The 136,559-nt window shown below is 39.4% G+C and overlaps 1 protein-coding gene across 2 annotated transcripts; it reads left to right on the forward strand.

Moving 5' to 3' along the window:
- Window positions 1–12,171: 12,171 nt before the first annotated feature.
- Window positions 12,172–108,446, forward strand: LOC139936905 (cubilin-like). 2 transcript variants are annotated; one of them, XM_071931722.1, is made up of 66 exons: window positions 12,172–12,835; window positions 38,655–38,784; window positions 42,225–42,380; window positions 45,180–45,218; window positions 47,063–47,164; window positions 47,621–47,724; window positions 48,936–49,065; window positions 50,048–50,222; window positions 51,715–51,846; window positions 52,779–52,874; window positions 53,523–53,837; window positions 54,362–54,474; window positions 55,807–56,041; window positions 56,536–56,720; window positions 57,315–57,477; window positions 58,132–58,322; window positions 58,989–59,148; window positions 62,684–62,865; window positions 63,768–63,939; window positions 64,485–64,713; window positions 65,240–65,370; window positions 66,538–66,724; window positions 66,977–67,140; window positions 67,576–67,757; window positions 68,516–68,672; window positions 69,386–69,570; window positions 70,430–70,601; window positions 71,008–71,189; window positions 72,201–72,369; window positions 72,842–73,020; window positions 73,394–73,556; window positions 75,237–75,350; window positions 76,140–76,382; window positions 76,858–76,990; window positions 77,490–77,683; window positions 78,290–78,474; window positions 79,451–79,652; window positions 80,467–80,664; window positions 82,009–82,164; window positions 82,734–82,918; window positions 83,481–83,661; window positions 84,113–84,287; window positions 84,728–84,906; window positions 85,358–85,579; window positions 86,769–86,909; window positions 87,819–88,003; window positions 88,358–88,526; window positions 88,999–89,211; window positions 90,177–90,326; window positions 91,096–91,217; window positions 91,733–91,967; window positions 92,689–92,858; window positions 93,655–93,811; window positions 94,580–94,738; window positions 95,698–95,883; window positions 96,742–96,868; window positions 97,661–97,884; window positions 98,812–99,017; window positions 99,183–99,345; window positions 99,595–99,806; window positions 100,753–100,891; window positions 101,922–102,103; window positions 102,393–102,564; window positions 102,848–103,089; window positions 104,091–104,239; window positions 105,010–108,446. In XM_071931722.1, exons 1-65 carry the CDS (start codon window positions 12,669–12,671, stop codon window positions 104,211–104,213), a joined length of 11,091 nt encoding a protein of 3,696 aa, XP_071787823.1. In that variant the 5' UTR covers window positions 12,172–12,668; the 3' UTR covers window positions 104,214–104,239; window positions 105,010–108,446. The 2 variants fall into 2 exon arrangements, with proteins under 2 accessions (XP_071787823.1, XP_071787824.1); XM_071931723.1 differs by having other exon boundaries at window positions 64,488–64,713.
- Window positions 108,447–136,559: the final 28,113 nt, after the last annotated feature.

Consider the following 136,559-nt stretch of genomic DNA (forward strand, 5'->3'; position numbering starts at 1 on the left):
TAGTTTCCCATTGACTTGTGTATGGTTGTGTAGTTTCCCATGACTTGTGTATGGTTGTGTAGTTTCCCATTGACTTGTGTATGGTTGTGTAGTTTCCCGTTGACTTGTGAATGGTTGTGTAGTTTCCCATTGACTTGTTAATGGTTGTGTAGTTTCCAGTGACTTGTGTATGGTTGTGTAGTTTCCCATTGACTTGTTTATGGTTGTGTAGTTTCCCATTGACTTGTGTATTGTTGTGTAGTTTCCCATTGACTTGTGTATGGTTGAGTAGTTTCCCATTGACTTGTGTATGGTTGTGTAGTTTCCCATTGACTTGTGTATTCTTGTGTAGTTTCCCATTGACTTGTGTATGGTTGTGTAGTTTCCCGTTGACTTGTGTATGGTTGTGTAGTTTCACATTGACCTGTGTTTGGTTGTGTAGTTTCCCATTGACTTGTGTATGGTTGTGTAAATTCCTATTGACTTGTGTATGGTTGTGTAGTTTCCCTTTGACATGTGTATGGTTGTGAAGTGTCCCATTGACTTGTGTATGGTTGTGTAGTTTCCCATTGACTTGTGTATGGTTGTGTAGTTTCCCATTGACTTGTGTATGGTTGTGTAGTTTCCCATTGAGTTGTGTATGGTTGTGTAGTTTCCCATTGACTTGTGTATGGTTGTGAAGTGTCCCATTGACTTGTGTATGGTTGTTAAGTTTCCCGTTGACTTGTGTATGGTTGTGTAGTTTCCCGTTGACTTGTGTATGGTTGTGTAGTTTCCCATTGACTTGTGTATTGTTGTGTAGTTTCCCGTTGACTTGTGTATGGTTGAGTAGTTTCCCATTGACTTGTGTATGGTTGTGTAGTTTCCCATTGACTTGTGTATGGTTGTGTAGATTCCCGTTGACGTGTGTATGGTTGTGTAGTTTCCCGTTGACTTGTGTATGGTTGTGTAGTTTCCCATTGACTTGTGTATGGTTGTGAAGTGTCCAATTGACTTGTGTATGGTTGTGTAGTTTCCCATTGACTTGTGCATGGTTGTGTAATTTCCCATTGACTTGTGTATGGTTTTGTAGTTTCCCGTTGACTTGTGTATGGTTGTGTAGTTTCACATTGACTTGTGTTTGGTTGTGTAGTTTCCCATTGACTTGTGTATGGTTGTGTAAATTCCTATTGACTTGTGTATGGTTGTGTAGTTTCCCTTTGACATGTGTATGGTTGTGTAGTTTCCCATTGACTTGTGTATGGTTGTGTAGTTTCCCGTTGACTTGTGAATGGTTGTGTAGTTTCCCATTGACTTGTTAATGGTTGTGTAGTTTCCAATGACTTGTGTATGGTTGTGTAGTTTCCCATTGACTTGTGTATGGTTGTGAAGTGTCCCATTGACTTGTGTATGGTTGTTAAGTTTCCCGTTGACTTGTGTATGGTTGTGTAGTTTCCCGTTGATTTGTGTATGGTTGTGTAGTTTCCCATTGACTTGTGAATGGTTGTGTAGTTTCCAATAACTTGTGTTTGGTTGTGTAGTTTCCCATTGACTTGTTTATGGTTGTGTAGTTTCCCATTGACTTGTGTATTGTTGTGTAGTTTCCCATTGACTTGTGCATGGTTGTGTAGTTTCCCATTGACTTGTGTATGGTTTTGTAGTTTCCCGTTGACTTGTGTATGGTTGTGTAGTTTCCCATTGACTTTTGTATGGTTGTGTAGTTTCCCATTGACTTGTGTATGGTTGTGTAGTTTCCCATGACTTGTGTATGGTTGTGTAGTTTCCCATTGACTTGTGTATGGTTGTGTAGTTTCCCGTTGACTTGTGAATGGTTGTGTAGTTTCCCATTGACTTGTTAATGGTTGTTTTGTTTCCAGTGACTTGTGTATGGTTGTGTAGTTTCCCATTGACTTGTTTATGGTTGTGTAGTTTCCCATTGACTTGTGTATTGTTGTGTAGTTTCCCATTGACTTGTGTATGGTTGAGTAGTTTCCCATTGACTTGTGTATGGTTGTGTAGTTTCCCATTGACTTGTGTATTCTTGTGTAGTTTCCCATTGACTTGTGTATGGTTGTGTAGTTTCCCGTTGACTTGTGTATGGTTGTGTAGTTTCACATTGACCTGTGTTTGGTTGTGTAGTTTCCCATTGACTTGTGTATGGTTGTGTAAATTCCTATTGACTTGTGTATGGTTGTGTAGTTTCCCTTTGACATGTGTATGGTTGTGAAGTGTCCCATTGACTTGTGTATGGTTGTGTAGTTTCCCATTGACTTGTGTATGGTTGTGTAGTTTCCCATTGACTTGTGTATGGTTGTGTAGTTTCCCATTGAGTTGTGTATGGTTGTGTAGTTTCCCATTGACTTGTGTATGGTTGTGAAGTGTCCCATTGACTTGTGTATGGTTGTTAAGTTTCCCGTTGACTTGTGTATGGTTGTGTAGTTTCCCGTTGACTTGTGTATGGTTGTGTAGTTTCCCATTGACTTGTGTATTGTTGTGTAGTTTCCCGTTGACTTGTGTATGGTTGAGTAGTTTCCCATTGACTTGTGTATGGTTGTGTAGTTTCCCATTGACTTGTGTATGGTTGTGTAGATTCCCGTTGACGTGTGTATGGTTGTGTAGTTTCCCGTTGACTTGTGTATGGTTGTGTAGTTTCCCATTGACTTGTGTATGGTTGTGAAGTGTCCAATTGACTTGTGTATGGTTGTGTAGTTTCCCATTGACTTGTGCATGGTTGTGTAGTTTCCCATTGACTTGTGTATGGTTTTGTAGTTTCCCGTTGACTTGTGTATGGTTGTGTAGTTTCACATTGACTTGTGTTTGGTTGTGTAGTTTCCCATTGACTTGTGTATGGTTGTGTAAATTCCTATTGACTTGTGTATGGTTGTGTAGTTTCCCTTTGACATGTGTATGGTTGTGTAGTTTCCCATTGACTTGTGTATGGTTGTGTATTTTCCCGTTGACTTGTGAATGGTTGTGTAGTTTCCCATTGACTTGTTAATGGTTGTGTAGTTTCCAATGACTTGTGTATGGTTGTGTAGTTTCCCATTGACTTGTGTATGGTTGTGAAGTGTCCCATTGACTTGTGTATGGTTGTTAAGTTTCCCGTTGACTTGTGTATGGTTGTGTAGTTTCCCGTTGACTTGTGTATGGTTGTGTAGTTTCCCATTGACTAGTGAATGGTTGTGTAGTTTCCAATAACTTGTGTTTGGTTGTGTAGTTTCCCATTGACTTGTTTATGGTTGTGTAGTTTCCCATTGACTTGTGTATTGTTGTGTAGTTTCCCATTGACTTGTGTATGGTTGAGTAGTTTCCCATTGACTTGTGTATGGTTGTGTAGTTTCCCATTGACTTGTGTATTCTTGTGTAGTTTCCCATTGACTTGTGTATGGTTGTGTAGTTTCCCGTTGACTTGTGTATGGTTGTGTAGTTTCACATTGACTTGTGTTTGGTTGTGTAGTTTCCCATTGACTTGTGTATGGTTGTGTAGTTTCCCATTGACTTGTGCATGGTTGTGTAGTTTCCCACTGACTTGTGTATGGTTGTGTAGTTTCCCATTGACTTGTGTATGGTTGTGTAGTTTCCCTTCGACTTGCGTATGGTTGTGTAGTTTCCCGTTGACTTGTGTATGGTTGTGAAGTGTCCAATTGACTTGTGTATGGTTGTGTAGTTTCCCATTGACTTGTGCATGGTTGTGTAGTTTCCCATTGACTTGTGTATGGTTTTGTAGTTTCCCGTTGACTTGTGTATGGTTGTGTAGTTTCACATTGACTTGTGTTTGGTTGTGTAGTTTCCCATTGACTTGTGTATGGTTGTGTAAATTCCTCTGAATTGTGTATGGTTGTGTAGTTTCCCTTTGACATGTGTATGGTTGTGAAGTGTCCCATTGACTTGTGTATGGTTGTGTAGTTTCCCATTGACTTGTGTATGGTTGTGTAGTTTCCCATTGACTTGTGTATGGTTGTGTAGTTTCCCATTGAGTTGTGTATGGTTGTGTAGTTTCCCATTGACTTGTGTATGGTTGTGAAGTGTCCCATTGACTTGTGTATGGTTGTTAAGTTTCCCGTTGACTTGTGTATGGTTGTGTAGTTTCCCGTTGACTTGTGTATGGTTGTGTAGTTTCCCATTGACTTGTGAATGGTTGTGTAGTTTCCAATGACTTGTGTTTGGTTGTGTAGTTTCCCGTTGACTTGTTTATGGTTGTGTAGTTTCCCATTGACTTGTGTATTGTTGTGTAGTTTCCCATTGACTTGTGTATGGTTGAGTAGTTTCCCATTGACTTGTGTATGGTTGTGTAGTTTCCCATTGACTTGTGTATTCTTGTGTAGTTTCCCATTGACTTGTGTATGGTTGTGTAGTTTCCCGTTGACTTGTGTATGGTTGTGTAGTTTCACATTGACTTGTGTTTGGTTGTGTAGTTTCCCATTGACTTGTGTATGGTTGTGTAGTTTCCTATTGACTTGTGTATGGTTGTGTAGTTTCCCATTGACTTGTGTATTCTTGTGTAGTTTCCCATTGACTTGTGTATGGTTGTGTAGTTTCCCGTTGACTTGTGTATGGTTGTGTAGTTTCCCTTTGACATGTGTATGGTTGTGTAGTTTCCCATTGACTTGTGTATGGTTGTGTAGTTTCCCGTTGACTTGTGAATGGTTGTGTAGTTTCCCATTGACTTGTTAATGGTTGTGTAGTTTCCAATGACTTGTGTATGGTTGTGTAGTTTCCCATTGACTTGTGTATGGTTGTGAAGTGTCCCATTGACTTGTGTATGGTTGTTAAGTTTCCCGTTGACTTGTGTATGGTTGTGTAGTTTCCCGTTGACTTGTGTATGGTTGTGTAGTTTCCCATTGACTTGTGAATGGTTGTGTAGTTTCCAATAACTTGTGTTTGGTTGTGTAGTTTCCCATTGACTTGTTTATGGTTGTGTAGTTTCCCATTGACTTGTGTATTGTTGTGTAGTTTCCCATTGACTTGTGCATGGTTGTGTAGTTTCCCATTGACTTGTGTATGGTTTTGTAGTTTCCCGTTGACTTGTGTATGGTTGTGTAGTTTCCCATTGACTTTTGTATGGTTGTGTAGTTTCCCATTGACTTGTGTATGGTTGTGTAGTTTCCCATGACTTGTGTATGGTTGTGTAGTTTCCCATTGACTTGTGTATGGTTGTGTAGTTTCCCGTTGACTTGTGAATGGTTGTGTAGTTTCCCATTGACTTGTTAATGGTTGTTTTGTTTCCAGTGACTTGTGTATGGTTGTGTAGTTTCCCATTGACTTGTTTATGGTTGTGTAGTTTCCCATTGACTTGTGTATTGTTGTGTAGTTTCCCATTGACTTGTGTATGGTTGAGTAGTTTCCCATTGACTTGTGTATGGTTGTGTAGTTTCCCATTGACTTGTGTATTCTTGTGTAGTTTCCCATTGACTTGTGTATGGTTGTGTAGTTTCCCGTTGACTTGTGTATGGTTGTGTAGTTTCACATTGACCTGTGTTTGGTTGTGTAGTTTCCCATTGACTTGTGTATGGTTGTGTAAATTCCTATTGACTTGTGTATGGTTGTGTAGTTTCCCTTTGACATGTGTATGGTTGTGAAGTGTCCCATTGACTTGTGTATGGTTGTGTAGTTTCCCATTGACTTGTGTATGGTTGTGTAGTTTCCCATTGACTTGTGTATGGTTGTGTAGTTTCCCATTGAGTTGTGTATGGTTGTGTAGTTTCCCATTGACTTGTGTATGGTTGTGAAGTGTCCCATTGACTTGTGTATGGTTGTTAAGTTTCCCGTTGACTTGTGTATGGTTGTGTAGTTTCCCGTTGACTTGTGTATGGTTGTGTAGTTTCCCATTGACTTGTGTATTGTTGTGTAGTTTCCCGTTGACTTGTGTATGGTTGAGTAGTTTCCCATTGACTTGTGTATGGTTGTGTAGTTTCCCATTGACTTGTGTATGGTTGTGTAGATTCCCGTTGACGTGTGTATGGTTGTGTAGTTTCCCGTTGACTTGTGTATGGTTGTGTAGTTTCCCATTGACTTGTGTATGGTTGTGAAGTGTCCAATTGACTTGTGTATGGTTGTGTAGTTTCCCATTGACTTGTGCATGGTTGTGTAGTTTCCCATTGACTTGTGTATGGTTTTGTAGTTTCCCGTTGACTTGTGTATGGTTGTGTAGTTTCACATTGACTTGTGTTTGGTTGTGTAGTTTCCCATTGACTTGTGTATGGTTGTGTAAATTCCTATTGACTTGTGTATGGTTGTGTAGTTTCCCTTTGACATGTGTATGGTTGTGTAGTTTCCCATTGACTTGTGTATGGTTGTGTATTTTCCCGTTGACTTGTGAATGGTTGTGTAGTTTCCCATTGACTTGTTAATGGTTGTGTAGTTTCCAATGACTTGTGTATGGTTGTGTAGTTTCCCATTGACTTGTGTATGGTTGTGAAGTGTCCCATTGACTTGTGTATGGTTGTTAAGTTTCCCGTTGACTTGTGTATGGTTGTGTAGTTTCCCGTTGACTTGTGTATGGTTGTGTAGTTTCCCATTGACTAGTGAATGGTTGTGTAGTTTCCAATAACTTGTGTTTGGTTGTGTAGTTTCCCATTGACTTGTTTATGGTTGTGTAGTTTCCCATTGACTTGTGTATTGTTGTGTAGTTTCCCATTGACTTGTGTATGGTTGAGTAGTTTCCCATTGACTTGTGTATGGTTGTGTAGTTTCCCATTGACTTGTGTATTCTTGTGTAGTTTCCCATTGACTTGTGTATGGTTGTGTAGTTTCCCGTTGACTTGTGTATGGTTGTGTAGTTTCACATTGACTTGTGTTTGGTTGTGTAGTTTCCCATTGACTTGTGTATGGTTGTGTAGTTTCCCATTGACTTGTGCATGGTTGTGTAGTTTCCCACTGACTTGTGTATGGTTGTGTAGTTTCCCATTGACTTGTGTATGGTTGTGTAGTTTCCCTTCGACTTGCGTATGGTTGTGTAGTTTCCCGTTGACTTGTGTATGGTTGTGAAGTGTCCAATTGACTTGTGTATGGTTGTGTAGTTTCCCATTGACTTGTGCATGGTTGTGTAGTTTCCCATTGACTTGTGTATGGTTTTGTAGTTTCCCGTTGACTTGTGTATGGTTGTGTAGTTTCACATTGACTTGTGTTTGGTTGTGTAGTTTCCCATTGACTTGTGTATGGTTGTGTAAATTCCTCTGAATTGTGTATGGTTGTGTAGTTTCCCTTTGACATGTGTATGGTTGTGAAGTGTCCCATTGACTTGTGTATGGTTGTGTAGTTTCCCATTGACTTGTGTATGGTTGTGTAGTTTCCCATTGACTTGTGTATGGTTGTGTAGTTTCCCATTGAGTTGTGTATGGTTGTGTAGTTTCCCATTGACTTGTGTATGGTTGTGAAGTGTCCCATTGACTTGTGTATGGTTGTTAAGTTTCCCGTTGACTTGTGTATGGTTGTGTAGTTTCCCGTTGACTTGTGTATGGTTGTGTAGTTTCCCATTGACTTGTGAATGGTTGTGTAGTTTCCAATGACTTGTGTTTGGTTGTGTAGTTTCCCGTTGACTTGTTTATGGTTGTGTAGTTTCCCATTGACTTGTGTATTGTTGTGTAGTTTCCCATTGACTTGTGTATGGTTGAGTAGTTTCCCATTGACTTGTGTATGGTTGTGTAGTTTCCCATTTACTTGTGTATTCTTGTGTAGTTTCCCATTGACTTGTGTATGGTTGTGTAGTTTCCCGTTGACTTGTGTATGGTTGTGTAGTTTCACATTGACTTGTGTTTGGTTGTGTAGTTTCCCATTGACTTGTGTATGGTTGTGTAGTTTCCTATTGACTTGTGTATGGTTGTGTAGTTTCCCATTGACTTGTGTATTCTTGTGTAGTTTCCCATTGACTTGTGTATGGTTGTGTAGTTTCCCGTTGACTTGTGTATGGTTGTGTAGTTTCCCGTTGACTTGTGTATGGTTGTGTAGTTTCCCATTGACTTGTGTATGGTTGTGAAGTGTCCAATTGACTTGTGTATGGTTGTGTAGTTTCCCATTGACTTGTGCATGGTTGTGTAGTTTCCCACTGACTTGTGTATGGTTGTGTAGTTTCCCATTGACTTGTGTATGGTTGTGTAGTTTCCCTTCGACTTGCGTATGGTTGTGTAGTTTCCCGTTGACTTGTGTATGGTTGTGTAGTTTCCCGTTGACTTGTGTATGGTTGTGTAGTTTCCCATTGACTTGTGTATGGTTGTGTAGTTTCCCATTAACTTGTGTGTGGTTGTGTTGTTTCCCATTGAGTTGCGTACGGTTGTGTAGATAATTTGAGTTGGAAACTTACTATAATTTTATAATAATAACATACCTCGATAATTTGCTAACTGAGTGAAACTAAACTGATGCCAATCCATTAACTTGGTGATGTTTTTAGCAATCGTCTCTCCCTCCCCCCCCCCCTTCTGCTCTTTACGTCCGCAGCCGCCTTGAAGAGAAAACGCCACGGGTCGTCGGAATAAGTTAGTTTAGGTAACAAATAAACCAATAACCATAAACCAAATGAGAAACAGGGAACCAGCGGCAGTTACCATAGAACGTGCATAGTTGTAGTAAACTGCGCCAATAAAGTATCTAAACACTTATAAATGGTCAGATTTATCGGAACCTGAAATAGTATACAAAAAAATAATAATTCATTTCTATTCACCGTTAACTTCTGCACATTTTGACACATCTTGTGTTGCGCTACGATGTTGTTGAGTGGATTTATGGGCACTTGAGTGGCTTAAGGTCGAATTTCAAAAGTTGCAAAAGCACCTATTCACCCCATTTCCAGAAGGGAACTCGCACAAGCACCACACACAGACAAAATCAAAAGACACAAACTCGTTTCGTTTACTTGACCATGAAATTTATTGCCGTATCTTTAACTTTAAAACTGCTGATATCCTGTCCTCAGTTCTTAGTGTGTCCTCCATCACTGTCCTGTACGCCAAGGAGTCGTCTTCTCATACTCCCAATGAGACCTCTGATCTGTACCTGGTCAATCCCCTGCCATTTCCTGATCAGGATGCGTCGCAATCCCTCGAGAGTGGTGTCAGGCTTTATGGACTTGTTCACTTTCTTCTGCTGCAGAAGTCACCCTCGGACGGCCACTCCTTGACAGGTCGTCCCCATTTCCCTGAGCTTGGTACACTGTAGCCATTTCATCATTTACTGACCGTCGCTGGTGACGTTGTAACCATGAGCTGCAGCTCGCATCGACGTACCGGCTTCTATCAAACCAACGATCCGTCCTCTTTCCTGTTTGGTCATTTGAGCCATCTTTCCTGTTATCTTGAACCACCTTTCCCTATCTCATCATAATCAGGGATTCTGGCTCTTAACCCATATTGTTGTATGCCTCCCATCTTTGACCCCTTTGCTTGGTTACTGACAATTATTGCTGATGTTCATCACAACCGATTTATCAAACAAGCGACCAAAAAAATCGTTTATAAAGGGTGGGCAAAAGAAACGCTGATCTTACTCGTCACAATACAACGATTTAGCTTGAATAGGGGCTTTTACAACTTTTGAAATTCGACCTTAAGCCACTCAAGTGTCCAAAAATCCACTAAACAACATCGTAGCGCAACACAAGATGTGTCAAAATGTGCAGAAATTAACGGTGACTCGAAATGAATAATTATTTTTTGGCATACTATTTCAGGTTCCGATATATCTGACAGTTTGCAAGTGTTTAGATACTTTATTGGCGCAGTTAGTTCGTGGTTTAGCTTCATACGTCTGTTCTGTTATTTATATCTCCTGAGCACTGCACAATTTCACCAACAGAAATGGGTTTAATGAATAGCGCCCTCTATTGCAGAACCAGAATCAGAATCAATCGACTGGTGTTTTCTTTTCTCTCAATTTGTCTATATTTTTGTTCAAAGCCGAAGGCAATACTTCTGTAATGTATAAGAGAGCTATTTCGGGAAGGTAACGAATGATAAGAAAATCCGGTCCCAATTAATGTCACGGGCTGTTTAAGCACAAAAGGTACCCCATCACAGCAAAATTATACCCGATACCCAAATAAAGTTTGAATAAATGAAACGCATAAACATAAACGTGTACTGTGACTGATTGCTCAATATATTTGCCCAGCAGATTAACAAAATATTATTTTTCTTCTCTGTGAAACTGTGCCCCAGCCCCTTGAGGTAAAAAAGATGGAACTGTCTTCAATCTACTCTCTCATAGTAAAAGAGTGAGAAAAAAACACTCGTTTTGTCCGCAATACCGCTCTTTTTGCAAAGAGTTTGCGGAAAACTCGTTATAGTGTGAAAAACGCATTCTTTCAACTCGATTTAAAACGAAGTTCCTTCAAATTTCACTCAAAAAGAGTGACATAGATTGATTTTCACTCAAATAAGAGCGACATTGACAACACTCGGACAAGAGAGAGTGAAATGTTCACTCTTTTACTTTAAGAGAGTAGAATATCTCGTTGCTTTTATAGTTTGCCCAAAGTTCCTTCTAATTTGACATTGATCTCAGTCATTTTGTATTGAATTTAAGCGCTAGGGGCTGTAAAGTTTCAGAAATAAATAGCTTGTACTGTTAGCATGATTTATTAGGAGTCACCTTTTTTTATTGGGGGAAAAGCAGTCTTTTGGGAAGTTCAAGAGGTGTAAAGACCGCAATGGATTGTAAATGGATAGCATGAATGGTGCTTTCATCAAGGGACGTATACTGGGGATGTGTAGGCCCATGGAGGTAGCCTAAGTCGATGTTTTTTTAGCGGGCGGAGTTAAAGGAACACGTTGCCTTGGATCGGTGGAGTTGGTCTTTGAAAAGCGTTTGTAACCGTTTGTTATAAAATGCAATGAAAAGAAATAATATATATAAAAAGTAGAATATAATAACCCACACAAGTATCACTCGAAATTGGGTGATTTTCCTTTTACCTAGTCGGTAAACACGCTCGGCCATATGGGAGTCAAATTTTTGACTCCCATAAATAATGGCCGACTGTGTTGGTTCGCAAAGTAAAAGGAAAACCACGCAATCTCGAGGCAAATGTGTGTGGATCGTTGTATTCTACTTGTAAACCATCTTTCTAACCATAATGCATTTTATGCAAACGGTTACAAACGCTTTCAAAGACCAACTCCACCGATCCAAGACAACGTGTTCCTTTATTGAATTAAATTCAAAAGGGAATCTGAAAAGTTTGAACCGTCACCTCTTTTTTTTCTTTTTTTTATAACTTAAAAATTAAGAAAGGAAACACTGCATTATGTTTTGGTTTTGTTCGGCTGAAGAGAAGCCCATTAATCGTTGTCAATGATCTCATTGAACAATCATTTTTTTTTTTTTTTTTTTTTTGGGGGGGGGGATACTCGTCCAACTAACTCAGGCAGTCTTGTGTGAAACCGGAGTGAATAACCTAATAAAACCTGAACAGTTTTCTCATAGTATAGTGAGTGGCATGGATGCGGGGAGCAGCAAAAGCCTTGTACATAAAAGCTCATACTATCCAAAGCTTAGAAGGAATTTGCTCAGCAGAACTTTCTGCAATTATTTTGGCAGAACATTCTGCTTAGCAAATCCTTCTTATAAGCAAGAAATAATAGTGTATCAGTCGCAACACTGTCAGCTGCATGGACACTGGCTCTGGTAACCTATTTCTGCTAAGCAAAATTTGTTTGTGCTATGCAGGCTTTATGTAATTGGGCCATAGGCCCAACTGCATAGCAGAAAAGCCTGCCTCAAGACAAATCTGGGTTGCCCCAAGAGAAATCTAGGTTACCCAGTTGTAAATGTACAGCATTTTGGCTGGTAACCTACTTTCGGAAAGCACGGGTTTGCTGTGCAAGGAGGACCATGTGTCAAGCAATACTTTTCAGTGCTTGTGTGCTTACACATAAGTTACTTTATTAGTGTCTTATGAAACAGGGTCACGGTCCGGCGACATGTGTTGCTTGTCAATAGCACCAACTACTTTGTTCTTGTATTGACTTTTAACTAGTGTCCGAATTGGCGGCTACGACTACGGCTTCGGCTGTTGCGAAGCATGTTCTATTCTTCAACGCACGATGCCACGCAGCACCTAGCCGTAGACATAGCCGACCCAAGAACTTAGTTCCACGTGTAGATGGGGCGTAGGCGCCAATAATCATCACTCGTGGTACAGTTGCGTGTGTAATACGATCCGAAGGTGTGTGTGAGAGTTTTAGGGGGGGCCAGCTCCGTGTTTTATAATCGTCGAGTACTTTTGTAAGAGTGCGGTGTGTAAACACACGACGACGGCGACAATAAAAATCCGGTCTTTATCAAATAACTGGACTACACATTGTATGTGCGATCTAGGCACAATAAAACGTCACTGGCTGTCATGCACCAGGGGGAACTTTTGTGGAAGCAGTTCAAGCGTAAACTTGACGAGACATTTTATTGCTAGCCTGGCCAACTACCTAGACAAACTTCGAGGGAAGTTTTAATCTGTGCCCATACCCGCTGTGCGTGTGTGAGAAACTGGAGGTGGTTCTTAATCTTCACCGTGTCCTCCAAGTGCTTGCTCTCTTCACATCGTCCTGCCTGACTGACACCAACAAAACTGAGTTTAAATTCCCTTTCTGTTAACAGTAAAGGGTTTTTATAGCTGTGACCTGAGTGTGCATAAGTGTGGGCAGTGCCGGTGTTAGATGGTACAGTTTAGAACCGGTAAATGTTGATGCAGTAAAAAAGGACTGGTATCTAGGTTTATGGTTTTTAGAGTCAAGATGGCCAACGGGTGGTTGCGAACTGCGTGGGGCCGATCTTTGGCCCTGTGCTTGTGGACGATGCTTTTGATGTCGACCCTTGCGGTGGTGGATGGTGGAGCGAGGAAAAAACGCCAGAGTAGTGGGGCAGCCGACGATGTGTCCAATCAGTAAGTATTAAAGGTCTTTGAAATATTGTTTAGTAGTAAGAAAAGTTGTTTTTTTTAAGTAAGGTGATGAACTTACTTTGATCATTGTTTGTGATGTCAAATTGCAAAGGGTTAGACTCTGGTGTAACAAATTGTAAGTTTAAATAAATGTAAAAGATTTGTTGCTAAAAAAAAAAACGTGATGCAAGAATCAACAATTTTAAAAACTTGGTATGGCACCAGTTGCAGTTGCATTTTTAATAGTTTTCATCATCATCAGTGGTGTATAAGATTTTATTCTGGGAAGGAGGGGGTACAAATTCATCCGCTCTTGTCCATTCTAAATACCGGTGAGTTTGTTTGTGTCATGATTTTACATCACCATTAGGCATGCTAGCTAGGGGGGATTGTATCAGTTTTAAATTGCCCATAATTGAACATGGGCCTGTCCAAACATGCTCGATTTTCTCTCCCGTAGGTGTAGAATGACGATCATTAAAACTATATGTTGCCCGACTACACATTTGTAGTAACTTGCCCACGAAACTGTGCAAGCATCATTAGGCCTTTTACCCTTTAACTGAGTGTGAACTGAATGCTGTGCACTAACTGTTAACGGGACTGTGGTAAAGGTGGTATTGCCGTCATATTGCTCTGTAATTGGGCAAGAGTGTGCTAGGTCAAAGGTTAAGTCATTATCCACACTGAGTTGCATGTAAGTGTCTATATATTTGCACCGATGGGAAAAGTTTCCACAACTGCCTGGCTGAGTGTGGTGGAAATAGTTGCAGAAGACCTCGGGAAGTTCTAAGAATTAGTTTGTTTTCTAGATAATTTTTATTTATTTAGTTTATTTGTTTTGACCAGTTTTCAAGTTAATGAATCGCACTTAGTTGCGGTCCAGTTGCGGTCGTAATAATAATAATAGTTGATATTTATATAACACTTTATACACCCGAAGGCTGTCTCAAAGTGCTGAAACATGTACAAACAGTTTTTCCTGCAAGGCTCGTTGGACTAGGTTTTTAAATTATGAGATCTACTCTTTTTACATAGCACCATGTAGTTTATTAGTGCTGTGGCGTAATATGCCGGCAATTCAGCCAGCAACACTGGGACAAACCCCTTTTCTTTTCGATATTAGTGCACTTGGTTCTTTAATGCGTGTTACACAACACACAGGACCAACTTCTTTACGTCCCATCCGAAGGACGAAGCAATGGTTTAAAGTGACTTGCTTTTTAAGGACACAAGTGTCACGGCTGGGGATTCGAACCCACACTCGTGCTCTTAACCGCTCGGCCACAAAACTTTTTGTGGATTTTCCCAAAAAATTTGAGCCCTGCTTTACTTTACCATGGTTAGCCAGTGGGACGGGAGTTGGCTGAACCATTTCACTTTCCACGTTTCACAGGTTTGTTATTTTATATAAGTTGTGATACACGAAGTGTGGGCCTTGGACAAAACTGTTTACCGAAAGTGTCCACTGGCTTTAACTTACCCTCAAGAAATTTTAGTCACCCAGATTTTAAACATGTATTGTAAATTGTATGATCTATTCAATTCAATAGGCCTACATTCTAATTGTAGCAGTCACAAATTCACAACCAGTTTAATAATTGGTTTTAAAATGAAGTTCAACCCTTACATAATGTACTCAAAAATAAAACACCAGTTTTCAAGGCTATAGGTATTCAGAACTGGAAAATGAAGAATTATTAGCGTTTTAAGCTAAGAAGGCTGCACATTTTCTAATAGCCCAACCCACAGGGCAAGTTCATTTAGTATTTATTTACATGCTAGTTTTAGTAGCATTTATTTTTACAAGACATTGTATGCTGGGCTAGTGTTGAGGGTGAGCCCTTGAGGTGATAAATTCAACATTGACTTGAGATTTTTATTCCGTTTTAAAATGGATTTTTTTTTTTTTTAAATTTGTTTAACATTCCTGGGAGGGGGTTTATCGTATCAGCATGGGCTAGTTATTTCCTTAGCCCATCCTCTATGATTCGTCTTTAAAGGCACTGGACACTATATTGGTAATTACTAGGACTAAATAAATGTTGGCATAAAAACATACTTGGTTGTAACATAGAGGAAGGACAGAGGAGTGGAGCTACGGAGAGCTGTTGATAGTTTTAAAAAAATTGTGAAAAACGGCCCCCTCTGAATTAGTAAGGTGGTTTTTGAGGAAGAGGTAATATTATCTCACTCAAATATTAAAAGACTTAAGGCCAGAAGTCTTTCTTAGGCATCAGAAAGCATACAAATTTGTGCAACAAGGGTGTTTTTTTGTTGCATTATTTTCTTGCAACTTCAATGACCAATTGAGTCAAAATTTTCACAGATGTTTTATTTTATTCACATATTGGGATACACAAAGCGAGAATACTGGTCGTTGACATTAATTGGTAGTGTACCAAAGGCGTCCTTCGCCTTTAAGATGCCAAACAAAATGGCAATGCACTTATGGCTATTGGCTACGGCTGGGCACAATGCACAGCCCTTAATAGCTGCGGCTACGGCTACATCGTATAGGCCTACAGCCTTTGCAGTAATGCATAATGAATGATGATGTAGGGAAAAAAAGACTAAATTTGCCAGAATGTTAATTTATTAATTCTCCCCACAATTGTGATACTCTGACACAGTCTGAGTCTGATAGTCGCGCATTGTTAATAGTTTGGGAGATTTGGGCGAGTGGCATTCACTTCCTGCTTAGGTGGTTTACTTGTTCCCTTTTCAACACAACTTCAACCCGGATTTAATTGTGCAGGCCTACCAAACAACAAATGGCATAATACAAACGTAGTGACACACTCCAGGACCTCGGTAATTATTGTTGTTGTTTACCCTGAAGTCTATAGAGCAAGGATGCCCTCACTGTATACTGTGAATTTAAAACGGCAGAGTTTCACCCATGATTTCAGATTCCACATTGGGAGAAAAATAACAGGGCTCGAAATTAACACTGGAAGGCAGGGCCAAGGCCAGTGGTGTTAGCGTTAAACTTAAATGATTAAGGGTACGTTCAGACGTGGGGTTAAACTAGTCCTTAATCCAAAAGTGCTAAACCAACCCTGCGTGGGAACGCAATATTCTGGTCCGCGAGGGTTAGTTTGACCCACTGAGCTGGGCTAAACTAAACCAAAAAATTGGTGGACTAGGCTAACTTAGCCCAGGTTTTACGACCCCCCCCCCCCCCCCCCCCCGCTGGGAACCGCTGCGAGGCCCAGTAAACCATCGTTGGAACGCAACTGACCTGCTACTTCCGGTCTATTTTAGCCCAAATGACCGCGGCAACAAAGGTGACGTCATTCCACGTGTATGGATGGATCGGCAGCGAGTATTGGGTGGTGTCTGCATGAATCGATGGAGCTAAACTATAATATCTCCTTGCGTCTCTCCGCTACCTTCCCTTTATGTTACCATTAAGTGTTGGGGCCCCGGTATTCCCCTTCGCCGAAAATGTTTGAAATGGACGTCGCACGAAAACAAGTTCTCATTTTTAGTAGCACTATTTAGTTTTTAAATTCACTTCTTCTGTGCGCAACACTACTTTATGCTTTGAAGAAAGTGGCATCTAATCACAGCTAAGCTACACACACGGGATCGACAATTAAGACCAAAGTTTGGGTTCGAAAACTAGGTTGCATCTGGTTCCTGTCCTCAACAACTTTACGTAACAGTTATACTAGTACCAGACAAATGTTGAATTGAAAAACAATTTTTAACGTAACATGAGAATGTGTGTAGGCTACGACTTCTAAATGACTAAATTGTGATATATTTACAAAAGTTCACACTCGAAAATAATTTGAAGCTTTCAACAACAACGTGTAAATGTTTCGTTCATCGAGGGCAGTGCGGAACGGAAACTTTTCAACGGGCACAATAGAATTGCGTTTGTGCTGGGGCCAAGCAAGGATATGAAGTGATTTTGCCGTCTTTAAAGATGGAATACATGATGACCATGAGGTTTGTAGAGACGATAGCGGATCGAAACCCTGTGGAAAACGCATGGACAATGTAACAAACCGAACCAGCAATGGTAAGGTTCGCCGATGCATGACCCAATAATCAGCATCGTGGGCTAGTTTAGTCCGCTTGACCAGAATAAACTCACTGTGTGAACGCAAGCCAATTTTGGACTAAGTCATGTTAATCTTTTGGACACCCGCGGTGCTCAGATTAAGGACTAGTTTAACCCCATGTCTGAACATACCCTAAGACAAAACTTTTAATTTAAAGGCACTGGACACCTTTGGTGATTGTCAAACACCAGGCTTCTCACTTGGTGTACTACCTCCATGATCTCAACATGGAGGTAAAAATGATCTCAACAAGTGCATAAAATAACAAACCTTTGAAAATTTAAGCTCAATATTGGTCGTTGAAGTTGTGAGATAATAATGGGGAAAAAAAAAACAGCCTTGTCTCACTCACACAAAGTTGTGTGCTTTCAGAATTACCAGAAGGTAAATGAAATCCTCTCAAGTCTTTGTTCAACAAACAGCTCAAATGTGAAACTGTTAGCTGGTTTTGTTACTTATTATCTGTTCAAGTAACGCTTTGAGGAGGTACACATAAAACCTGTACAAGCCCCTGGTTCCCCTAATTCAATCCTGAAATAGATGCCAGCATGTACCCTTCTCCATGTACTACTGTAGTCCATTTATTGATTTGAAAGTATAGTACGTGTATGCTACAGCAGCTACACAGTTTCGTTTCATGGTCATCGGCAAATGACCATGAAATGAGTCTAAGGCCGAACACCTTAGGGGGGTAGGGTGCGCTTCAAATTCTGAAGGTTCAATCCATGGTTCAATAAACTGGAGTCTTCGTAAAAACAGGTTATGATACATGTGGTGTGTGACTGTGTGTAATGTGGCAGTTAGTTTATAAAATGTGAATCTACACTAAAATAAAAAGTTTTCTAGACTACTAGTGTGTGCACAATGTATTTTTATGGAGGAGGCTCAGTTTTTGTACAAAAATAGTTTGTCTTGTAGCAGATGATTGTTGTGGCTCAATTGTTTTCTTTGTTTGAACCCAATCTATACAAACAATCCTATCCAGTCAATTTCCCTTGTGGATTATATGCAGACAATTGTCTGTTGTTAATTTCACACCTTTCTGTTTCCTACCCCATTTTCTTTCACAATTTTTAAAGGGAAGGTACACGTTTGGTAATTACTTAAAACAAGTATTAACTTAAAAACTTACTTGGTATCGAGCATTGGAGAGCTGTTGAAAAACCATTGTGGGAAACGACTCCCTGTGAAGTAACATAGTTTTTGAGAAAGAGGTAATTTCTCACTAAAATAATAAAAGACTTTGCCTTGTATTCCTATCTGAAAGCACACAAATTCGTCCCACAAGGTTTTTTGTCTTTCATCTTTTTCTCGCAATTTCGATGACCAATTGAGCCCAAATTTTTAGAGGCTTGTTATTTTATGGTTCTAATGGGATACACCTAGTGAGAACACTAGTCTTTGACAATTACCAAACGTGTACCTTCCCTTCCTTTACCCTATACCCTAACCCTATTCCTAAGCAGACACAACAAGGTGTTTTCAGAAGTTAGGGATGTCCTAACCAACATAGGGTTGTCAAAACATAGGGGTGCTGGAACAGTGTCAAAAATGTATAGAGCAGTCCTGAGCAGTGGTCCTGGGATCCAATTGCCTTTGTGAAGTATTGGCCCAAGTACATGTTTGTGTCAAGGTCTGAAAGATGAAAGCCTCTTTATTACAAAATTTGTTGTTTGGACTTACAATTTAGAAAGGAATTAGCATGTTTGGACAACCACTGGTGACCAAAATGTTTGGCCACTTGAGCGCGAATCACACTTTGTTACAGTGTACATAACAGCACACATGTTAATCACAGGCAAATGGGTTTTGAACACTTACCTTGGAGATTTTATTTGAGAGCAAAATGGTAAAATTTATTTACTTGTTGAATTCTCTTTGATGATATACATGTAGTAACAAGTCATTCCAAAGATCAGTCAGTTAAAATGTCCAAGTTATTGATTTCACGAGAGTGTGAACTGACAGCTCAATGTTTTTTTGTTCCCCAATACTTTGCCATTTTGAATCTTTCTACTCCATTTTGAAAGGATTACATGTAGTAGCGGCAATCCAATGTTTTCTTTACCGCCTATGGCGAATCAAACCGTTCTTTTTTTCCAGCCATTGTAAACTTGTATATTTATTGGTTTATTTCATAAAAACATTACAAAGAAATGAACAGTATGACAACCGATATGGTTGAATTTACCGATATGGTGAATTGCTAAGCAATTCAACCATATCAGTTGTCATTCTGTTCATTTCTTTGTAATGTTTTTATGAAATAAACCAATAAATATACAAGTTTACAATGGCTGGAAAAAAAGAAAAACTTGACTATAGACGGTAAACGCTGAGAAAACTACCGGTTTTTTTCCCTTCATATTTAAAGGCCATTGTGTTTGGGCTTAGAACAGGATGCATTTTCATATGGGATCCTTTGATCTTACTCTATGCTTTGATTGATCTCAACGCAAGTCTGATCATAGAGCAAGGACAGATTACTCACCTATGGTATGGAGAAACTCCATGCCTATAGATCATAGAGTTATATATAAGAACTAGAGGGCGCACTGGCCTATATACGCGTTCCGGCATGCGCGCAGGCGGCCATTTTCTAAGTTGACAAAACTGGCATCTCACAGCGTGTGTTTGTGCGGCCGTTGAAAAAACAGCATCGCGTGAGCGTTCAATAAAAAAAACCTCAAACGTTTATTTCATATTCAACGCGCGTGCAGAATGACGCGCTTGTCATCTTGTGGTCCCGTGGCGTTTGTGCACGAAGCATCACTCGTGCGCCCTCTAGTTCTTATATATAACTCTATGCTATAGATAGACCTTTGCCATGATCCCTCCATCTTGGTCATGATCCTCATATATCAAATAACAATAGTACATGCTAATAACCATTTTGCAAATAGGAACCAGATTATTTTGTTCTTCCAGCCTCGGTTTGGTTACATTGATATCAATGGGAGAAATTCGAGATGGCTGCAACATAGGTCTATTGTATATTAAATTTTTAAATTTGGTCTTCGAGTTCAATGTGAATTTTAAAATATAAAATTTCGTGGGTGAGTTTGTGAGATTTACAAAATGTATGACATCTTGGTCTCACTTATGCCTCTTCTTTGTCTTGTAAGATAGTGTGAGTTAACTCACTTACTTTTTTAAAGGAGGAAGGGATACGAGTGCAGTCGAAGACTCACCATGGTAAGGAAAGGGTTTTACATCTGTAAATTCCATAAAGTCCATATTTTTACTACACTGTAAGTTATTAGCTCAAGGCCTGTCTGACCTCCATTTCTAGGCCAACCTGACCTCTGTAAATTTCTAGGCTGCCCTGGCCTCCAATGCTATGCGTTTTTGGACCTTATTTGTGAGAATTGGTGTTTGGAACAAACTGCTGGTCAACAGAGGGATATTTGTTCCACCCAGTTCCATTCTAAACAGGACCATGCGATACATTTTCAGATCTAACATTCGTGAAAATTGGTCTTTGGAGTTAAATAAAAACTGAAGTCTTTTGTTACAAGATGTTGGAATTTTTAGATGAATGTTTTAATTAAACAAACAAACTGCTTGTCAACAGAGAGCCATTTGTTCCACCCTAGGCCTACATGTATATGATTCAGTTTTGAAATGCAAGGGCACCAAGCAATTTTCCTATCACCACCCTATGAGGAAATTGTAAATTTATACTGGGGCCTTTCAAAATTCAAGGGCACCAAGGCAATGACCAGGGGCATGGAGTCATCGCCTTCATTGCCTCCGTGGAGTATCAGGCCTGCCACTCAGTACCATTTCGAGCAGGACCATGTGACACATTTTCAGATTTAATATTTGTGACAAATGGTCTTTGGAGTATGATTTATAAAACCATAGTCTTTTACAAGATATTGGAATTTTGAGATGAATGTTTTAGTTAAACAAACCATGTCAACAGAGGGCCATTTGTTCCACTCCGTCTATGTGCTTTGATTTTGAAAGTCAAGGGCACCAAGCAAGTTTCCTATTACCACCCTTTGAGGAAATTTCTACTGGGGCCTTTCAAGGGCACAAAGGCAATGACTGGGGGCATGGAGGCAATCGCCTCCGTGAAGTATCAGGCCTACCCCCCAGAAACAATTTCCGAGCAGGACCTTGCCATATATTTTCAGATCTAGTATTCGTGAAAGTTGGTGTTTGGAGTCTGATAAAACAGTTACATAGTCTTTTACAAGATGTTGGAATTTTGGGATGAGTATTTTATGTAAAAAAAACAAACAAACTGCTGATCAGCAAAGTTTCATTGTCTTAAAATTCTTGTTCCACTCCGTACCATGTTAATTCCAAACGCCCATTGTTTGACTCTGGCTACGTATCCTGGTCTATGTTAATTTAAGGCTACATAATCGCTCTTATCGATGTCTAGATTTTCTAAATCTTTTCTGCAAATGTAACGATGATACGATGATTTCATGCAAGACTATACTATTTATAAATAGACGAGCTTGGCTGATAGCTTATCTACCTCTGCTGTGTGTGTTTTGTTCATATTAAGGGGAATTCGAGCTTGATATTGTGTACAGTGTATTTAACTTCCTAGATTTATGTAACTTGAATTGGCTGGAGTCCTTGCCCTATTGTTGGGTAGGGTAATGTACTTTACTTCACATCGACCAGAAAAGTACATTTCAAAATGTTACCTTTTTTGTTTACAGCGTATTTATTGAGAATATATAAACTAGGTGCAACCATGGAGGTAGAACTAGACAACATAGGGTGCGTTCGTTTAGCTTCCCTGGGTCGACCCCGGTGTGTGGCGTTTTTTTTCTTTCTTCCAGGACGAACGTGGGTAACTATCTGCACACGTTCGTCCTAAAAAAAAAAATAACGTCACACACCGGGGTCGACCCAGGGAAGCTAAACGAACGCACCCTATTGCAAGTCTGTATTCAAACTTATGGATTCAAGGTCGGTCCCAACTATGAATTTACATTTGTGTTGGTTGTTCTGTTTCTTCAAATACTTTTGTTTCTTGAGAAAGACTTATCTATCTATTTATTATTATTATTATAATAGTTTTTTTTCTCTTAAACAAACCCTCAAAAAGCTGGGTATTTTAGATTTAAAAGGTTGAACAAAAGCAGGCACTGAAAAAGTTGTTGCGTCACTCATCAAAGCAAGTAATATAGTTCCCCTAAAAGATCACTTAGCATTTCACTGTGCGAACCATGAAGCATGGTGTAATCGACAAGCACACCCATGTCAAACTACTAGGCACCCTCAAAAAGTAACGATGTCAGTGACTGGGCAGCGGGACCAGTATAGTTTTGGGTAATACCTATAGTTTGCCAACTTTTTCACTGGTCCTTGACATGTAGGGCACGTCAGTTTGAAACCAGTTAAAGGCAGTGGACACTTTTGGTAATTGTCAAAGACCAGTCTTCTCACTTGCTGTATCTCAACATATGCAGAAAATAACAAACCTGTGAAACTTTGAGCTCAATCGGTCATCGAAGTTGCGAGATAATAATAAAAGAAAAAACATCCCTTGTCACACGAATGTTTGTGTGCTTTCAGATGCTTAATTTCGAGACCTCAAGTTCTGAATCTAAGGTCTCGAAATCAAATTCGTGGAAAATTACTTCTTTCTCAAAAAATACTCCACTTCAGAGGGAGCCTTTTCTCACAGTGTTTTATACTACCAACCTCTCCCCAACTCTCTCCCCTCTCCCCATACTACCAACCTCTCCCCATTACTCGTTACCAAGTAAGTTTTTATGCTAAGAATTATTTTGAGTAATTACCAATACTGTCCACTGCCTTTAATTTAGCTTTTTGAAGCAATGAACTTCATGTAGTGGTAGCCAGCTGAACCACTTTAATTTTGACTGGTCCTCCTTAGAAGATACTGGCATTTGGCTGGTGGACCACTGCTGACGTTGAACAAGTGAATGGACCACTGTCAATGCTGAAAAAGTGATCGCTGACAATACTAATTCATACTGTGACTATGACTGCCTGTCAAAATAATAAAGACATATTGGGGATCCTTGAAATTCCCTTATCTTGCTGTAAGGGTGTCTCAAGAGTGCTATAAAAACAAACTGGAACATTTGTATGGAGTAAGAAAGTGATTTTATGGAATGTCTAGCTTGTTGATAGAAAGTTGCCCCCCCCCACCCTTCACAGCAACTTTGAATAATATTATGTTGAATAGTGGTTTCTTCTATTAGCGCTCAGATCTGTCACTCTGTGATGCTCAGTGTGCTCCAACATTATTATTTATCCCCAGTCACTGGACCATTTATTCAATTCCTTAAAAACCGTCTCAGCTCAGCTCATTCAGCACCCAGTCCCTTCCCTCCTCACAGGTACCCATTTACCCCCAGAGTGAAGAAAAGCAAAGTTAAAAGTGTCTTGCTCAGTGTCGTGATCGAGATTCGAACCCACATCCCGATGACTTGGCCGTTAGAACTTGAGTCCACTGCACTAATCTGCTCAGCCACGACACGCCAGCAAGATACACATTTTTTTAAATTTTTCATAAGTAAGCAGCGATTAAGTTGGCACCAGTGATAAGTTGGCACCAGTGATTTAAGTTTTTTGCTAGCATGCCCAAAACAGGATAAGACTGGTTTTTTTTTTAATTCAACATCTTTGTCTCAAGCTCAAAGGAACGAACATTCAAATGTTTTTAACTTCACAATTTATACCACTCAGTTGTACAACACTTCCTTAATTGTTCTTATCTCTGATGCCCACGGCTGAGAGGTCTACAGAATTTAAACCACGTGGTATTTACACAAATAATGATGTTACACAAGATGGGAGGTAGTATTACACAATAGACATGGACAGGGAGTGCTCCTTGTCCAACCACCCAGCCATTCCATCCAGAGAGAATGGACTCCTAACCACGGGGAGTGCATCTTCAGTCCAGACATGGTTGAAAATTGTAGGAGGGTTGCATGAGGCAGCTGTTGCTAGATTGGGGTGACATGTTTTCTTATCAAATGTTATACTTGTATTTAAGTTGCTTTCAAGCTTAGCAATGTTGTAGTGTAGCATCTGCAGCCTCCCTCCTGCTTAGACTCTGTCTGCTTGTTTTCAACATAAACTGACGGAGCATCAAACAAGCCATAGCCCCAACTTTTACAGTGATTTTTAAAAAGGACATAATTAGTGACCTTTTTGTGACTGGCTCCAATCTCTTGCATCACTTTATTAAAGTAATATCTTTCCAGCAATACCATTGTCTTAGTACCAACTCTAGAAGATGATATTTTCATAAAACTGTTCAGCATGAAAAAGTACCACAGAAGAGTCTTGTTAAGCTGAAATTAATTACCACCCCCCCCCCCCAAAAAAAAAAGTAAGGAATGTGTCAAGCAGTATTTTGTCTTCTGGGAACTAGACTTGTGGCAATCTGGAGCGTAATTACTGTGTCTAGCGGCTTTGGATGGTGAAGGGATGGAGAAGTTCCCTTGGAGCCTTGATAATGGGATTTGACAAAAAAAAATTATTGGGTCATGAACAATTATGAGCACCTGACCGAGCACAATTGAAGTTAAGCTCAAAGAATGCAATTCCCTTTCATGGGTTTATTTTGATGACATTGAACATGTTGAGTCCTGTTCAAGTTATGTTCTGTTTACAAACTTTTCTGTTTAGTTTGTGCTTTATGGTACGTCCCGGACCTAAACCAGCCCCAAACATTATCTTGAGGATTATGGGGTTATGAGATATTGCATCGTGAGCACCAGTGTAAATTGTTCACTTTGCGGGGTAACACCATGCGGTTGTAGAACAAATGACAATGACTACACAGTAAAGTACACTCTTGTGGTGTTTCCCGCAAACCTAATACATCTTTTGAGGAAGTGTTAACAAAATTAATAATATTATTATTGATCATGTGATTTATCTCAACCCAGGCCCCCCTATTTATTTTTTTTTACTTATTTTTTGTTCGACAGCGAACCTCTTTAAAACTAAAAAACTCTTACACAATATTCCAGCCTCTATCAGAATAAAACTTCATTTCCCATCACACAACCCTGCTGTCCTAACTCCGTCAACCTGTCAATGTCAAACCTACAACGAACTCTAGGCCAGAGCTGAGATTTGCATCCGCTCGCTTAACTAGTAGAGGGTTTCCTCCTTTTAAATTCCTCGCCTTTGCCATCCTTTTTATCTTCACCACTTAATTCTGATTAGCAACCCCGGGCCATTGTTTGTAAATAACTTTGATTGGCTGTAAGTTTCCAACTTTTATTCTGGATGCCTTTCCATAATTCCTTGCTCCTTTTTTTTGCTATAAAAGTTTGTGTTTGTGCTTGTTTAAATGCCTCTGTCAAAGGTCCGGTTTTGATCGAAAGCTGAGGCTATCTCACCTACTAGTTTTATAAAGGGACTAAATTTGTACAGGGCCAGTAAAAAAAGATTTGGCTTAAAAAAGGATGATGGCAGGGATGATCAACTTTGACAAATATTTTTACTTGGTCGAAGGACAGGGCATTTTTTCTTGGTTAATTTGGGATAAGGCCCCCGAAAAGAACTGAGCAGCCGATTTCACAAAACACTAGGATTGATTGATCGTCCTAGCTTAGGATGGGTTCAATGGGTCCTAACGTCCAGGATACAGATCTTTACTCGTCCTATTCAGCACCCAGTCCCTTCCCTCCTCACAGGTACCCATTTACCCCCAGAGTGAAGAAAAGCATGAAGTTAAAAGTGTCTTGCTCAGTGTCGTGATTGGGATTCGAACCCACATCCCGATGACTTAGCCAATAGAACTTGAGTCCACTGCACTAATCCGCTCAGCCACGACACGCCACAAGATACACATTTCTTTAAACTTTTCATAAGTAAGCAGCGTTCGGCACCAGTGATTTTCGTTTTTTACTAGCATGCCCAAAACAGGATGAGACTGGTGTTTTTTTTTTTTTAATTAAACATCTTTGTCTCAAGCTCAAACGAATGAACTTTCAAATGTTTTAACTTCACAATTTATACCACTCACTTTTACAACACTTCCTTAATTGTTCTTATCTCTGATGCCCACGCCTGAGAGGTCTAAAGATTTAAACCATGTGGTATTTACACAAATAATGATGTTACACAAGATGGGAGCTAGTATTACACAATAGACATGGACAGGGAGTGCTCCTTGTCCAACCACCCAGCCATTCCATCCAGAGAGAATGGACTCCTAACCACGGGAGTGCATCTTCTGTCCAGACATGGTTGAAAATTGGAGGAGGGTTGCATGAGGCAGCTGTTGCTAGAATGGGGAGACATGTTTTCTTATCAAATGTTATACTTGTATTTAAGTTGCTTTCAAGCTTAGCAATGTTGTAGTGTAGCATCTGCAGCCTCCCTCCTGCTTAGACTCTGTCTGCTTGTTTTCAACATAAACTGACGGAGCGTCAAACAAGCCATAGCCCCAACTTTTACTGTGATTTTTAAAAAAGACATAATTAGTGACCTTTTTGTGACTGGCTCCAATCTCTTGCATCACTTTATTAAAGTAATATCTTTCGAGCAATACCATTGTCTTAGTACCAACTCTAGAAGATGATATTTTCATAAAACTCTTCAGCATGAAAAAGTACCACAGAAGAGTCTTGTTAAGCAGAAATTAATTACCACCCCCCCCCCAAAAAAAAAATAAAAAAGTTAGGAATGTGTCAAGCAGTATTTTGTCTTCTGGGAACTACATGTAGACTTGTGGCAATCTGGAGCATAATTACTGTGTCTAGCGGCTTTGGATGGTGAAGGGATGGAGAAGTTCCCTTGGAGCCTTGATAATGGGATTTGACAAAAACAAATTTTTGGGTCATGAACAATTATGAGCACCTGACCGAGCACAATTGAAGTTAAGCTCAAAGAATGCGATTCCCTTTCATGGGTTTATTTTGATGACATTGAACATGTTGAGTCCTGTTCAAGTTATGTTCTGTTTACAAACTTTTCTGTTTAGTTTGTGCTTTATGGTACGTTCCCTACAGACATGTTGGCGGACCTAAACCAGCCCCAAACATTATCTTGAGGATTATGGGGTTATGAGATATTGCATCGTGAGCACCAGTGTAAATTGTTCACTTTGCGGGGTAACACCATGCGGTTGTAGAACAAATGACAATGACTACACAGTAAAGTACACTCTTGTGGTGTTTCCCGCAAACCTAATACATCTTTTGAGGAAGTGTTAACAAAATTAATAATATTATTATTGATCATGTGATTTATCTCAACCCAGGCCCCCCTATTTATTTTTTTTTACTTATTTTTTGTTCGACAGCGAACCTCTTTAAAACTAAAAAACTCTTACACAATATTCCAGCCTCTATCAGAATAAAACTTCATTTCCCATCACACAACCCTGCTGTCCTAACTCCGTCAACCTGTCAATGTCAAACCTACAACGAACTCTAGGCCAGAGCTGAGATTTGCGTCCGCTCGCTTAACTAGTAGAGGGTTTCCTCCTTTTAAATTTCTCGCCTTTGCCATCCTTTTTATCTTCACCACTTAATTCTGATTAGCCACCCCATTGTTTGTGAATAGCTTTGATTGGCTGTAAGTTTCCAACTTTTGTTCTGGATGCCTTTCCATAATTCCTTGCTCTTTTTTTTGCTATAAAAGTTTGTGTTTGTGCTTGTTTAAATGCCTCTGTCAAAGGTCCGGTTTTGATCGAAAGCTGAGGCTATCTCACCTACTAGTTTTATAAAGGGACTAAATTTGTACAGGGCCAGTAAAAAAAGATTTGGCTTAAAAAAGGATGATGGCAGGGATGATCAACTTTGACAAATATTTTTACTTGGTCGAAGGACAGGGCATTTTTTCTTGGTTAATTTGGGATATGGCCCCCGAAAAGAACTGAGCAGCCGATTTCACAAAACACTAGGATTGATTGATCGTCCTAACTTTCTTAGGATGGGTTCAATGGGTCCTAACGTCCAGGATACAGATCTTTACTCGTCCTAAGCCCAAAGTTTAACCCTAAGTTTGGATGAGTTTGGTGAACTGAAATCCACATTATAAAGAACCAGGCCTGGTACTGACCATTATAGCTCCATGGTGTGACCATGGAGGTAGCCATTATTTGCTATAATGAATTTCTATTGGAGTGACCTTCTTTTCTGTGAAGCCAGTATTGACTTTTCAACTTACACAAGCCCCCCATCAATATAGGAGTGTATGTAGTTTTCCACTAGCTTGTTTTCAGCCTAGTCATTTATATAATGTTTAACTGGACTGGACATGTTATATGATGTCAGAAGACCCTTGGTATGGGTGGACATTAGGAACATGTAAGAAGAACAAATACAACCTTGAAGGTTTATTGTTGTTGCTTACACAAGGGGATCATGCACCCCAAAATCATGTGGCCTTTTATAACATGCAATTTTAGCTGCTGAATAGCTGAGGAACCCTGTATCTAACTTTTGACCACAAGGGACTTTAGTCCAGGTAGGGTGATTAGGAACATGTAAGAAGAACAAATACAACCTTGAAGGTTTATTGTTGTTGCTTACACAAGGGGATCATGCACCCCAAAATCATGTGGCCTTTTATAACATGCAATTTTAGCTGCTGAATAGCTGAGGAACCCTGTATCTAACCTTTGACCACAAGGGACTTTAGTCCAGGTAGGGTGATTCTTGGTTTATTGCTCAAGGGCAAACATTGATTTGGAGAGAGACAAATGATGCTGGAGGTAGCCCCATGAATTGCAATCCATGCTACTTTGCATAAACAATATGTTGGAACTAGGAAAGGTGATAAACAGTAGTTATGCAAACCAATTTGCTCTGGCACCCCCAATGGAGCTAATCTGGCCCTGTGCCTTGTGGTGGGGGACTTGTTAATTAGCCATTCCTGACTGGCATCCACCTGTCCTTACAAAACTCCTTGATCCAAGTAGATAAATAAACAAGGGTTCACCAGTAGTGTACTTGATGGTAGAAGCTTTCTCTCCTTGGGCACTGTTTATTGTCAGTAGCTGGAGATGTGGTGAATCTAGAGGAAGTCGTTGGGCCATGGTTCACTTGGCAAAGAGTAAACTCAATTTAAAGGCAGTGGACACTATTGGTAATTGTCAAAGACTAGCCTTCACAGTTGGTGTATCTCAACATATGCGTAAAATGACAAACCTGTGAAAATTTGAGCTCAATTGGTCATCGAAGTTGCGAGATAATAATGAAAGAAAAAACACCCTTGTCATACGAAGTTGTGTGCGTTTAGATTCTAAATCTGAGGTCTCGAAATCAAATTCGTGGAAAATTACTTCTTTCTCGAAAACTATGGCACTTCAGAGGGAGCCGTTTCTCACAATGTTTTATACCATCAACCTCTCCCCATTACTCGTCACCTGCAAGAAAGGTTTTATGCTAATAATTATTTTGAGTAATTACAAATAGTGTCCACTGCCTTTAAAACTCTCTAGGTTATCATTTAATTTGTGCATGATTCGTGTATGAATACTTTTAAATTTTGACTTTCCATCCTCTTTCTGTGATAAGGATGGAAATTTGACATACTCAGTTCAATTCAAAGAGGAACATTTTATATAAGTTAAGAAGTTTTTATGTTTGTGCGTCTGTCTGCTGAAAAAAAAACCTTTCTTATAAATTTTTGTTTTCTTCTGAAATCATGCTGGTTGATCTACTTCTCTATTTAAAGACACTGGACACTATTGGTAATTACTCAAAATAATCATTAGCAAAAAACCTTACTTGGTAACAAGTAATGGGGAAAGAAGTAATTTTCCCACAAATTTGATTTCGAGACCACAGATTTAGAATTTGAGGTCTTGAAATCAAGCACCCAACTTCGTGAAAGCACGCAACTTCGTGTGACAAGGTTTTTTTTTCTTCATTATTATCTTGCAGTTTTGACGACCAATTGAGCTCACATTTTCACAGGTTTGTTATATTATGCATATGTTGAAATGAGTGAGAAGACTGGTCTTTGACAGTTACCAATAGTGTCCACTGTCTAAAAGGAACATGAGACAAATACTATGCCACAGATCCCTTGCCTTGGCAGGATAGTCCAATCTTAAAGCCCATTGACTTGTCTTATGACCTCCAGAGAGAAGTGTGTTTACACAGAGGTATGTCTAAATAAAACAACGACCTTGGTCACTGGCCCTCTTAACATGTTACATGTACAAGCAATCAATCTTTATTGGTTACCAGTTGTAAAATGATATGTAACAGTTTGTAAGGTGACTGGTAAAATAGAGCAAATTATGTGGACGTGATGTTCTTATGGATTAAAGTGACATATCTTTACTGAACTTTAAAATTTTGTTGTTTTAACCTGAATAGTGCTACTGTTTGACCAACAAAGAAAGCTGGGTAGTCCCTTTTGTCCACTGGGCAAATGCTTGTTTAAAAAATGCTTGTAAAAGGCAGTGGACACTATTGGTAATTACTCAAAATAATTATCATCATTAAACCTTTCTAGATTACGAGTAATGGGGAGAGGTTGTTGATGGTATAAAACATTGTGAGAAACAGCTCCCTCTGAAGTGACGTAGTTTTCGAGAAAGAAGTAATTTTCCACGAATTTGATTTCGAGACCTCAAGTTTAGAATTTAAGGGCCGAAATCAAGCATCAGAAAGCACACAATTTCGTGTGACAATGGTGTTTTTTTCTTTCATTATTATCTCACAAATTTGACGACCGATTGAGCTCAAATTTTCACAGGTTAGTTATTTTATGCAAATGTTGAGATACACCAACAGTGAAGGCTAGTCTTTGACAATTACCAATAGTGTCCACTGTCTTTAAAAAACCCTAGAACCAGTCCAAATTCTCCCTAGGGGTCCGGCTGGCTATTTCAGTATTGGACAGCATCTGTCTGAAATATGGACTATTGAAAAAAAGCTGATGGACTAGTAAAATGTCAAGCTAACTGGTCCAGACCTGCTGGCTGGATACTGAAAAAGGGGAAAGGCGATAATGCCCTGTATCATCACCCACTAGTGTTGAATTTTGATCTACACAGAGCATGCCGGTTTGTGAACCTGGTAAATTAAGAAGTTTTATTTGTTCTCCCATTGTTCGGACACCATTGATGGGAAGTTCGTCTAAACAAACAAACAAACAAACAAACTTAAAAAGACTTATGATTGGTTTTATTCATCAACCAATAGGTGTAATTCCCTAAGGCCCTGTTCGCATTGGACTCAATTTGGGTAGACTAAACCGAGCAAATGGGTAACTTACCCATTTTAAAGCCGTGTTCGCATTGGACTAACGTTTTACCGAGACAGTGGTTAACATTCCAAAATGGAAAACTTACCAGCGTCCGCACTTGGATTTATTTGACTCGGGTAAACTAACCAAGACTGTGGGTAAACTAACCGAGCTGGCCCCCTGTGTGACATTGAATAGTGCGATAATCACGAAAATATTATTCTTCCATGACAAAACATGTCAGCTTCTTCGGGCCACGGACAGATGGGAGATTTAATCGAGTCATCGCGTCCGCATTGGACTTTCTGGCTCGGTTAAACTGACCTGGTCAATCTTCCTGGGCACCTTTGGCTCGGTTTAAGTACCGATTCGGGTCGGGTAAGTTACCTGGGAGGAAAACTTCCTGGGCTGTTCGCATTGGACTTAAAATGGGTAAGTTACCCATTGGCTCAGTTAGTTTACCCAAATTAAGTCCAATGCGAACAGGGCTTTTAACCAATGTGAAAAGCCGAGGATGTTTCCCTCCCAGGTAACTGACCCAACCCATGAGTGCCTGGTTGAATTATCAGGTTAGTTCAAAGGTTCTTAGTCCAATGCGAACACGGCTTTTAGTCATCACAGGTCTTGTTTCCTTGGCTCTGAATTGCTGTTTTTCCTGTTTCCATGTATTTTATTGGCAATCATAATAAATGCAAATAGGTTTTTTATTTTGTTTTAACTTCATCCTCAAAAGTCCTTGGGCAAAATTTGTGATAAGCAATCAACAGAGATTGTAATGTTATATAAAAATAAACTTTGTTGTGGTTCCCAATTTTTTTTTTTTTTTTTACTTCTTATCTGAACATCTGAAGTGCAATACATTTTTGATAGCAAATAAAATTCCTGATTCCCGATTGGTATTGCTCTGGAGTGTTTGCTGACGATATCACAAGAGAAACCTTGTAAGGCCAAGAAAGCCAAAAACATGTTGAGCGTCCCTGCCCGCTTCCTTTTTGGAGGCCGCATCCTTTTTGGAGGCCGCATCCTTTTTCTTATTCGTTCCTTTTTTCTTTTTCTTTTTTTAAGGAAATTTTTTGTATAATAACTGATATCAAATCTAAAGAACACAAAGGTAAAACCATATGGAACATCCCATATTGCAGAGTCGGGCTTTCAAAACCATTAAAAGTATGGAAGCAGGCTTCATACCAGAAAGCTTTCGAGCGCGCATTCTTTCACGCTCACAATCTTTTACGCTCGCAATCTTTCGCCCTCGCAATCTTTCACGCTTTGTGCTCCAAGCTTTCACGCTATGCGCTCTAAGTTCAGGGTTTTTTTTCAACAGCCTATCACATCCCTTTTGATCTAAATTTTGGAAAAAATCCCTGCCGGTTGTATATTATAAAAACATGTTAGGCGGCCATTGTGTTTTTTCCAAAAAGGCAGAACGCTAAACATGTTTGTTTTTTCATCTGGCCTCATTTGTTTGGCTGTCAACTGTTCTACCATATTCAACTTCATGTACTCAAAAGGGTTAAGGTAAACACTCTCATACACACACTATTTGTATGTACTTGAAAAATCCTACTGAAGTGAACCTGGTTTGGGGGTTCCGCCCCCTTTGGTGCTTAGCCTGGACCCCAAAGAGTTTGAGGTTTATGAGTTTGTTCGCGTTTGATGGCAATAAACTTATAAAACAGACCTTAAGAGGTCATTCTATGCTCGTGTTACTGTTTAATGATGGTACAGGATGGTTTTTTGAAGAGGTGTATTTAAGCTTTTTATAATGCATGCGACAGCTTTCATGGCATGCATATGATTTTAGGAAATTCTCTTCTTGTAGGATCATTGTGGGAGTGGTTTGGTCTAGCCATCTAATGACAATTTATTTCTATAAAATCATTACCCATTTGTAGGTCATTTCTCTTATCCAGTGCACTTTCACACTGTTAACATCTAGGTCCATATTCAATGGGTTGTAGTTGCACGTTTCAGTCATAGGCTACCTCAGGGTTTTACCATTTACCCCTACTTCAAAGCAGGGGTGGCTATTCCCCCGGGGTATGCCTATTTGCTGTGGTAGAGCAGGGGTAAATCAATCCAAGTGTAAAAAGGGGCGGCCGTTTTATCCCCAGGGTTGCCGAGGGAGTAGTGAAAAAAGGGTGTAATATTGTTGATTTAGAACTATTTGGTGGAAATGTTTGAGGAAAAAAGCATTTTTTGTGTAACACAAAGCCAAATGTCCACGGATTTACACTAAACTTACAAGGTTTGAAGATAATGGTGGTAGAAAGCTTCCCTTAAAATATTACTTGCTGTGGTGCTGTAGTTTTTGAGGACTTTCGTAAGAAATATAAATTGATTAAAGATCAACTGTATGACTCATAAAAACACTGAAGATCCTAGGTGAGGTAGACAGCTATAGATTGCTTGGTACATGTGTTTGTGTGGGTACCTAATGTGGTATTCCAATTTATGTACAAGTATTCTAACACACCTCTCATGTCTTCTTGCAATATATATGTACTCCCCCACCCCACCTCCCCCCCAAAAAAAAAAAAACACCCTTGGTCAGGGTCAAAGTTTAAATGAGATTTACAGTCAAGGTGAAGATTTCTAGGAACAGTAGAATCAACATTGGACAATGTACTATTGTAAGAGATGCTCTGTTTGGTCTACCACCTTAAGCTGTAAATTCCACAGCATGGAGTCTACCTAAGTTTTGAGTTTTGTATTGTCAACATTCAACTTAGCGGCTTTTTGTTTCACAATTTGTGTTGCTCATTGTTTTGTCTCTCATCAGAATCATGGATATGTGAAAATGTTTAGTAACAGAAGATCAGGTCCCAATTTCATAAAGCTGTTTTTGAGCACATAATTCCTCACGAAGCAATGCCATGAAATTGGGCCTAGCTCTATATTAAAGGGACCTGGGATTGGATCCTTGGATCGGGCGAGTTGGTCTTTAAAAAGCATTTGGAACTGTCTGTTATATATAATGCAATGGTAAAATTTTGACTCCACAAAATGGCTGACTGTGTTAGTTCGCGATGTAAAAGGAAAACCATGCAATTTCGAGGCATGTTTGTGTGGATCATGATAATCACATCTTTCTAACCGTATGCATTTGCATAACAAGCGGTTTCAAACATTTTTCAAAGACCAACTCGCCCGATCAAAGGCAACGTGTCCCTTCTAAGGTTCAGAGTTACAATTTTTGAGGGTGGGATTGAAGGATTTGATGAGTGGTTGGAACACATGGTTTTACAATCAATGGTAACAACAAGATGACCTTCTTGGGGCGCCCCGAGTCCAAGTTGGGACTACCTGGCTGTGCATCAAGCAAGGACATGCACTACACATGTACAATATGTAGTTGCCAATGAGTTAGTAAGATGATGGTTGAGGGTGGGGGCGGGGCAAGCATTTAAAAGTCTGTATTAGTACTCACCCAGGCCACCCCACCAGTTAAGTACAGTCTGGATGTTTATGTAGGCCAATATATTTTTTCTGATATACTTTTTGAAAAGTGCACCTTGGGTTCTGTTATGTGCGTTACACGACAGTACCCGACACTGGACATTTGGCTTTACGTCCAATCCAAAGGATGCAGTGATAACGGTTCAGTGTCTTGCTTAAGGTCTTAAGTGTCACGACCAGGACTCTAACTCACACTCTGCTAGTCAGAAACACCAAAGGTTAAGTCGAGTGTTCTTATCCGCTCGGCCACGTCTTGCCAACTCGACTTGATTGTCGACGAGGTAAAAGGAAAACCACGCAATTTCGAGTGATACTTGTGTGGATCATTAAATTCTACTTTTAAAATATCTTTCTAATCATACGCATTTTTGAACAAACGGTTACAAATGCTTTTCAAAGACCAACTCGACCGATCCAAGGCAACGTGTTCCTTTAAGTGCAGCGTCCTCCCTCAAACAATGATCTTCTGGCTACAAAACACCTGAGGACCAGTTGAACTTCACTCTTAGTAGTCCGTCTGGTTAGTTCAGTGTTGAAAACCATCCCTGTTTAGTGGACTTGTGAAAAGTTTGATGGACTAGTGAAAAAATGACAAGCTATAACTGGCCCTGCTGGCTAGAAACCTGATGTGTATGCACCATATAAACATTTAGGGCTTGACATTAACATTGGACAGCTGACCTAAGGGGGGGGGGGGCAGTGGTTGAAGCATTGGGTCAGTCAACCCACTGGACAAGTCTGGTGGTCTGGTGTTTTTGTTTAAAACCTTGATGTTTGAAGCTTTGCATGGTCTGAACATGGAGGTAGAAATGGGATAAGAATAAACTCTAAAAAATAGTTAACTTGCTGGGCACAACCATGCGTATTTTCTCTTTTGAGGGAGTGTTGGCTCTGAAAAGAGCCGGTTTGGTCTCGACATTTAGAACAGTGTAGGGCCTACACAAGTACTCTGCTCTTCTATAGGAGGAAAAAAAAACAGAAACAAAGCAGAAACAAAAAACTCAAAGACTTTTGTTGAGTATTGAAGACTAATTATCTTTAATTCAAAATGAGTTGGTAAATGTCAAATGGTGCCAGAGCTATCAGTATAAACAATGTAGCGTTCCACCTGATTTGGTTCGATCAGTATTTGACAGGAAATATGAAGGAAGTAGTTGTGGTTTAATTGTTCCTTTAAACTAATCTCTTAAAGTATTGTTGTGTTACTTGGAGGATGTTTGTTGTTGGGATTGGGCGGAAAGGGGGGGGGGGGGTGATAATAGGGTTACGTGACACCCCAAGAAAGTTCAGGCGTGTCAAGCAGAAGTTCAGTAGTGTAGGTATAAATAAACAAACACTACTTCAAAATTTCCCATTGGGTGGTTCAACTAAGGTGCAAATCGTAGAGCACAAACCTTTGTTGAACTTTGTTTCTAGGTTTGGCAGTCTTCCCACTGTTCAACGGTTTTGTAAAAGAAGTTGTAGTGAGATTTATATGGTTGAATCCCCTAGTCTCAAGATTTCTTCATGTCATTAACAGATTTATAGCCTTTTATGCATATGTTTATAGCAGGCAAATGGTACAAAATTAAAGTATAACAATCATGAAACAATGGGAAGACTGCCAAACCTAGAAAGAAAGTTCAAAAATTGTTTCCTAGTATTGCCACCCCGGGAGCTGTACCCTACATAATTCATATTAAGTAGGGATGCTTTTGAACGATGCTCGACCACATGGTGAGAATTTACACTGGTCCAGGGGTGCTTCAACTAGCTTTTGACAAGCAACTTATAAATTGGTGGAACATTATCACATTGTGACTAAGAGATCAAACTGCATGACAGTTTTTACAAGTTTAAAACATCAAAATGTAAGTAGACATCGGTGCTTGTTAAGGAAGAATGTTGACTGACTGTATTATCATTCAAGCGAAAGAGGCTTTAACATGTAGTCTCATATTATTTTCAAAACCTAAATAACGACCATGCAGAACATCACGCCCCCTTCCCCCCGAGGTCCTCACTTTTGAGATTGGACGCTCAGTCGACAAACATTTCCCTTTCATGTTTTGACATGCGTACAAACAACACTCATTGTACACTTTTCTGAGCTAACATGCTCTGAGACTTGAGCCTAGTTATATGTCAATAAATGTCCCAGCAAAATATCAACCATTGGGCTTTTATCCACAGGAGCTTCAGAGCATTATTTGGGGGCGGGTTTACAGAGCTACATCTCATCAGCATTTTTCCTTGAAACACTGATGAGCTGGTCAGATGCCAGGTAAAACACCTGAGGACAATAGGTCACACTACACTCTAGAGAGAGTAGTCCGGCTGGCTAGAGTAGATCATTGATGAAAAGCATCCCTTGGTGTAATACAACTATCCTTTCTCTATGATACAGGCCTGTGAAATCTTGAGAGTAGTCCGGCTGGCTAGAGTAGATCATTGATGAGAAGCATCCCTTGGTGTAATACAACTATCCTTTCTCTGTGATACAGGCCTGTGAAATCTTCGCCTGATAGATCAGGGGTGGATTTCACAAAGAGTTAAGACTAGTCTTATCTTGAGTTAGTACATGTTATTCGTCCTAACTTAGGACTAGCTATACTTTTTTATATATCTTAGGACTAGTCCTAACTCTTTGTGAAATCGACCCCAGGCCCTTTTTTTTTTTCATATATACTATTTTTTTTTTTTTTTTCACAATTATTTTTTTCCCCCCATAATTTGTTCCCCTTAAATAAGCTTGGCATGCCTCATATATAAGCTTGGCAGTGATCTGCTTTTAACTGTGCTGTGGCCAGCCCCTTTCTCAGGGTTGTTTAAAGACAGTGGACACTATTGGTAATTACTCAAAATAATTATTAGCATAAAAGCTTACTTGGTAATGAGTAATGGGGAGAGGTTGATGGTATAAAACATTGTGAGAAACGGCTCCCTCTGAAGTGACAGTTTTCGAAAGAGAAGTAATTTTCCACGAATTTGATTCTGAGACCTCAGATTTAGAATAGAATTTGAGGTCTCAAAATCAACCATCTAAATGCACACAACGTCTTTTGACAAGGGTGTTTTTTCTTTCATTATTATCTCGCAACTTCGACGACCAATTGAGCTCAAATTTTCACAGGTTTGTCATTTTATGCATGTTGATATGGTCTTTGACAATTACCAATAGTGTCCACTGTCTTTAATGTGCAGTCAAGTGCATACATTGTTATTTGTAGACAAATGCCTTACGGATTATGCTTTACCGGATGTTAAACCATGGTTAAACATGCCAATATATTCCCTGCCAGAATACGGGTGACATGACTGTTGTATTTTTCGTGTCATGTGCATTTTGATCAATGGAAAAGGTCGCGCGTACTTTCCACTGTGGAATGTGTTCAAAGCATGAACTCATCGGCTAAAACCCTTGGCTAAAAACTTTAAAGATCTTTGATCAATCAATTAATCTTGCACCATAACCAGAGGGATTGTGTCATGATTGTTCACTCTCAACTCCTGCCTATTCTTGCCCTCTTCAGTGTTCCAGGTAGAGGGTATTGTTAGTTAGCGATGATCTCCATTTCCCATCTCTTCCATGGCCTACATCATGTGCCTTGTGTATGTTTCCCAGGGGACTGCTTCACGTAGGATCCAATTAAAGATAAAATAATGATACACCCTCTTAGTTCTTCTTCTAAAAGTGATACAAAATTTAATGAAATGATACAAAATTTAATGAAAACTTTTTGAAATATGACACCTTCATTAATTTAATTTTTAGTTTTATTGTTTATGTATGTTGTTGCTTCTGGTTCTTGACGTTAACGCGAGTTGCTGGTATTACCTCTCACCTCTATTTCTTTTTGGGGGGGTTATGTTTTTTTATTTAGTTTTTAGTTTTAGTAACTAATTTTTTGAAAACATGTTTTGCTCCTGGTGGTTTTGTTTAGTTTTATTTTACCTTTCTTGTGGTTGTTAAACTCATTTCTATATTAAGTGTTTTTTTTTTTATTTTTTTAATATTGTTAATTTTAGTGTTAAGCACCTTGAGGCCTGGCATAAGGTGCTATATAAATACTCTTTAATTATTTTTAGTATTAATAAAAACACTTTTTATCTTCTTTGTTTCTTTGCAGGCCCAAAATGGTAACGGATCAAGGGCACCTGACATTCCAGACGGGGGACAATCACAACATAACCTTCAAAACATCAGGCTCAGGCCGTGTGGTTATGGGCGATTACGACCTGCTTGCAGTAGTCGATATGGTAAATTTTTAAATAAAAGGACATCACTGGATTTGAGAAGAAAACATTTCACACATTGAGCTTTTTAATTAACACTGTTTTTCACCCTTTATTTCTTCATGACATCTAATGCTATTACCACGTTTTCAACCATCATGACCCTTGTTTTTTCCTGAAAACGATCAAATCAGTAAATTGTTAACCACCGGTTCTTCTCAGAACCAACATCATCTAAAGAGACTTACACACGGTGGTACCGCAAATCTCACTTGATTAAACTCCCATCATGGAAAGTTTCTGATCCTACTCATTAAGACCCTGTCATCAATAATGTAAACCTGATGCAAAATTGAAACAATGTTTTAAACTCTGCTACAAATTTAAGGTCTAAATAAGTTTTTCTGGGACAGATTTTTTGTGTATACAAAGAGTTGTGTTCAACTTTATTCAGCTAAACATTTTGACATTTGATGCAGTACACAATTGAGGAATTTCACAAAAGGTGACGGGAATTTCAGTGAATGCCTACTATCAAACGAAAAAAACAACTCAAAGAATAGTATGTGATGGGTAAGGTCATACTTTTTATATGAAATCAAATTATCCTTTTAAACTTATTGTACAAAATTCTTGTTCATAAAATTACCTTACACTAATTTGCTATCAATACAACTAATATTTGTTGTACACTTTTTAGTAATTTGTTAAAACTATTATTGAAAATTCTTTTTAAACTTGGAACAGGGATGCTTTATTGTTTTAGAAACCCCGTTTTCAAAGCACTGCAGGTTTACATGAACTACAGCACTTTGAAGAAACATAATTGTGCTCATGATTGAAAAACTCAATTTGTCCGGGACCAACTCGGTGCCGGAAGTCCCAAAGACTTGCACAGTCTCGGGCAGTCTCCTCACAAGAGTTGGGTTTTTGGGTCATATATTATATTTTAGAAAAAAAGGTTCCCGGAACTACGGCTCTGCAGCTGATTCAGGGGTTTACCTGACATCCCAGTCGATACAAGCCTGTGCCATGAACCAAATGTTTGAATAGAGTTTTGTGAAATATTTGGGTAGATGTCAAGGTCAACCCTCACTCAATTTTTTTTTAAATATGTTTTTGTTATGTTCATGTGCACCATTATCTTGATTTTGGCCCATGAGAGTTGGATAAGTACCTTTTGTGTTTTTGCCTGTGGCACACGCCCCCCTCCGTCAATGAGTCGGAATGAATCCAAGTGCTCTCTGTTGCAACATCTGGCACTGGCACCCCCCCCCCCTGTCAAACAATGCTGGAATGAAATCAACCATGTGCAGTATTGCAATGTCACATGTCACAGCCCAAGTTTTTGCCAAACTAATGTAAAGCCTTAAAAGTAAATCAAAAACGGATAGCCTTAGTTTGTTGAAATGTTACACAAATATTCAGAAATAAGTTAAATTGTAAGAAACAATTCAACAAGTGATATGGTTTTTAGCTTATTAATCTTTACAGAAAATGTTGAGTTTGGTCACAACTTGTTTTTAAAACAATAGATCGTTTTTATGCCAATGGCGCACTTTGTTTATCAGTAATGGAAAAGTCCATAGACTACTGTATTTGACTACATGAACAACGGGCCAGGGGTTGGTTTCACCATAGAGTGGTTTCACAAAGAGTTAAGACTTGTCTTATCTTTAGTTAGGATAAGTTTTTCATCCGAACATTTAGGACTAGCCTTAATTTAATAACTCCTTGGACTAGTCCCAAGTTGGGGCTATCTTTGTGAAATCGACCCATGGGGCTGCACTTAAAGTTGCAAATGACTGCCTCTGGGCTGGGCTGAGAAAGGACACCTTGCATTTAAAGAAGAAAACTTTAAATCTGATATTTTTTGGAGCTTCCATTGTCAGTTTTGTATGAACGTTCGATATGAAGAAAGGCAGCACATCTCAAAACTTGTTCAGCCATTACTTGTAAATTTCTACTGGAGCACCAAGGCAATAATAACCAGGGGACATGGAGGCAATAGACCTTATGCACATGACGTCATTTCAGTAGGGCGCCCTCACCTAGAGGTCAAAAGGAGATTGTTCATTGGCCAATCCTGTGCGCCGCGTGTAGAAATCTGTGCGTTTCAATTGTTTCGTCACCGTTTTTCCCACTAAGATGGCCGCTGGATGACGTCAATGCATTGGTCTTTTGCCTCCGTTGCCTTTGTGAAGTATTACCTGCTGAACTACTGAATTAAATGATCGTATTTTCTGTCAGTAACTTTAGAATTGACACCCACTTCAGATTATACTGTTGTATGGACTCCAAATGAACAACGTTATCTACCAGCGACAGACCAGGAGGATTGTTTGTCTAGAGATAACCCTGATTTAACCCACACCAACCAAAGACCATTTTAAATAACCCTTTATCATCTGATAGATAGGTTACACAAAGAAAAAAACGCTCACTGTGGCCGAGATAAAAAAAAAGCTTTCAAGTGTTAACAATGAAATCAGCTTTGAAGTACATTTTATTGGCTGTGCACAGTTTGCCGTGTTTATGTTAATAGATTGATTCTAGATTGTACCCTCTTGATGTCACCCAATGTTAAGTCGGTCATCTTTTATGGGCAATGACAAATCATTTTTTTAACGCACAGCTCGGCTTTTTGCATAATGCCGCACTCGTCATGGGGGAATCTTACTAAATTCCCTGCTTGATCGGTAGGTGAACTGTGTGGCCGCACAGCAAAGTTAAAGTGCTTGAAGCTGCTCACGGCCATCTATTGGGTATTATCTGTTGGCCCAGGTTTGATAAAAGACAACTTATAATCATCACCTTACACTATTCACACACGCCTCCTCCCCTCCCCGCCCCCATTCCCCTCACCTCGAACGATAAAAAGTGTTCATTCTAGGTGTGCAACACATTGAATCATAGTTTTTCGAGGGGGGGGGGATCGTTAAATACTAGGCCTGGTGCAACTTTTCAGTAGATCTGTACACTGTCAAAGTAATTTGTCTTAAAATTTTCACCCCAAAAAACGTTTGAAACAACACAACGTGGGTGACAACTCAAAGTTGACAACTCAATGTATGAATGTTTGTAATGCAATTTTTTACCCAGTTTTTGCTTCTTTTTTAACTGTTGTGTATTTTTAAACCATATTGCTATTTCTGCTCATGTTTTTATCCTGCATTTTAATTTTTTTTTTGTGAGTACAGCGCTTTAAAACAACTGGTGTGTTAAGGCGCTTTATAAATGCAATTAAGTTAAGTTAAGTTAAGTTATGTTTTCGATCAATATGCTCCGATTGTCTTCGGAGAATGCTGGTCTTAAATGCTGTTTGCTGCTTAAGTACTACATGTACCTTGGCGATAAACTTGTAGTTTGGCTTGGCTCAGCAACGCCCAAATGAGGAAACAAGAACAAGCTCAGAACAAGGAAGAAAGGAACTAATTGTCTTGCGACTATTTTTTTGTCTACAGGTCAAAGATAATGCTGCCGCAATTAAAGATCTCAATAATGGAGAGACCCCCGACAATGTCCAACAGCAACTGGATCAGATCAATGCTGACCTTACCGCTCTCCAAAGTAGAGTGACCGCTTTAGAAGGTACGGGCTCGGGCAACCTTGACACAAGGGTGAGTATGTGTGGTTTGTTTTTTAAAATATTTATTTTGTGCTTTTTATTGGGGATGGGGAATGGGCAGTCATAGGCTTTCGTCGGACCCCAAGTGCGAATCCTGTTAAGGCACTATTTCAGGCGCTTACTGCTTGCGAAGTGGTATCTTCCCTAGCCTTTTAACTCTAGGACCTCGGTTCAAATTCCACAGGGGGTGGTTTTGTGGACTTGGTTTTCATTCCCTACCTGATTGCGAGGGTTCCCCCCCCCCACCCCCCGAATAAATCTCTGTGGTTTTCCTCTCAATTCTGAAACTGAAACTTCCTTCATTGTATTCTCTCTATATGGGGTTCTTGGCTAGTCTGTCTGGTGTTGACAAACTGTTGACAGAATGGGTGATACCAAACATGGCTGGTTGTAGGATTCCAACTGCCTCTAGCTACCGGGCAACCTTGGTAGTCTAGTTGGTAAGACACTGCTCTAGAATTGCAAGGGTCGTGGGTTCGAATCCCATCTGAGTAACATGCGTGTGATATTTTTCACAGGACTTGGGGGAAAGTACTGAGTATACAGTGCTAACACACATCGGTGTACATGTTTATGGGTAAAAAAACAAAATTAATATTCTTTATCCTCGATGCAAATTTAACATCTATTATATGGCTGGTTGTGCTGTCTAGCATGACTCTAGAAAGGTGCCCAATTTTAGTTTTAGTATGGTTTTGTCAATTGATAGTACACTGACAAATTCTTGGTATAAGACTATTTAGAAGGATCTGTGCACAAGTGCAGGGGTAGGTTTGTGGTAATGGAAAGTAACAAAAGTTGTTTGAAGTTACACAAGTTTTTTGAAGTTGCACAAGTTTTTTGAAGTTGCACAAGTTTTCAGCAGTTCGTAGTGTTGTTTAAATAGAACACGCATTAAAAAAGAAGCTCGTGCCTAGCTTGTGGTCTTAACAAAACATAAATATATCAAACGTGCCCAGCATAATGGAAAAATAAAAATGAGAACAACAGCAAGTGAGGCTGGTGAAAAGTTCAACATGCTTTTACGTTTTCCTTCAGAATTGGGTTTTAACTGAAGTTGTTTACTTGAATTAACTGGATTTTTTACAAGAGTTGTTTTTAGTTCCGCAGCGTTTGCCGTAGAATGGCTTGACACCATGCGATAATCACCTCCCTTGGAATAAACTTTTGCAATTAAAGTCAGTGGTCCGTCAAACGTGCACACTTGGTCGTCTGCCAGATTGCATTGCAAAGAAAAGAAGTCGACCATGACATATTAGAATACTATATTTAGTATCAAAAGCAGTGGTGGTTCCGAGGGACGGCCGGCGAGTTTATTGTGATACCTGGCGCTTTGTCACTCATTCTCCCAAATACACTCGTGATTGTAATGCGCTGGTTACTTGCTTTTTTTTTTAAAGGGATGCAGCAGTGAATTCAAATAAAACAGTTAATTTTGCTGTCATTTACTTCTGAAATATGTTTTGAACATCAATAAAATGTGTTTTGTTTATTCCCGATATATCTAACTTGTGTACTTTTTAGGTTGTTACCGCCCCCCCCCCCCCCCTCCCCTACCATCGACACCATGTCGGGAATACAAACAAAATCATCGGCAAAAAAAGTCTGGTCCCTAACTACACGCGCCTAGTTATCAGGCCACACACTGCACACATATGTGTACATGTACTATGCATACGAACATACAGCTCGAGTTACAGACATGGGGCAGGGCGGGTTCCCCTAACCTCTTTAAAACTGTGTTTAAAACACTTGCGCATTAAATAAAATATAATAAAAAATATGTTAGGTTTAAAAAGTCCTGTTTAATCGTTTAAATGAAAAAAAACAAAAAACATTGCAGCCACCCTTTAAGTCATGCATTAAACATTCCGTTAATATCTTTCAAAAATTAAAAAGTTACTCTGGAATGGGTTTGTTTGGAATTGGGGCTTGGAGTGACCTCCGTAGAGGCTCAATTCCTTATACTAGCATCATCAATACTTTGAAATTTGATACAGTAGTTTTTCCAGATCACCTGAGGTTGCTGTAATTTGAACAAAATCAGCAAGTTTTTTTGTTTTTGGGGGGGGAATTCAATACTTCACCTCAGAGAATTTGAATTGAATGATGTTTTGTTGGTACTTAAGTTTCTCTCCCCAGTGTGTCCCATTAATAACCTTACTGGGCTGGTATTACCCAAGACTACTTTATATAATTATCCACGGGTCAACAAACAACTATGGATTAGTTAAAAAAAAATACCAGTTGATCGAACCCTCCTTAATCCTTTTTTGAGGCTTTATCCTGTTTTATTTTAATTTTGTTTACTTTTTTTCTTTTTTTAAGTCAAATTTTCCTGTGTATGTCTCATTTAACTGACTCATATTTTTAAGAACTTGTAACTACTCATATAAAGTAGTAACTATAAAGTAAAGAATTGGTTGCCAGTTTGAACTAAATTGCTTGGTGGCCAACTTAACAAGAAGAAGAAGAAAGAAATGGCCCTTATCCTCATCTTTTTGGAAAAAGACTGGACGATCAACTGGTATTTTGTTTTACCTGGCCCGATACTCTTGAAAAGTCAGCCAAAGTGCAGCACCGTGCAGCCATTGTCACGGCAATCTCTGAATCTAGGGTTGCTATGAGAATAGCCCACTACCTGGACCCAATTTCATAAAGCCTTTAAGCAGATATTTTTTGCTTACTGAGCAACCCTTTAAAATGTTATGTTACTTATCAGGGAAAAGATTTTTGAAGAATAATGTTTGCAAATTGTTTAAACTTACACGTTTGAATTTTTCGTTTGTAGGTGGCAACCCTGGAGCAACAAGTACAGACACTGACAAATGTAAGATAATATTTCCTCTTTCTTGTTCCCCACCTTTTTTTTTCCCACTTCCTTTTTTTTTTGTGTTTTGCACATGTCCTGGTTCCCAAGAGTGGCATGACATTTAAATCTCATTTGTGCATTATTATTATTATTATTAGGCCGCCTGCTGGGGTAAAAAAATTTTTTTTTAAATGAATGGGGTGTTGTTTTGTCCAGAGTGTGAGCATTCCAGACACCAATAACGACAATACCGACAGTAAACAAGTTCAAAATTTGACATTTCAAATATAATGTTATAGGAGCGCACAAATCCAGAATTTTCATTTTGCTTGAATTGAAAGAGGGGGTTAAGTACAGTTCCACGTGAAAGTGGGTCAAAGATTGGGTACCGGTTGGGAATAACAATGTTTTGTGTAACAAGCAAATATGGGGTCCCCAGTAAAAGTGGCTAAAAGGTGTGTCGAGAATAGGTTGGAGTCTGCAGGAAACTCAATGTAGTGTAGGTATGCGTTCAGTGTGTGTTTAGGCTGCAAGTGCAATGGGTCAGGTACAAAACTTCAGTAAACAGGGGGTCATTGTTCCATCAGGGTTACCACAGTAGGGGGTCACAGGGGTGAGGGTCACAAGGATGAGGGTGGCAAGCATGGGGGGGTATGAAAGGTTAATGGTTAGGTCCCAAGGGAGTGGAACAGTGGCACTTCTCAGTGCTTGGGGTGATTTGGGGGGCAGTTTGAGTTAATGCTAATGGTGGAACTCTTATACTCTCTACTCCCTATCTTGTACTGTCCTTTATTTAACTGACGTTACATTGAGTTGTGTTATAACTGCTTTTGAATGGATCCAACTTGTTCATGAGGTCGGGTTTATGTAGGAGCTTCTTTTTCTTGTGTAGCCGCTTTTCGTGCCTTTCAAAGCAATATCCCAAAGATGACATCAAAGTATTTTTTTTGTTCACTCAGGACATTAAAGGAACACGTTGCCTTGGATCGGTCGAGTTGGTCTTTGAAAAGTGTTTGTAAACGTTTGTTGTACAATGCATATGATTAGAAAGATATTTTGAAAGTAGAATACAATGATCCACACAAGAGTCACTCGAAATTGCGTGGTTTTCCTTTTACCTCATCTACAAACACGGTCGGCCATTTATTGGAGTCAAATTTTTTACTCCCGTAGATGGCCGACCATGTTAGTTCGCTAAGTAAAAGGAAAACCACGCAATTTCAAGGCAAATGTGTGTGGATCATTGTATTTTACATTTAAAACATCTTTCTAACCATGCATTTTATAACAAGCGGTGACATACGCTTTTCAAAACCAACTCGACCGATCCAAGGTAATGTGTTCCTTTAACGACTGAAGTGTAGATAGTATTTCAAAACCTTGACTTTTTTTCCCCTACATTTTTTGATAGATATTTTTCAAAATGTTTTTGTAGTTTGGGCTTGTCTTGGAAGTGAAGAGTTGGTTGTTTGTTTGTTTGTTTGTTTGTTTGTTTGTTTGTTTGTTTGTTTGTTTGTTTGTTTGTTTGTTTATTTCTTTATTTGTTTTGATGATATTCCTGTATGCGCCAAACTCCCACAACGGGATTTTAACACCAAGCTGGCAACAGCTGATATCTCTCACACAAACATTGGTTTCACAAATGATTATGAAGTGCACAGATAAATAAATTGTGATTCAGTAACTAGATGACAATACTTATTCTAGCCAATGTGAAATCAGCAGTTAGCTTGGTAGGATTTGAACCCACAAATTTGTGATTACAAGTCCTGCCAAGTGTAACCACGGCGACCAGCATAACATTATCCGGTTGAAAGTTAACATCCATGAATATTTGTTTTTATTTTCTTCCATGATATCAGAATCTGAACCTCAACGAGTGTCAGACAAATCCCTGCCAGCACGGAGGCACGTGCGTCAACTTATACCAAGGTTACCAGTGTCGATGTGTACCAGGATGGACGGTATGTATGCATGTTTACACGCAGATCACATCGTTTGCTTATGACTATGTTTGTTTTTTTATTTTGAGTAAAATTTAAAGCAGGGTTGGTTTCACAGAGTCGTCGCTGCACTTAGCAATATTGTGTTATGGTTCTGGGAAAGTGGAATTCCTTGGAATGCAAGGAACGATAACCCTTGTATAGCAGAGCAAAATGCTACACAAAATGTATCAGTTGCTATTCAGAAATCACGATTTGCTTGTCCATATTGGCATTCAGTGTGCACAAAACTGCTGGAACGTATTTTGTTAGGTTTTGCCATCACTAATTATTGCTGCACACATTCTGAGGTTATCAAATTCCCATCACATTTTATTCAAGATTTTGTCTGACTTTTTAAGGATATGGTACTGGGGTACCCCCAAAATCCATAACAACTGCGTATTTGTTAGAGACTAATTATTATTATTTTCACAGGGCACTACATGTTCCGATGACGTCAATGAGTGCGCCACCATTTCTGGCACAGAAGATGATTGTCAGAACTCTGGGACATGCGTGAATACCCTTGGAAGCTTCAGGTATACCATTGTTAACCCTCGCGTGATTGATTTGCGTGACCACCCAAGCTTGAAAGCACACTTTTTGATACATGCACACGTTCACAAGCCCAGTTTATTCTATAGATTGTGCCAGTCTTGTGCGTATTCAAGTTTCTGTGGTCATTGTGGTCCCAACCTTGGAGAGTTTTACGTGGGCGTGGTTTTGTACTACAATTACATGTACTTAAGTTTAGCAAAGGGTTTGGCCATGAAAATTACAATGTTGTTTTGAGTGTAATGGATACAGGGACTTGAACCCACACTCTGGGCCCAATTTCATGGCTCTGCTTACCGTAAGCACAGAATCGGCGCTTACAGAAGCAGGGAAATCTGTGCTTCCGGCAAGCGTATTTCACGGGTTAGCGGCGAATTTTGGCTTCTGCGTTTGCGTACTGCACGTGACTAGGCATTCTGCGCTTACAAGGCTAGCGCAGAAATTTTGCGGTAAGCAGAGCAATGAAATTTGGCCCTGCTGATCAGAAACGACATTTACACATGTAGACCTCCATGTTACCTCCATTTGATTGTTTTCTTTCTCTTTCTTACCATTGGAGGATGAGCAAGGACAAAACTTCCAGCTTTATAACATAAATGGCCTTTGTGCTCGGGCTTGGGTGTTGTGTTTTGTGGGGTTTTTGGGGTTTTTTTTTTGGGGGGGGGGGGGGGGGTCAAGCTTGGATAACAAAAATTGCCTATTATGGATAGGAAATGATCATAGAAGCAAAATGTTTGCTTGGTAAATACAGATTCTTTCAGTCCCACTGCAACAGAGTTTGTCTTTCCGATGAGAACAGCTAGAGTTTGATAGTTAAACTACCGGTGTAATGTAATATTTGCACCAAGGATAAAGTACAATTCTGTGAAAGTCTTGACTCAATTGGTCATCGAAGTTGAAAGCGAATAATAAAAGAACACCCTTGTTGCACAAATTTGTGTGGGCTTACACGTATATGCCTAAAAGGCTTCAGGCCTGAAGTCTTTGAATATTTTAGTGAGAAATTACCTCTTTCTCAAAAACTTTGTTACTTCAGAGGGAACTGTTTCTCACAGCGTTTTATACTATTAACAGCTCTCCTTTGCTCGTTACCAAGTAAGCTTTTATAGTAACAGGTATTTTGAGTAGTTACCAATAGTGTCCAGTGCCTTTAACCCTAGTTTGTCTCTCTCTCTGTCTTTCTGCACCATTGCAGGTGTTCGTGTCCAGCTAATTGGTTTGGCCCTCAGTGTACCATCAGGTACGATGACTGTAGCACAGCGTCGCATACCGATTTGTGCGGCCACGGGTTCTGCGTGAATGATCCGAGGGTTATTACAGGAACGGTAAGCAGGCAAAAAGTCCACATGCTATCTTTGTCAAAGAGACCCCTTACGTATGAAGTCACACAGTCAAAATGGGCAATCACTTAGGCCCAAAAAGCATTCTCACTGAGACCAAAGGAGGCAAATAATTGAATGATTGCTGTTCCTTGTGCATACAAAAATGTGTGTTTGACCTGTGCGTCCTTGTTGTGTTTTGCGTTATACAGGGGGGGGGGGCCTATAGTTTCATGCACCATTTACTTGCGACAACATACTTTGTACACATGTGAATGCTTTACTGTTAATTTCGACCTGAATGAGACATTCCAGAAGCTTAGCTTTGGAGTCAAACTTAATTTGTCATCTCTCTAATGTAGTGGTTCTGAAAAGTCTTGTTGTCTTTAATAGATAATTAATAATAGTAGTGGCTTGCGGTGTACCTGTAGCTTTTAAATTAGGCATGCTGCGACGCTATTGGATTTCAATAATGTAGTCAGGTTGTTTGGCCATTCGTTTCATTCTTCTTTATCTTGGCTACAAGGCATCTGCTGACAAGTAAGTTGCACACCAAATTAAAACAATCCCCCAAACAACATTTTAGGGGTCTTACAGGTACCCATGAAGCGAAGCAATTATAGTTGAGTGTCTTACTCGTGATAGTGGTTCGAACCCACTCATCAAATCCATTTCTATTGACCCCTGGCATGCACTTCACATGCGGCGACTTTGCCATGCTCACCATTTTGGTCATCAATGGGTTTACGTGTAAACGCTGCATTGCCTTAAATGCGCACTTCACTGAATAACGCACAGTGATATTGCCCACCAGTGTGGCACATCCAAGATTATTTTGATGATGTCGTCAGGTGAATTGGGTCAATAGCCCAAATAATCATACTGTTTATCTGAGAAGGTTGTTCATCTTTTTATGGAAGCCATGGTAATCTTTCAGAATTTAAGTCAAAATTTTAAGTGGCGTCTTTTTTGTTTGTCCTGCCTTTAGCCGAAGTACTCATGTGTCTGTATGGACGGCTGGCAGACGGATGGAACTAGTAACAATCCGGCATGTACAATCGACATTGATGAGTGTAACGATAGGGACTACCCTTGCTCCTCCGACCCACTGGTCCAATGTATCAACGTTCCCGGTACCTACTACTGCGGTAACTGCCCAACAGGTGAGTGACTCTAATTGATTGGGTAAAAGACAAATTATATATCAAACCTTTGGGGCGTTGTGGTCGAGCGGTCTAGGCAATGGTCTTAAGTTCTGTAATTTAACGGATGTGAATTCGAAATCCTGGCCTGGTCAGTTCTGACAGTTATGTAAGGGCCGCTGCACCGTGGCAACCACCTTTTTGTCATTTCCTGTGCAATTTGGTCTCTTTTAGTTTAGGGGAGGGGGTCTACTACTCTTTATTGTTTAAATGGTTTTCTTTTTTTTTTCTTTTCTTTTTTCTTTTTTTAATGATTGTTTTCTGTGGTATATTGGTTTATCTTGTGCGATTATCTTGTAATATTTTATACGTGGCCGTACAATTGGATTTTAAAGTTCATGTATTTTTTATAGAAAATATTTGATTCATTTCAATCTGAAAGCTCTCTTGTTACCAAATTCCCATACCGATTCTCATGAGAATTATTTCTGCCTGAAATACTGTCAAAATAACATTCAAGCAATTGCTTTTATCAATTGCCGCATTCAAAACCCTGTGACTGGTGACCGGGATATTTTGCCGAGAGCAACTTACCTTTGTCAAACAATACACCATTCTGTTTAGGAGTGGAAAGCGCAATAGTTCATGTATTACTCGACCAAACAAAGCCCTATTCAGACTCTTTGTTCTTGTCTACATGGTAAAAAATAAGGGACTCCGATTCCCCTTCTACCAATCCCATAATGCCCGCCCACATTAATCAGCTGACCAATTTGTTGTGCCAAGAAGTCGCAATGCAACTTTTGCAGACAGATCAATCTCCGTTAATGACCCCAAAATGTGGATTAAGCTTTCTGTACAAATTAGAAATGCCAGCTCACTCACCTCATTTAAGACATTCAAATAAAGCTCAGCCTTTCCTACTAACTATTCATTTGTGCCTCAGCGCCCACAGAGCGAACTATGATTTTTACGCACTATAAATCACTTTTGTCTGATTGATTGATCGATTGATTGATTGAATCTGTCATCACAGCAATTGCATAAAGTTCCATCATAGACAACATGTGTTTAGTGCAAGCAGGTTTGAGAAAACAAAAATGATGAACAAATGATACTTTTCAGTTCAATTGGGAACAGGATGTATGACAGTGGCCAGCTTTGTTTACTATAGTTATTTCCACTGAAGGATAAACAATTGCATGTTTCACCAGCCCCCCCCCCCCTGAATTTGTCAATGCTTTATTTGTCTGATATAATGTAATGAAATTTATTGATTGTAGAAGTATAGCCATCGGCATTCCCATGGTGTTCCCCTAAATTAAGAAAATTATAATAAATCTGCAACCGTATTTGTTCATAATGTGGGAAAGCGGCAATTTTTTGCCAATATTAAATGTGTTGACCTGAAGCAAATATTGACCTAAGACTGGTAGCTCTTAAACAAAATACACCCTGTGGCATTCAACCAACTGTTATCCGCTAAACTCCTCTTCCTCTTTTCTCGGTACAGGTTACACCGGCAATGGAAACCAGTGTACGGATATTGACGAATGCTTGAGCAACAATGGTGGTTGTTCAGTATCCCCGTTGGTGCAGTGTATCAACAATGCTGGCTCAAGACAGTGTGGTTCTTGTCCCGTTGGTATGTGTCACTTTTGTTTCTTTTTAACTTTGAGTATTTCCTTTTAAAGGATTTGAGAACCTTTTCAAAATGTTCATAGATTTACATTAAACTTACATACTAACTGAGGTGCTGTAGTTTTTGAGAAATGAGTAAAACCATGTCATGAAAATACGTTTGTAAATGATTATAATAATCTTTCGTCTCATGAGACGAAAATTATTTTCATGACATTGTTTTACTCATTTCCTAAAAACTACAGCACCTCAGCATGTAATATTTTCAGGGAAGCTTTCTACTAACATTATCTTCAAACTGTGTAAGTTCCGTGTAAATCTGTGGACATTGTGTTTTTCGTCCTACAAAAGTTACATAGACCTTTTAAAAGTTTTTGATACCTTTTGTAGATCAAGTTTATGGCCATGATATCAATACCTACTCACTGTGCATGAAGATGTACATGTACCTGTATTTGTGATATAATTTACAGCTTCCGTTCCAGCTTCATCAGTTGTGAAGTTTTTGAGGAAAAACATTTTGAAAAACACAAAGCGATGTTTTCAGGAGAGTCACGTAATCCGTTGTACATGCTTAAATATTTTCCGTGTCACTGAGATGAAAATTTATTTTGTGAAATTAATTTGCTCATTTCTCAAAAACTACATACAGCACCTCAGCAAATAGTAGTTTAAGGGAAGCTTTCTACACATGTGCCATAATCTTTTAACCATGTTAGTTTAATGTAAAACTGTGGACGTTTGTGTTTTGTTTCGTACAAATGTTGTACCCAAACCCTTTAACAGATGTAAGATTCTGTCAACCCTTTTGCAATGTAAGATCTGATATCTACCAACAACTCACACACTTTATTGGTTCCAAGTGTTCGAATACGCGCAAGACTTGCACTGTATGTTTAGACGAGGCCTTATGTTCAATTTGATAATTAATTTCAGGGTATGTTGGAGACGGAGTGACCTGCATTTTTGTTGGAATCTGTAACCAAGACAACGGCGGATGCTCCTCGTTCGCAACCTGCACAGAGAATAGCGGTAAGCCTTTAGTTGAAAGGGATTGTATATGTTCGGTAATTGGAACCCATTGTTTGTGGCAATCTTATAACTGTGAGTTGGCTCATTCCTTGTCAAATCACTCAATGGGTTAAAATTTGAGCTTGTTGAGCCAAAATTACCCCATGAACCAAATTCGAGCAAATTCAAAGGGATAAGTAGGGTTTGAAAGTTTGCATGGTGGAAATTTGATATGGAAAGGTTTGCGGTAACACCGTGTAATGGTTGTCTCTAAATGAGTTGAGGTGGTTCTGAAAAGAATCGTTGGTTTCAACCATTGGTTTCGGTTGGAACCAACGGTTCTTTTCGGAACCACCTCAACTCGTTTAGAGATAGTCATTACATGGTGGTACCGCAAACTATTCCATATAAATTCGAAGCGGGTAGTGTTTAAAATTGCATTTGCATAAGACTAACCTGTGAAAATTTCATTTCAAAAGGTGGTAGTGTCTACAATATTTTTATAGATGGTTGTTCTTTAAAGACCATCTAGAGAGGAGAGCCTCTAGACAAGGTCTTTGTTTCTCTTTAGCAATCCTTCGGACCCCAGCTTGTTCCTGCCTCTGTATTTTAATTTCTCAGCCTGCAAAAATGAATACATATTTAAAAAATGTTGTGCTATGTCTTCAGGTGTACCCGATGGGCGTATCTGCACCTGTAACCAGGGGTACACTGGTGACGGTGTAGGCGCCAGCGGGTGCATACCCTCCTCCGGGGCCTCCTGTCTGGACAACCCCTGCATCAACGGGCGCTGTGAGATCTACGGCAATTCCTACCAGTGCATCTGTAATGCGGGCTGGACGGGAGACCAGTGCGGCCAGGATGTGGACGAGTGCGCCAGCGCTCCCTGTCAGAACGGCGGCACGTGTCATAACCTCGTCAACGGGTTCGACTGTGACTGCTTAAGTGGGTTCTCCGGGGACCAGTGTGAAGAGTCTCAACAATGTAAGTGGAATAGCAGGGATGCGATCTCTTTGGGGTTTTTTTTTTTCGGCGTTTTGCGAAATCCGTTTCCCCCCTACCCCCTTCCACCTTTTTTTGTTTTTAGAGTGTGGGGTGGACAAGTTCCCGTGTCTTATTCCTGTTTATATAGGACACATTTCAAATGACGAGGATTTGTGTGTGAGTCACAGCCCATATCACACCCTGCCTGTTGTGAATTGTATGGCAGTTCCAACACCACATATTGGGTTAATCTGTGCATCAAGTTTGATTGAAGATAAATTTGTTGTCACACGCGCCCTCAAGAGGCGCTATGTTATACTGTATCCCACTTTTGCTTTTGTGATAACTATATATATTTTTTATATGAATATTATGCATAATCTGAAAAGTCTGTATTGAGTTATTCTTGAACATTATCACCCCTTTTTTTTTTAAGGGGCGGGGAAATCAAGTTGAAGACTTAATTTGTTTGTGATGTGGGGATTTGTTTATGTTACTCCTGTGATTGTTTTCACTGTTGACAGCTTGTGGTGGCTACCTGAACGGCGAGACTGGCTTCTTTGAGTTCCCACCATACGGTCAGGTTTATGACCATGGACTAAGCTGTGCCTGGGTCATCACTGTGCAAGACAGCAAGGTACATGTACATGTAGATCTTACTACCCTAGCTATAGTCCCATGTTAACCCTCTGTTAATCCTGTGTTAACCCTCTGTTAATCCTGTGTTAACCCTCCGTTAATCCTGTGTTAACCCTCTGTTAACCCCCTTTAAACCTACCATACGGTCAGGTTTATGACCATGGACTAAGCTGTGCCTGGGTCATTACTGTGCAAGACAGCAAGGTACATGTACATGTAGATCTTACTACCCTAGCTACAGTCTCTGTTAATCCTGTGTTAACCCTCCGTTAATCCTGTGTTAACCCTCTGTTAATCCTGTGTTAACCCTCTGTTAATCCTGTGTTAACCCTCTGTTAATCCTGTGTTAACCCTCTGTTAATCCTGTGTTAACCCTCTGTTAATCCTGTGTTAACCCTCTGTTAATCCTGTGTTAACCCTCCGTTAATCCTGTGTTAACCCTCTGTTAATCCTGTGTTAACCCTCTGTTAATCCTGTGTTAACCCTCCGTTAATCCTGTGTTAACCCTCCGTTAATCCTGTGTTAACCCTCTGTTAATCCTGTGTTAACCCTCCGTTAATCCTGTGTTAACCCTCTGTTAATCCTGTGTTAACCCTCTGTTAATCCTGTGTTAACCCTCCGTTAATCCTGTGTTAACCCTCTGTTAACCCCCTTTAAAGCCATTGGACCCTTTCGGTTCAGAAAAAAAAATAAAAGTTCACAGATTTACAAATAACTTACAGGGTTTACAGAAGGCAATGGTGAAAGACTTTTCTTGGAATATTATTCCATGAAATGCTTTACTTTTTGAGAAAACAGCAAAACAATATAAATTCTCGTTAACGAGAAATACGGAATTATTTTTAACACATGTCATGACACGGCGAAACGCGCGGAAACAAGGGTGGGGTTTTCCGTTGTTTCCTCCCGACTCCGATGACCGATTGAGCCTAAATTTTCACAGGTTTGTTATTTGATATAGAAGTTGTGGTACACAAAGTGTGGGCCTTGGACAACACTGTTTACCGAAAGGGTCCAATGGCTTTAAACCCACCATACGGTCAGGCTTATGACCATGAACTAGTCTTGAATTTGTTTTGGTCTTAGCCCGTCTTGCCTTAATTCTTCCTTTCTGGGTTTTGGGAGATACATGTGTACGCCATTTGGAGCCAGTTTGATTTTTAAATGCTATGCTCTCCTGGGCATCCCGCTGTTGTAAAACCTAAGTTTTTATTTTCAAAGATATTTGTTAATGTTTTTACATGTTCTTGTGAATGCTTTGCCCGAATAAATATCATTATCATTATTATATTTAACAAGTGTCTTAATTTCTGTGCCCGATTTCCACCAGGTTGTCTACATCAGCTTCACCCGTTTCAAGCTGGAGTCCCACGCCAACTGCGACTACGACTTCTTACAGATCAACGATGGCGCTTCGGCATCCGCATATACCCTTGGCCGATTCTGCGGGGAGGATGTACCTGACCCGATCACAAGCACTCATAATCAACTTTATTTCTGGTTCCGATCGGACGGCAGTGTTTCCTATGAAGGTTTCGGAATCAACTGGTCCAGCGTAGACCCAGGTACATAATAATCGTTTTTATATCACACTTTACACACCCGTAGGGCATCTCAAAGCGCTCCCAACATCATTATCTCTGGTCACTGCAGGGGCCATTTATTCCATTCCTTAAACCATCTCAGCTCACATGGTGGGGAGTATACAGCCTGTGCAACAAATATGCCCTATTAAGCTGAATCAATCACAAAAATCATATCTGCTTTCACATGTACCCATTTACCCCTGGGTGGAGAGGAGCAATTATAGTGAAGTGTCTTGCTCAGGGACACAGATATCACGAGCGGGACTCGAACCCACACTCTGCTGAACAGAAACACCATGCACAATATCTGTTGAGACAACGCTCAATTCTTCAACTGCATTAAAGTGACATTTGCTTTTATTTTTGGTTTTACCACTTTTATTGGCGATTTAAGCACTGGATTTATTTTATTATTATTATTTTATTTGGGTTCTTACAATTGTTGTTTTTCCCACTCCCATTTCTTCCATTAGAATGCGGTGAAGACCTCATAGGCAGTAACTACGGCAGCATCAACTCACCCGGTTACCCCGGCAACTATCCCGTCAACAGGGACTGTGTATGGACGGTCACGGTGGATGCTGGCATGTACATGACGTTTGCATTCGGCACCTTACAGCTGGAGACTCACGAAACATGCGATTACGATTACGTTGAGGTAAAATCTAAAAATTTATTATGTTAATGAATTAAAAGATTGCTTTTTACGAATCCAAAATTATTTATGATGTTACTTACATATAATTTAGTAATTACGTTGCACTCCTAAGCTAGGAGCTTCGTCACACTGGTGACCATGTCCAATACGGAACTGCCTCTTATACCCTTTCTTGGTGGACATACATGTAGAGGGCATTGTGGCGTGGTTTGGACTAATTGGTCGTAAACGTTCTGGGGTTTATTTAGTTGTTTCTATTATCGCCGTTTGATTGGTTGAGAAGTGTTCACGATGCATACAGGCGTTCAAGGGTCATCGTTTGATCTAGGCGACCAATGCAAGAGGCCTGGTTCCTGCGAACGCAATATAAAAAAGTCACAAGTTTGCAACAAATAATTTGCATAAGTTGACTTGTGCTCAACTCTTGAGGAACATTTGCTGCAAAAATGGTCAAAATTGCGCCCAGTTACAGCAAACCAACTATATATTGCTACATGTACCTCATCATGCAATGTCTCAAATCCTATAAACGTTATCAATGTTTTCAACCTCGCCAATAATCACAACTATTTTTTCATTTTTTCCAATCTCCAGATTAGAGATGGTCTAACTGAAACCGCCGTGTCCCTGGGAAAGTTCTGCAGCACGCTCACCCCGGCACCTGTTCAGACCACTGGCCCCTATGCATTCATCCGTTTCCATAGCGACGAAAGTCTTACGGACACCGGGTTTCACATCACGTACACGTCGATGTCAAGTAAGTTTTTTTTTTCTTTTTTGAAATGTACTCGCCCCTCTTGCTCTCCTTGCCCTGTTAAGATCAGGGCCCAATTTCATAGAGCTGGTAAGCACAAAAATTTGCTTAGCATGAAATGTTTGCCTTGATAAAAGCAAAATTACCAACCAAATTTCCACATGATTTTCAGGATAAGCAAACAACGGCTAAATACCAGTTACAAGCAATATGCAACACATGGACATTTGGTTGGTAATCCTGTTTTTATCAAGGAAGAAATTTCATGCTTAGCATTAAATTGTTGCCCTTAGCAGCTCTATGAAAATAATAACGTCTGCACTGGCTGTGGCTGGCTGTGGCTGTGCCAGAGCCATATTCTCTAATGTTATGGTTAAAGCCAACAGCCGTAGCTGAAGCTTGATTTTTGTGGACTTCATAAAATTGCTGATAAACCTTGCAGTTTCTGGTAGATGAAGTATATCCATCAAGAGTAGTTTTTAAAAAAGATTTTTTTTTTTTTATAAAAAATAAATCCTGATTTATAACCAAATAAACTTTGATTTTAACGGATATGAAATTGCAAATTTAGTTCTTCAAAATCACAAGCCGACGATGTGAAATTTTTATATTCGGTACATTTTCTTAAATCTATGTTGATGATTTTTGTTTTAATAGTTGATCCAGGATGCGGTGGCGTTCTAACTGATGACGATGCGATACTGATATCGCCTAACTACCCCAATCCTTACAACCACAACGCTGAGTGTATCTGGACCATACAGATTGGCGCCGGTGCTCAGATCAAGTTCACAATTACAGACCTGACCATAGAGGAGGAGGCCAACTGCAACTTTGACTACGTGGAGGTAAACCCAAGCCCGATATTGTTTCTGCTTTAGTCTGATTTCCAATTTTGTTTGCCCTTCAAAATTATTTTTGAAATGTGATTAAAAAGCCTAAAAAGTCCTCTGTAGTTCAACCTGTACCGAATGAAATGTGACTACTTTTTCAAAGACGAAAAATCTTGCATGTAAACCCACCAAAACAAGATGGCTCAAAAATCACCCAATTTTCCAGCTCTAGAAACACATTTCAGTTCAGTTACCTTGATCAAAAGTGCACTGGCAAGCCGGAAGGGTTTAGTAGCCAAAACAAATCGCTCTCTGCATTCCAAAGAGGATACATGTATTGTGGGTTAATCAAAAGGTCAAATTCAATGCTGTTTTTATTGAATATCTTTAAAAATCAGGAATGAGCTGATAATCCATTGTAGACAAATGTACAGACCATAAATTAGAAATGTGACATCATCGCACATTTTGGATTTTGAAAATAAAATTTGAGAAGGGTATTAAACACCATTAAACACAGTGGCATTTTGACAACATTTTAACAATAGGCCTAGAAGCTTGTAATTTTTTCCCTATTTTCATAAGGATTCTATCTTTGAGAAAATGGGTGAATCACAAAAATTTACTGGACCTTAAATGCAGAAAACTGCATTTATGATTTAAATGTTCCCTTTTTCACAGTTGAGAGACGGGTTTGATGAAACTGCGCCGTTTGTCGGTCGTTACTGCCATGCTGATGCCATACCACCTCCTTTTGTGTCTTCATCCAACATGCTGTGGGTCAAGTTCGCATCTGATTCCTCTATAAATGCCGGAGGGTTCAGGGCAACCTATGAACTGAGTAAGTTGGGGACAGTTTTTTCTTCTCGAAATATTTAAATTTTCAATCAAGGCTCCAAAAATTATACTTTGATTGTCATAATAGATCATGTTACCGATGATGTCACATGTTTATTAAGGAGCCACGGAGAAATTGATTTTCTTGTAAACTTTACTTTTGCGTTTTCACTAATGATGAGTGCAAAACGAGTGATCAACTTTCGCTGCCAGAAAGTACATTTTTATATAAAACTTTGACCGTGACATCCAACATAAAACTGTGACTTCCAACAACTTCTTGCAGGTATGATTTGTACACAGCTCAATGGAAGGGAACATTCAATTTATAATTTATGGAGATTGCACTGTCTGACATTTTGGGGATTTTATTTTTAACTTGCACATCTCAAAACTTATTTAGCTGTTGATTTGATAATTCTTGAATTTATGTGGACTATTATGACACAAAATAAAACATTTCCGTATGACAAGTGTTGTATCTCACCAAAGCCTTTGGAATGTACCTGGGCCCAATTTCATAGAGCTGCTAAGCACAAAAATTTGCTTAGAATAAAATTTCTTCCTTGATAAAAACAAGATTACCAACCAAAATTTCCATATGTTGCAAGTTGCTTGTTACTGGTATTCAGCTGTTGTTTGCTTATCCTGAAAATCATGTGGAAATTCGGTTGGTAATCCTGTTTTTATCAAGGCAAAATATTTCATGTTAAGCAAATTTGTGTGCTTAGCAGCTCTATGAAATTGGGCCCTGGTAACTCTTAATGTCAATAAAGTTCATAGTGGTTTTGGCTCAATGGAAGTGTTTCAAGGATATTATTGCACAGTACATTTTTACACCACAACAGAAAAAAGGGGAGATCTCAAACTAGTTCAGCTCCCAATGAAAAGTATGCTTTTGTCTGTTGTAAACTACAAGATGGAAGTGAATTCACTCTACGATCCTGAAACCAGTGGTGTGTGTGAATGAAATAGATTGAGATATAAATAGGGTTTAATCTGGTATTCATTTTGTGAAACCAGTTGGTGCATTAAGTTATCCAAGGTTAACCACACTCAATGGACACCATCAATCAATGGACTTTTTTTTGTATCTCTTTACAAAGTTGTTGTTATGAACAGGCCCAAACAGTGTCGCTAAGCACATCACATTGATGCTTACCAGAATAGTAGTTTACCAGGGGAAATATCATGCCCCACAAGCCAGTGACTGGAATTCTGCTTGTTTTATGCTTTGGCCACATAAAAACAAAAACCTGTTTAGCGTCCCCGCCCGGTTCCTTTTTTAAAGACCGCCTCCGAAATTAAGTTTTGAAAAATAGTCCAGCTGTTTATGAAATTAAAAAAAATGTGTCGAACAGCCATTTAAAGACACTGGACACTATTGGTAATTGTCAAAGACCAGTCTTCTCACTTGTTGTATCTCAACATATGCATAAAATAACAAACCTGAAAGAAAAAACACCTGTGTCACATTAAGTAGTGTGCTTTCAGATGCTTGATTTCGAGACCTAAAATTCTAAATCTGAGGTCTCAAAAATTCGTGGAAGATTACATGTACTTCACTCTCAAAAACTATTTTACTGCACAGGGAGCCGTTTCTCACAATGTTTTACGTACTATCAAAAGCTCCCCATTACTCGTAACCAAGTAAGGTTTTATGCAAATAATTATTTTGATTAATTACCAATAGTGTGCACTGCCTTAAAAAAAAGGCCCTCTTCCTTACTTTTTTCAAATAGGGAGAATGCTAAACATTGTTTTTTTTTTAGGGGGGGGGGGATCCTTGGTGAAATTGTTAAGCACTTTTGTCTGCCTGGGCAGCTCTATGACCTAATCCCTGCATCTAACTGTCCCTTGAATGGTAGTTATGTGGAGCATTGTTATGGTGTTTGAAATGCTATGAATAAGTTCTATTGAATTTAGACACAATGCAGACTGATGGTGATCACTAGCTATTGGAACTGACACTATAAGCATTGCACACAACAAGCAATGTATATTACTGTAAAGGGTTGCTGGCTGGTAAGCAAAGATTATACAGCGCCGCAAGCCGCAAGGTGCGGAACTCGGGCTGAAATGTGAAATCCCACTGGACGCCATTTCGGCAAGTAAGTCTTTTGATACAACAATAGATCAGTGCAGTTCAGTGCAGACAATGACCATTCCTATCAATTGGAAACAAAGCATTCACTTGCTGAAATGGCGCCCATGCGTATTCAGGCCTGGAATTACACGGCAGCCACGACGGCCATGGTTGTCGATGCCCTTCCGACTGACCGTGATGCCCCTCGAAAAAATACCATTTTCACGGCCAAAACTGCCGTGCCCTTTTTTCCCATTGGCCGTCGTGCCCTTTTATTTTTACCCAAGCCCAAGATTTTATTATTGACACAAACATTTGTTTTCGGCAGACTACTTATTCCACTCCCGAGTCATCGCACACGCTAGCGCAAACCTGCATCGCATATAATCCACACGCTCGTTTATCTGACGTCCCGATTTCACAAGGAACCAGTCTAACACAATCCATTGATCAACAGAGGGCGCTGTTGTTAAAATGCCCATATATGGTATCCTCCGTTTGTGATTGGACGAAATATTGTTGGTGAATGAAATGACTCTTGGAAATGTTTACGAAGGAATTTGCCAAAATAAAGACGCAAAAAGCGCGTTTGGTGGAAGATGTAAAAGATGAATTTAAGAACTATGCCCCCAAATGCAAGAAAGTTAACTTACGATTACTTTTTTCTTCATAGAATTTTTTTAAATTTTTTTTTATATATAAACTTCTACTTCTTCTTTTTACAAAATCATTTGGTTTCTTTATGAATAAGATATGATTTATCAATATCTTGAATAACATGATTTATCAATATCTTATTCATAAAAAACTGTTCCATTGGGTTAACCACCCATAAGGAAACCTCTAGCCAATTTTTTAATTTACTTGTTTAATAAGGCTCATTACCCCTTCGATAACTTACTGGCCTTCGCGCCTTCTTTATTTTGAAACTTTTGGCCTTGGTGCCCTTTCTACTGGCCTTGGTGCCCTTCAAAATTTGCCTATATCCAAGGCCAAAGTGGCCTTGCCCTAAAAAAATTGTAATTCCAGGCCGGCGTATTTCACGTTCCAACAATAGATAAAGCTTCAGTTCCGCATCTTGCGCCTTGCGGCGCTTTATAATCTTTGCTGGTAAGGCAGAGAAGTCAGTGTTATTAAAAGAAGGAAATCTTAAAAGTATTAAACCTAACAACGTCTCTGTCATGCCTTTTTGGAAAAGGGAAAGGGGAAAGCCTTTTTTTTAAATATTGTTTTTTTAAAGACAACGGATAAGCTATTTTAAAAAAATATTTTTTCCTGTTTTGAGATTGATTTAATGTAGACATTTTTTTTTCTTTCTTTTTTAATGAAAAAAAAGAAAGGTATTTAAATCGATCTTAAAAAAAAAAAAAAAATGGACGGGAATTTTTAACGTTTTTTTTTAAATACTTTTTATTGGGAATAATTTATGTTTTTGAAACATTTTTCCTTACAGATTGTGGAGGAATATTTACAGATCCGACTCAGGAACTCTTGTCTCCGTACTTCCCCAACTACTATCCTCACGACAAGATCTGCGAATATGTCATCAATGCTCCCCAGGGTCAGATGGTCATCGTGACCTTTATAACCTTTGACATCGAAGCTCATGAAGAGTGCAACTTTGATTACCTTCAGGTAATGTTTACTCTAGATACCATAGAGGGCAGTAGATATACATTAAAGGCACTGCACACGTTTGATAATTGTCAAAGACCAGTATTCTCACTTGTTGTATCCAAACATGATGTTTAAAATAACAAATCTGAGAAAATTTGAACTCAATTGGTCGTCGAAGTTGCGAGAGAAAAAGGAAAGAAAAAACATCCTTGTTGCCCACTAAGTTTTTACGCTAACAATGATTTTGAGTAATTACCAATAGTGTCCAATTCCTTTAACACTAGTCACCATAGGTGGCAGTACTAAATCTGAGCTTGGTTATGTTTTTTTGATATGAGAAGAAACTATTATTAAATTTTTGTGATACGGTCATGATGGTGTGTGGTGGCCGAGCGATCAAGCGCACAGGGCTGAAGCTACAAGTGTTGATCGGCAGATTGTGGGTTCAATTTTTCTATCTTAGGGGAAATAATATTTGCTTTAAAACAGGAGAAAAAATGTTTCTTTGAAGACTTACTGCAAGTAGAGCACATTATGCAGCATGTCCCTGACACATGGGACCCCAAGGCCCAATTTCATAAAGCACGTAAGCACAAAAGCTTGCTAAGCAAAGAAAACTCTTGCTTAGCAAAAATAGATTACAGTAAAAAAAAAACGTACGCTGATGACCATTGCCCACTCATTTCTTGCAATGACTAGATTTATATTCAGAATTCTTGTTACTTTTTTTCACAACTCGCAGCGTACATACAGGCGCGTCTCCTGTCTGCCATTTTGTGTGTCAAAACGTGCACAAAAGGAATTGGACTCCCCAAAAAGGCACAAATGGTAGCCCTGTGCAGAGGTGCGTAAACTCGTGGACCATCCTTTAGCCTCCAGCTAACTTTTTTGTTTCCCACTCCCCCCTCCTGATTCCCTAGCTTCACGATGGAGGTGATGAGAACTCGTTGATAATCTCCAAGCTGTGCGGAACTGCTCTTCCAGCTGAGGTGTCCTCCACTGGCAACTCAATGTATCTCAAGTTCGTCACTGACGGCTCCATCGCTAACTATGGCTTCCGCGCAACGTTCAGATTTGAAGATGCAGCCCCAGGTATGGCTCTCAGGGTCCTGCCGTAGAACTCTCTCCCTCATTCTGCAGAAAGTTCCCTGAAAATAAACCAATCTGAGCGTGTTCTGATGAACTAATTTGAAAATCTCTATACTGAGTGGTGCTAATTTTCCCTGATTCTGTAGAAAATTCCCTGAAAAAAAAAAAAAACTCCCATTTTCTGATAAGAAAAACTTAAAAGAATGCGATTCTAAAGATCTCCCTGATTGTTGTACAAAATCTCCTTGATTGCAAGCTGAAAATGATGGCAGCTCTGATTTAGGAAGCATGTGCACACTTTGATGATTTATTTTTGCCCCCTGTCCTGGCCGCCTCCTTTTTAGAGGCCACCTCCTTTTGTTTAATATAAATAGCCCAGCCGGTTGTCTTTAGAAATGTGTTGGATGGCCATTTAAAAAGAATGGAGAAAAACAAACTTTCCTCCTTTTTTCCAAAAGACAGGACGCTAAACATGTTTTTTTTTTTTTTTTTTTTTTTGCCTTTTTCATTAATAAATGTTTCTCCTACCATTTCTCTCACTGTTTCAGGAGGATGTGGAGGTCAGTTCACAGACGACGTCGGCATTTTTGCCTCGCCCCCTCATCCGGAAGGTTACCCCCACGGTGTTCACTGTGTCTACTCCATCATGGTGACGGACGGCTACGTCATCCGTCTCACATTCAACTCCTTCAGCTTGGAGGAGGCCACTGATTGTATCTTTGATTATGTACAGGTGTATGATAACAGCACCAATGCGCTGTCCCCAGACATGGGAAGGTATGTATTACTCTCATTAAAGGCAGTGGACACTACTGGTATCAACTCAAAAAAAGACATTAACATAAAACCTTACTTGGTAATGAGTAATGGAGAGCTGTTGATAGTATAAGATATTGTGAGAAACGGCTCCCTCTGAAGTTACATACTTTTTGAGAGAGAAGTAATTTTCCACAAATTTGCTCATAGTTCAGGGGGATTTTTTCAACCGATTATCACATCCCTGCTGATTGCCAATGTTATCAGCTCTGCAACATCTATTGGCGGGCGTGAAAGTACAGGGAAAAGTGCCTGAACAAGAGGGAAAAGTGCCTGAACAAGAGGGAAAAATGCCTGACTAATAGGGGAAAATGCCTGAACAATAGGGAAAAGTGCCTGAACAATAGGGAAAAATGCCTGAACAATAGGAAAAAATGCCTGAACAATAGGAAAAAATGCCTGAACAATAGGCACAAGAGTCCATATTTGACATCTATGTGGTTAATCTTTCTGACTTTGTCCGACAATTCTCTATCCTCCCATGTAGGTACTGTGGTAGTAGCCCGCCTCCAATCCTCACAACCACCGGTAACATGATGACCGTCATCTTCCATACAGATTCTAGCATAGCTCGTGAGGGCTTCACTGCCTCTTACGTGGCTCTAGACGCTACAACAGGTAAAGCCCCGCTCAAACTTCCTACGAATGCGAATGCGAAGTGAATGTTGACATCACAAATTCGTAACGAAAAATTCACAGCAGGTCAACTCTGCTCAACTCAATTGAGATGATTGCTGCGAAAGGAGGGTTGTAACGCCAAATTCACGTCAAGTTCCCTTCGCATTCGCAGGAAGTATGTACCGGGCTTAACAGAAACAATTTCTGATAATTTTGCTGTGCCTATTTTGCATAGACTTTCAAAGTTAGATGTAACTTTATTTTATAACCTATCAAAGTCAACTAAGGGTTTCCCATCCATTGATTGCACAAACTACCGTCAGAAACTACCGGCAAAATTAAACCTAATTAAGGGAACACGTTGCCTTGGATTGGTCGAGTTGGTCTTTGAAAAACATTTGAAGCCGTTTGTGATGAAGTGCATATGGTTAAATAGATAATTTAAAAGTAGAATATAATGATCCACACAAACATGCCTCGGAATTTCACGGTTTTCCTTCTACGTTGCAAAGAAATACGGTCGGCCATCTATGGAGTTAAACAATTTTACTCACATAAATAGCCGACTGTGTTAGTCGACGATGTAAAAGGAAAACCACGCAATTTTGATGGATATTTGTTTAGATCATTGTATTCTACTTTTACAACATCTTTCTAACCATGCATTTTATTACAAACAGTTACAAACGCTTTTTATTGACCAACTTGTCCGATCCAAGGCAATGGGTTCCTTTAATGTTTGGTTTTACCTGAACATTAGCACTGATCACCCAGTACTGACATTGTACCTGAGTTGTGTGTAAAAAATCACAGGCATATTACTCGTAGCGTACTGGGTTAAAGTACTGGTTTTGATCGGTAGATTATGGGTTCGTTATTTCTATCTCAGGCGAAATGTTATTTGCATTGAATCAGGAATTTGTTTTTCTTCTTTGAAGTTGCGAAGCCACGACCTTTGCAATTCTAGAGAAGTGTCTTGCCGACTAGACCAATGAGATAGCCCAGTAGATAGAGGCAGCACTGTATCACTGTGAACTTCTGTGAATAATTTGAATCTAATTGACAAACTTTGTTAAAATGTGTAAATTAAGGGCAGCAATAAAAACAAATGTGTAAATGAAGTGAAATAAATGAAATTATTTAATCTATATTTTCTCCACCGTTCAGTGTGTGGTGGTGAGTTAAACCAAGACACTGGCGTGATCACTTCACCCAACTATCCCGACGAGTACCCTCACAATCGCCAGTGTACATGGGTCATATCGGCCTCTTCCGGTCGACAGATTAACGTCAACTTCACAGACTTTGACATGGAGCAGCACGTGGATTGTCTCTACGACTATGTTGAGCTCAGGTGAGGTTATAAAATAACATTAAATTTTTTAATTTAACATTTTATCTCAACCAGGGACCACCTTTTGAAATTATGACAGGTCGTGGCCTCCTCCCACCACCCCTTCACCTAGCAATCACAATGTGTATCATTTATCTTCAGGAATGGAAACCTCACCACTGCTTGGTACTTTCTGTGGTAGTAGCCTCAGCCTGACCCCCCCCCCCCCCACCCCTTCACCTACCAATCACAATGTGTATCATTTATCTTCAGGAATGGAGGGTACGAAACCTCACCACTGCTTGGTACCTTCTGTGGTAGTAGCCTCAACCCGACTTCCTACACCTCCCACAGCAACAAGATGTTTGTGAAATTCGTCTCGGACTCGAGCTTCGCTGCCCGCGGGTTCTCGCTCAGCTTTGATGGTACCGCAACAGGTAAATAAGAATATCATTTGATGACACCCTCTGAAATTTACGCACACACTTATACCATCATACTGTTTTCTACAGAATTTTTTTTATAGCTTGTCATTTTCTTTTTTTGTGTGAGAAAATAATGCCTTTTTATTTGTCTGAACCCTCGTGCTTTTTTTTTTCTTTATCAATGAGCAGATTTTGCCTATAGGAAGTCCGGGGTCTGTGGCTCTTTTGTTAACATGTCTTGGGTTGGTCTGTTGGCCCTTTATCATGCTTACACTATCTTTGTCGAGTCCCCTGTGTACATTATGATTCAAATCTATACAAAAAATGGACCAGACTATTCGCCCCACCAGCCTCACTTTGGTTACACCAATGTAGATGGGAGTACTAAGAGATGGATGCCCAATATACAGGTCTTAAACCCTATGTTATTTTGTGTGTGTGTCGTAGGATGTGGTGGAGAACTGACTACTCCAACGGGAAGCTTTGTGTCACCCAACTACCCTTACCCCTACGGTCATGACGCTGAGTGCTTCTGGCTCATCACAACCAATCAAGGCAGCACGCTCTTCCTGACATTCGCAGACTTCGACCTAGAGACGCACGGAACGTGTGCGTTCGACTTCCTCAAGGTAAGATGGGCTTGAATTTGAGTAAGAGAACTTACGGTTCCATGCTTCTCCTCAAGGAACCCAAGTCTCGACACTCCTGGGGTGACAGATTTTTTTTCTTCAGCTGTGCCCATGCATCTGGAACTCTCCACCACTTAATCTAGAATCTTGTCTTTGTACCACATAAATTCAAATGTCTTCTCTAAATTATCTTATGTCACAGGTTTTCAAGGACTAATTTAGTTATGTCTATTTAATTTATTTTTTTGTTCGTTTTTTTCATTTGTCGGTATTTGAACATGCTGTTTTTTGTTATAGATAACAACAGTGAGGTATTATGCTTTATTTATTTTCAATTACAAATAATTGTTGAAAAGAAAGCAACCAATCATGGGACAATTTTTTTTCATCTGATAGTTTGTAGAAATGTTGAATTTGGTCACAATATAATGTTAAGTGATTGAATGTTTCACTGCGATCCTACTGTCCATGCCAATATGTTGCCTGTAGGTGTTGCTATGTAAGTCTAGTCCTAGTGGCTAGAGTGTCCTATAACGCAAATTAGTCACTCCGTAACATTCAAAGAACTTCAATATTCTGTATTTTCCTGCAAAGTATTGTTGAGCTACGTTTTACAAGGTGCTGTGGCGCAATATGTCACCAATCAAACCAAGAATACAGGGGCAAACCCCTCCTCTCTTTGATAAGTGCACATGGTTCCAAAGATCTCTCCTATTTTAAAGAAATATAACTATTTTTCTTTGTCGTATCCTGTTTAGGTTTTTGATGGCCTAACTGAGAATGACGCTGAATTGGGAACGTTCTGTGGTACAGACTTTCCAGCACCAGTCCAGTCCACGGGTAACTCGCTCAGGGTCAAGTTCCGAACTGATTACTCAATGGCAGGGCGGGGATTCCATGCCGCCTACCAAACCAGTAAGTCATCTAATTAATAGGAGTAATCATTGTAATGGTTAATAATAATAACAATAATATACAGCACTTATAAAGCGCACAGAATCTAACAAAGAAAATGCCATTCAAGGGCGCCGGTTCCGAAAGTCAAGAGTCCAGGATTAAGATAATTGTTAAAAGAGGTGTGTTTTGAGCTGCCGTTTGAAGATTGAGGGATTACTTTGTGTTCTGAGGGCAAGCGGCAGTGAGTTCCAAAGACGAGGTGCAATGCTGTAGAAAGCTCTGTCTCCATAGCTAGCGAGGCGGGATATGGGTATGTGGAGTGTGAGAGCCGATGACCGTAGACCAGGCCTGACATTACAAAGTTGTAGCATGTCCCGGATGTAGATAGGGGCGAGTTGATGAAGAGCCTTAAACATGAGAAGGATCATTTTGAACCGAATTCTGAAATGTACGGGGAGCCAGTGAAGTTGATGAAGTATTGGTGTGATGTGTTCTTGTGGATGAAATGATGGAACTATTGTATATGGCTTGCACTAAAACCCAAAGAGCTGAAGATACTTTAGGAAAGAAGATACATGTATATGACAAGTTTTAAAGCCCAGCCGTTGAGGCTTTTTGCAAACATCTAAATATTTTGTTGTCTTTTAAAAGCGTACCACCTAAAATGGCATTTATGTTACACACGAGTTTGTAACTGAAAAATGGTTTTCTCCCCACCATCTGTCCATCAGATTGCGACCATGTCCGCCTGACCGGCTACAGCGGTGTGATTGAGAGTCCAAACTTCCCGGATGCATATCCACACAGCCGAGACTGTACCTGGATCATTGAGACTACAGAGGGTAACACTGTCAACCTCACCTTCACTACGTTGACGTTGGAAGACCACGTCAGCTGCAGTTATGATTATATTGAGGTAACATTTCAATGCGACTATTCATTACAATAATACACATAAAATGTTAAAATTACCAAAGTAATACAGTAGCATGAGATATGAAATATATTTTGTGCACAGTGATTCAATAGTATTCAGCAGATGAATGACAACATTTAGGTGTAAGGTTAATACGAATGCGAATGCGAATGCGAAGCAAGTGTTGACGTCACAAATGCGCAACAAATAAATCGCAGCAGTTCAACTCTGTTCAACTTGTACTTGGGAATATCGCTGAGATAGGAGAATTGTGACGTAAAATTCAAGTCAAACTCGCTTCCAACCGCATGAAGGTTTTGACTCACCCGCTGCTGTTTTCACTCGCATTTGGCACTAGGGCTGCCGCCAAATTCAAACCTTTTAAAGCGGTTTCTACCTTACCCCCATCCAATAGATTCATTTGGTCACATGTCACATTTGAGTACACTCACAAAAACAAAAGGGGAAAACAGGAAACAATAGAGGTATACTGAACCGTAGAATGCACCACAGACTAGTAGACACTCTCTTCAGCTTTACAGCTAATATGAACACTCACTTTCAGTCATGGCTTCAAGTACCGTCATTAGCAGAATTGTGTTTTCTTTATGCCAGGAGTGTCTTTCTGACGAACTACAATTGCTTCTCTTCACCCAGGGGTATAAAATGGGTACCTGTGAGGGCAGATATGGTTCTTGTGATTGATTAAGCTTAGTGCGCTACAACAATTCACAGAAGTGTTAACCTGTTGTATATTGTAGGCTGGCATAGTTTATCTAAAACCACATGATGAATGGTCAGACAGTAGGAGGCTAAAGCAGGGGAATAAATTTCTCTTTTTTTCTTTTTTTTCTGGCAGATTCGCGATGGTCAAGAGGACGATTCACCACTGATTGGTGACCGGCTCTGTGGCCAGAATGTCCAGCCGAACGGCGTCTTCTTCACCAGCACTGATCGCTACCTCCTGATTCGCTTCGTCTCGGACTCCTCTATTGCAGACGCTGGATTCCAGGCATCCTACGTTGTCAATGGTGAGTTTCCGTGGGGTTGTTATCGCAGGATATAGTCAAAGAGTACCTTACACGGGTGTGATTTCTTCACTTTTTTTACCGAAAATCCTATTTTTTTCTATTTTTTGTTTATTAAAAATTTGTGCGACAAGAATGTTTTTTTCTTTCATTGTTCTCTTGCAAATTCGATGCCCAAAATTTTCACAATTTTATGCATATGTTGGGATACACCAAGTGAGAATACTGGTCTTTGACAGTTACCAAACGTGTCCAGTGTCCAGTTTAAGTCGATCAAGATAACCACCCTCTTGAATTTTGTATATGCTTACTTTTCACGCTTCAATGGACAAACTTTTTGTTTAAAGTCAAACAATGCAGTAAGAACAGAGTTACGATTTTCTCCTACCTTTTATTTTATTTTGTACAGGCTGCGGTGGTGAGCTGACAGAAAACACTGGGTCACTGAGCAGTCCAAACTACCCCAATCCGTACGACCACTCTCGAGTCTGCACCTGGACTATCACTGTTGACTACGGCCACTCTATCACTCTGACCATCACTGACTTTGACGTGGAGGCTAGCAACGACTGTCAGTATGACGCTCTCAATGTGGGTACTAAGTGGATTTAGGATTGGTTATAATAATATTAATAATAATTTTTAAGCGCACAAATCCGTGAAAGTGCTCATGGGGCTAGTATAAATATAAACATTATCTTCCAGTCGCGCCAATCCACCAATCAGATGCTCGAACTACTATAGGGGGATAAAAACATATTAACTACTTCCTCTGTTTTATACCCTACTTCCTTTGTTTTTATTACACAGTGCGTATTGTTAGTGTAAACGCGTCACGCTCCGTATACAGACAGTGCAAAAATAACATTCTAAACTTTGTGCGCTTCGTCGCAAAATAACGTTCTGAAATTTGAAACTTTGCGCCTTGACGTACGTGAAACTGGAAGATAAATTTGTTATAACACGCGCACTCGTGGAATACGAAAAAATATATTATTCCACTCGCGTATTCCACTCGTGCTTGTGTGATAACTTATAATAACACACACATGTACTGTACAACAATCAAAAATGATTTTAATATCAAAATACGGCTGTCATAAATGTGTGAAAATTCCCTCGTACACAATTTTGGAACCAAAGGTGGTACCAACAGTGTTGAAGCATAGAGTATGTATATAAAATCAAGAAAACATGAACTGTGGAATAAACAACTCGTTTGCTTTTTTGCATCACAATTTTTTTCTGCGTCAGGGGGTCATGGCCGAGTGGATAAGAGCACCGAACTCAAACTCTGCTGCTTCTGTTCAGCAGAGTGTGGGTTTGAATCCCGGTTGTGACACTTGTGTCCCTGAGCAAGACACTAAACTATAGTTGCTTCTCTCCACCCAGGGGTAAATGTAGCTGTTAAGGCAGATATGCTCTCATGATTGATATAGCACAGGCTGCATGCTCCCCACCAGGGAGCTGAGATGGTTTAAGGAGTGAATTAAGGCCCAGTGACCAGGGGTAATGTTGGAAGTGCTTTGAGACGCCCTTTTGGTGTGAAAAGCGCTATATAAAAACTGGTTATTACTATTATTATTATTATTATTTGTACAGGTCTACTCGGGACGAGATGATTCTGGTCTTCAGCTGGTATCACTTTGCCACAGCCTGTCGTCACCTCAAACCATCTCTACAACAGGGAGATACATGTATGTTTACTTCCGCACAGACTCGAGCATCAGCGGACGGGGCTTCTCAGCGACTTACCAATCTCAAGATGGCGGTAAGAATTTCCCTCTCGATAAAATAATATGTCAAAAATTCTTTTAAAAGGTCCTTATTGAAGGCAGTGGATACTATTGGTAATTACTCACAATAATTAATTGTTGGCATAAAACTTTACTTGGTAACGAGTAATGGGGAGAGGTTGATAGTATAAAACATTGTGAAAAAACGGCTCCCTCTGAAGTGACGTAGTTTTCGAGAAAGAAGTAATTTTCTTTAAATTTTATTTTGAGACCTCAGAATTAGATTTTGAGGTCTCAAAATAATTTTCGTCTCAGTGAGACAAAAATTATTTAAGCATGTAAAACGTATATGTATTAACCAGTTATGGTATTAACTGGTAAATGCGTTTTATATGCTAAAACTGAGACGGAAATTATTTCTGTGACATTGTCCACCAATAGGAATAGCGAAACTGTGTGAGGTATTTATGAATGTTCTTTTAAACACCTTAGTTTGTTGTTTTCTAGGCTGTGGGGGTAACTACTCCACGCCGACAGGTGACTTCCATTCACCTAACTATCCCAACGTCTACCCTCATAACACTGACTGCACATGGCTGATCACGGTCGCTGATGAACACCGTGTGCAGCTCAAGTTTCTGGACTTTGACTTGGAGGGAGCAAGCTGTGTGTACGACTACGTCAAGGTCAGTTGGTGTGCTCTTAGATTGTTTTTGTTTGGGTGTCGTGGCCGAGTGGATAAGAGCACCAAACTCGGGCCCTTGTGATTCTGTTCAGCAGAGTGTGGGTTTGGGAGTCGTGATGCTTGTGTCTTACCCATTGCCGTCATCATGTAAACCACACGAACCCCCTGAAAAAAACACTCTCCATTTGTTAATCCTATTTTCTCTTAAGCCCTTCCACCAGTTGTTTGACGGCCCTTCCCTGGACTACCCACTACTTCTCACCCATTGCGGTACTGACCTGCCAGTCCCAGCCGTCATCATGTTAACCTCACGAACCACTAAAAGAACCTTTCTCCATTTGATAATCCTATTTTCTCTTAATCCCTTCCACCAGTTGTTCGACGGCCCTTCTCTGGACTACCCACTACTTCTTACCCATTGCGGTACTGGCCTGCCAGTCCCAGCCGTTGTGTACTCCTCGGGGAATCAGATGTTTATTCGCATGTTGTCTGACTCCAGTGTCGCCTACACAGGATTCCATGCCACTTATGAAACTGGTGAGTACAGATAGTCATGAGCTGCTAATCTTAAAGGCCCTGCAGCCGATTTAACGAAATGCTATGATTAATCCTAACTCGAGTTAGGACGAGTAACCCGTCCTAACTTAGGATGGGTTCAATGCGCCCTACGTATTTGGATACGGAACTGACCCGTCCTAAGTCCTAAGATTAATCCGAAGTTAGGAAGAGTTTGGTGAAATCGACGGCTGGACACTATTGGTAATAACTCAAAATAGTTGCAAGCATAACACCTTACTTTGTAAGGAGAGCTGTTGATAGTATAAAACATTGTGAGAAACGGCTCCCTCTGAAGAAAGACATAATTTTCCACTTAAATATTTGAATTTGATTTTGAGACCTCAGAATTAGATTTTGAGGTTCTGAAATCAAGCATCTGCAAGCACACAGCTTTGTGTAACAAGAGTGTTTTTTGTTTTCTTTCAATATTATCTCGCAACTTTGACGACCTATTGAGTTCAAATTTTCGGAGGTGTGTTATTTTGTGCATTTGTTGAGATACACCAAGAAAGAAGAGAAGACTGGTCTTTGACAATTACCAATAGTGTCCAGTGTCTTTAAAGGGAAGGTACACATTACTCAAAACAAATATTAACTTAAAAACTGACTTGGTAACGAGCATTGGGGAGCTGTTGATAGTATAAATCATTGTGGGAAACGACTCCCTCTGAAGTACATGTAGCATAGTTTTTGAGAAAGAGGTACATGTAATTTCTCACTAAAATAATAAAAGACTTCTAGATAGAAGTCTTTTATTCTTATCTGAAAGCACGCAATTTCGTCTAATAAGGGTGTTTTTTCTCTCATCATTTTCTTGCAACTTCGATGACCAATTGAGCCAAAATTTTCACAGGCTTGTTATGTTATGGTTATGATGGGATACACCAAGTGAGAAGACTGGTCTTTGACAATTACCAAACGTGTACCTTCCCTTTAAAGATCTCCCTGATTGTTGTACTGAGTCTCCCTGATTGCAAGATGTAATTTTTGGAAGCTCTTGAATGTGTGTTCTTGTTTTTGATTTTAATATAGTAAGTTTTAATATTGTAAATTTCATTTGTAGACCCTCGACACATTTGGTTATTGTCAAAGACCAGTATTCTCACTTGGTGTTTCCCAACATATGCATAAAATAACAAATCTATGAACATTTGGACTCAATCGGTTGTCAAAGTTGCACAAGAACAATGCAAGAAAAAACACCCTTGTTGCATAATAAAAGACTTCAAGCCTGAAGTATTGTATCATTTGAGTGAGAAATTACCTCTTGCTCAAAAACTACATTACTTCAGAGGGAGCCGTTTCTCACAATGTTTTATACTATCAACAGCTCTCCTATGCACGTTACCAAAGAAGTTTTTATGCTAACAATTATTTTGAGTAAATTACCAAACGTGTCCATTGCCATTAATTCATCCTTTCAATAGACCTTATAAATTGACGTCATCCAGCGGCCATCTTCGTGGAAAAACGGTGACGAAACAATCGAAACGCGCAGGTTTGTACGCGCGGCGCACAGGATTGGCCAATGAACAACCTCCTTTTGACCTCTAGGTGAGGGTGCCCTACTGAATTGACGCCATGTGTATAAGGTCTATATAACGTATAAGCAATAGACCAATGAAAAATAATGATTATTTTTAAAATGTTCTTTCTCAGCTTGTGGGGGTCGTTTGGACGCTACACAGACCGGTGTTCTCAAGACGACTAATTACCCGGGTGCCTACCCGGCCAATCAGAACTGCACCTGGGTCATTGAATCGCCCAATCCTGGTAAGTCTTAAGACTTGGGCACAGTTTCTTAAAGCTGTTTGCTGCTAAGCAGAAATGAGCTGAATACCAGTCACTGATTGTACGCACTACATTGTAGTTTCGCTGGTAACCTTATTCTGAAGACCAGGGCCAATTTCATAAAGCCTGTAAGCAGAAAATACTGCTTAGCTATGTTTGTTTTTTCGGTAAGCATAATTTTGCTGTGCTTAGCTATTTTACGCGCTTAAGCAGCTCTATGAAATTGGACCGAGTTCAACATTGATTGATTTCAGAAAGCTGTTGAGCCGAAAACACTACTAAGCTAATTTCTTTGCTTAGCAAAAAATGAGTGGGGCAACAGTAAAAACTTCAAGGAATTTTGGCTGGTAAACAGTTTCTGTTTGGCAAAATTTGTCTGTGCTTAGCAAGTTTTTATTCTCACAGGGTTTAGGAATTGATATTGTATTTCGTTCAGCCAGTGAGAAGCTAAGAGCAGCTTGCCCTGATCGTCTTCACAACTCAAAAGAGATTTACACATATTACTACTGCAAACTTCACCTGATTGTACTCCCACTATGCAAAGTTTTCAAATCCTACTCAATATTTAACTATCGTTTTGGTGGGTTTTTTTTCCACCAACTTGCAAGAAAATATTTGCAGAAAAAACACCCTCGTTGCATTGAATTCTGGCTTTCAGATGCCTAATTAAGGCTTCATGCCTAAAACCTTTCTCAGATTCAATATTTGCGAGTGCAGAGTTTCAAATCCTACTCAATATTTAACTATCGTTTATTATCAATTGCTACGTAGGAGACCGTGTAACACTCAGCTTCTCCAACATGGACATCGAGCAGTCGACGACCGGTTGCGAACATGACTACATTACGCTGTATGAGGGGAATGATGACTCGGCACCTGTGATCGACCAGTACTGCGGCACCTCTATACCTGCACCTATTACTTCCTTCGGCTCGGCTCTGACTGTGAGCTTTGTGTCGGATAGCTCATTGCAGTTGACCGGATTTAGGGCTGTGTACTCCACTTCATTGTCTGGTGAGCTACTCTTCATTAATATTTGTTTCTTTAAAGGCACGAGACAGCATATTTTTGGAAACTGTCTGGCATTTAAGAAGTTCATCTTAAAGGCACTGGACACTCTTGGTAGTTGCTTAAAATAATTGTTAGCACATAAACTTACTTGGTAACAAGCAATAAAAGAGCTGTTGATGGTATAAAACATTGTGAAACATCTTAAGTAACATAGTTTTTGTGAAAGAGGTCATTTCTCGCTCAAATACTAAAAATCTGCTGGCCTGAATCCTTTTCATGTCATCAACAACGGTGTTTGTTCTTTCAGTATTCTCTTGCGACTTTGATAACCGATTGAGTCAAAATTTTCACAGAATTGTTATGTTATGCATATGCTGGGATACACCAAGTGAGAATACTGGTCTTTACCAAAGGTGTCCAGTGCTTTTAACAGTTTGCTGGATGTTTAACTGGTCGTACCTCCTTTTCTGTCCTCCAGTTTGCGGTGCCGATTTCACCGCGCAGAGTGGTGCGTTTGCCAGCCCCGGTTACCCAGCTAGCTATCCCGGTGACACAGAGTGTGTTTGGACGATCCAATCATCACCAGGCAACCAGGTTCAGGTTTCATTTAGGTAAGTTCCCTTTAAAGGAACATTACAGAATTGGTTCTTGCTAACAAAACACTTGCTGGCAGTGTAAGCACTTTAAGTAATCCACCGTATACATAAACTGACAAACCTGTAGAAGTTTGTGATCGATCAGCCATCTGGGTCACGAGAAAATAGTGAAAAACAGATTACACATTTTGCTTGACATTGATTTTTTTTTTTTCTTTCAATAAAACACTCACTGAGCGATTAACTCCAAACAGAGAAAATAGTTATATATTGACCCATTTCACCTGACGTCATCATCAGAAAAATCTACACGTAAACCTAACTGCCCACCAACATGGTGAGCGTGGCATCAGTCGCCGCGTGTGACGTGCGTGCAAGGGGTCAATAGGACATTTGGCAGAGAGCAGCTGAAGTCTGATGCACTAGATCACTTGACCACAACAATCCATGACACCGATTCAAATGAACTTTTTGGGTTTAAAATCTCTCCTTATACAAATTTCCAATCTGACAGTGCTTTTAACCTGGAAGTGGACTGTAACTTGGACTATCTAGAGGCTAGAGTTGGTGATGAGAATGGGGCACTGATCGGCCGATACTGCGGACCTCGCAGGCCCAGCAACCTGACGGCAACTGGAACCATGTGGCTCAAATTCGTCTCCGATCCCTCTGGAACTGGAACCGGTTTCCTCGCCAACTTCGGACTAGGTAATTATGCTTTGATTAAAGATACCATTAAATGGTCCAGTGCAGTCAGACATAAACCTTGAGAAACCAAGATAAGGCCAAATAAATAAATAAAAATTGTTTCGTGTCCTGCCTTTTTGAAAAAAGGAAGGATGGCATTTTTCTTTTTAAATGGTCTGCCAACACATTTTCAAAGATAGCCAGCTGGGCTACTTTTTAAAAATAAAAATTGGCAAAGTGGTCCATGCAGTGTTGCAAATCTAGACATAAACCTTTACAAACCAAGAAAAGGCCAAATAAAAAATAAAAAACTGTTGTTGCCTTTTTGAAAAACGGAAGGAGTTTTTTTTTCTTCTTTTTCCTAAATGGCGGCTGATACATTTTCAAAGATAACCAGCTGGGCTATTTAAGAAAAGAAAAAAAAAAAAAAAAACATTTTTTCAGAGATTTTTACCTTGCAACGCCACATTATTCAGCTTTGTGCTGCCAATTTTTAAATTTGATGAATGAATGAACAAATGAATATTCCTTCCTTTTTGTTCCAAAAACAAAATATCAAACCTGTTTCTATGTGTCGCAACGTTCTATTTCTCTTAATTCTATTTTCTCATTTTCGGTTTCTGTTAGTCTTCGGAGGAGACCTCATCGCACCAACCGGTCAGATCTCCTCACCATTATATCCCAATAACTACCTGAACAATATGGATGTCATGTGGACAATCTATGTATCAACAAACAGGAGAGTTCGCATCCGGTTTATAGAGTTCTCCGTGGAACCATCTAGTACTGAATGCGGTTTTGATGCGTTCGAGGTGAGTAAGACTGTGTTTTCCTGGAAGCACTGACTCGCCAAAAGCTGAGCTTCATAGATGTGACCCTCTCAAATGCATAAAAATCGTTGAAAGGATAAAGGCTACGGCAGTTTAGTTTCTTTCTGGTTGGTGCGCTGGCGTGACCATTTTTGTTTCTGTCAGAGAGATGGAGACAAATATGTGGTCAGGTCTTTGCTGAATATCGTTACTTGAAAGTGAGCTGTGCAACCAACAAATTATTTTTGTAATGCCTGTCACTGATGAGACAAACAAAAATGTTGGTTTTATCGTTGTTGACTTGAGTTTTGGTGACTAGATTCTGCTTTCTCCAGAAGACAATCAGATCATACTGATCGGAACGTCGAGTTGAAACCAACGGTTCTTTTCAGAACCACCTTTTCAGAACCAACCCAACTCATTTTTAGAGATTATCATTACATGGTGTTTACCGCGGTGTTTTCTCTTTCGTATTTCCATCATGCAAAGTTTCAAAATCCTACTGATCGGATTTTTGTGGTAAGAGTTAGATTATTTTATAACATTACCAACAATTTAAATTAGGTAGGCCTAAGAATTTCGAGGCCTAAAGTTATGTGAAAATGCCTGCAACTGCCTAGACAAGGTTATTAATAATTACCTGTAATTAATATCTGTTACTTACAACTTTAACCAATGAGCAAGATCTTCCCTGTGATGAGGGGCAAACACCACCAAGCCAAGTCCAAACCTGCTACATTGGCTAAAGAAAATAGTAGTGAAGAAAACTGTCTTAATATGCGAAAACCTTCTCTGACCAGAGCTGGCAGTGAAGTGGACGAGCATTGCTATGCGCCCCTCGTTGTCGTTACACCTCAGCAGTTTTCAAAAGAAGACGGGAACAAAAGTGTGCGTCTTTTGTGCACAAAGAAAGCTTTATTTATTCTTAAATGAATTCATGTCAGATTCTTGTTTATTTTGTTGTTGTTGTTCTCTGTAGGTGTATGATGGTGCAGATTCCTCGTCTCCGATCCTTCTAACCGATTGTGGCGTGGATCTCCCCGATGCAGTGGAGAGTAGTGGAAGTGTAGCCACGGTGCTGTTCCGAACTGACTCTTCCGTGACCTACCCAGGCTTTCTGGTAGAATGGACTGAAGTGTCTGGAGTCCTGACTGTAGTTCCACCTACCCTGCCACCAGGTCGTAAGTATATTACAACCTGGTCCAAATTTCTTAAGCCTGTAAGCACAAAAACTTGCTAAACAAGTCTTACAGTATCATTATCTACATCAATGATAATTCTTGTCAAAGCCTTTTCAGTATGTAGACAAGGTGAGATGAAAATGAAGAAATTTCAGTTTTAGAAGTGGGAGAAAAACCCCAGAGAAATGTTCTAAGAAAAAACCCACGAAGTCAAGTACGGACTGGAAAACCCAATCCACATAGTGCCCTTAGTAGGATTCACAACGGGGGGTACCAGTGGTGGACAGCGAGGCAAGACACCATTGCGCCAACCCGACTTCGTTATTAACTTAACTACCACGGAGTGAGTTCTTAGTTGGTCCCAATGTTTCATCTAGCTTGCTCCAGTCATCGACAGGATATTGAAGAGACATGTTTTACCGCAAACCAAATAAATATATTGATACATTTACCTCACCGTGGCAGTGTCATGGCTGAGCGGTTAAGAGCACCGGATTCAAGCAACTGTGTTTGTTCAGCAGGGTGTGGGTTTGGATCCCGGTCGTGACACTTGCTACATAAAATTGGGGAGTTAGTACTTTCTGCTCTACCGGCCAGGCTTCGAATTGATGATACCTGAGCCTACATCCATATGGACTGTAAAGGGGGTAACCCTGTTTCAGCCCAGGATTAGGTGGCAATGGCCTCTGGAAAAAATAATTGTAGTGGCCTTCAGGCCTTGTGTGTCAGGCGACTTGCATAAAAAAAAAAATTTAAAAATTTAAAATACATGCAATGCTTCAAACGTGTACTCTTTTGCTGTTGTTCATTGCAGAATGCGGCGCCAACTTGCTTGCCGGAGAAAACGCACAGATGTTCAGCTCTCCAAACTTCCCGAACGGCTACGCCAGCGACCTGGACTGCCAGTGGCTGGTAGAGGCTGACCCGGGCAAGACGGTCAAACTGCAGCTCAGTGACATCAACATTGAGGCTCACACATCATGTTTGTATGATTACGTGGAGCTGTATAATGGTGAGGAAGACTCAAGATAAGGTTTCACCTAGTTGAATATAAGCGCCACTACCACTCAAACCTGAGTTGTATCCTTAAAGGGTCTATGTACTTTTTGTAGGACAAAAAAACACAATGTCTACAGATTTACACTAAACTTATACAGTTTGAAGATAATGATAGTAGAAAGCTTCCCTGAAAATATTTTGTGCTGAGGTGCTGTAGTTTTTGAGAAATGAGTAAAACAATGTCATGAAAATAATTTACGTCTCAGTGATCATGAGACGTAAATTATGATTAGCATAAAAATTATTTTAGCATGTAAAAACGTATTTTCTTGACATTGTTTTACTCATTTCTCAAAAACTACAGCACCTCAGCAACTAATATTTTAAGGTACGCTTTCTACAATCATTATCTTCAAATGGTGTAAGTTTAATGTAAATCTGTGGACACTGTGTTTTGTGTTACAAAAAGTACACAAATCCTTTAAAGGCACTGGACACCTTTGGTAATTGTCAAAGATTATTTTGCTGACTTGGTGTATCTCAACATATGCATAAAATAACAAACCTGTGAAAATTTGAACTCAATTAGTCGTCGAAGTTGAAGAAAAAACACCCTTGTCACACAATGTAATACTGTAAACTACTCATAATTTGAATATAATTAAAGGAACACGTTGCCTTGGATCGGACGAGTTGGTCAAAACAAAAGCGTTTGTAACCGTTTTTTATAAAATGCATATGGTTGGGAAGATGTTTTAAAAGTAGAATACAATGATCCACACAAGTTTGCCTCCAAATTGCGTGGTTTTCCTTCTACTGTGCGAACTAACATGGTCGGCCATTTATGGGAGTAAAAATTTTGACCCCCATAAATGGCCGACGTGTTAGTCGACGAGGTAAAAGGAAAACCACGCAATTTCGAGGCATGTTTGTGTGAATCATTGTATTCTACTTTTACAACATCTTTCTACCCATATGCATTTTATAAAAAACGGTTACAAACGCTTTTCAAAGACCAACTCGACCGATCCAAGGCAACGTGTTCCTTTAACAAACTTTGTAAAATGTGTAAAATGTGTAAATGTACATGTAGGGCAGCAATGAAATAAATGTGTGCAAAAAAGTTGTGTGCTTTGAGGTGCTTGAATTCGAGACCTCAGCTGAGGTGTTGAATTGGATTCAAACATTTTAGTGAGAAATTACTTCTCTCTCAAAAATTACGTTACTTCAGTCGTTTCTCAAAATGTTTTATACTATCAACAGCTCTCCATTGCTCGTTAACCAAATAAGTTTTAAAATGTTGAGTAATAGTGTCCACTACCTTTAAAAACAATGTATACTTTTTATTTTTCTCCAGGTGACACAATCGACACGGCTACAAGCCTCGGCCGTTTCTGTGGCCGTGTAGAGCCGGATCCATCTCCATTGTACTCTACATCCAACATGATGCTTGCTGTCTTCCATTCTGATGGTTCGATTAACGGCACAGGCTTCCAGGCCACTTACCAGACATGTAGGTGGCTCAATTTAGTTTTTACCGTTGTCATTGCAAAAGTTTTTGTACCTCAAAAGTTACCCGGGGTCGATTTACTCTTTGTGAAATTCACCTGTTAGTACATGTATCTCAGTTTAGTTTTTATAGTTGTCAGCGAGACCACACCGGCTCTTTTCAAAGCTAACACTAGTACTCCCAACTAGAGAGATTTACACATGGTTGTACCCGCAAGTTTACTATTTATGTGTAGTTTCTCCATGTTTATCCACACCATGCAAAGCTTCAAACGATAAGGAGGTTTAGCTGCACATTACGCGAGCAAAAACATGAACGTGAACGTCAAAAAATTGTGTTCTTTCTAGGTGATGTCAACACTTTGGGCTTATTTCATGCTAACGTATGATGTGTGCATGTATATGTGTGTACGTACCTGACATGAACAAATTGTTGTAACTTCAAGTATGCTTAAAACGTGAGATTTTACAACAACATTTTCTCACATTCACGTTCACGCTTTTGCTTGTGTAACGTGCAGCTAACCCTCCCTAAAACTTACACCAACTCTTGCTCACTTTTGTACTTTGCAGTCTGCGGCGGTTACATCTCCAGTTCGTTGGGCGTGATCACCAGTCCGCTATACCCAGGCACCTACACCAACAACCGAGACTGTACCTGGGTCATTGAGGCACCGAGTGGTTTTACCATCACGGTCAATTTCTTGTCTGATTTTAACATCCAAACCAGCACAAACTGTGTCAACGACTACGTTCAGGTTAGTCTCTTGTTGAAGCAGCTAAGAAACAAATTACTACAAATTACTCTTTAAATTATCCTAATAGAATGGGGAAGCTGTCAGCTAGAGTCGGACAACTTTGGGATCTCCCTTATCACAGCCCGACTTCACGCCGTGCACAGAGCAAATTCCACGGCGCGTGGGCTCCCTCAAACCTCAGTAGTCGAACAATACTCTCAAAAGAAACCTCTTGTGTAGTAGAATACTGTAAATATAAAACGGCAAATGTGATTTAAATTAATGTCCCAACATTCAACTTAATAAATAGAGCTTCTTCGTTTTTAGTTATAAGTGTTATTTTTCAAAAATAAAGCCGATTATGGTACGAGTCTCCCCAAATCTTTACTGTGTAGGATTGTTTTTCTATACCCACTAGGTCACGTGAAACATTGGTAGCGCAATCGGTCTATTATTGTGCTTTTGTAAATTTTATGGAATGGGTGCAATATAAGTCAATAAACTACTACATCCATGGACGTATGAAATAATTTTTAAAAAGGCGTCAAGAAACTTATTCAAGATGTGCTGAATTGGTTCGTAGGTTTTGAATGGCGGTGACCTGACCTCTCCCCCTCTTGGGTCATCTGCAACCGGCCGCTATTGTGGTTCGGCAGCACCCGCTGCTATGGAAACCAGTGGAAACATGTTGACCGTTCGTTTCCGAACTGACAACAGTGGAGGAGCCAGGGGCTTTAGTCTGTCCTACCTCGCCCAACAACAAGGTTAGTAAAGCCAGAAAAATCACAGAAATCCCCATGCCCTGTCCCTCGGACCCTATGCCAAACCAGGGCTTTATTGTGAGCCAGTTCTCTAAAGAGCAATATTTACCTGGGAAGTAGATACACACCTGGGCCCAATTTCATAGAGCTGCTTAAGCAAAAAAAGTTGCTTAAGCAAAAAAATCTTTGCTTTGTAAAATCAAATTACCGGCTAAGACTCCACTCAATTGTTATGCTAAGTTAACAACAGCTAAATATTAGTCACAAGCAGTGTACATGGCATGACATTTTTGCCAGTAACATGTGTAAAATAAGCAAGCTATTGTCGTGCTTAAGCTCCATGAAATTGGGCCAGGGTGTTATCGCAAACTAAATATATAGTGATACACGTACATGTACCTCACCATGCAATGCCTTGCATCCCATGTAATTGTATTGTTGTCATTGTCCCCAGGATGTGGTGGACAAGTGACCCTGACAGATGCCATCTCCAGCAGTGACATCATGTCCCCTAACTACCCAAGCAACTACCCACCCAGCATAGAGTGTATCTGGGTTGTGACAGCGCCCTCGGGTGAGGCCATTCAGATGAACTTTGCGTCGCCGTTCTACATTGAGCCCCATGCCAGGTGAGGTATTGATTTCTTTACAGGGATGTGATTTCTCAAATTTTAAGCAGAATTCCGTTTAAAAAAAATAAAAAAATTATAAAGTTAAATAAATAAATAAATAAATAAATGTTGATTTTATAACTAAGATCAAAGTTTAACATATATTAGATCAACTAAATTTAACATCTTTTAGATCAAATTCATAAGAAAATGAAAACAAAAAGCATACGGTATACCGCCTGATTGCAGAGAGGGGGCTTTCAAAGGCAAAGATAAATGTATGTAAGCAGGCTTTGAACGTCAAGCTTTTGCGCTTTCAAGCTTTCATGCTTTGCGCTCGCAAGCTTCATGTTTTAGTAAACAAGAACCATTTTTCTTTAGTGTTACAGACAATAGTGCGTCTGTCTTTTACGACCGTCTTTTACAATCTTGCCCTGACTCTTTTACCCTTTGTTTAGCTGTGACTTTGATTATCTTCAAGTACTCGACGGCGGTGACCAGAATTCAAACGAGCTGGGTAAATTATGCGGCACTACAGTGCCTGACACCATCACAACTTCAGGCAATGCAGCTGTCCTGAGATTCCGCACTGACTCCAGTCTGGTGCACCCTGGCTTCAAAGTAACGGCCAGTATTGGTAAGTACAGGGATGTGATTTCTCCCTTTTATTTTTTAAACCCCATCACCCCCAAATTATATTTAAAAAATAAATAAGAATGAACAAATATTTATTTTTATTGTATTATGTTTTATATCTTAGATCAAACTCATAAGAAAATTTGAAAATAACTGTAGGTTCCTTCTTGCATGAACGAGGTGATCCATGTTACTTAAGCAGTGCTCACGCAGCATTAGAGTCCAGCCTTCTCCAGAAGACGATCAGAGCATACTGATCGAAATGTCGAGTTGAAACCACATCACTGCCTGCGCATGTATAAATGTGTGCTTTGAAAGATTGAATGTCATCATTCAACCCGGCTCCGCCTCGTTAAATAAAACATTCCATGTTTCAACTCATGAAAAAATGTGTACTATTACTCATAACCATTCATAATTTGTATACTATTCCACTCATTTTGATACTCCAGCTACCTGCGGTGGTACGATCTCCGGGACTAGCGGAGTCATCACCTCTCCAAGCTATCCTAGCAATTACGACAGCAATTTGGATTGTATGTGGACGGTCCGTGCCCCCGACGGTCACTACATCACGTTCTCGTTCGATACCAACTTTAATGTCGTCAATAGTGCAGCAGCAGACTGCTCCTCGGGCGACGTCCTACGAGTCAATGACGGCAGAAACTCATCAGGTAAATTGAGGCTTCTTTCTTGGCTACTGCTTCACTCTTTCTTCAGTGGTTTAGGGTGAACAAAAGTTATCCATACCATATTACTTTACAAGGGTTTGGGTACTTTTATTTCTGTACAGGCCATTTTCAAAACTAGTGCTGGGTGAATAGTGAAATTTTGTTATCCAGATACCGCTGGCCAACTATCCGAAATTAACCGGATATTCGAATAGTTTTTTCACCGCTAGAGGGCGCTTTAAAAAAAAAAAAAAAAAATTTTTATTTTTTTTTGCCGCTAGAGGGCGCTGTTCGTTTGTGAATGAGATCTTATGGGCGGATTGATATTAGTTTTAGACAGTGTCACTCGGTTCATTCATAAAAATGACCGGATCTAATTTAAAGATGGCGATTTGCTTTTTCTTTTGATCGTGATTCACTCTACGTGAAGGAAAACTTTTGTAATCTTTGAACAAATTACGTCAGAAATGTCATTGTTTTAACTCTTCACGGAGGTGAGCATAGTTTAATACTTAATTTATACTGTTTTATGCTGTCTTAATAGAAGTTTCATAAGGATTCAGACAAATCATTCATATCAGTTGTCGCCCGACGTCCGCGGATATTCGGATATTAAAGAATATCCGGTTACTCGGTTGTAATTACAGAACTATCCGGTTTATAAATAGCTATTCGCGCCCTATGCGGATATCCGGTTAAGAAAAAAAAAGCCATTCGCGGTTACGGATAGGAAAACCTATTCGCCATTAACCGGATATTCAAATAATTCGCCCAGGCCTATTCAAAACCATTGGCTTTGGCTTAGGGCTCTACATGTATCTGTCTTTTGAAGCCCCATTCCCCTTGTTAAGTGTATATCCGGAACTATCTACACAACCACACTAATCTGAAATTAAGTTTTGTTTCGTGCCTTCTGCCATCTGCTTCTATCTGTCAATGTTTCAGTGGTGAACAAAATTATCCAAAACATATTACTTAGAAAGGGTATGGGCACTTTTTGCATAACACAATTTCCACAGATTTAAATAAACTTATACATGGTTTAAAGATAATGGTAGAAAGCTTCCCTTAACAATATAACTTTTTGAGTTGCTGTAGGTTTTGAGAAATGAGTAAAACAATTTCACAACGATTATTTTAGCATGTACAGTACACTTGATTTACCGCTTATAACATTCACTTTTATTTCCAGCATTTGAGTTGGCGAGGGCATGCGGATCAGTTGCCCCCCCAGACTTTGACACATCATCAAACTACGCCTTAGTCCATTTCACAACAGACGCTTCCCAAGTAGGGACTGGGTTTAGCCTCAGCTTCCAATCCAGCCAAGAAGGTAATATCACTGGGTTAATAAACCTTATGCACATGACGTCATTTCAGTAGGGCGCCCTCACCTAGAGGTCATAAGGAGGTTGTTCATTGGCCAATACTGTGCGCAGTGCGTACAAGTCTTTGCGTCTCGATTATTTCGTCACAGTTTTTCCTCTAGGATGGCGGCTGGATGACGTCAATGCATCATGCCTATTAAGCACCTCTTATGTTTATTAGCATCTAAAGTTGATTAGTTTAGGAGGCTGTCTCTTATAAAGGCATTCGACACATTTGGTATTTGTCAAAGACCACTATTCTCACTTGGTGTATCCCAACATATGCATACCATAACAAGTCTGTGAAATATTTTTTAACTCAATTGGTCTTCGAATTTGCAAGAGAACAATGAAAGAAAAAACACCCTCCTTGCACAAATTTGTGTGCTTTCAGATGCCAATGAAAAGGCTTCAGGCCTGACGTCTTTTATTATTTGAGTGGGAAAATACCTCTTTCAAAAAAAGTTTTGTAGAAGCTGTTTTGCAGAAAGTTCTTCCTTCGTAAATGTACATGTAGATGTTTACATTAAAACTAAAATGTGAAACTGTCATTTCAAAAGGTGGCCACGTCTTTAAAATATTGCAGAAAATCAAGAGTGAATATGTCCACAGGAAGAATTATCTGTAATTGGAATACACAACCATCACTTCTCAGGTTCAAATTTTGGGGCCCAAAAAACTGATATCTTTTTTACATAACCACATTACTTCAAAGGGAAATGTTTCTCAAAATACTATCGCTGCTGTATGCTTCTGAACAAAAGCTTGTACTTCAATTAATTTTATTTGTGATTACCAAACTTATACCTTCCCTTTAAAAGCGTCCTCTGTGTTTAATGTATTTTTCTTTTCTGTTTTTCCCCCGAAATCCTAAGTTTGTGGAGGTGATTTGGCCACAGCTACTGGATCCTTTACCTCCCCCAACTACCCCCAACTTTACGCACACTCACGTGTCTGCGAATGGCGCATCACTGTCGCTTCGGGACAAGCCGTCACGCTTACATTTGACGACTTTGAACTTGAGGGAAACGCGGACAGCTGTATCTTTGACTACATTGAGGTAACAAAAAGAAATTAAGAACATTCCTGACTGTTTTTCAAGCTTGGATTTTCATCTTTAAGAGGGCACAGCCATATTCATTTTTCAAAGGGCACTTCAATTGGGAAATTATAACTTCATTGAGAAACTATACAAGAGTCACAAAGCTAAGACCAGGGCAAAGGTCCATTGGAACTATTAAGGGGGCGCCATAGCCAATTTGGCTTCGTTAAAAACTATAATAATAAAAAACTGTATATTTATGAAAAATTCTAAATTGATTGGATCGTAAGTTGATAAACTTGGCTACCACTGTGTGCTTTTTGACAATCCTTACACTTATCAAAAATAATAATAATTTTTGATGGGTTCCAGGTCTTCAATGGATTGGCGGATGACTCCCCAAGCTTGGGTCGTTTCTGCGGCAACGTAGCCCCTCAAGGCATAGCTTCAACCAGTAACACCATGCGTGTTGTCTTCACCACTGATGGCAGTGTTGCGTTTGGAGGATTCTCGGCACGATACGATTCCCAGGACCAAGCCCGTAAGAAAGTGGTGCCTTTTCTTTCTGCAACAAATAAATAGATTCCACTCTTGAGGCAGCGACCCTGATGGGGTCAATATCACTTAAAACTATTTTATCTTGAGATGACTGACTTTCATTTCGGCATTGCTTTCGCAATTTATTAATTAATTAATTATTTTTTAACTCCCACTAATTTTGTTTTCCCAGCAAAAAAGTTGTTTATTTAAATTGCCCAGAAAGTCTAGCCCTACATGTATCTTTACGGTAGCATATTCCATGTTTGTAGCCCAGCATAGGAGACTTTTGAGACGCTGGCAACAGCAGGGACAAAACGGTTCTTTTTTTTGCGACTCTTGAGTATGGGAGCACATGCTCAGTAACGCACTACTGTGAAAAAGGTCCGTCTAAAAGCCTCTCATTCTATTCAATATTAAGGGTAAGCTATCATACCTGGGATAAGAATGTAAACTTTTCTCTAAATTTTACTCAGAATGCGGTGCGGTGATAAACATTTCACCGGGCAGTCAGGGCACCTTCTCCAGCATCGGTTACGGCAGCCTCAATTACACCAACAACTTGAACTGTCAGTGGATTCTGTCGAACAGCGCCCTCACCAACTCGTCCCTCTACCTGAGCTTCGACGCTGGGTTCGACCTTGAGGCGGGATTTAACTGCCAGTACGATGCTGTGGGAGTCTTTGCAGGTAGGATGTCACTGATTACGACTGTTTTTTACCTACAGAGAAGCCAGCTCTTTCATAGAGCAACTAAGCACAAAAATTTGCTTGGCATGAAATAACTTCCTTGATAAAAAAAAAATATTCATAACAAAATTTCCGTTTGTTGCGTATTGCTTGTTACTGGTATTCAGCTGTTGTTTGCTTATCCTGAAAGTTACTTGGAAGTTCGGTTGGCAATCCTGTTTTTATCAAGGCAAACATTTCATTCTAAACAAATTGTTGTGCTTAGCAGCTCTATGAAATGGGGCCCTGATCTGCAGAAAGTTTCCTGAAAATAAAATTAGTCTTTCTGTGTTACGACAAACAACTTTTAAAAGCCTCCCTGATTGTGGAAACTGTTTCCCTGTTTTGTTGAATGTATTCTAATTATCTCCCTGATTGTTGTACAAACTCTCTCTGACTGCAAGTTACAAGTGTTGACAGCTCTGGGGTCGATTTCACAAAGAGTTAGGACTAGTCCTAACTTAGGACTAGTCCTAGGAGATATCAAAAACGTATGGCTAGTCCTAAGTTAGGACGAGATAACTCGTCCTAAGTCGAGATAAGACTAGTCTTAACTCTTTGTGAAATCCACCCCTGATACCATCATTGAAAACAGGAGTATAGTTTCAAAACAACTCACAAAATCAATAATTTTACCAATAAACCTAACAGTTTGATAAACCTCAATTTGTCTCTACATATGTTTCTGTACGGGCCCTTTTCAAAACCATGGTAACAGGATTGGCTATGGCTGCTTGTTTGAAGCCCTCTGGTCCCTCCTGTAGTTTGAACCCCCATTCCCTAGTTTAGCATCTGCAACTTTCTACACAACGCACCACAATAATCAGAAATTACCCAGTCCAGCCTTAACATGAATGCTGTTCCTCTTTAGAAATAATTACTGGCGATAATTTTGATTTTGATAAAATTGGTGGTTTTCTCTACAGGTATTGACTCTACAGCAGACCCTGTAGGAGTGTACTGCGGAACCACAGCTCCTGATCCCATCGTTATGCCACAGTCATCAGCCTTTGTACGCTTCTTAACAGACAGCAATACGATTGGAGGAGGATTCAAGATCACTTATTCTGCATCTAGTAAGTGGACTAAGCTACTAGAGTATTCATTCTTAGGGAGCGTCTCAAAAGTCGGAATGGTAGGAACGTTCTTTTTGGACCGCAAGAGTATCCCCGCCGCTTTTGTCCGTTCCACAGGACCGGTCTTTTGGAACATTCCGCGGATACTTTGTCATGATGTGGTGATCCTGCGGGCATATGCCCGAAGGAACGTTCTTTTGCGCGAGCAACGTGCCCGACTTTTGAGACGCTCCCTTAGTATGGAGCAGTCAAAGTTTTAAACAGTTTCCACAGTTCTTAGAGGTGGAGAGCACGTCACGTAGGGGTGTTTAAATGGTTTATAATGACCAGCTGGAGCTATTAATAACCGGTTGTTTTCAAATACGTTTGTGCGGGTTAGCCCGCAACCTTGTTTGCAGGAGTGATCTATCTTGCCGCGCCATTTTAGCCCATGGATACGAAGATGCATTACACACACAAATACATATCCGAAAACTGTCTCATAAAAATGCACCACACGTACAGAGCTAGACTTCAGGAAATGACCATGACGGTTTTAAACGGCCCATTAAGAACTCGTCGCTACCCCTTTATTCCCTTATTCAGAGAGTGTATCACAGTTTTGAAAGAGTTTTCCAAATTATTTGAAAGTGGCCACAGTTACTGGAGAGTTTTCACAGTAGCATAGTTTTTTCTGAAGCCGTCTTTTGAAATTCGGTTTTGGTGGTCTTGAGGAGATACTCTTCAAAGTGATGTTTTTATTTTGGGGTGTTTTTTCCCCTTTGACCAGGTTGTGGTGGAATAGTTAGTGGAAGCAGCGGAGTGATCACCAGTCCCAACTTCCCTCAAAACTACGACCATGACGACCACTGTGCCTGGCTCATTCAAGCTCCAACAGGAACCACTGTCACGGTAAGTGTGCACCAACCTAAGTTTGTACGGATTTGGGTCTTGTACCCTGACTCTGGCCAATGGGCAACGCATAGAGTAGGGCTGGTTTTTTTAAAGCTGCAAAGCAGAAAATGCTGCCCAGGTAATATGCCTGTGATTTTTTGTCACAGAGCTACATGTATGGTAAGTACCGAGTATACAGTGCTAACACACATCGGTGTATTGGTAAAAAACAAAATTAATATTCTTTATCCCTGATGCAAATTAAAACATCTATTTAATAGCAATTTTTTTGACACTTATAACTGACTGTCAAAAATTACTAGAAATTGATCAGGTTAAACCCATTTCTTGTTTTACCCCTAATCAAATCAACAATACTTTTTCAATTCAGATACACATATTTCTAAACTTCTATGAAAAATCATGACAATTTCATGTCAACCGTTCTTAGATTCAAGTGGCTTAGTTAACTTGGTTTTAGTAAACAAGAGGCCATTGGTTCGAATCCAACTCTGTGTCTTCAAACCCCACAGCTGACTTTTACATCTTTTGACGTCGAGACCCATCCCAAGTGCCAGTACGACTACCTCTCAGTCCGCAATGGAGGCACCTTCGAATCTCCACAGATCTCCGGTGAGAGTCCGTGGTGTGGCAGTACGGCGCCGGCAGCCATCACCACCTCCAGCAACGAGGTCTTGATGGTATTCATGACGGATAGAAGCGAGTCCGCTGGTGGGTTCCGTTTGGAGTGGAGCACGGACGCAAGAGGTATGCTTTCATCTTGAAGGAAACTTTTCAGAATGGGCCCTTTTCATGAAATATTTAAATTGCACAGATTGCGTAGGCACTAATAGTTTTGAGAACATCGCGCTGTTTTGTACACAGCCAATGGCTGCATGACGTAGATGCGATTTTGCGTTTGCTTAGTGCACAACTCTATGGCGTTTGCCAACCAATAGGGTCTGTACGCATGCGCGAATGTAATGAGCATATTTCATGAAGTGGGTCCATTGGTTTTTGCCAACAAAACAGTTGCTGGCAGTGTAAACACTTTATGTAATTCATCATGTCCATAAACTGACAAACCTGTAAAAGTTTGAGACTTATCGGCCATCTGGTTCACAAGGGAATAGTGAAAAACCGATTACACATTTTGCAGACATCGACCCAAAAAGAAATGAATTAATTGTTCAATGAGCAATAAACTCCAAACTGGAAATTTGTTTTATTTATTTCTCATCAAATATGACATTTCAGACAGAAATATTTCAATTGATGTTTTCTAATATCCCCATTACAGTTTGTAAGTTTTATGTTAATCTGTGATCTGAGACAAGTTTTTTTTTCTTTTTTATCTTGAAAACATTGCTCTGTGATTGTCATTTGAAACTTCTGCAGGTAAATTAACTTCTGCTTATACTACTTAAGATTAATTGTGCTGATATGATTTGGTATACGTATTTAACTTTTTCTATACATCATAATAAAGGTTGCGGTGGTACCTTCCACGGGAACACCGGTACCTTCAAGTCAAACAACTACCCCAGTGCGTATGGAGCTAACGAGGAATGCGTCTGGGTCCTGATGGCCGAGATGGGTTACCATATTAGGGTTGACTTTGATGCCTCCTTCAACGTACAGTCTGGCGACAGCATTCAGGTCAGTGGTCTGGTGAACCGGACTCAAATTCTGGGTTCAATTTTACAAAATTGCTTAGGGCAGAAAATAATACTTAATAATTGTCTGCTAAGCAGAAATGAGCAGGACACCAGTCTTAAGTTGTACATGAGACATGGTTTTTTGGCTGGTAACCTTATTCTGGTAAGCGTAATGTTTTTGTGCTTAGCCACTTTTTGTGCTTATATGCACCTCTATGAAATTGAGCTCTGGTTGTATAAACAATAGGGTGTTGGTTCAACTCTAGCCCAACACTTGTGTCCTTGAGTAAGACATTTAAAATCTATTCACCTGGGGTAGATGGGTTCATTGTTAGGGCAGAGATGGTTCTTGAAATTGAGTCACAGATCCCTTCAAAGCACTGGACACCTTTGGTAATTGTAATCTACCAGTCTTCTAACTTGGTGTGTCTCAACATATGCATAAAATAACAAACCTGTGACAATTTGAACTCAAAATGTCGAAGTTGCAAGAGAAAAATGGAAGAAAAAAACACCCTTGTCACACAAGTTGGGTGCTTTCAGGTGAGGTCTCGAAATCAGTTCAAATATTTGAGTGAGGAATTACTATTTCTCAAAAACTATGTTACTTCATAGGGAGCTGTTTCTGACAATGTTTTACACAATCAACAGCTCTCAATTGCTTGTTACCAAGTAAGTTTACATGCTTACAATTATTTTGAGTAATTACCAATAGTGTCCATGCCTTTAATGAGCTTTCACGAACTTGGCAGCACAGGCTGTAAACCATATTTGATGAAATCCTTTTTTAATTGCAGGTGAATGATGGGAGCAGTAGTAACGACACCCTCATCGGTACCTACTCTGGAACCACGGCTCCAGCTACCATCGTCTCTTCCCTCAACATCATCAGAATCAGGTTCCGCAGTGACGCATCCAACCAAGGCACTGGATTCCAGGCTAGCTGGTCTATAGGTCAGTATCTGTGCATTACACAGGGATGGGATTTCTCCGTTTTTTATCTGGAAAGCTCAGGGTTTTTTTTCTAACTGCACCCCCCGCCCCCCCAAAAAAAGACAAAATTAATTATTTTGTTTTTTTATTATTGTATTTTATAACCTAGATCAAATTCATAATAAAAATAGAGATAAACCCATATGGAACATCCCAGAGTGCGATAGCAGAGTAGGGTTTTCCTTTAGGGTTTTGCTCCCAAATCTAAAACTGAACAATCCTTATATATTTGGTTTGCGGTATTACACCATGTGTGTATCTACTAGCCAGGTAGAGTTTGTTCTTAGAAAACTATCTTTCTTTATTCTACTACCGCAGAGTAGATTGTTTGAGTGTTTGGGAGACTTCTCAGTTCTGAAAAGAACTGTCCTGCTTTGTGACTTTTACCCGGGTGGATGGTATAGAAAATAGGCTTGGACTACTACTTTAGCTCATAGGATCGTAGGTAACAGTACTCAACATTTCGACTAGCTTGCTGTTATCATTGTAGAATAAAGCAAGACAGTTGTTTAAGAACAAACTCTACACGGCAAGTAGATACACACATGGTGTTACCGCAAACCAAATATATATTGATACCTCACCATGCAATGCCTCAAATCCTATGAACATTTCTTCTTGTTTCCTACCCATCCTGTTATTGGCGCAGGTTGGCGCTAACTGCACTGATGGGTGTGTACTAAATAAATAAATATAAAATATCACTACTTATGGTGTTGCTGATTTCAGGATGTGGAGCAACCTTCACCGGTGTAACCACTGGCCGCATCGTGTCACCGGGCTACCCTGGCCGCAACTACGAAGACGGACTGACGTGTGAGTACATCATCAACTGGACCCCTATGCAGAGTCTGGGCCTGCTGTTCAGCGACCCGTTCGGCATTGAAGGTGAGATTCTAAAAGCAGTCGATACAGACATTTGACACTGGAAGTGTCGTGGCCGAGCGGTTAAGAGCACCGAATTCAAACTCTGGTGTTTCTGATCAGCAGAGTGTGGGTTCGAATCCCCAGCCGTGACACATGTGTCCTGAAGCAAGACACTTAACCATTGCTTCGACCTTCGGATGGGACGTAAAGCCGTTGGTCCCATGTGTTGTGTAACACATGTAACCCAGTGCACTTATCGAAATGAGAAGGTGTTCCTGGCTGTGGCTGCTGTATGCGCCGTAGCACCTTGTAAACCCTTAGAAGGTGCTAAAAATAATTGGATCTCAGAATTCATCACTGCAATAACCTATCTTTCTGAAATTTTGTATATAATGTACTCAGCGCCTTGAGTACCTTGTTTGGTAGATACGTGCACTACATGTATATAAGACTTTGATAGTATTATTTCTTTTGCAACGTCACAGCCCAAGTTTTTGCCAACCGAGGTTGGAAAACTATGGAATGCCATAAATGCAAAGCATTACTGCTGTTTGAAGGGCATGCCATGCAAAAGCGTATAATTCACAGGGTTTTGTTTTTTGCCATTTTTAACTGGAAAATCATTTTTTTTTAAACCCCCACCCCCAAAAAAAGAAAATTGAAAAAAAAAATTTTACGTTTAAATTCATTCTTTTTTTTCCTTTTTGTTTTTTATGTTTTATAACTGAGATCAAACTCATAAGGGTATGAAGATAAAACCAAATGGAACCCCCAGAATTCAGAGCAGTGCTTAAAAAACCAAAGATGTATGTAAAAAGGCTTCGCTCTCTGAAGCTTTCGCGCTCGCAAGCTTTCACGCTTTGCGCTCATAGCTCAGGTTTTTTTCAACAGCCTATCACATCCTTGCATTCATGATCAATGCAATACTCTGATTATTTGTGTGACAATTACCCCCCACTTTTTTGTTTCTTTGTGTTTAGTGTCAAGCGACTGCAGCTATGATGGGCTCCGCATCTGGGCGGGAACCGATGATACCGGTACTCGGATAAGTAGCATCTGTGGTGACCAATTACCAGAGAGCATCCTCGTCATGGGACCAGTGTTCATGAGGTTCTACTCCGACTCCAGCATCAACGACGTCGGCTTTGGGCTAGACTTTGAACCAGGTCAGTTTAATTTCCCTCCAAACTTTTTCGTTCTCACTTTTCTGCCCCTAATCTAGTTAAAAGAATTGAACACCTTTGGTAATTGTGAATGACCAGTATTCTCACTGGGTGAATCCCAACATATGCTTCAAATAACAAATCTGTGAAAATTTATTCAATTGGTCATCGAAAATAATGAAAGAAAAAAAAAAAACTTGTTGCACAGGAATGTGTGCTTTCATAATGCATAACAAAAAGGCTTCAGGCTTGAAGTCTTTTATTATTTCAGTGAGAAATTACCTCTTTCTCAAAAACTATGTGACTTCAGAGGGAGCTGTTTTCACAATGTTTTGTACTATCTACAGCTCTCCACTGCTCATTAGTAATTAATTTTTTATGCTAACAAATATTTTGAGAAATCACCAATAGTGTTCAGTGCCTTTAACCATTGGTCCTTGTGCGAACTTGACCCTAGAATAGTTGACTGAGGATATCTTCCCTCAAGACTCAAATAGACCGTCTCGATAAACCCCTGTTTTAACACGGTTAGACCTATTTAAAAACACATTCTGCCCCAGTGCAGTTAAAACAATCCTATAAGCTAAAGCAGTAGTCCCAGTGATGTTCTATACCTTCCGCCCGGGTAGTAGTTAAAAAAGCAGGACAGTTCTTTTCAGAACTGTGAAGTCTCCCGAACAATCCGATAAATCTACTCCGCGGTAGTAGAATATAAAGCAAGACAGCTCTAAAGAACAAACTCAACCTGGCAAGTAGATACACACATGGTGTTATGGCTAGCCAAATCTACATTGATACCTCACCATGCAATGTCTCAAATCATATATTTGTTAATGATTTTGTGTTATCTGTTTATCACAGGATGCGGCGGTACGTTTACTAATCCGAGCGGAGTGATCCAGACTCCAACCCATCTTGATTCCTACAGACACAGCCAGAACTGCAGCTGGATCATCACTGTCAGTGACGACAGATCTGTTTCTCTCAAGTAAGTTTAAAGCCAGTGGACACTATTAGTAAATATCAAAGACCAGTCTTCTCACTTGTTGTATCTCAACATATGCATAAAATAACAAACCTGTGAAAATTTGAGCTCGATTGGTCGTCGAAGTTGTGAGATAACTATGAAAGAAAAAAAACAACCTTGTCACACGAAGTTGTGTGCTTTCAGATGCTTGATTTCGAGACCTCAAATTCTAAATCTGAGGTCTGGAAATCAAATTCGTGGAAAATTACTTCTTTGTCGAAAACTACTCCACTTCAGAGGGAGCCGTTTCTCACAATGTTTTATACTACCAACCTCTCCCCATTACTCGTTACCAAGTAAGGTTTTATGCTGATATAATTATTTTGAGTAACTGCCAATAGTGTCCACTGCCTTTAAATCAGATTTGTTGTAAATGATAATTTGGGAGGCTAATCATCCTTACTCGCAGCTGAGAAGCTACAACATGGTCAAGCCACATGCATGAAAGAACACCTTGTTTAGCAGCCAGCTTCATCAATAGGCCTGGGCGATTCTGCTTAAACTTTTGGAAATAAGTATTGGAGGATCAGAGGTCCAAAATGGTCATTGCTTACATGTATTTAGGTTGCCGCAATCGAAATAAGACTGATATGAGTAAAAAATAAAATGTTTGTTCTCATAAAAACAAATTTTTAGATTGTTTGGATAGTGTGTGTGTTTGAAACACTAGAAGAATGGGATTACTGTACTCTTTGAAAAACAAAAGTTACCTATTTTCCCCTAAATTGTGAAGTTTTTGTTGCCATTATCAAGGTTTTCAAGCATGGACATCGAGCCCCATTCTTCATGTATCTACGACTATATTGAGATTTACGACGGAGCGGACTCCAACTCGCCGATGCTGGCCCAACGACTGTGCGGAACCACGCCCCCTACTGACGCAATCATCAGCTCTGGTTCATCCATGTTGGTCCGCTTTGTGTCCGATTTCTCTGTGTCCGGCGATGGCTTTGTGGCAGCATATCAAGAAGTAATTGGTAAGTTTGAAATCTCCCCTAGGAAACCATGTTACCCTGATGCCTCCGGTTCCGTCACAGCGCAAGCAAATTGCAGGTCGACCTGAGGGGCGGCTTAAAGACGCTGGACACTATTGGTAGTTTTCATAGACCAGTCTTCTCACTTGGTTATCGCAGCATACGCACAAAATAACAAAGCTGGGAAAACTTGAGCTCAATTGGTCGTCGAAGTTGCGTGATAATAATTGAAAGAAAAAACACTCTGGTCACACGAAGTTGTGTGCTTTCAGACGCTTGATTTCTAAATTCTAAATTTGAGGTCTCAAAATCAAATTCGTGGAAAATACTTCTTTCTCAAAAACTATTCCACTTCAGAGGGAGCCGTTTTTCGCAATGTTTTATACTATCAACCTCTCCCCATTACTTGTTAACAAGTGAGGTTTAATGCTAACAACTATTTTGAGTAATTACCAATAGTGTCCACTGCCTTTAAGCTTCAAATTTAAGAATAGTCTCAAACCTGTAATACAATCAGAAAATAAACTTGTTGTTACTCCAAATGTGTTATAAACCTCAAAGGAAACTGTCTGGGTAAACTTTAAATAATTGGAGGTTGAACAGAGAAAAAAGTTACTGGATCAGCGTTTAAACCAACTGAGCTTTCTAGCCTGGGGTTCTTTTGGTTCACATCCTGCTCTATTAACTATTAAATCAAAATTAATTAAAGATTTACCAAGTAAGTTTCCCTTGAGGTTATTAACTCCTTGTGAAATTACAAAGTCCCCTTCCATGAATAATTCACTAGGATACTGCCAACTTTGGTTTAGATAGTTTGTAGAGCGCCAAAAGGAGGCCATTGGTTCAAATCCCACTCCAGTCTCTTTTTCGTTGTTCAACCCCAAATCATTGTTATCTTTTCAAATTGTTATTAATTTTTTTGTTTAACAGGACCATCTCTTGGCTGTGGTGGAATATTAAACGCCCCCAGGGGAACCATTACGAGCGTGGACGTCAACAGCGACGGTAATTACGAGGACAACCTGAACTGCATGTGGTTCATCTCGGCGGAGATTAACAAAGTTATAGAGTTGACGTTCACCGGAACCTTCAACATTGAGGACAGCGCTGGGACGTGCCCATTTGATTTCCTAGAGGTGAGGCCTACAATCCCGACCATATCTCGTTGGCTCGTCCTAAATTGAGATAAGACTAGTCTTAACTCTTTATGAAATCGACTCCAGTGCCTTTAATACACATCGGTGTAAAGGTTTTAACAAAAAATTGTAAAAAGTATAACCTTTATTAACCTTTTTGCGCAGATTCATGACGGTTATGGAAGTGTTTCACCGCTGGTGGGCGTATTCTGTGGACAGACTCCTCCTGCCGTTATCACCCTTTCAAGCAACCAGGCTTATCTGCTCTTTGTCACGGACAGTTCGATTAACCAAGGAGGCTTCACTCTTAACTACGCATCAGTAGATCGTAAGTTGACTTTTTTGTTTCCAGGGAAATAGTCTCTTAAATAGGGATGAGATTCTTCCTACTTTTGGCAGAATTCTGACTTTGAGATACCGTTTTGTTTTTAAGTTCAGACTTTTTAAATCTCTGACTTTGGCAAATTCACTTTTGATCCTTTTGATCCTTTCACTTTCCGACATTTAATTTGACAACCAGCGACTGGCTAGTCTTTTTCCTTTTCACTAGTCAAATTATCAATATCTCGTTTTGCAGCTATTTGTGGCGGAACGTTCAACGCGACCGACGTTGCCCAGGTGATCACCTCTCCCAACTACCCCAACGTCTACCCTCATAACACCCGCTGCACCTGGTATATCGATGCCCCTGACGACACCAAGCATGTCCGCATCGAAGTCAACGCGTTTGATATTGAGAATGAGGGCAATTGTAACTACGACTACTTGGAGTTTAGGGACTTCCCAGAGGTAAAAGCTGGTTACACTCTTAACTATTTCATGTGAAAGTGTCGTGGCAGAGCGGTTAAAACTCTGGTGTTTCTAAACAGCAGAGTGTGGGTTCGAATCCCCAGCCGTGACACTTGTGTCTTTAAGCAAGATACTTAACCATTGCTTCGTCTTTCGGATGAGACATAGAGCTGATAGTCCCATGCGTTGTGTAACAGAACCCAGTGCACTTATCGAAAATAGAATGGGTTCGCCCTGGTGTTCCTGGCTGTGGCGGCTGAATGAGCCGTAGCACCTTGTAAACCCTTACAAGGTGCTACATAATTGGGTCTCAGAACTAATAACTTCAATAACCTATCTTTTTGTTAAAATGTATCTACTAAGCACCCTGAGTACCTTGTTTAAGATGCGTGGGCTATATAAGACTTGAGTTGAAACCAACAGTTCTTTTCAGAACCACCCCAACTCATTAGAGATAGTCATAACATGGTGTTACCGCAAACCTTTCTATATCGTAAGTTTCAAATCCTACTTATATAAGACTTCAAAATTATTATGTGCCGCCCAAATGCTAATGGCCAGTTTGATTCAGTCACTGATGCTTCAGTCAACCGAGGAGGCTTCCCTCTATGGTTGTTTTGGTCAGTCTTCTGACGATGACTTGAGCAAGCTAGTCGATTCGTTGAGACCAATAAGAGCTCACTCCTTGGTAGTGAAGTTAACAATGATCCACTGAAAAAGCTATTAAAAGTAGTAGTTCCCGGCCGAGTTTCTACCGTCCGCCCAGGCAATAGTTGCTGCGTCTCAGGGGCCTGTTGTGAGAATTTTTATATTCTCTTTTGAGGGCAGTTTTTCTGAAGAATTAAACAGGAATAACATTTGAACGCACTTTTCTTCTTAGCTAGTCAGTCAATTTACTTTGTAGTAATTTGGGGTTGCATGTGGTCCCTTTTTCTCCCCCCATCAGACAAATGGTCAAACTCTACGATACTGTGGAACGAACGTACCTCCTGTGTTTGATACTGCGGGACGTACAGCCAAGATCTACTTCATGACTGATGTGTCTTCAAGTGGTACTGGATTCTCCCTCACCTATGCCATAGCGAGTAAGTATCTTATTTTTCCCCGTTTTTAACCCTTTGATGCACAGATTGATTTTTTATAACGCAAAAAAAACAACTGTGTAACTGTGTTCTCAAACACTTTCAATAGAACCCTTGTGAACATCACAACAAATGAACAATCGCTCTAAACTGAATGAGGTGGTTATATATGGGGGTTGTAGTTTTTATGTTATGGCTGTTTATAAAAGTCCAATTTGCTGTTTTTTCAGTGGTCGCTAGCGACCGCCTTGTGCACCAAATGGTTAAGGTATTGTACAGGATTGGTAGAACTGACAAATTAGTCAAACACAGTATTCATGTATTGGGTGATCAATCATATAAACATGAAATAACAAACCTATGAAAATAGGGGCTTTATCCATTGTGTGAGTCGGGAGCAAACGGTGAAACACCTATTTTGGATTATTCTTCATGCATGGTGGACATACTCGAATCGGATTATCAGCTATATCTCAAAAACACAGAGCTTTTTTTAAATGAAATTTTGAAAGGTCAGTTTGATTGTACACGTGTATGTTTATAAGGGTTTAAAACAATCGAACGGTTCCAAAAAACCAACAGTATACTTTGCCTGTAAGGGAATTTGAGGGGGGGGGGGGGGGAAAGTTACATAAAATTGAGATGTACATGTACATGTATAAGTAGTTCGATTTTTACAGTACTTTAGGGTTATCGACCTGCAAGTCTCAGTCATATCGTAGTTTTCTTTGTAAGTTAGGCCTAAAGCTACATACATTGGTTTCAAAAACATGCTCATAATTTGCAGAAATCTTTGCACAGTCTTTTTCTACATGCTTGTTATCATAACACAATCTCTGTGTTTAGGTGAGGTTTGCCGTAGCACCATGTGTAAATCTCTTTTGAGTACTGATTGAAAAGGTTGAGTTGTCAACCATCCGAACCAACACTACTCAAAAGACATGTATACATGGTGCTACCTCAAACCTCACCTAATAAACTTTGAACATGCAAAGTTTTAAATCCTACTTACTATCTCTCTTTGCCATTACAGATTGCAGCAAGGATTACACTGGTGACAATGGGCGGGTTACCAGCCCAGGCTATCCTCTGTATTACCACGACATCCACGACTGTAAGATCACAATCACAGCTCCATCAGGCACTTTCCTTGCTCTCTACTTTACGGAGTTTAACGTAGAGTTCAGTACGGACTGCGTGTACGACAAACTTGATGTAAGTGATGTTTAACTTTGTTAAAATCGTTGCGGTACCAGCTGCTAAAACATAGGATTTCGAACTGCCTCTACTGTAGCTACCGGGCAATCTCGGTGGTCTAGTTGATAAGACACTGCTCTAGATGCAAAGGTTGTGGGTTTGAATCCCACCTGAGTAACTTGCGTGACAATTTGTTCACAGAGCTCGGGAAAGTACTGAGTATACAGTGCTAACACACATCGGTGTATGGGTAAAAACCAAAATGAATATTTATGATTGTGTTTTTTCCCCTCATGATCACCAACAGGTTTATGATGGAGTTGATGATTCCACACCAGTACTCTACTCCCTGTGTGGCGTCTATCTTCCAGATCCGATCTTCTTGTCTGCCAACACTGCCTACCTCAACTTTGTCACCGATACATCCGTTACATTTGCAGGGTTTGACCTCACGTACACGTCCAGCACTGTATCTTTAGGTACATGGTTTTACATATCATTGATATTATAATAGTGGTTTCTTATATAGCGCTCATATCCATCACTCAGTGACGCTCAATGTGCGTCAACATTCAGAATTTTCCGATTAGATATTGTGGGGCTTTCATTTCTGTGCTACTCGGGTTAGTTTGGTTATGTCAGGTGTTCTGTGTATATATTGTTATTTTTTTTTTTATCAAGTTATAAACCACAAGGTTAAAACCCCAAGCTATTGTTTTTGTGTGCCAGATTTTTGACGCATTTTCTTCTTATACCTTGCAGGTTGTGGAGGAGCTGTGGGCGGTCGTACGGGTAGTTTCACCAGCCCCGCCCACCCGTTCGCTTACGGCACCAATCTCGACTGTGGATGGTCCATCGAGGTACCGACGGGCGGCAACCAACTGACTCTGGATTTCACCACGTTGGCCATCGATGGAGACGAGGGTGTCTGTAACCAGGACTACCTTGAAGTGTACGATGGTAGCTCCTCGGCCGGTCGCCTGATTGGACGCTACTGTGGAATGGTAAGACAGTTTGTGGGTGGTTCCCTGCATCATGAAAGCTCCAACCCATAGAAAAAGAACCCGGAGAACGCTGAGTGTCTCACTGTGCGTGCGGTTTCGTTGTGAGACCATTTTTATGGACGCACGTACACCATTTTGTTCACGCGTGTATGCCAAATATTTTGCCATACAGTGACGTCATCATTGACCAATGAACACACTAGAAACGGTCTATGTGCGCTGACAACTTTTAATAAAAAAAATAATAAAAAAGCATGAAGGATATCAGCTGTTTTTTGTCTACATTATGTGATGTAATCAAGTTAAATGAGTTGTTTGTTGGAAATATCAGTATGGAGAAACAAGCCAAAACAGCCCAGGTAATGGTTAGTAAGCAGGACAATTCTTTTCTACACCGCGGTAGTAGAATTAAGCAAGACAGTTCTCTAAGAACAAACTCTACCTGGCAAGTAGAAACACACATGGTGTTATCGCAAACATATAAGCCAAAACAGGCCAACAGGGGTGAAAAAGAAAATAATAATAATTTTAAAAAATTAATTTAATATATTAAAATATTTTTAATTTTGCGTTGGCATCTTCCTTCCTGATAGATCAAAAAGGGGCTAAAATTTGTATGGAAATGACATGAGCTGATGTATTTTCATTGAACAACTTGACACTTACTACCCTTCTTTTCTCAGTTTTATTATCTTGCATTTCTTGGCGTCTCTACTTTCACTACTTTTGAACCAAAGGTGGGATCGACAAAGCAGGTTTTAACAGTATTATGCTCTTTTGTGATGTAATAAAAAAAAAGAATAAAAAAATGAATACATTTAACATATCATTAATACATTTTTCACAGGACTCAGGAAAGTATTGAGTATACAGTGCTAACACATATCGGTGTATGGGTAGAACAAAAAATAATAATAATAATATTCTTTATCGCTGATTTTAGCATCTCTTATAATAACAAGACACTCAATTGATATGTACTTGTTTCCTGTTTCCTTCAGACACCACCAGCACAGATCACAGCCTCTTTCAGACAGTTGTTTGTCCGACTTGTCACCGATGGTCAGAACCCTCCTCTTGGCAACACCACGCTCAGTGGCTTCAGAGCTGTATTCAACAGTTGAGCTTTCACGTCAACTCTAGAAATATGGTGAGTTGGCAGCTCTTAGGAGCAGTATGTCTTTCGGACAAACAGTATTATTATTATATTATGAGGTTTGAAGCTTTGCATGATGTTCAAGATGAGAAGAAACTATAACTAGTAATTTTACGGGTGCAACCATACATGTAAAATCTCTTGTGGGAGGAGTGTTGGCTAAGAAAAGAGTATGGATGGTCTCCCTGTTTGACCGCATCGGCTCTTTTTAGAGTTGCCACTCCTCTCACAAGAGATTTTACAAATAATAATAATAATAACAATAATAATAATAATAATAATAATAATAATAATAGTAGACCGTTTTTATATAGTGCTTTTCATGCCCGAGGGGTGTCTCAAAGCGCTTCCGACATTATCACCCCTGGTCACTGGGCTTTAAATCATTCCTTGAACCATCTCAATACAGCCTGTGCGCATTATATGCGCTACTCGGCTAAACCAATCACAAGAACCATCTCTGCCCTCACAGGTCCCCATTTACCCCTGGGTGGAGAGAAGCAATTATAGTTAAGTGTCTTGCTCAGGGACACAAGTGTCACGACCGGGATTCGAACCCACACTCTGCTGAACAGAAGCACCAGAGCTTGAGTTCGGTGCTCTTATCCACTCGGCCACTACACCCCACAAAAGCTTGCACCCGCTAGTTATAGCCAAGTACAGCCAAGTTCTCCCATTCACTAGTTAATGATCATTGTTTGCTTATTTGATTTCACTCATTCGTCGTTATTATTATTTATTTCAATTAAATTTTTTCTTGACAGATTCTACATAATGATGGAAAATTTCACCTGCAACTATAAATTTGGAACTTACACTTCACGATGTTGTGAGAGTGTGTCGACTGTATCACCACTTCCAGCAACCCACCTACGTGTTATTTTATAAAAGAGAAAATCTAGGTTTATATTAAAGAACTGAAGGAATTCGAAACTCATAAATAATAAATAGATTTGAATCAATATTGACGAATGAAGTGAGTGCAGTTGTGATTGTCAACTATTCAAGATTCTGGCTTTGAAGATATATTTTTTTGTATTTTGCACAAATTTGAATTGTTGTATAAAAGCTATTAAAGGGATTGTCTTTAGGCTGCAAAAGTGTCTTCCGAAAAAAAAGAGTAGAAAACTTAAGATCATGAAGTTTTCTTTTCATGTTATTTAGGGCAAACCTCATCCAAAAACCGTTTGTACCTTGTGATGTTTTAAGAATGAAGATGTGATGAGTGTTTTTTTTTATAGTGCAGCGACCTCATCGGACAATCAGTCATGAAATGTACCTCTATCATTCAATGTTAAAGCCAGTACTACAGTTATCCATTTATAAATAGTTTTTCGGAACATTCCATTTGCATGCACTCTCTCGTTTCTGTTTTGTTAGACATTGAGAATAATTTTTTCAGAGACTGACTTTCAGCTTAAAGTTCCAGATGAATATTTCTTTTTCTACTATCTTTGTTTTGGTAATATCAATAACTATAAAGTGCTTTCTTTTGTTTATTCTGCAACATTCCCTGTGAATTAAGGCTGTGTCCAAATAGCTTTCCGCACTAATGCTAAACATAGAAGCTTGTGCGTTTGTCCAAAATGTATGTCGACCCGCGACTTAAGCCCAGTTCATACTTGCGAATATTCGTAGCGATTTTGTGACGCCAACATTCGCTTGGCATTCACAGGAATTATGATCGTGCTTAACTACACTGCTGGTGTACTACATGTACATTTGACGCCTTGATAACGCAGTAATTGCTGACAGTTAGGTGTTTCAAGCAAAAGTGACAGCATAAGTGCAGGGTGATATTGGCAACTGCAGCTACGGCTAGACTTCCGGGCCACTTTGCGTTGTAGTTTAGTATGACTTCAACAACACTCTTAGGGACTATTAGGGACGAGTTGTAGTTGTAGCTGTAGACGCCATCTTGGATATAGCCTAATAGACCTTATGCATTGACGTTATCCTGCAACCATTTGGAGGAGAAATGACAATAAAACAATGAGAATCACACTGCTGTCTCCGCATTGCGCACATGAGGGCGCTTCATTGCAGTGATGCCATGCACATAAGATCTATAAAGAGATAATTCTCAACGGAAGGGTAACTTCTCTCCAAGTTTTGTATTTGACACTTAATGACACTAAGTGGATATTTAAGTTGAGAGAATTTCCCCTATTTCAAACTTTTACAAATCCTTTTTGTCCTACTTTTTGACCCCCTGGCATCTCGATGCAACACACGGTTTGGGATTAAAATTTGCATATGTGTAGTTCGTTTCACAAAATGATATATTTTACTGGCAACTTGGAGAAAACAGCCATGCACTGAATGCGAAAGGAACTCTTTTGAATTAGTTGCCCGTAAATTGCCTTATGTGACGCGACCAGGGATCTTGCAAGTCTCGCCCGCATTTGATTATTGGAACCAAAGGGCGCGAAACATTGGAACCCATGGGTGCAAGTTGATTTTTTCACTTGTTGAAGCAATGTACATGGACCAGAGTGGTCCCCCCAAATTTTTTTTTGAGTAAGTGCGATATCTCGCGCACCTTTTACTGAATGCATGTGGCCTAAAATGAACACTACTAAAAATGGCGCCAATGAGATTTGAATCCGTGTGATGGCGTCAGGTGCATCGGGTCAAAGCAAACTTAAAGCCCTTCCATTTATGTTGTATCATATCATGTAATGGACCAGCTTGTAAAATTCTATCCAGAATATTAGTACTTAAATGAATTTAAGATATGAAAAAGATGAATTGGTAAACAAATGTGAATATTAATGAGTTTAGCTCTCAATGACATCCAAATAAATAAGAAGTACTTTAGCTTGATACACATATATTTTTCCAGTAAAGTTTTTCAGACGTAGATTTTCAGACGTAGATTTTCAGATGTAGTGAAGTAATTAGCAGTTTGTATTTGATTTCTTTGTATTTTGATTTTTTTTTTTACAAGATAAATACGGAGAATCAAATTCTTAAAAATAGAAGTATATTATGTGATATAAATATATTATATTAAAACTATGTGAATTCAATCAACTTAGTACGGAGGCTTAAAGTGAACATCTGGGTTTGATAGTTACAATCGTAGAGAGATGTCTAACGTAGATAGTTAAGACACCTTTCCAAGTTTTGATACTGTGTCTTATTGATCCGGGCCCAATTTTATAAAGTCGCTAAGCACAAACAAATATTTCTTATCAAAAACGGGTTATCAGGAGCCAAAATGACACTAAGTTACATTGTTGTGACTCGTGGCCCACTCACCATTTTGCTTAGCAAAGAAATTTGTTAAGCAGTATTTTCTGCTTAACAGGTTTTAATATGGAATTGAGCCCTGGTTAGCAAATTTTTGTGTATCTGGATTTTCAAATCCACGTCATTAAGATTTAAAACTTTGAGAGATGTCTTAATTTGCACTTTTAACGTCTTTCTTCGATGATTTTGCTCGGGAGCAGTGGACAAACTGTGAGACTGTAAGTTTTTTAAAGTGAAAATAGCGCATTCTTTCCCAATGTGTATATTCACTGTGAAAGGTGTCGATTTCTGTCATCCGTTTCCAAGCTTTTATAACTGAACCACGATGGAAGTGATGTTTGAAGCTTTTGCATGGTGTGAAGGATAAGAATAAACTATAAATAAATAGCAAACTTGCGGGTACAACCTTGTAATAATTCTCTTATGAGGGAGTGCTGGCTCTGAAAAGAGCCGGTTTGGTCTCGACGTTTCGAACAGTATACTCCGCTCATCTTCATGAGAAAATAAAGATGAGCGGAGTACAAACCGGCTAATTTCAGAGTTCAGAGCCAACACTCACTCAAGAGAGAATTATGACATGGTTGTACCTGCAAGTTTACTAGTATTTATTATAATAGTTTATTCTTACAAGACTTCTCTGTTTTCCTTGATTGAGATGCTCCATTTCCCCGATTGGGATATTAAAGACCGAATATAATCACCTCATTGGGAGAAAATATTCAACTATGCCTAAAATAATTAAATGTAGAAGTTAACTTCAATTTAAAAGTACAGAGACATATCAATCAATGTATTCAGTGATACCAAAATAAAAATTGGTATCTTGTTTATTTTTTAGTTTCATATTCATTTATTCAGATCTATTCTTAAATGAATGATTTATGTTTGATAATAAGCAATAACTCATTTATAATAAACGAAGTGAAAAACACAAAATAAAATAATGATTTTGAAATTTATAATCCATGTGTGGTTTGTTTTTTTTTTTTTGGCGGGGGGTTTAATTTTATTTTTTATGTAAGTCGCCAGACACACACGGCCTGATGAAGGCCACTTTAAGATGTGTTTTTTGTTTTTTTTGCCAGGGGCCGTTGCCACCTACTCCTAGGGCTGAAACAGGGTTACCCCCTTTACAGTCCATACGGATGTAGGCTTGGGTATCATCCATCAGAAGCCTGGCTGGTAGAGCAGAAAGCACTACCTTCCCAACTTTTTGCAACTTTGGTAATTTAGTTTCAATCATTTTAGTTGCTAATTTTTAAACTATCACTTCATTATTTAATATTATCATTGGCGATTTTCTTGTTGTTACACTTGATATGATAGCATCTAACTTTCTCGTGCAGTCCCTACCTAACTGTGTCATGGGTCACCCCTTAGTTTTGTTTTTCTCTGTCATCTGAAACTGTCAATTCAAGTTGTGTGCAAAGAATTCTTCGCCGATTATATAATTCAGATTTTCAACTGAATATTCCTTTTGAATTCACAGGAGTCTTTATATTGCTTTACTTTCAACGGTAACACATTGCCGACATTCCTAGAATAAGGAATGTGTGACCAGAATGCCAATGTATTACATCGTACAATCATGGTACAATGGAGTTTCCCTAAGCCAAATAATATGTGGCTAGATGACTTGGGCTGAAAGTCCATGCACTTAGAGCCACTTGTTACCTTTGGTAATTTATTGTCAAAGGCCAGTCTTCTTACTTGGGGCATAGAGCAAGGAACAGCTTGTGGGAATCTCAACATTTGCACAAAATAACAAACCTGTGAAAATTTGAACTCAATTATTGGTCGTGAGAGAATAATGAAAGACAAAAACACCCTTGTCGCACGAAGTTGTTGTGCTTTCAGATGCTTGATTGGAGACCTCAGCTGAGATTGTATGCTAACAATTATTATTTTGAGTAATTATCAATAGTGTTCAGTGCCTTCAATATGCATGACAACAAACAGCTCTAAAATCGTAGTAGGCCTACACCGTCACATCACAGCTAAGAACACTTTCACCAAGCGCCTAAAATGACAAGTTTTCAGACATGTTGACAACAATTAATCGAGACTCATATAGCCTGCCCGTCCCCTAATTATCTGAGCGGCTACGGCTGCGGCTACGGCTTGGCCACCGTGTCATTATGCATCAAATTAACGGGTAGACGACCCTTATCAACGCTTTTAGCAAAAGTAGTAGCCGTAGCCAATCCCGCAACTCATAGGACACTGCCTTTTTGCAACAGACACTTACTTTTAGTACAAAAAACTACCTCTCATTGTGATATAGTATGTTTTGTTTGACGAATTAGGAATCCGCAATGCAATGATGGGTAACATGACACTGAGTCTGGCGTAAAGAGCTTAGATTATCGGCCATTACTGTGTATTCACCTGTGTTGTCGGTCTCCGGAAAAGACATTCAGAATCCTAATACCATGTACGCTGGTACACCACTATTTGCAATACAAAAATAACTACACATGCCTAAACAATAAAATTGTAACTTTACCGCAGAATAAGGGCTTGAACTCAAAGCTACAAACTGAGGAAACGGCTGCTTTGTTTAAATTCCATAGTTGAATTTATTGTATCCTTGGTCCTACATAAAACGCTGTATTGAAGATATCAACTGTATGCAGTCAAGAAGTGTTTATAATGCTCAATACGGGTGTTTTCAGGAGTACGAAAGTTGTTTCACTCGACCGCAATCTGAGGCTGCAACCCACGGGTCACAAGAGGGTATTCTCCCCGGTCTGAACTGGTGAAGAACTCGGTTGCAGCCATCCGCAGATCATCGTATAAAAAGGTAAGAAACGTTGGCTATTTTATTTTTTGACAGAAACATCCTCATATCTCATGGGGATTTGGAGAATGTTTTTTTGTGCTTGTTTTGCATATCCATGATTTTAAAAAGGACAAAATGCTGTATACAACCGCCTTATTTTACTCGTCGTAACCACAATGTGGTAATTATTATTCACCCAGATTCCATAAAGGTAAAGCCCTAGAGCTGCTAGGCACAAAACATTTCTTAGCATGACACTTCTTCCTTGATAAAAACATGATTACCAACCAAATTTCCACGTGATTTTCAGGATAAGCAAAAGTAATCCTGTTTTTATCAAGGAAGAAATTTCATGCTAAGCAAATTGTTGTGCTTAGCTTAGCAGCTCTGTGAAATTGGGCCCCAGTGTGGCATTGGTATCCGACATTCTTTATCAGATGCGTATCTGGGGACTCCTCCCATATTGACATCTGAACGATTGGTATCTTGACTATGTCACTTCAGAGGGAGCTGTTTCTCACAATGTTTTATACCATCAACCTCTCCCCATTACTCGTCACCAAGAAAGGTTTTATGCTAATAATTATTTTGAGTAATTACCAATAGTGTCCACTGCCTTTAAGAAAGAAATGCGAAAGAAGCTTTTCCCCGGATTATTGACAATACTAAATCGGTACTGTGCTTGTGGATTCTGACCACTGATTTCTTTATTTTGGCGCTCGATATGTGAATGATGTACCCTGCCCTCCCCTATTGTGTCTTCATCATGTGCTTGGAATCTCAGTCATTCTTTTGAGGATTTTAAAGGCAGTGGACACTATTGGTAATTACTCAAAATAATTATTAGCATAAAACCTTACTTGGTAACGAGTAATGGGGAGAGGCTGATAATATAAAACATTCTGAGAAACGGCTCCCTATGAAGTAACGTAGTTTTCGAGAAAGAAGTAATTTTCCACGAGTTTGATTTCGAGACCTCAAGTTTAGAAATTGAGGTCTCGACATCCAGCATCTGGAAGCACACAACTTTGTGTAACAAGTGTGTTTTCTCTTTCATTATTATCTCGCAACTTCGATGACCGATTGAGCTCAAATTTTCACAGGTTTGTTATTTTATGCATATGTTGAGATACACCAAATGAGTAGACTCCTCTTTGACAACTACCAATAGTGTCCAGTGTCTTTAAAGGAGGTGTACTTTTGTAAAAGAAGATCAGAGTGTGTTGAATAATGGGGAACATTTGGTGATATCCTCTGCCCCATATCGGGCATGGTAAGAACTTAAATCAGTGAAGAGATGATTGGTTCTAGCCGTGGTCCAACCCACAGATACGATTGACGAAGCAAAGTATCTACAGAGCGCCCTCTGCCGAAGAATCGATCACGAGAATTGTTAGCATCGGATCAAAAATATGTCTTGGATGAAGACTATTTACAAACTCACAACGGCACATACCATCTGTGATTTATTTTTATTAGAGAATCAGCTTTTGAGGGGGGAAATAATAACTAATTCATATCATATTTGGAACGGCGCAGAACTAAAAGACAATCACAGTAAATGACTACCCCTCCTGTATTGTGTGATCCCCATACATATTATGAAGTACTGTGAAAATCTGAATAAGAAGAAAATAATGTTGTAAAAATGTGTACAATTTGCAGCATGTGACAACAGCATTTCACCGGCGAAAATATTTCCACCACATGATCGTCTGCGAACATTATACATTTTCACTCTTACCAAATGTTGTCATTAAAGATTTCAATACAGTTTTCCGAGGTCCAACTCACAAAACTTCAGATAGACTTTGGGGTTAATTAATTAATTTTCCCCATTGTTCTTCTCTAAGGAAATTTCTATGATGTTAAACAACTTTTATGTGTGTTGATTTTTAAAGCAACACATAAAGTTAAAATTTTCGTTTAAGACCTTTTGGTTACCCATATGGCAATTTTGGGTTGGGATGATGCTCATGTGTGCCTTGCTGTACCAGCTCCTTTAAAGACAAAAAAACTTCCTCCGAACTGAGCTGGCCGACCACACTCTTGAGTCTTGACAACTGTCAATTATAGACGTCATGGTCAGAGTGACCGACATTTTGTTTATTTACCTTCTCACCGTCGCTGACTGCACCCACGTGCTTCGAGTTGCGCCGTGTTTGTTTACAAGTCAATTTACGTCTCAATAAACTTCCTTGTTCTGACACGAATGTATGATGTACCCCCATGTATTCAATTACATGAACCCTGGTGGGTTCGCCTTACCTCGCCTCTGTGGCATTTTCATTTTGAAAGAGGAACCAGGAACTGGCGTATGTTTGCCTCAAGGCGTTGTGCCACAAAGTCCTTACTCTATGCACAAAGTAATACAATTTGCCATGTTCGAGATGTTTTAAGCGATGATGAGCGGTTTTTACGTCTCAATACACTTCCTTGATAAACCCACGTACTCAATTACATGAGCCTGTTGGGTTCGCCTTACCTCGAGTCTGTGGCATTTTCATTTTGAAACACCGTATGTTTGTCTGAAGGCGTTGTGCCACTTAAATAATACGTTTGCCAAGTTCAAGATGTTTTAAGCAATGCTTGAGCGGCAGAGAATTGGCAAGGGGTGGGGGATTGGACAGAGGGGCACACGATTGTGTCATTATTTTAGAACTCAAGGGGAACTGGAATGACTTTGATGTTTTCATGGACGTCATATAGTTTCAGGTTCTAAAAAACGAGACGTTCTAAGAACTCGCTCGTTGTGCGTTGTAATCCTTGTAAAAGCTCAGAAAAGATTTTATTAAGAAAACAACTTTATAATTCAGGGATTCTGGGAACATTAATGGACGTAATTTGTTTCATGTTCTTAAACACTACACATGAGCCAGGCCTATAATTTAAACTCGCTCATGTGTGTATAATCCTCGTAAAGGCCTGGAAACGTTGCTGATTTTATGAGTCAGGGAAACATCTTCATAGCTCAGGGATTTTGAGGACGTTGTCATGGACGTTATTGGTTTCATTTTTTCAAACACTCGACGTTCTTATCAGTGTATTTAAAAATCTATAAAAAAAAATCCAAAAATGTTTGTACTAAAAAACACGCCGATTTTGAAGGACATTGTTTAAAATCTTCACAACATAATAACAAGACCAGGGTCCAATTCAAATATATATTTTTGTAGAAAATTCTGCTTAGAGAGCAAAGAGTTAGTAGGATACCACTCACAGCAATGGGCAATTTACGGTATTTTGGCTGGGAACCCTTTTTGAGTTGTCTGTGCTTATGAAGCTTTTGTGCTTATACATGCTTTAAGAAATTGGGCCCTGAGGTTCCGTCTAAGATACCATTTCGTGAAAGCCTCCTCAAAAAAAAGTAAAGCAAGGTTCAACCTTCCTTGTAAGATTGGAGGGAGGCTTTTTGAGGCTTGTCCGTGATGGGTCCAGGTGAGGAGTAAAGTACCGCGGAAGGGTCGGAGTTCTTGCCCGTGTGTTCGTCCTGTGTGGCCCCCTTGTAATAACGTCCCGCGCTGAGGACACAGGGGTACGTCATTACTATCAATGTGGGGCCTACAATTACGCCGTCACCCCGGGGCAGCTCCGTGGGATATTTACGCTGCGCGTCTCCCTCTGACACCTGAAATTAGAATCGGTGTTAAAATTAGAAGATCTCTGGAATAATGATCCAACCACAGTGAGTCCCAACTTGTCTTCTTCTTGTCTTCAGGTTTTAATGAGCTCGCGAAGAAAGGAAAAAAGAACAAGACGAGTTTGGATGGAGCGGATTTGTGATTTACACTTTACTTATTTGAATTTTAAAGCCATTATACACTTTTGGCACAGAAAAAGAAACAAAAAGTTCACAGATTTACAAATAACTAACAGGGTTTACAGAAGGTAATGATGAAAGACTTCTCTTGCAATATTATTCCATGAAATGCTTTATTTTTCGAGAAAACATTAAAACAATTATCAATTCTCGTTGTCGAGAGTTACGGATTTGTTTTAAACACATGTCATGACACGGCAAAGTTTCCCCGTTATTTTCTCCCGACTCAGATGACCGATTGAGCCTAAATTTTCACAGGTTTGTAATTTTTTATATCAGTTGTGATACACGAAGTGTGGGCCCTTGGACAATACTGGTTACCGAAAGTGTCCAATGGATTTAAACAATTAATGTGCCTTTATAAAAAGATGCATGAACATAAATTATTTTCAAAAGAACCTACACTTTCAACAAAAAACTAAACGTTATTGGTGACTTGTGAAATTATTCGTAGAAGATCCACATGCCTCATGTTAATTTTGCATAAAATTAAATGGACGCGAAGTCTGTTTCAAAACCAAGAAAGGTAGAGGGCGCTTTCGGTATAGGCCAAAACGAAGCAATTAGGAGTTCTACTGCGCTATTCTCTCGGGACTAAAAGCCACCAGGTCTATAACAAATTTACAATAACGCATCATTTGGATTGCTTGATTTTTACAGAGTAAACGCATAGAAGAAATTTCTTTGATTCTTCAAAAAATCTGTGTGTTTTAAGTTGTTGATTGTGTAGGCCTCTAAAGTCACTTAAAAATTGCGGTTGCTGTGGCAAGTGAGTGCATTGTGTAATTATTAGAAAATGCTCTCGATTTTTTGTTTTACAAACAAACATAACAAACGGTTTTGGTTTTCAATAACTGGCTTCAATTTCCAATTATTGTTTTGGTCGAGATCCTTGGGCTGATAAAGGCAGGCATTACGTTTCAATTTATCGTAACACCGAAAGCGAAACACGTAAGGTTTTTCTTGTGTATCGATGTCGAACGAGTCTTGCAACTATACAGGTCACTGTATCGCGTTAGGCGAGCACGCCATGGGATCGGTAATGAATAGGCCCACAGGTGAAAAGTAAAACAGATTCAAATTTAACCAACACATACACATGCACATGGGGCATGTTCGGGCAGCGACCGTTATTTTGTCAACCATGCTAGTAAATTTGCATGTAATATTACCAGAGGCAAAATTGCAAGTTTGGACTTGGTTATTTTAGCGACGTCCATGTTGGTTTTGTACACTGAAAACAAAGCCGGATCTCCCCGGTTTGTCATTTTCCCTGATCCATTTTGCTTAAACTCTCCTTTTTAATGCGTAGACATGTTCATATGCACACACACACAACCTTACATATCCGATTTGTGAGTGGGGTCTGTTGTTCTATTATTCAATTTTCTAAAGAATTTAGTTGTACAAGGAAGTCCCCTATATCGTGTAAAATACCCCCACAGTGGCACACCCGTAAGCTCACCCACCCACAAGCAACAAACCGTGTTGTTAAAGCTAGGGAACCAATTAAAGGAACACGTTGCCTTGGATCGGTCGAGTTGGTCTTTGAAAATCGTTCTGTAACCGTTTGTTGTAAAATTTATATGGTTAGAAAAATATTGTAAAAGTAGAATACAATGATCTACACATATATGCCTCGAAATTGCGTGGTTTTCTTTTTACCCTGTCGACTAACACGGTCGGTCATTTATGGGAGTCAAAATTTTGACTCCCATAAATGGCCGACCGTGATAGTTCGCGACGTAAAAGGAAAACCGTGCAGTTTCGAGTGATACTTGTGTGGATCATTATATTCTACTTTTAAAACATCTTTCTAACCATATGCATTTTACAACAAACGGTTTCAAACGCTTTTAATAGACCAACTCGTCCGATCCAAGGCAACGTGTTCCTTTAATGACACGACGTAAAATCAGTTTCGTAAATTCAAACCCGGCACTCTGGAAAACTGGAAAATAGCGGGATTTTTTGAGCGAAGTATTCATCATGCTCCATTGTTTTGCGAAACAGAAACAACCATAGATCTCAGAGCCCCAGTAAAACACAAATGACTTTTGTTGGAGTCGATTTTGAATGATTGTGTTTTGTTATTGTGTGAGGAGTTTGTCCGAAGAGCTACACAAAATCCCAGTGTTGGACTCAGCGTGACGCCGTTAAAACCGGCATGGTGGCTTGGGTCGTGCAGCACTTCGGGCTCTGGTAACGACGTGAACATTTGACAGCCACAACCATAATACAGAGTTATTCTTTCTACAAAATAATAAGTACAAAGGAGGATTAATTCTGACTTCATTTATAACTCATTATAATTGTAAATCATCTGTCGTTTTCTTGCTGAGAATATGACATTTGAATCAGTCTGTTGTACGACCACTAATAAGTTGCCCTTTGTCATGAAGGTTTGAAGTAAATGCGAACGGGACACTGCTCTGTGGTTGAAATTGTCAATAAAAAGCTGAACATTTTGTAAAAGTTTACACTTGAACAAGTCAGCTTATACTATCCGTCTTAAATGTTATATTGGAGCACATTTCTCTTGTCGGCAATTTTCTCTGAAAGAGGAGCATATTTTGAAACTCCTGCAATAAATGATTGAGGATTACAATTATTGTCGTGTAAAGCTTGTGTTTCCCTTTTTGTAAAGTCACACGATCGGCAGTGATTTACTCTTTCCTAAAAAAAAACCATGTCTACATACCGAGCGAACCCATTTATATAGGAACCTAAACGTATTTGATAGATTCACTAATTTGGGTCAGATATCAAAATACATTAGCCTGCATGCTCTCATTTTTAAATTGCCCCCCCCCCTTCCTCACTGTACCTTGAATAGAAAACCTCTGAAGGAAACTCTCCTTCTATATTATACCATTTGGTTTTTTAATCAGCGGGCATAAACATTCAATAACGTAATATTCACCATTGCTGTGAGGTAACGAGCTGTGTCGACAAACTCCGAACTATAGATCATCGGCACCGGAGTCACTCGGTGTGGGCGGTGAGGAGTTACGCGCCTCGACACGGTCGTGCATTCAGCTATAGACACGGTGCTCAACCATGTCGCGGAGTTCTGAGATAATGGCATCGAAAATTGTCACTTTATGCCCACATAAGTATTTGAAAAAAATCTAATTATGCCAGGCAATATGAAGTGAACGATAGTTGTATTATAATGGTAATACAAGTTTACTGATTTTTAAAACTGGATGTATTTCTTGATGAGGAACCATTGCATTTAGTTTTGTTTTAAGTTGTTGATCGTGTTTACAAAATGTTTTCAAATATTTTTTTTAACACTATTTTTCCATCGCTGAATAAAAAAGGGAAAAATAGCAAACTATGTAATAGCCAGAAATTATACCATACTAGCTGTTATTCATAGCTTAAAACTGTAACGATGCAGCTTTTATATTTGGATGTGTGTTGAGGTTTTATCTTTCGAAAGCAATCTCTTGCGAATCCTGTAAAACTAGCCAACGTTGTTCAAAATAGTTGAGAAGAAGGACATCCCACTCACAGACTGAGGCTCGAGTAAGTCACGTACGCTTCACTTTAGCGGAATTTCCAATATATTTTCCATGTGCTAAACTTTGACTTTGATAAGTCTTAATCTGCTAGAAAGTTCTGGTGAATTCACTCTTGTGGTTTCTTTTTTGAATCGGGGTCAAAACAATTCCGGAAGATGTACGTCAACAATTTTGATGACGAAATCAATCAGCACATCGTATTGAATTATTCAGTAGCACGTTTTCGTTGTAAGAAAAATAATCAGCTTAAAGGCAGTGGACACTATTGGTAATTGTCAAAGACTAGTATCTCAACACATGCAAAAAGTAACAAACCTGTGGAAATTTGAGCTGAACCGGTCATCGAAGTTGCGAGATAATATTAATGAAAGAAAAACAACCCTTGTCACACGAAGTTGTGTGCGTTTAGATAGTTGATTTCGAGACCTCAGGTTCTAAACTTGAGGTCTCGAAATCAAATTCGTGGAAAATTACTTCTTTCTCGAAAACTACGTTACTTCAGAGGGAGCCGTTTCTCACCATGTTTTATACCATCAACCTCTCCCCATTACTCGTCACCAAGAAAGGTTTTGTGCCAATAATTAATTTGAGTAGTTACCAATAGTGTCCACTGCCTTTAAAATAGCGAATCATACTCGCTACTTGTTCGTTCATATTAGCCGATTTTGTAGTGCTATGCAAAATACCGGTGCCATAGCTTCAATTCATTTCACATGTTACAACTACCGCTGTGACAATAGAGTCTGGCCGAGTCAACTTCTGACTATATATTATGTTCATAAAATGTCATCATAATTTCAGGTAATTGTCGATCATGTACTGGCTGTTTATAAGCTGAATCTACCTTCTTGATTCTCATTCATTGAAATGAATAATAACCAAAATGATAATTTGAATGACGTTACATTCAAGAGATGCCCGCATGATAAATCAGTTTGGTAGGAACATATCTGCAGATGAAAGTTCGTGCGCCTTAGGATTTTGATGACATCCATATTATAAGAAAAACATTTATAATTTTTTGTTTTTGCTTATTAATTTATTTATTGATTGATGTACTTATTTTATTTATACTTAAACTAATTGGACTGTCAAACATTGCAGCCCAATGAAAAATAGGTGGTCAAACCTTAATTACTATCGGACACACTCAAAGTTATATAAATAAAGTTTTGAACTTTTTAGCAGATCCATTATCATTGGGACATTTTGGAGATAACTATCTCCTTAGATTTCACTTGACTCATCACATCTTTCTGAGATTGAAACTTGTGTTCCCACTTCTCCCCTGGAAGTCAACTGTCTTATAAGAACGATGATTTATTGCTGAAGGTGATGGGGGCGGAGGCCTCTTGTACCTCGTGACTCAATTTACTAAAGTCTTTAGCGTCTCATTCTGATGGCTTATCGTATCGTGTGCTTTCGTGATCTCTGAACTTTTTTCCGAGGTATGGCCCGATTGGGGCGAGTACCGCGGCTGAGTGAAGCCGGGAGATAGTGAAAATTAACGGCGTAGCGTTTAGGACTGACACAGTCATTTACGGTACATGTATGCGCCTTCTTAAATATACCGGTAGGGCACCGAGCAATAATTTACCTACCAGTTTTACAAGTGGACATTGATCAAACATGACTTTCAGGCCAAGACCTATTAATTTTGTGAACCTTTTCTTGACATGAATAATTTTGAGACTACAATAGGTCTATAAAATGTGAATAGTTGTACCAACGAAAAGAGGACGTGTGCGTGGAAGAAAGGTGTAAAAAGTGTGACCGAAATAAGCTTCTGATCGTGATTCTAAAATTCAGTTATTGATCATCAATGAACGTGTATTTCATGTTTTTAAACCACCACATTGACGGAAACCCATAGAGCTATTAAAAAGCTCTATGCGGAAACCCCAACGACATTTGTGTCAAGAGATCGTGATTTTATATGTACGGTTTTAATGTACTTTTATGGGAGGGGGTGGATGGAGGGAGGGAAATGATGAGTTTGCTGAGTGACTTACAGTGTCATGCAATCCAGAGGGAGTAAACGTAATGGTTGGAATGACTAGAGATGTGTGTGAGGTGAAAGCCATTGACACTGATTTACTCAAAAGATAATCACAGCATGATTGCTTAGGGGTGGCTTCTCGTGAGAAATGGTCACTTCTCGAAGTGATCTCGGGAACTGAGAGCACAACATGGCCTAAATTAAAAGCTAACGATTTGGTCCTTGATGGTTTTTTTTTTAAGGCAGTGGACACTATTGGTAATTACTAAAAATAATTATTGGTGACGAGTAATGGGGAGAGGTTGGTGGTATAAAACAATGTGGGAAACAGCTCCATCTGAAGTGCCATAGTTTTCGAGAAAGAAGTAATTTTCCACGAATTTGATTTCGAGACCTCAGGTTTAGAACTTGAGGTCTCGAAATCAACCATCTAAACGCACACAACTTCGTGTGACAAGGGTGTTTTCTTCTTTCAATATTATCTCGCAACTTTGATAACCGATTGAGCTCAAATTGTCACATGTTAGTTATTTTATGCATATGTTGAGATACACCTCTTATGAAGGCTAGTCTTTGACAGTTACCAATAGTGTCCACTGCCTTTAAACTCGATTGTTAATATAATCTATAAGAAAATTAAATACCGTTTGACACTATTTGGTCAGATTTCAGTTTTTAATTTGTTTAGTGTATGGTGAATTCATTTGGAGGTGGAGTTGGGTGGGGGGGGGGCAACCTTTGCCTGGGGATGTTTTGAAGTTGACCGTGAACTATGATGGATTCATACCTCAAAGTAGATTGATTCCGAAGGCGGGTTTGATCACTGTGTATTAAAGACATGGACACTATTGGTAATTGTCAAAGACCAGTCTTCTCACTTGGTGTATCTCAACATATGCATAAAATAACAAACCTGTGAAAATTTGAACTCAACTGGTCATCGAAGTTGCGAGATAATAAAGGAAGAAAAACATTCTTGTCACACGAAGTTGTGTGCTTTCATATGCTTGATTTCGATGCCTCAAATTCTAATTCAAATCTAAATCAAATTCAAATATTTTAATGAAAAATTACTTCTCTCTCGAAAACTACGATACTTCAGAGGGAGCCATTTCCCACACTGTTGTATACTATCAACAGCTCTCCATTGCTTGTTACCAAGTGAGTTTGTATTCTAACAATTATTTTGAGTAATTACCAATAGGTGTAGTGCCTTTTAAGTGAAAACCGTGTCAGAAATCAAACGGACTTCTTCGAAATGTTTATTTTCCAGCATTATGTGATAAAGTGTAAGGACTGAATGGTGACCTTGTTGTGGGTTCGATTCCCGCCCGGGATTCGTGAATAACATTCACCACCGCAGACTAGGCAAGCATCATCAGTTCACATTACTTTAAAGGCACTGGACACTATTGGTGATTGTCAAAGACCAGTCTTCTCACTTGGTGTATCTCAACATGTACATAAAATAACAAACCTATGAAAATTTTAGCTCGAGTGGTCGTCGGAGTTGCGAGAGATCTATGAAAGAAAAAAACACCCTTGTCACACGAAGTTGTGTACTTTCAGATGCTTGATTTCGAGACCTCAGGTTCTAAACTTGAGGTCTCGAAAACAAATTCGTGGAAAATTACTTCTTTCTCGAAAACTGCATCACTTCAGAGGGAGCCGTTTCTCACAAGGTTTTATACTATCAACCTCTTCCTATTACTAGTTACCAATTAAGGTTTTATGCTAATAATTATTTTGAGTAATTACCAATAGTGTCCACTGCCTTTAATAATCATAAATCAATGATTGTCTAAACTAAAATTAGTTATTTTTGATATTTCAAAACGAGCCAATAAACCACATAGTTAGCCTGTAAAACAATTATTTGTTTAATAAAAACTATGAGAATTTTGTTAAAGATAAAAAAAAAACCTTCGTGTACATTAAAATAAAGGCCTTTAGACCTTAAACATAAGGTTTTAAACATAATAGAATAAGCTGTTGAAGATTGCGTACCAACCAAAAGGACATAACAGCAAAAATATTTAATCAGGCCATTTTTTCATCTTTTTTTTTAACAATACATTTATGTGATAACTCTTTTAAGAACAGTTCGGTAAGTACACAGAAAGGCCCTACTTCAAGAAACTATGAATGGAGGCACCGGGTACCCTTTTTTAATTGTGACATTAAAGAAAAACCTCTAGAAGGCCCGCATAGATCCGCAGGGGGTTCACCGTACCCTGCAGAGATCCGATAACACACGCTTTCTTGTTGACCAAACAGAACTCGTCTTTTTTCTCGGAACATAATTTTTAAAGTCAACACATTTTCTGTTAATGACTTATCCACGTGTGGAGGTTTTTAGGGCTATTGCAAGCCTGGGGCATTATTTGAGAAACTTAGAAAAATATCAGAATAACAGGGATTGAAATTAAGCTTGTTCCAATAACTAAAAGAAACAGTTCCGTTTTCGGAACTTGTAATTGATATTTACGGGGTATTTTGAGAAACTTATGAGTCGGAACAACATGGGGATTCAAATTAAGCCTGTTTTTATAACTATAAAAAAAAGTTCCGCATTTGGAACATTTCATTGATATTCATTGACCCCGTAATTTGGCGTAAAACCGTTTGTGTTGGATTACGAGGCATTATTTGAATCAGAATAACATGGGATTCCAATTAAGTTGTTTTTTTAATTATAACTAAAGAAACACTTCCGTATTCGGGATTTTTAAATGGTATTCGCTGAAATTTAATTCGGATAATACTATTTAGTAGTTAGGCCCACGTAAAACCGTTTTTTACGGATTACGGCGCATTTTGAGATTTTTTTTTATGAATCAGAATACCGATTCACAATGTTCGTTGTTACGGATACGAAATTTATTTTCATCGTTAAATATGACTCGCAACCTCCAAATCCCTCACTTCATTTTTATTATTCGTGATTCGTTATTCTCATTCTTTGTTATGGATGAAAAACTAAGCATTTACAATTGTGTAGGCCTATTTACTTATTCGCCTTGAGTACCTTGTTTGGTAGATACGTGCGCTATATAAGACTTCGATATTATTATTATTATTATTATTCGCAATTCGTAAATACAAATCCCAATTCGTTGAAACGGATTCACAATGTGTGACAACGTATACCCCGCAGTTACTTTTTCCGGATTCATAAAGCATGTTTAACTCGTTATAACAGAGTTAAAGTCCTCGTCTACCTATTCGAACTTCGAACACGAATGCAGGCCATATGCAATAGTCACGGCATTGGCAGCTTTACAACTCGTTATAACCAATTCACAAATTCAGTTTCACTTTGGTCAAGGCAGTTAAATAATTCGTTATGACGAAAGACGTGTTCTTTATAACGAACTTATTTTTCTATTTTCATTGTGATGCAATTTTTGATACTATTATATAAGACATCAACGCAACCAACATTTCCCCCTCCATATTTGATACGGCCTATAGCATACTCCCGAATAACGATTACTTAATTTAATAATAGTGTAATTAACAATGACATCGTGGAAGGCGTTTGGAGAAGAAAAGAAGAAAACATCTTATAGAACACCCATCGTATCCACATAAAGGGGTTCTGGACGGGGACCTATACACATCTCTGCTCAGGAATCCCCCCCCCCCCCCGGCTCTCGAAAAAGGGCAAATTGTGTATTTTCCCCCGATTGCCCCAAAACATGAAAATATCTGGTATACGCCCACTGCATGATTTTGATCGACAATTCATCGTTAAAAATTGTCATCGTTGCGGTGGCTGGGAGTCCACGCCTTGTTTTTTGTTGACAATTCACTATGTCATACATACCATCCTCCACGTGGACAAACAAAATTGTTTTGGTTGCCACAGACCGGACGGAGAGCCTTCATTCCTTCCCTCAGCGGTATGGTATCCTCATCACCTACTAATTAATGAGTGATTGGACCCACGCTGATTGGTTCTGACAAACTCCGGCGTTTATGCCATCCCAGCGAGTCAGCCAAGATTGGCAGCCCGGGAGTCTCGCGTGCAAACCCCCGCCGTCAGCTTGACTACAATGGCGAGGTTTGTGTACTCTTCCTCGGTAACCGTATTCATGTGAAAAATTACTTTGACTGTAACACGAACGCTAAAACATCTCACCAACAACATCGCCCCCCCCCCCCCTTCAACTCTGGATATTGGTTAGGAGAAGAAGAAAAAAAAATCGGTGGAAGTACATATTTAGAGAATTAATTTCCGAAGCAGACTGCAATCCACTTAAATGATTATTATCGCGTATATGTGGCGGCCAAACACTTAGCTCTCGTAAGACGTGTCCTTAGTTGAGTTCACGTACAGCTGTGTGCGGCTGAAAAACACCGGGGTCCATCACGACAACTAGCGGTGACAAACCCCGCATGAGGACGGGTCCTCCAGCCCCCCCTCTCCCCCCTTGGCATGGGTCAGACCTTACCGGTCGCTTCACCCGGTATATAACCTTGAGACATTATTAGAGACAACTTCTTCCACGGAGTGAGAAAGGGGTATGGAGATCTCATTAAATCAGAGATGCACCGCACTGAGTTTTTAATGCCAGCTCTGCTTCGCAGTGTTTGCCACCTCAAAATGATGAGGTTATAATATTCTGATACGTGGTAGACTTTTTTTCTCGAGATACCCTGTTTGTCAAAAGTATAACTGCTAAACAATGTGTGGTTCCCTGAGCTTGCTTTATGAGATCATATAATAATAAAGGATAACAAATGAATGAATTTTACATGCATCGTATCTTTATATAAACGTCGTATGAAATAAATCGAATTATTATACAGCGATGGCAGGTTACTTTATTTAGCTTCTTTTAAAGGGTAATTACACTATTGGTAATTGGTGTTGTTTTCGAGAAAATGTGGATTTGTAGGGTAGAATTTAAAGGGAAGTGTAGGCCACGTTTGGTGATAAACGTGTTTGAGAAACAAATTCACTTTGATATAACTATGGTTATGTAAAAGATGAAGCGTTATTGTCGTATCGATACGCAGATTGTGTATTCCTATTAAAGATACTGGACACTATTGGTATTTGTCAAAGACCAGTCTTCTCACTTGGTGTATCTCAACTTATTAAAATAACAAACCTGTGAAATTTTGAGCTTAGTTGGTCGTCGAAGTTGCGAGATAATAATGACAGAAAAACACCCTTGTAACACGAAGTTGTGTGCTTTCAGATGCTTGATTTCAAGACCTCAAGTTCTAAATCTGAGGTCTCGAAATCAAATTCGTGGAAAATTACTTCTTTCTCGAAAACGACGTTACTTCAGAGGGAGACGTTTCTCACAATGTTTTATACTATCAACAGCTCTCCATTGCTTGTTACCAAGTGAGGTTTTATGCTAATAATTGTTTTGAGTAATTACCAATAATGTCCACTGGCCTTTAAGTTATGGACTATTCTTCGCTACGGATTTTCGGCGATATCACAAAAACTTTTAACACCTCATGAAAAGAAATTTTCCCAGGTTGGTTTTATTGTTTTAAAACAAGCGAACAGTGCCAAAAACCAAAGGTATAATTTGCCTTTGATATAAAAAAAATATACCGTTTTGGCGGTCTGTTTATTTTGTGAGTTCGCGACTGCTGAAACGTTGACGATTTGAAACTATCTGACAGATATTGTTGTTGTATAAAAACTCATACGTATCTGTTCAAACGAAGGTCAGCTGACCATTGCTTCAAAATGAGACCAAAATGCTTTTTTCTTTAAAAATGAAGCAACACATGGCGAAACGGTTTCACTGGATATCTGGGATAATATGTACTTTCAGTCTAGTCTGTTATTTTGTAGTAACTTGAAAGTACATTAATTGATTTCGTTCATGTCTGCAACTGATGTAAGTTACCTTTTTAAAGAGTGCAGTTAATTAAAATTCATGGCCAGAGTTCTTTTTTTCATTTGCGACAAGCTTGAGCAGCATTAACCAATGGTTTTAAATTGTTTTGTACATGTGTTATTCGATCCACACAATATTGTTTTGGTTTATTTTTTTTTCTCTTTTTATTTTTCTTATTTTTTATTATCAAAGTCAATTCAATCCTACAGTTTTCTAAACACTCCTTAAAACAGACCGAATAAAACAACCTTAACAAAATAACTTTCGATTGTTCTGTTCTGTCGACATGACTAAAAGTAATAGCAATGGTGATTTTCGAGACTTTTAAATACTTATGATTTCCAAACCAATTTCAGCAAAAACCTCAATAGATTTAACACCCGACTTGATCAATTTCGTTTAAAAATGAATGCTCCTATTTTATGCGGTAATTCGACAGTCACAAGGAGTAATTCAAATTCAACCGTTTGGTATCACTGGTCAAATAAGATCACTCTAATTCGTTAGGTCACAGAGAGCATTCAATTTCGATCAATCCAGCAGCAACAGGATGGTTAAAGGCAGTGGACACTATTGGTAATTACTCAGAATAATTATTAGCATAAAACTTTACTTGGTAATGAGTAATGGGGAAAGGTTGATGGTATAAAACATTGTAAGAAACGGCTCCCTCTGAAGTGACATAGTTTTCGAGAAAGAATTATTTGTCCACGAATTTGATTTCGAGACCTCAAGTTTAGAATTTGAGGTCTCGAAATCAACCATCTAAAAGCACACAACTTCGTGTAACAAGGGTGTTTTTTCTTTCATTATTATCTCGCAACTTCGACCACCGATTGAGCTCAAATTTTCACAGGTTTGTTATTTTATGTATAATGTTGAGATACACCAAGTGAGAAGACTGGTCTTTGACAATTACCAATAGTATCAACTGTCTTTAACCATTCAGTTTTATCAGTTGTAAGTTTAGATAGTAGAAGTTCGACTGAAGAATTGAGAACATGTATAGTCTTGAATGTCTGTGAAATAGAATGACTAAAATGGATAAGAAGAGCGAAATTGCATGTGCACGAAAACTCAACAGAATCTATAAGTACCTAAAAAGAAACCCTATATCGTTTGGTTGAATTGAGGGGATGAGTGAAGTTATTGACATTGGGTATTTCCCCCCCCCCCCGACATTTTCCGGAAAATCTTTTATTTTCTCCAGGATTTTTGGGCCGTTATTTGTAAATATTTCAAACGGGAAAAGTTCCCTGGATAATTATTTTATGCTTGTATTAAAGTACGATCAATTGGTTAACTAAAGCTGTTTGCCAAACAACACATACAACTGATCTGACAAAATCCATCAAATATTCTGCTTATGTCCGGAATAAATCTTGCTTCTCAATTTCAAACTATTCTGTACGATTCATAAATATCTTTTAGTGACTTAAACAATTGAATTTTAATCTACTCATTCTCGGGAGTAGATTTCACAAGACATGAACAAGAATTCCTACACTCCTGCAGAACAAAATACAAAAACGAACGCAACATTTTCGTTTTTTAACCAAAAACGAAAAATCTTGCGTTTTTATTTCATTGCAATCTCTTCCAGTTTGCATTTCGCTCTAAGCGTTTTTCTACGGGTCTCCATTACCGTTGTTTGTACACGGAAGCTCAGCCACACAGGGTGCTAAACAAAATACGAACACCTTGTACAAAGTATCGGTCCCCGTCTACCTGAACAAACAAAAGTGAATTTAAGAGAAGAGCAGAGAAGATTCTGGGAAGATTTTTTTGTTTGGTTTTGACTCATGGTTAGATGTGAGAAGGGTCTCTCAGTGAGTGTGTAAAGCTCCCCGGTCGGTTTTAGGGCCAGGGCGTTAGGTTGTTAACTACATCGTGTTGATGTCTAGGCCTCGAAGCATCTAGCAAACCACTTAACTCCCTCTGCCGGCACCTCAAAGGCCCCGCCAGGCGGCGGGGATGGGGGTAAAAGCGGTGTGTGACGCGGTAACAGGGCAGCAGCAGGTGTGCCCCTTTATTGATACAGTTTATAAGGTCGTACTGTGGCTGGCTTGTTGAGAAGGGCGTGTCCCGGCTCCTGGTGTATGGTCAAAAGAGTACAGACTATAGGGTTAAACAGTTCTGGGTACAGAGTTTGTATTGTGCCGAGAAAATGGCTGCTACCACCAACAGCCGTTTGGCAATAATATACTTATCAATTAATTAGTAATTAACTCCTGCCTTCCACCCAGGTAGTTAAGTTAAAAAGCAGGGCAGTTTTTTTTTTTCAGAACTGAGAAGTCTCCCGAATTCCGGAAAGTCTACTTCGCGGCAGTAGGATATGTAAATAAAGACAAGTTTTCAAAGAACATAATCTACCTGGCAAGTAGATACACACATGGTGTTACCGCAAACCTTATATTTGTTGACACCTCACCATGTAATGCCTCAAATCTCATAATTAAATAGTACATAATGATCGCCTTAAGAAGAACCCCGCATGCAGTGCTGTTTTCAGCATTTCTTCGCTTTACTTAGAAAACCTAGTGATTTGGGAATCATTTATGAGTTAAAGGATTTGGGTACTTTTTCAAAATTTCCATAGATTTACATTAAACTTACAGGGTTTGAAGATAATGATAGTGGAAAGCTTCCCTTCAAATATTACTTACTGAGGTGCTGTAGGTTTTGAGAAATGGGTAAAATAATGTCATGAAAATACGTTTGTAAATGATTAAAATAATTTTCGTCTCGAGAAACGAAAATTATTTTCATGACATTGTTTTACTCATTTCTCAAAAACTACAGCACCTCAGCAAGTAATATTTTAAGGGAAGCTTTCTACTATCATTATCTTCAAACTGTGTAAGTTTAGTGTAAATCTGTGGACATTGTGTTTGTTGTCTTACAGAAGTTACATATAGACCCTTTAAGAGGGGTGTTTTTCTCCTTAACTCAAACTTGATTGTTCAGTCACCTGGAAGTGACTGCAATTCAAATCAACTTATTTCAGGGGGATTGATCCAGTTATCCCATGCACTATAGCAATTCAATTGGGTTATGGGAAGAGAACTTTCTCTGTACTTTCAAAGGATTCGGGTACTTTTTCAAAATGTCCACAGATTTACATTAAACTCAGGGTTTGAAGATAATGATAGTGGAAAGCTTCCCTTCAAATATTACTAACTAAGTTTGTGTAGTTTTTTGAGAAATTAGTAAAACAAGTCACAAAATAATTTTGGTCTCATGAGACCAATATTTTTTTAGCATGTAAAATCCCTTTAACCAGTTATGATATTATACCAAAACCATAGCATAACTGGTTAATACGTTTTTACATGCTAAAACTGAGACGAGAAAAAGAGAAAACTATTACTTTTACTCATTTCTCAAAAACTACAGCACCTCAGTAAGTAAAATTTCAAGGGAAGCTTTCAACTATCATAATCTTCAAACTGTGTAAGTTTAATATAAATCTGTGGACATTGTGTTTTTTGTTAGGAAAAAGTCGTACCCTTTAAATAGTAGTTGCATGGCCCGATTTTCGCCAAAAGAAATTTATTTTGAAGATTTGTTTTTTTTTGAACGTATTTTGAGAGGTAATGCTGTTTTACGTTTAAAATTCCCAAACAAAACCTTTGTGTTACAATTGATAATACTTCATTATGACAACAAACAATTTACCAAATTAGGTATCACATCAATTAAACACAACAGTAATAACGTATATTTATGTTTTAATACAAACGCTACCGCTACTAAATAAAAAATTTTTAAAAAGTATTAATATAAATAGTAAAAGTAGATTAAGTAGTAGAAGTAGAAATAACGATAGTAATATCAATAATATTAATAATATTAATATCAATAGTTCTAATAGTATTACTATTACTACAGGCTGCTGACAGAGCGCACATCTTCTAGCAGCTTAATCAATGTGCTAATCGATTAAAGTTCTTATTATAACTATATCATTGGCAATCGCAGGTTAATTCTAAAAAGGTTGGGTTCATATTTTTATTATACAAAACATATCTAAATTTTATCAAAATGATACCGTAGCAATGAAAGGATCCATAATTATTATAATTAACACAAAACAAAACGTATTTTCGTATTTAAGGCAGTGGACACTATTGGTAATTACTCAAAATAATTATTAGCATACAACCTTACTTGGTAACGAGTAATGGGGAGAGGTTGATGGTATAAAACATTGTGAGAAACGGCTCCCTCTGAAGTGACGTAGTTTTCGCGAAATAAGTAATTTTTCACGAATTTGATTTCGAGACCTCGAATTTAGAACTTGAGGTCTCAAAATCAAGCATATGAAAACACACAACTTCGTTTGACAAGGGTGTTTTTTCTTTCATTGTTTTCTTGCAACTTCGACGACCAATTGAGTTCAAATTTTCATGCATATATGCATATGTTGAGATACACCAAGTGAGAAGACTGGTCTTTGACAATTACCAACAGTGTCCTTTGTCTTTAAATAGTTCGGTTTATTATTCACTCAATCACACTTGCGTCGTTTGGTTCATGTAAAACAGCTTGTCACAGTAGTACTTGCTGCTATAAAAGCTGCTAACAATCAGAGTCATTCAAATAAATCATTCAATCTTACGAGTGAAAGTTATCATAATATGAAGAACAAATACTACAATTTTCTCTTACCAGTTTTTAGCAACGAGCGTCTTCTAAAAAATGGCCGACTTGGTCGCTACTCGTCCCGGGCAAGCAAGCTTTTTTTACCCACGGTATCTTGCAAGCTCGTCGAACTCAGGACCCCGGTGAATCTGCTCAAGTCAACGGTTCGTTAATATTTAAAGCTCGCTGCAGAAACTTGAAACCCTCGTGAAAACATTAAACTCATCAGTACGCCCCTCTCTGAAACTCAACCCCGGTCCACAGAAAAGTCGTATAGGGAATGTTGTGACGGGTGTTAATTTTCATATTGTATGGCTTTAAAATAGTTCAGTAGGGTTCTTTGTTATTGTAAACCCGCCGAGGTTAAAAGTACATTGCAAAGAAGGTTTTTGTTTGTTTTTTAATTTTTGCTACAGTCATTGAGGAAATTGGAATTATTACTGAGAGTCTCTCGCGTGATTTGATTTGATATCGGTAATGGAAGACTTCCTCGAATGATTTGAAAACATCTGTATCTTTGAAATCTCGCCTCTGGACTTCTGTTTTATCCATCCAGAAAAACAATCAAAGACTGTTCGACAAAATTGGGAGTGATTGTAGGTTTTACGATTCACAAGGCAGATAAAGGTAATAGTACAAACTTGTCATGAAGAAGACTGGGTTGTCTGTGCAACCGTTTAGCTCCCGCGGGTGACAAAAACGTATGTTTTTTTCTAATAAACACAATGGTGTATTATCATTATACCTTAAAGTAAAATATGTAGTTTTCTGATCATCTTTTTAAAAAAAATTTTTGGGGTAATTTTATCGTATGCATACTGTGCAGAAGTATTTTGAAAGTAAGTAAATTTGAATTTGTTTCGGCCACTAATAGGTTGCTTTAGTTCGAATGTTTTCACAATAAACCATTTATGTGCATTTGGGTTTTTAAACTTATGAGGCTCTTTCCAAATATAAAATGAACAGCCTGCTGATTTGAACACATGAATAAAAAACAGGGTATGGGATTTTGGTCAATTGTAGATTTTATTCACAAAAGATGAAGGTTTACGGGAAGCGGAGTTATTAGATTCAGGGGCAGTCGGGATGAATCTTGAAAGCAGCTTTGTAGAGGGTGTTGGGGTGAGAAAGGAGAATGTATTATCTTTGGCGGGAAGAATTTACCAAGAGTTGTACAAGAAATAGTCCAAATATGTCAAGACAACTTGCCCCAATTTCACGCCACTGCCCACTATGGGACTATACGCTTAGGCTAATACTACTCGCTTTTTACAGGGCGACGCAAACACAAAATCCTTGGGTGTTGGGCCCGAAACAGCGCTGGTTATTCGAGCCCAGTATTTGAAAAAGAAAACTTGAAAACGTGAGCATTATCTGAAAAAGACACAAGGTGTTGAAGGTTGGTGGGTGAGGATATTAACCGATTCCTTTACTTACAGTAAAAAGTTACTTAAAACCTTTTGAAACCGAGTCTAGTTTCTCTTACGTGATTAACTTTAGTTCAATTCAACTTAACTTGTATTTAATACTGGATGCTCCTCTCCTATAAAGTAAAATGTGCGAACATTGTGGAAGATTGTAGAGACATATATTTTAATGCACTCGATAAAGGCTTAATCCTTTGACTTGGCACCCAACATCGTTTCCTCTCTCTGCAACATTGTCCCCTTATACAATAACTCAATGACAGCAAATTCTTTAACTGGTATGCCTCGAAATCCCACAACAACTCTTGTGATCCATCTCCCTCTTGCGAACAAGATGTATTGTCAAAGGACCAGACGATTTTCGGCACAGCACCCGGAGATCACAAGACCGCCCCGTGTGGTGCGGCTGATCTTCCCGAGCACCGAGAGCGGCGGCGTCCATTGAAATCGGTCCCCGGCCATCCGCGCCGTTGCTCCCGGCGAAATTCCTCTCGACGACCCGGCAGTGACCCCGGGAGAAAGGGCTGGGGGCTACGGCGCGGGTTTGACCGCCGAGAAGACATAAGGTGAGACCGGTATCTGGTATCTAAGACGGAATATGATACCCTGTATGAGAAATGGGGAGAAAGTTTTGAAGATTGATGAGATTGGGTATTCTCAATCCCTTCAAAACATCTGCCGGTTGTTGGCTCGGATGCAGAAGTCTTCTGAATTGGAATGGAATAATGTTAAATTGAGATATCATTGAAGTAATTGATTGCGTAATCAAACTCAACACCTGGGCCCAGTTTCAGAGAGGCTTAAAGCGAAAAGGCCAGCTAAGCCAAACAAAATTATGCTTAGCAGAATTAGATTACCAGTTAAAATAACATTCGACGTATACAATTTGTGACTGGTATCCTGCTCATTTATGCTTAGCTCTCCTGATGCCTTTGATTCTGGCAACTCTCACCACACTCTACAAAAACCCTAGCGTATGACTTGTCGTGGAGCGCTTGATGTGTATTTAAACTTGAACCTTTGGTAATCACCGGTTCCAATTGAACACACACAACCCATCTCGATCAACAGCCGTGAGTAATTGCGAGTTTCGTGCTGTGTGCTCAATTTGCCAATAATATATTCAGCGCAGGGGGTCAAGTACAAAATGAGCACCCCTCTCCGACAAAGATACTATATGCTTATTATGTATCCGTCACAATATCAGACCCTGTCAAAACACCCTCCCCTCTCCCCACCCACCAGCTTGCTCCCTTGCTCAGAATTATGGACTATGTTACATTGTTTCCTAACTTAAAGTCACCTGGAAGTGGTATTTTGTCAAAATAAAGCTTTTGTTCATAAAATATGTGTTTTGATGAGTGGAATATGAATAAGCAATTAACTTAGGTTTAAAAAAATTAGTTTCCATGTTATTTACAACTTTGAAAATATGCCCAACCCGAGAGGGCGCTGTTCGTGACGTCTATCGAGGTGCGATGAATCGCATGCAGTGCCAACACAAGATAGTGACTCTTGGCGCAAGCTAAACCCATGCCCTCAAAATTGAAACAATACCTGATTTGTTTCACGTAAGGCAAATGCTCCTTTAGGTTCGTACACATAACGCATGCATAAAAAAGATTGATTTGTCTGTAAAAGATGGCCGTCTTTAGTGAGAAGTGGAGTGGGTATCATCTCAACCTCATTCCCAGGGGTGATCGATCTCGCCGCGCCATTTTTTCCCAGCTTGCCTTGCTTGCTCATATAAGTGACGAGAGGTGTCGATACGGCAAGCTGCCCATGGAAGCGAGGCTGGCATCATCTATGCGTAACTACAGTAACCTAACCATACTTATGTGGGAACCCTCACTTTCATAATCAATTGACTTTGACAGCCTCGCTTTCAAAATACAATTTACCTTGACAGCCTTGTTTTCAAATTATCAGCTAACTGATAGTAATGAAATGAATCCACGAACAACATTTTTTGCGGTTATTTTTTTATGAGATTTTTTTAAAATACGGAAGCGTCAAAATCCAGTAGGCCACCATCTTGATAGACTTGATTCAAGTCCCATCCTAGAGAGGTCCCTTTATCCGCCGTCATAATGTAGCTATTTAGGGTCCCGCGAATGGCACTGGTTAGGTTTTTGTTCTGATGTTAGGCGATTGGACTAAAAATACAAGGACTCTCACGGGATTGGGACTTGAGTCAAGTCCACCATCTTGACAAATATGAAGAAACTGTGACCATTGATGAAACACCATTTATTATTGTTTCATCAGATCATCTGGAATGGCATTGAAGCGTTGAGACCACGTCCTTGGCCCGCCAGTTATTGCCGTGCTACGGTCTGATGCCTTTATTAATGTCATGGTCTACGTTCGGAATAATAACACAATTAAATCAGGAAGGACGGCCCCAAAAGTTCACTTGGGAAAAATTGTTATTTTTGTTTTACCGTTTGCGAATATCAGGGGAGAATGTTGCGACCGATGAAAGCTTAATTTGAGGATTATCTTTGTAAAACCTTTACATGTTATGCAAGGGTATTCAGTATTATGTATGCGCAGAAAAGAAAAGCACAGTTACAGAGCAAAAATAAAACGGATGCCTTTACATGTAGAGCACTGCAGAATGCAGAGTAATGCAACAGAGCGGAAAATAACAGAACAGTGGGAGATAAAATCACACGTGCAGCATTGCAGAATTCAGAGTGTGCCAATGGAAAGACGTGTAAACGGTTCAGAAAAGGGCATAATGGTAGCCTACAGAGCATTAAATACAAACACAAGAAATGCGTTGTAGAATACAGAGTAATGCTGCAATGATAAGTAGTTATGGTGTAAACGGTTGGATATATATGCAGAGCGGAAAAGATCACGTATTGCAGGCCAATGCAAAGATAAGTCAGATGTAAACGGTGACGAATGCACTGCAGAACAGAGTAGAACAGAACAGTCTGCTTATAGATAAGTACATACATCGTAAACTCTGCAGTATTTGCAGAGCAGTGGAACAGAATACAGATCAAAGAGAAACAGTAAAAGTTGAGCATTGCTAGATAATAATGGTGCAAACAGAAGAGACAACAGAGCAACACGAAATGATACAAACAGATTGATGCAAAGTAGAGCAGTGTAAAGCTTTGTATAAATGATGCAGTGCTGCAGACCAAATACAGAACAGTCCAGAGCAGCAAGAACGTTGCAGAGTAATGGTATGATTGTAATGAGGTCATTAAATATCGTTAATGGCCCGTGTGATCATGGTTATAAAACCCACTCATTACATAGTTGATATGTTCTGGAATTTTAATTAATGTACAGTATTAGTTATACTTCATCTCAATCAAGGAATGCACGTACAAGGTTGTAATGTTTGTTATATGTAAAAACTGTTTTTCTGCAAAAGGTAACCCCATCATTGTTTTTGAAGAACTCGTTGTTCTCATATGTTTGACTACACCAGACATGATGCACATTCAAATTCGGTGGAAACGTCGGGGTTGGGGGGGGGGGGGGTCGGGGGAGTTGCGCGCGGTCATATTATCTTTCTTTTTTTTTCGGTTGTGTCGATCAATATAAGCAGCAGGGGATTGTTTAGATATGAAAGTGCATTTTTCTCTATTGATATAGTGTAGAGTGCAATGTATATATGCTAAGCTTTAAGGTCTTGCTAAGCAGAGTACCAGTCATGCCATGTAATGAACAATTTTACTGCGTGGTTCCCAAACTGTGCTTTTAGCAGATGAGATTTTAACATTTTAACGAAGTGGAGTCATTTCTGAATTGGTTCCCGTTGACATTACCATCACACTGATGGAAACAACGCATCATTTGGTAGATCAATTACAAAATGTTTTCAGAAAAAAAAACCTAGTGTGGTATATTTTGGGTTTTAGCGACCCTGACCAGGAAAAAGTTCGAGCTTCTGTGTGTTTGTTTCGCGAGCAGCGCTGATGTATAACGGTTCCGACCAAACCGCAACGGACGGAAGATTTTTACAACGAAAAATGTCTACATATTTAATTTTTTTATAACAGTTGGTGGAGCAGAACAGTCCAGTGTTTTTAATTAATCATAAGTTTCATTAAAGTAAAGATATAGCCTACTTTGAAAATATAATATGCCTACACTTTCAAGAGATGTTCATTCATCACAAGTGTGTCTGGCCACCGATCCGTTTCGCCTGACTCTCAGAAATTGCTTCATTCGGTGCATGTCATACTACATCAGAAATTTGTTACACGGGAATCTGGAAAGGTCGCCCAAACGCCCCCATAGTTATGCAGTAATGACTCGCTGTTCCGGACAAACCGAGAATTTGGCGCGGTTAAACCGGATTTAAACATTGCGGCCTTCACAAAATAATATTGCAATACTTCCTTCGGATTTGTAAATAAACAACAAACACCGGAGCATAAAGAATTCAATGATGTTGATTAAACATCCTAAAAGTAAGGCCATGACTACGAACGTAAATATGACATATTTTTTGAAAAATGCCTACGTCACGAACTATATCTGGTCACGGACTCATATTTGTGTGTGTATATAGCGGTCTCAGAAATTATTGTGGTCTGGGAATGTTACGTCAGAAACCTTTTTTCTCCAGGGTCACCCTATAACACCCATTATTCCGGCGGAAGCTACGTCATTTTATTGCTTACGAACTTCTGGGGTTTTTTCTGTGACAATTGACAAAGTATTTGTGTGTCTGGAAGATGAGCACACAGTGTTCCCTTACTCTTTCTTCATGAGTGTCTGTCATTCCTGTTGTTCTTCTCAAATTCTCGTAAAATCTTTCCCTGTGTAGATTGTCATTAAGGGAAGTAAACGCCGAGTCATCCTGTTTGATTTATCCACTATACTTTAGTGATTTAATACCTTCATACCTCTTGTCTTTCGTTTTGACCTAGGAGGGGGTAAACTTAAAGGTAGAGTCATACTGTAATTACCTCGAACACAAAGGTGTAGTTTATATTCGACAGCCCATTGT

The sequence above is a fragment of the Asterias amurensis genome, chromosome 5 (assembly GCF_032118995.1).
Source record: "Asterias amurensis chromosome 5, ASM3211899v1".
In the NCBI taxonomy this organism is placed as follows: domain Eukaryota; kingdom Metazoa; phylum Echinodermata; class Asteroidea; order Forcipulatida; family Asteriidae; genus Asterias; species Asterias amurensis.

What these genes read in the sequence shown, in the direction of transcription:
- LOC139936905 (XM_071931722.1), top strand. Translation starts at nt 12,669, where the DNA reads ATGGTTTTTAGAGTCAAGATGGCCAACGGGTGGTTGCGAACTGCGTGG. An exon ending in TAACTACGCATCAGTAGATC is followed by an intron (nt 99,346 to 99,594) that starts GTAAGTTGACTT and finishes CTCGTTTTGCAG; the next exon opens with CTATTTGTGGCGGAACGTTC. An exon ending in AGTTTAGGGACTTCCCAGAG is followed by an intron (nt 99,807 to 100,752) that starts GTAAAAGCTGGT and finishes TCCCCCCATCAG; the next exon opens with ACAAATGGTCAAACTCTACG.